This window comes from Pogoniulus pusillus, chromosome 1, assembly GCF_015220805.1.
Source record: "Pogoniulus pusillus isolate bPogPus1 chromosome 1, bPogPus1.pri, whole genome shotgun sequence".
Lineage (NCBI taxonomy): Eukaryota > Metazoa > Chordata > Aves > Piciformes > Lybiidae > Pogoniulus > Pogoniulus pusillus.
The window spans coordinates 521,848-630,548 of record NC_087264.1 but is presented as its reverse complement, the minus strand read 5'-3'; the positions used below and the strand labels follow the sequence as shown (position 1 = coordinate 630,548).

General features: G+C 55.1%; 1 protein-coding gene across 5 annotated transcripts; it reads left to right on the top strand.

The window, feature by feature from the left end:
* The first annotated feature begins 28,605 nt into the window (after nucleotides 1–28,605).
* On the top strand, nucleotides 28,606–108,336 carry FERMT2 (FERM domain containing kindlin 2). 5 transcript variants are annotated; one of them, XM_064143905.1, is made up of 16 exons: nucleotides 28,606–28,762; nucleotides 57,695–57,928; nucleotides 81,358–81,492; nucleotides 86,288–86,320; nucleotides 86,770–86,995; nucleotides 87,263–87,365; nucleotides 87,733–87,840; nucleotides 90,174–90,308; nucleotides 92,843–92,892; nucleotides 95,996–96,120; nucleotides 98,520–98,626; nucleotides 99,689–99,910; nucleotides 102,017–102,037; nucleotides 102,516–102,640; nucleotides 103,724–103,865; nucleotides 106,907–108,336. In XM_064143905.1, exons 1-16 carry the CDS (start codon nucleotides 28,606–28,608, stop codon nucleotides 107,078–107,080), a joined length of 2,097 nt encoding a protein of 698 aa, XP_063999975.1. In that variant the 3' UTR covers nucleotides 107,081–108,336. The 5 variants fall into 5 exon arrangements, with proteins under 5 accessions (XP_063999975.1, XP_064000231.1, XP_064000102.1 ...); XM_064144161.1 differs by lacking the exon at nucleotides 57,695–57,928; XM_064144032.1 differs by lacking the exon at nucleotides 86,288–86,320.
* The last annotated feature ends 365 nt before the right edge of the window (nucleotides 108,337–108,701 follow it).

Sequence of the window (108,701 nt, the reverse complement as noted above, 5' to 3'; positions counted from 1 at the left end):
TGCACTGTGTCACTGCCGTGTTCCCTCTTTGCACTGCTGGATCCAAACTCCATCCCAGCTCGAGTGCTGCAAACAGATGGGGCTGATTCCTGCCGTTCCTGTGGGCTCTGCAGACTCTGCTGGTGGCCAGAGCGTGGTTCAGCTTCATGGAATAGCTGCTCCCCCCTCAGCAGGACGTGCTGGTGCTTGCTGACTCCTCTCCATATAAGGGATGGGATCCTGCTGTTGTGTCCTTAAACCCTGGTGAATCAGGAGGAAGATAGAGCTGAGAAGTAAGTCACATTGCTGTGAAGGGCTAAGAAGGATCAGTGCCTGGCCATGGCTTTGCATTTCTCCTGAGTGAATGGACAGGTAGTCCTGTCCACATAGAGTAGTGTGTCCATTGTGGTGCCCCCAGGGTGAGAAGGACACTGAACTGCTGGAGTGGATTCAGAGGAGGCCGCAAAGATGATCAGAGGGGTGGAGCACTGCCCCTGTGGGGACAGGCCATGAGTGCTGGGGCTGTTCAGCCTGGAAAAGGGAAGGCTCTGGGGAGAGCTTAGAGTGGCCTTACAGCACCTGAAGGGAGCCTACAAGAAAGCTGGGGAGGGACTTTTTACAAGGGCTTGGAGTGATAAGAAGAAATGGATTGAAGCTTGAGAAGAGCAGAATTAGACTGGAGATCAGGAAGAAATTCCACATAGGGAGGGTAGTGGGCAACAGGTTGCCCAGGGAGGTTGTGGCTGCCCTCTCCCTGGAAGTGTTCAAGGTCAGGTTGGACAAGACCTTGAGCAGCCTGATCAGATGTTACTGCCCATGGCAGGGAGGCTTGGAACTGGATGGTTTTAAGGTCCCTTCCAACCCAAACCATTCTATGACTGTGGTCCTGTTCTGAGCCAGCAGTGTGCCCAGGTGGCCAAGAGAGCCAATGGCATCCTGGCCTGCATCAGGAACAGTGTGGCCAGCAGGACAAGGGAGGTTATTCTTCCCCTGTACTCAACACTGCTCAGGCCACACCTTGAGTGCTGTGTCCAGTTCTGGGCCCCTCAATTCAAGAGAGATGTTGAGGTGCTGGAACATGTCCAGAGAAGGGTGACAAAGCTGGTGAGGGGCCTGGAACACAAACTCTATGAGGAGAGGAGGGAGCTGGGGGTGTTTAGCCTGGAGAAGAGGAGGCTCAGGGGTGATCTTATTACTGTCTACAACTACCTGAAGGGGCATTGTAGCCAGGTGGGGGGTGGCCTCTTCTCCCAGGCAACCAGCAATAGAACAAGGGGACACAGCCTCAAGCTGTGCCAGAGGAGGTCTAGGCTGGATGTGAAGAAGAAGTTCTTCACAGAGAGAGTGATTGGCATTGGAATGGGCTGCCCAGGGAGGTGGTGGAGGCACCGTCCCTGGGGGTCTTCAAGAGAAGACTGCATGAGGCACTTAGTGCCATGGTCTGGTTGACTGGCTAGGGCTGGGTGCTAGGTTGGACTGGATGAGCTTGGAGCTCTCTTCCAACCTGGTTGATTCTATGATTCTATGATTCTATGATTTGTAGCCTCTTAGAGTATCTGCCTGTCCCCAGGCTCAATCACAACGATGAAGCATACCTCAGAACAACAAATGGAGACTTCCACAGTGTATGCAGAGATGCTAAGCATGCTGTGGGCAGGCTTGCACCTTTCTCATCCTCCAAAGAGGTCTCTTTGTCCTCCTGCAAGGACGAAACACCACTTGAAGTGAGCCCAGTGTGAGGAGAAGCTGTTGCCTGTTTCCCTCTGCAGCGTAACACAGATTCAAGTGGGGTCACCTCTCTGCAGGCTGCAGTGGAAATCCCACGCTCAGAAGTTTCTGGTGGGGTGGTTTGTGGCGTAGCATAGAGCTGGAGTGTCCTGGCTGCCTGCTTCCAACGTGTTTTCTTCTGCAGGAGTGCTGTTGGGCTCTGCAGGCTGTGCTGACTGGTGGTGTCCCTTGAGAAACCAAGATCAGGGGACGGCACCGCGCTGCCATCAGCCGTTGGTGCCAAGCTGTTAGCTGCAGCTCGGCCTTCGGAGCTTCCCCCAGATTCCATGCCCACAGGGTTGGGGTTTTTGATAGGAGGCCATTTTGGCAGATAATCAGCTTTAATTATGGCTGGGGGGTGTTTGCCTTTCTTTGCCCTCTCGGAATTCTGTCCCTTTCCTCCTAGTTATTCTGTCAGGGGCTTACTACAATCTCCCTTCCTTTCCTTATATCTCCTATGAGGACAGACTGAAGGAGTTGGGGCTGTTCAGTCTGGAGAGGAGAAGGCTCCTAGGTGACCTTCTTGTGGCCTTTCAGTATCCTAAGGGGGCCTATAAGAAAGCTGGGGAGGGACTCTTTAGGCTGTCAGGTAGTGATAGGACTGGGGGAAATGGAACCAAGCAGCACTACAGGCTGAGGCCAGAGTGACTGAGAGCAGCCAGGCAGAGAGGGAGCTGGGGGTGCTGGTTAATAGTAGCTGAATATGAGGCAGCAGTGCCCAGGTGGGCAGCAGAGCCAATGGCATCCTGGGCTGGCTCAGGAGCAGTGTGGGCAGCAGGACAAGGGAGGTTCTTCTGCCCACCCCTGTGCTCAGCACTGCTCAGGCCACCCCTTAAGTGCTGTGTCCAGTTCTGGGCTCCTGAATTGAAGAGAGATGTTGAGGTGCTGGAAGGTGTCCAGAGCAGGGCAGCAAGGCTGGGGAGGGGCCTGGAGCAGAGCCCTGTGAGGAGAGGCTGAGGGAGCTGGGGGTGTGCAGCCTGCAGCAGAGGAGGCTCAGGGCAGAGTTCATTGCTGTCTGCAGCTGCCTGCAGGGAGGCTGTAGCCAGGTGGGGTTGGGCTCTGCTGCCAGGCAAGCAGCAACAGAAGGAGGGGACACAGTCTCAGGCTGTGGCAGGGCAGGTCTAGGCTGGATGTTGGGAGGAAGTTGTTGGCAGAGAGAGTGATTGGCATTGGAATGGGCTGCCCATGGAGGTGGTGGAGTGGCCATGCATGGAGATGTTGAAGCCAAGCCTGGCTGGGGCACTTAGTGCCATGGTCTGGTTGCTTGGCCAGGGCTGGGTGCTAGGTTGGGCTGGATGAGCTTGGAGCTCCCTCCCAGCCTGCTTGCTTCTATGATTCAGACTGGATGTTAGGAAGAAGTTGTTCAGCATGAGAGTTGTGAGAGCCTGGAAGGGGTTGCCCAGGGAGATGTTGGAAGCCTCATCCCTGGAGGTGTTTGAGGCCAGGCTGGCTGAGGCTGTGTGCAGCCTGCTCTAGGGTAGGGTGTCCTTGGGCATGGCAGGGGGTTGGAACTGGCTGCTCCTTGTGGTCCCTTCCACCCCCGACTGATTCTATTATTCTGTATGTAAAGATGATCAAGAGACTGGAGGTGATCCAGAGGAGGGCCACAAACATGGTGCTGAGGGCTGGAACCCCTCTGCTTTGAGGACAGCAGGGCTGCCCAGCCTGGGGAAGAGCAGGCTTGAGAAGAGATCTTTTCCATGCTGATCAATAGCTAAAGAGTGAGGATGAAGCCTGACTCTTTCCAGTGGTCCTAGCAACAGGACAAGGGGCAAGAAGCACAAGGGGGAACCCAGCAGGTTTTCTGTGAAGGTGAGGAATGACTCCTTGGGGGTGAGGGTGCTGGAGCCCTGGAGCAGGCTGCCCAGAGAGATTGTGGAGCCTCATTCTCTGGAGAGATTCCAAAGCTACCTGGACACTGTGATCCTGGGCAAGCTGCTATGAGTGAGCCTGCTGTAGCAGGGATATTGGACTGGATGTTCTCCAGAGGGGCCCTCCTACCCCTACCACTCCACAATTCCCTGACATCTTGGCTATTCTTGTTGGCTTTAGGGTGTTTGCTGGATGTCCCTGGCCAAACCCAGGTGTAAACAGCATCAGCTAAGGAAGCTACACCAATTTCCTCCCCAGTTTGCAGATGGAGATGCTGAGGCTGGACACACAGTGGTGACTTCCAGCTACTGAGAGTGCAGCTCCCTGCTGGGGCTGGGATCACTCAGGATGGCTGCGGTGGGGGGGGATGTGTGGTGGAAAAAAGCTCCACAAGCCTTGTATACAGATGTGGGCAAAAATACCCCCAAGCTGCTTCCTTTATGAGGGAAAATCACACTGGGAGGCTGCAGAGAAAGCAGAGTTCAGTGCAGTGGTGAGCACTGGGCTCAGGTTTGCATTCACCAGGATAAGGTCTGAGTGACCAAGTTCATTATCTCCTTTCCTAATGAGCAGAACTTTTTTCTCTCTCTTCCACAGGTGTTGTGTTTATTGAGGCTTCTCTGTTACATGTGGTGCCTGAGCTCTTCTGAATCATTTGGGTTTCATTTCTGGTTTCATTTTTGTCCACTGGAGTTGAAGTTTGCTCCTTCTACAATGGCAGGCTGAGAGATGCTGGAGTCGTTCAGCCTGGAGGAGAGAAGGCTCCAAACTTCTGGTGGCCATTCGGCGCTTGAAGGAGGCTGGTAAGAAGGCTGGGGACAGGCTTCTGTGCAGGGCCTGTGATGACAGGACATGGGGTGGTGGCTTTGAACTGAGAAGTAGAGATTCAGACAAGACAGATGAAAACGCTGTTGATGCTGAGGGTGGTGAGACCTTGTCCCAGGTAGCCCAGAGAGGTGGCAGGTGGCCCATCCGTGGAACCATTCCGGGTCAGGTTGTCTGGAGCTCTGAGCAACCTACTCTAGTTGCAGGTGTACCTGCTGGCTGCAGAGGGGTTGGACTAAATGAGCTACAAAGGTTCCTTCCAACCCAAACCACTTGATGATGTCAAGGCCTGTGCATCCTTGAGACCTAAAGTGAAAGCTTCTAAACCCACTCGAAACACAAGAGACGTAATCGCCACTGTGGTCTGTGAGGATTTGCACCAGCAAAGCCCACCTGGATGCCTTTCAGGAAGGGTCTGCATGTTCTTGCCTCTCTTTTTTTAACTTGTTTGGGGTTCTTTGGTTTGTGTTGCCTTTGAGGAGTTTGGTTTAGTTGGTTTGGGGTTTTCTAATGTGTGTGTGTCTTCCTTCAGTCAGCTTAGCACTGGGACTGACTCAGCATCTTCTGGCACTGCCAGTGACCTGGAGTGTGCTAGTGAGCAGTGGCTCTGAGCTGGCCTCTCCCAAGACTGGTTCCTTGCTCTCTGGGTTTCTCCTGTATCCCTTGATGCAGGAGATGGACCTTGGTGGACCTTGAGGTTCTTTTGACCCACACTTTGCTGCAGATGTCACATTGTTTGTGGAGTGCCCCCTCAGCAGGTTTGCTGCCCACACCAAGCTGTGTGGTGCAGCAGCCAGGCTGGAGGGCAGGGATCCATCCAGAGGCACCTGCACAGGCTGCAGAGGTGGGCACAGGCCAAGCTCAGGAGGGTCAACAACACCAAGAGCAAGGTCCTGCAGCTGGTTGGAGGCAATGCCAAGCTCCACTCCAGGCTGGGCAGGGAGTGGCTGGAGAGCAGCCCTGAGCAGAGGGACTTGAGGGTGCTGCAGGAGGAGAAGCTCAGCAGGAGCCAGCAGTGTGCACTTGCAGCCCAGAAAGCCAAGCAGAGCCTGGGCTGCAGCAGCAGCAGTGTGGCCAGCAGGGCCAGGGAGGGGATTCTCCCCCTCTGCTCTGCTCTGCTGAGACCCCACCTGGAGTCCTGCATCCAGTTCTGGAGCCCCTGGGACAAGAGGGCTGTGGAGATGCTGGAGAGTGTCCAGAGCAGGGCCAGGAGGATGCTGAGAGGCTGCAGCAGCTCTGCTGTGAGCACAGCCTGAAAGAGTTGGGGCTGTGCAGGCTGAAGCAGAGGAGGCTCCCAGGTGACCTTCTTGTGGCCTTCCAGCATCTGAATGAAGTGGGCTCCAAAACAGCTGGGGAGGGACTTTTGAGGCTGTGAGGGAGTGGCAGGAGTGGGGGAAATGGAGCAAAGCTGGAGGTGAGGAGAGTGAGGCTGGAGGTGAGGAGGAAGTTCCTGAGCAGGAGAGTGGTGAGAGGCTGGAGGGGGTTGCCCAGGGAGGTGGTTGAGGCCCCATGGCTGGAGGTGTTTGAGGCCAGGCTGGCTGAGGCTGTGGGCAGCCTGCTCTAGGGTAGGGTGTCCCTGGGCATGGCAGGGGGGTTGGAACTGGCTGCTCCTTGTGGTCCCTTCCAACCCTGCCTGATTCTGTGACTCTGTGTGATTCTGTGATCTCTGCATGTCAGTGCCACAGCACTGTTGGCCTGATCTCCTCTCCAGTGACCCCAGAGCCCTGCACAGGAGGATGCCTGGCTGTTCATGCCTCCCTTCACCCTGGAGCTCCCTGCTCCCTGCTCCTTTTAGAAGGCAGAGTCCAGCATCAGCCTTTTCCCCAAACAATGCCCTGTCTGCCCAGCTGCTGTGGCAGCTGCCCCTGACTAGCAACCCTTGGCCAGTCTTTTCCCTTCAAGAGTCACTGAGTCCCCTTGCAAACAGGAGATGTCCCAGAAACAATCTCTTGCGGTTTTGAAGTCCTCATCGAGGGAGGGCTTCCACTGACAGTTCTGCAGACATCTGCCCCAGATTAACTTCACTCTTTGTTTCCCAAATACAACAACACTTCCTGCAGCTACTCTGCCCACTCCCTGGGGACTCATGGACGTGGGGCATGTGCAGACTTCTCCACAGACTCCAGCCCTGTCCAGACAGGCAAGTTCCAAGGACCCCAGGTCCACTTTGTTGTTCTTGCTGGTTTTATGGCTCTTTCAGTATCTCCTTGGGAGTCAGGATGTCATCTCAGACTGCTCACACACTCTGCACTTAATGGGTCTTTCCATTTCACCATGCCCCTTGATAGAAAAGACCCTTGGCCTCCAGTGTAAAACAGGGGTTTCACACCAGAAGAAAGGCATTGAGGTGCTGGAGCACATCCAGAGAAGGGCAGTGAGGCTGGTGAAGGATCTGGGGAGCAGGCAATGCGAGGAGCAGCTGCGGGAACTGGAGTGATCTAGCCTGGAGAACAGGAGGCTGAGGGGAGACCTCCTCACTCTCTACAACTGCCTGAAAGGAGGTTAGAGCCAGGGGGGTTTGGCCTCTCCTCCCTAGCAACAAGCAACAGAATAGAAGGCAGTGGTCTTAGGTTGGACATTAAAAGAAACTCCTTCACTGCAAAGGTTCTCAAACACTGGAACAGGCCCCCAGGGAGGTGGCTGAATCCCCATCCCCAGAGATGTTTAAAAGAGGCAGAGGTGTGGTGCTGAGGGGCATGGTTTAGCACCAGCCTTGGTGGAGTTAGAGAATGGTTGGACTCTGATCTTGAAGGTCTTTTGCAATCAAAATGATTCTATGATTGCACCAAAGCATCTCACCTAGCACCCAGCCCTGCCCAGTCAGCCAGACCATGGCACTAAGTGCCCCAGCCAGGTAGCTGCAGACAGCAATGAGCTCTGCCCTGAGCCTCCTCTGCTGCAGGCTGCACACCCCCAGCTCCCTCAGCCTCTCCTCACAGGGCTCTGCTCCAGGCCCCTCCCCAGCCTTGCTGCCCTGCTCTGGACACCTTCCAGCACCTCAACATCTCTCTTCAATTCAGGAGCCCAGAACTGGACACAGCACTTAAGGTGTGGCCTGAGCAGTGCTGAGCACAGGGGTGGGCAGAAGAACCTCCCTTGTCCTGCTGCCCACACTGCTCCTGAGCCAGCCCAGGATGCCACTGGACAATGTTTAGCCACAAAGAGCTCTGCCCCCCACAGACAAAAGCAGCCTTAGCCCCAGGGCAAGTCTGTGCTGCTTGCTGCGGTGGGGCAGAACTTTGCAGCTAGTCCCTGGCTCCCTTGGGGCAGTGTTGGAGCTGCTCAGCATCTTGATAGCTGTTCAGGAGCTTCCAGATCTTCCCAGGCTCTAGCAGGGTGCTGGGAAAGAGGCATCAGATCTCTGACCTGGTGCCAGTTCCTCTTGGCAGGGAGGTTTGCAGCGGTGCAGGCAGCATCTCTTGCAGCTGTGTAGAGGGCACCAGGGCAGTGGCACTTCTCACCACGGCCTGAGCCACTTAATGCCTTCTCCTGGGAAACTTGATGAGGGGCAAACTGCCTGTTCGGTCTGCAAATGCTCCTGTTCTGTTCTGAGAGCTTCCCAGAGTGGCTCATAGTTCAGGACTGGCCAGAGGCTTTGGCATTCAGAACCACCTGTGAGTATCCAACACTTAAGGGTAAAAGTAACTGCTGTACTGTCGACATGGCCAGGGCTGCTTCCAGGATGGAAACAAGAACAAACCTCTCAGTCTGGGGAGGAGAAGGCTCCCAGGTGACCTCAGTGTGGCCTTTCAGTATCTGAAGGGGACTACAAGGAAGATGGGGAGGGACTTTTTGGGCTGTCAGGCAGTGACAGGACAGGGGGGAATGGAACCAAGCTGGAAATGGGGAGATTCAGACTGGATGTTAGGGAGAAGTTGTTCAGCATGAGGGTGGTGAGAGCCTGGCAGGGGTTGCTCAGGGTGGAAGCCTCATCCCTGGAGGTGTTTAAGGCCAGGCTGGATGAGGCTGTGGACTAGTGTGAGGTGTCCCTGGGCATGGCAGGGGGGTGGAACTGGATGATCCCTGTGGTCCTTTCCATGACTGTCTGATTCTGTGGTTCTAACCTCTTCCAAAACAAACAGGCTGTGACACTTGAGGCTGCTGAGAACAGCCTGGAGAAGAGGAAGCTGCAGGAAAACCTTAGAGCAGTCCTCCAGTAGCTGAAGGGGGCCCACATGAAAGCTGGGGAGGGGCTTTCTAGAAGAGCTTGTAGTGATAGGATGAGAGGGAATGGATGGAAACTGGAGGGGGGGAGATTGAGGCTGCATGTTAGGGAGAAATCCTTCACAGTGAGGGTGGTGAGACACTGGCACAGGTTGCCCAGGGAGGTTGTGGCTGCTCCTTTCCTGGGGGTGTTCAAGGCCAGGTTGGATGAGGCATGAGGCCTGGGGCAGCCTGTTCTAGTGGAAGGTGTCCCTGCCCATGGCAGGGGGGGTTGGGACTGCATGATCTTGAAGGTCCCTTCCAACCCGAACCATTTTATGACTCTCTCCCAGCTGCTGTCTTGCAGGAGTGGGCTCCAGCAATGCCACCACTACATCTCATCAGTACTGCACTTTGTCTTACATCTCCTGGACTGTGAAGGCTCCTTCAGTCAATCTCTGTGGTTCCCAGAAGGATAAACAGCTTGGCTGAGGCTCTGGTGTCTGTGGCTGGGAGGGCTTGTACTGAAAGAGCAGCTGAATAGTTTGGAGAAGTCAAGGTTGAGAAAGGATCTTACACATGTAAACATCTACTGAATAACTCTCTGCAGGGAGGCTGTAGCCAGCTGGGGTTGGGCTCTGCTGCCAGGCAAGCAGCAACAGAAGAAGGGGACACAGCCTCAAGCTGTGCCAGGGCAGGTTCAGGCTGGATGTTAGGAGGAAGTTGTTGGCAGAGAGAGTGATTGGCATTGGAATGGGCTGCGTGGGGAGGGAGGTGGTGGAGTCTCTGTGCCTGGAGGTGTTGAAGCCAAGCCTGGCTGGGGCACTTAGTGCCATGGTCTGGTTGACTGGATAGGGCTGGGTGCTAGGCTGGTCTGGATGAGCCTGGAGGTCTCTCCCAGCCTGGTTGATTCTAGGAGCTGAGGGGTGGGTGTCCAGAAGATGGGGCCAGTCTGTTTTCAGTGGTGTGCTGTGATAGGACAAGGAGCAATGGATGCAAACTGGAACACAGGAAGTTTGACTTCAGCATGAGGAGAACTTCTTCCCTGTGAGTGTGCTGGAGCACTGGAACAAGCTGCTCAGAGAGGCTGTGGAGCCTCCTTGTCCGGAGACTTTCCAGCCTGTCTGGGTGAGTTCCTGTGTGACCTGCCCTAGGTGGATGTGTTTTGGCAGGGGTTGGACTTGGTGATGCGTGGAGGTCCCTTACCACCCCTGCCACTCTGTGATTCACTGGTTGTAGGAAGGTTCTGTTTCCCACCCCAGCATCGTGCTCTGTGGTGCCTCTCAGTGTGCTTCTGAGCGCCTCTGCTGCCAGGGGCTGCCCCTCGCACGCAGCTCAGTGCGGAGTGGCTTTGGGGCTCTGAATTTCTACCTAAGCCAAAGCATTAGGAACCAGCAGGGGGGAGGGAGGGAGCTGAGGCTGCTCCGTGGTGGTTGCAGAAAAGGGAAGAAGGTAGAGGTGTTCCTTCCAACGCTGCCTGCTCTGCTGCTATGAAAGAAGCCTTGGTGCTGGGGAGACCACATCTGCGCTCTGGCTGAGGGGGAAGGCAGGGGGGAAAGAAAGAGCAGGAGAAGCACTGATTCAATCAAGGCAGAGCTTGGCAGGCTTATGGAGCAGCCTGATGCTATCAGCCAGCACATGTGCAACACATGTTGTAGCTTGATGCTCCCTCCAGCAGATGTGGCTGCAAGGAGGATGGCAGCAAGCAGGGTGAGAGCTCTGAACATTAAAGTCTTTTGAAGGACAGAATCAGAGGCAGAATTAATCAGGTTGGGAAAGACCTCTGAGATCATCAAGTCCAACCTATCACCTGACCCTTCTCATTAACTCACCCCTGGCACTGAGTGCCACATTCAGCCCCCTCTTGAACACCTCCAGGGATGGAGACTCCACCACCTCCCCACGCAGCCCATTCCAATGCCAATCACTCTTGCAGTGATTATGGCCTTGCTCTGGCAGGGGGGTTGGACTCCATGATCTCTTTGGGTCCCTTCCAACCCCTGACATCCTGTGAGCCTGTGAACTTCCTCCTAACATCCAGCCTAGACCTGCCCTGCCACAGCTTGAGGCTGTGTCCCCTTCTTCTGTTGCTGCTTGCCTGGCAGCAGAGCCCAACCCCACCTGGCTACAGCCTCCCTTCAAGGAGCTGCAGACAGCAATGAGCTCTGCCCTGAGCCTCCTCTGCTGCAGGCTGCACACCCCCAGCTCCCTCAGCCTCTCCTCACAGGGCTGTGCTCCAGGCCCCTCCCCAGCCTTGCTGCCCTTCTCTCAACACCTTCCAGCACCTCCACATCTCTCTGTACTCGAAGGGCCCAGCAGAGGGAACTGGAGCTGTTTAGTCTTTAGGAGACTGAGGGGAGACTTCGTTGCCCACTGCAGCTGCCTCAGCTGAGACAGGAGCCAGGTGGGGTCGGTCTCCTTACAGGCAGCAAGTGCCAGGCAAGAGGAAACAGGCTCAGGTTGTGCCAGAGGGGTTCAGGTTCAATATTGGGAAGATGTTTCTCACAGAAGGGTTTCTCAGGCACTGGAACAGGCTGCCCTGGGAGGTGAATCACCATGCCCAGAGGGGTTTAAAAGCCCTGTGCATGTGGTGCTGAGGGACAGGGTTTAGCAGCAGTGGCTTAGCAGGAATGGTGGCATTCTGAGCTCTAGGTGGGCACTTGGACTTGCTGATCTCAAAGTGCTCTTCCAACATCAACACTGCTGTGATTCTCCTCCCATCAGGGCACAGTCCCATGCCTGACTTCAGCAGCCTCTTGCTCTTCAGGGTTGAGTGATCCTGCTCACCAAGAGAGTATCCCAGCTGAGGTACTGCTGCATACCTGAAGCATGACTGTCACCAGGCTTCTGCTGGTGCTGTCCCATGGCTCCAGTGACCATGCTCAGCCTGGGGACAGTCTTGCACAGCAGCCTCTGTCCCGCCTGCTTAGGTGGCACCTCCCAGAACTGGAGGAGCTGTGTGTCCAGGTGACATGCATGTGTGCCTCCAGGGAGCTGAGACTCCTTGCTGAGCTCGTCCCCCCTGTGGGGGTTTCCTGGTGCATGGTCTCCAGCCCATTTCCAGTGGGCAGCCTCTAAGGAGCAGCTGGGCTGCAGCTCCATGCTAGGGCCACAGGAGTCTTCACCTCCCTACCCAGAGCCACCTAACCTTGGCCACTGGTGGGTGACTCAAGTCAGGAGGGACCAGCGAGTCCTGCCTGGGCTCCTGGAGGCAGTAGCTTCCCCCCCACATCGCCAAGCTGCTTTCCAGGGCTTGTTCCACTTCCTCTGTGCTGACCACGCATTACAGCTCTGACATCTGCAACCACAGAGCCCTGGGGGGGTGCTGAGGAGGGGCTGCTTCAGGCCAGCGTCTCCCTGCGGTGGACCTTGATCCTGCAGCACCTGGGCAAGCACCAGCGCCTGGCAGACACCCGCAGAGCCTGTGGGTGCTGCTCTCCGCAGCGCATCCTGGCCTCTGATCCCAGCTGCCAGGCAGGGCCCTGGGCACTTTCCTTCTCTGCAGCAAATGCTTTGCCAGTTCCTGCTCCTGTTCCATAGCCGTGGTGGCATTCTTGGCCTCCTCAGCTTCGTGATTTGTGGTGAAATCTCCACAGTCTGCTGGAGGAAGAAGCTCTGGATGCAAGCTGGGTGAGCAGTGAGGTCCTCCAGGGTTTACTCTCCATCTGTGTGAGACCTGGGGCTGCTTAGTCTTGAGAAGAGAAGGCTGAGGGGGGTCTCAGTAGTGCCTGTACATGTCTGAGGGGTGGGTGGCAGGATGAAGGTGCCAGTCTGGCTTTGCTGGTGCCCAGTGACAGGACAAGAAACAAGAGGTATAGACTGGGACACAGGAGGTTCACCTCACCATGGGCACAAACTTCTTTACAGTCAGGGTCTTGGGGCCCTGGAGCAGGCTGTCCAGGGAGGTTGTGGAGTCTCACAGGATGTTAGGGACTGGAAGGGACCCAAGGAGATCATCCAGTCCAACCCCCCTGCCAGAGCAGACAATACTGTATGACACAGATCACAGAGAAGCACATGCAGACAGGCCTGGAAAGGCTCCAGAGAAGGAGACTCCACAACCTCTCTGGGCAGCCTGTGCCAGTGCTCTGGGACCCTTCCAGGAAAGAAGTTGCCCCTTGTGCTGAGCTGGAGCCTCCTGTGCTGCAGCTTACACCCATTGCTCCTTGTCCCATCCCAGGCAGCAGTGAGCAGAGCCTGTCCCCCCCTCCTGGCAGCCTTCAGATACTTACAGACATTGATTAAATCCCCTCTCAGTCTTCTCTTCTCCAGACTAAGCAGCCCCAGGGCCCTCAGCCTCTCCTCATCAGCCATGCCCTCCTGTCCCCTCATCCTCGTAGCCCTCTGCTGGACCCTCTCCAGCAGATCCCTGTCCCTCTGCAACTGAGGGGCCCAAAACTGAACACAGTATTCAGGATGAGGTCTCAGCAGGGCAGAGTAGAGGGGGAGGAGAACCTCCCTGGATCTGCTGGACACATTTCTCCTACTACAGCCTAGGATCCCATTGGCCTTCTTGGCCCCCAGGGCACATTGCTGTGCCATGGGGAACTGTTAGCCACCAGCACCCCCAGGGCCCTCTCTCCAGGGCTGCTCTCCAGCAGTCACCTCCCAGCCTGGCCTGCTGCAGTTTGTTATTGCTCCCCAGGTGCAGGACTCTGCACTTGTCCTTGTTGAGCCTTACCTGGTTCCTCTGTGCCCAGCTCTGCTGAGGGCTCTCTGGATGGCAGCACAGCCTGCAGCTGTCTCAGCCAAGCCTCCCAGCTTGGTGTCCTCCTCTGGAGACTTTCAGGACCCATCTGGACACGTTCCCCTGTGGCCTGCCTTAGGTGACCCTGCTTGGGCAGGGGTGTTGGACGAGGTCATAGAATCCTAGAATGCTTTAGGTTGGAAGGGACCTCAAAGGTCATTTTTGGAGGTCACTCCCAGTCCCTGACACTGGATGATTCAGTGTGAGCGTGGAGGAGTCACAGCCATCTGCAGAGTGCCCTTGCTTCTCCACACTGCTGGGGTCAAGTCAGAGCTTTTGAAAAGAAGCTAAAAGCTCCTGTAGAGATGTCCCCCTCCCTGAGCCACTCAGTCAGTGGGCCAGCTGAATCCATTCTTGCTGACTCTCCCCGAAGATGCCCCTCCTGGAGGAGACTTTTTTTCCCTTTGTATTTGGATGAAATGTAGAAGTTGAGTCATGAATTTTCTTCCTGGCTGGGCTGCTGCAGTGGGGAATGTTGTTCACAATGCTGGCTGCTGCCATCTGCTTTTTTCATCAAGTTAAAGGGTGCAACTTTCTTTCTGTTCCCCCTCCCCCTTCCACTGACTCACTCCTCAAGTATGTTTCTGGTTAGGAGTCTTGGGACCTCTTCCTGACATAAGGTTTTCTGGTCTGCAGTCGGCTCTGTGGCTGGCCTCTGAGCTCTGGAGCATCCCTCTTGGGAGGGGAGGGCTGTGTGTCCTGGAGAGCAGAGCTCTGCAGCAGCAAGATTCACACATTCACAGGATGGTTGGAAGGGAAATGCTCATCCAGTTCCAGCCCCTCCTGCTGTGGGCAGGGACACCTTACACTAGAGCAGGTTGCTCAAAGCCTCATCCTGGCTTTGAACACCTCCAGGAAAGGGACATCCACAGCCTCCCTGGGCAACCTCTGCCAGTGTCTCACCACCCTCACTCTGAGGAATTTATTCCTAATTTCCAGCCTAAATCTCCCTTTCTCCAGCTTCAATCCATTCCCTCTCGTCCTATCACTACAAGCTCTTGTGAAAATTCCCTCCCCAGCTTTCTTGTAGCCTCCTTCAGGCTGCTGTAAGGTCTCCCTGGAGCCTTCTCTTCTACAGGCTGAACAGCCCCAACTCTCAGCCTGTCTCCATAGGCGAGGTGTTCCAGCCCTCTGAGCATCTTCATGGCCTCCTCTGAACCCACTCCAGCAGTTCCATGTCCTTCTCATGCTGGGGCACCAGAACTAGACACAGTGCCCCAGCTGTGGTCTCACAAGAGCAGAGCAGGGGAGCAGAATCACCTCCCTCGCCCTGCTGGGCACACTTGTTTGGATGCAGCTCAGGACACAGTTGGCCTCCTGGGCTGCAAGTGGCCATTGCTGGCTCATGTTGAATTTGTCATCAGCTGATGCTTGACCTGCCTCCTTGCCAGCTAGAGAAGCTGAGATGCTGGAGTGAAGTGACTGGCCCAAAGCCAGAGTGCTTGAAAATGAGCCCATATCTTCCTTGCCTGAGCTGGGACGTGACCAGGTGGTGTGCCTTGCCCTGCTGGAAGTGTCACCCATGAGCTCTGGAGTAGCAATTCTGTACAGAACCAGCTCCTTCTATGTTTTAGTATCTTGCTCTGCCCTACTGGACAGTCCCCATTTGTGCAGTCTGGGATGCAGGAGAGCAGAAACACACCAGGCTTGGTGCTGCCCCTTCTAGGACTTTTCATCTCTTATGGCTTTGCCTGGGACATCCACTCCAGACTCACTCAGTGGCCTCCCCACTGTTACGATGCTACAGAGAAAGTTATTCCATCTGAGCTGTCCCTAGGTGCTTGGTGGACAGCAGGAGACATGTAAAGAGCCAGCACCATGAGCTGGCCCTGCAGGGTGGCCCTGCCTGATCCTGGCACTTCTCTCAGGGAAAACAAACTGGGAGTCACATCCTCCCTGCCCCTCCTCAGAGCCTGAAAGCTGCTCTTCCCAGTGCCATGAGCACAAGTTGTTTGGGTACAGGAGGTGCCAATCATGATGCCATGTGCCAAAGACACCTGAGATGCCAGCTGTGTTCCCAGGACTCACATCCTCATGAGACAGAGCCTGATCTGTTGGAGAGCAGCTCCCAGTTTTGCACTGGGGTAACCCTGCACACGCCAATCATCCGCATGGCCTCGGTACCATCTCCTCTCAGATCCAGGAGTGACTGCTGCAGAGTGCAGCATCAGCCTCTGCCAGCAGCCTGCTCAACTCTCCAAGAAGGCCAGCAGCATCCTGGCTTGCATCAGGAATGGTGTGGACCATAGCTCCAGGCATGTGATTGTCCCCTCTACTCCTGAGGCCACAGCTCCAATACTGGGTTAAGTTTTGGGCCACTCACTCCAAGAAGGACATTGAAGTGCTGGAGTGTGTCTAGAGAAGGGCAAGAAAACTGGTGAAGGGCTGAGGGGAGACCTCATCTGCCCCTGTAACTCCCTCAAATGAAGCTGCAGTGAGGTGGGGGGGGTCTGTTCTCACATGCACCAAGTGACTGGACAAGAGCAAATGGCCTCAAGTTGCACCAGGGAGGTTTAGGCTGGACACTGGGAAGGATTTCTTCCCAGTAATGGTTCTCAGGCATTGGAGCAGGCTGCCCAGGAAGGTGGATTCACCATCCTCAAGGTGTTTAAAAAAATGGACATGGTTTAGTGATTGTAACTTAGTGGTAGGGGTAGGGTTGTGAGCTCTTGGCAAGTGGTTGGATGTGATGATCTCAAAGGCCTCTCCCAACCTCCACAGTTCTCTGATCCTGTGATTCCTTGCTGCCTAATTTCCACATGAACTGATGCATGGAGGAATTTTATCTTCCTTTATTCCTTCCAGTGCTGCTATCACTGTTCCTTCCTGGCCTGGTGGTGTCATCATCTGATGTCATCACTCAGAAGACAGAGGAGAAGGCAGAGGTGTTTCTTTGCAAGGAACAACCCATTTTTGCTCAGCTGGCAGCATCTCCAGTGCCCAAAACACCCTGGGGACTTGGTGCTTGGGAAAAACTGTTCTGGCAGCAGAGTCTCCTGCAGAGCTCCCAAAGGAACCGTGGAGCCCAACAGCGTTACTTAACACCGGCCAAAATACAGACCTGGAGGTTTCAGGCTCAGTGTCAGCTGCAGTGGCTTCTCAGGACCTTAGTGAAAGGCCCTGGGGAGGAAAAGCACAGTGGACAGCCAAAAGAAGTCTCTCCTCTTTTCCAGCCACGTTTCCATGTCGTTGGGATAACAGATGAGGGCTGGGGAATGTCATTTGGCTGGCTCTGTGTCCCAGCATGCGGCCGAGAGATCTTCCTCTGTCACCTTCCTGCCCCGGAGAAGCCTCCAGAACTCCTCCTTCCCCATCTGCTGCTCACCAGTGTGGGGGACAGTCCTAGGTGCAGGGTGCCATGGCCTCTACGGATCTGGGATTTGGGCTGCCAGGTTGAGATGCAGCTGGTTCTTGGTGCAGAGAGCTTCGGGGAGCCCAGCAAGGTGCCAGATGCTCTCCTGTGCTCTCCACCAGTGAGGCAGCAGGTGAGGGCCGCACCTGTGCACGGTGACCCCCAGGGCTGTATGCCTGCCTGGTGTCCCCATTCATCGCCCAGAAGGTGGCACTAAACCTGCCTCCTGCTCCGGGAGGCTCTGGTGGTGCCCCCGTGCCCCAGCTGCAACCACAGACTAGAGGTGATGGCTTTAAACTAGCAGAGAGGAGACTGCAGCTAGATGCAAGGAAGACGTCTTTATGCTGAGGGCCAGGGACGTCCAGCGGCGCAGGACGTGTCCCACCCGTGGAAGCCTTCCAGGTCAGGGTGTCTGCGGCTGTGAGGGACCTGCTGTAGGTGCAGTGTCCCTGCTGACTGCAGGGGGTCGGACTGGGTGACTTTCAAAGGTCCCTTCCAGCCCACACCGCTCTAGGACTCCGTGATCTCTCTGCCCTGGAGACCTGCTCCCACTCCCCTGCCCCGGCACGTCCCGGCGGCTGCCGAGGCGCTCCGCAGCGCCTGCCTGGTGCTCTCCTCCCGGGCCGTTCCCAGGGCGCTGCCGCGGGGCTCGGCCTCTCCTCCCACCCTCGCTCGGCTGTGCGCAGCGGCGGCTGGCGGCGCACTCCTCCGCATCCTCACCTCCGGCTTGCAGTCTGAGGAGCTGCAGGGTATTTCCAACCCAACGTTGCCAGCAGGCGCTGGTACCCACCTCCAGCCGCCTCCTCCTGGGACACACATCCAGCTCCTGGAGCGCTGACAGCCGCCGTGGTTAAGCAGCTGCCGCGCACGCTCGGCTCCGCGCAGCCGCTCCTTTCCTGCATGCTTTGGTCTCTTCCTGCATGCTTTCGTCTCTTCTTTCCCAGGACCCAGCTGATTCCTGCAGCTTCTTGTCCTAGTGCCCGGCCTTGGCTGCTCTCTGTGCCTGCTGCACGGCAGCTGCAGCATCAGCCAGGCTGCAAAGCAGGTAACGCAACTGCGCCTTGGTGTCTCTGCTGCCCGGGGAGCGGCAGGTCCGAGATGGGACCAGCACTCCCCTAGTGCTGACCATGAGGGCCAAGATGCTCAGAGGGCTGCAGCAGCTCTGCTCTGAGCACAGGCTGAGAGAGTTGGGGCTGTGCAGCCTGCAGAAGAGAAGGCTTCCAGGAGACCTTGGAGTGGCCTTGCAGGATCTGAAAGGGCTACAGGAGAGCTGGGAAGGGACTATTGACAAGGCCTGGTAATGAGAGGAGGAGGAGGAATGGGTTAGAAGTGGCAGAGGGGAGGTAGAAACTGGATGTTAGGAAGAAGTTGTTTGCAGTGAGGGTGGTGAGACACTGGCACAGGTTGAGGGTGGTGAGACACTGGCACAGGTTGCCCAGGGAGGTTGTGGAGCACAGAAGCACCCAATGTGATCTTTGGAGGTGTTGAAGGTCAGGTTGGATCAGGCCTGTTCTAGTGGGAGGTGTCCCTGCCTATGGCAGGGGGTTGGAAGTGGCTGAGCTTTGAGCTCCCTTCCAGCCTAAAGCATTGTAAGATTCACACAGGGCACCCAGCATGATGGCTCCATGAGGACTGCCTGGCCCAGCACTCCCCTGAGGCACATGTGCCCTGGTGCCCTTGCCACGCTGGTGCCTTTGCTGAGGTCCCTGTTATCAGCTTTGGCAGAGCTCTGTCGTGTGTTCTGATAAATCCCTCCTTTGGAGCTTTTTGTTCTCCAGCAAAGGTGGCCAAACCCCAGCAGCTCTGTCCTCAGTGCCCTCCTCCTCCAGGCTTTGAAGCTTCCCACTGTAGAGCTGGATTTGGCAGGAGGGTGTGATGTACAGGACAGGTGATCTATGGGGCTGCTCTTCTACTTGTCTGGCCTTTGGGGCTCTGCAGCCTTGGGACACTCCTGGGTCCCTGTGCCATTGTGGGTTCCTCCAAATCCCTTGTTCCTAAGACTTTGGATGCTTCTGGGATTATACAATGGGAACAAAGTGGTGATGTTTCTGTGAGAGCAGCTCTGCTGGCCTCACACTGCTTCTTGCTGGGCTTGGGGGCAGCAGGCAGCTCCTCTCTTGGAGGATCCTTTCATCAGGCATTGGAACAAGCTGCCCAGGGAGGTGGTGGAGTCACCATCCCTGGAGGTGCTCAGGAAATGTGTGGACATGGCACTTGAGAACATGGCTTAGTGGCCATGGTGATCTTAGGCTGACAGTTGGACTTGATGATCTTAGAGGGCACAGACTCACAGAATTAAACAGGTTGGAAAAGAACTTCAATTTCCTGGAGTCCAACCTGTCACCTAACCCTTCTCATTAACTGACCCATGGCACTCAGTGCCCCAGCCAGCCCCCTCTTGAACACCTTCAGGGGTGGGGACTCCACCATCTCCCCGGGCAGCCCATTCCAGTGCCAATCACTCTTTCCATGAAGAATTTCTTCCTAACATCCAGCCCAGACCTGCCCTGGCACAGCTTGAGGCTGTGTCCCCTTCTTCTGTTGCTGCTTGCCTGGCAGCAGAGCCCAACCCCACCTGGCTACAGCCTCCCTGCAGGCAGCTGCAGACAGCAATGAGCTCTGCCCTGAGCCTCCTCTGCTGCAGGCTGCACACCCCCAGCTCCCTCAGCCTCTCCTCACAGGGCTCTGCTCCAGGCCCCTCCCCAGCCTTGCTGCCCTTCTCCAAACACCTTCCAGCACCTCCACATCTCTCTGGAATTGAGGAGCCCAGAACTGGACACAGCACTCAAGGTGTGGCCTGAGCAGTGCTGAGCACAGGGGCAGAAGAACCTCCCTTGTCCTGCTGGCCACACTGCTCCTGAGCCAGCCCAGGATGCCACTGGCTCTCTTGGCCACCTGGGCACACTGCTGCCTCCTCTTCAGTTGCCTGTCAACCAGTCCCCACAGGTCACTCTCTGCTTGGCTGCTCTCAGCCACTGGTCTTTTTCAACCAAAACAGTCCTCTGATGATTCTGAGTCTCAGGAGGTGTGAGGGTTTGGGGTAATGAGTATGCCCCAGCTGACCACTGGTGTCTGCTCTCCACCTCATGGGGTAGGGTTTGAGTCTCTCCATTCCACGCTCCAGGCTGCTGCTGTTGTAGTCATGGGAGATGAAGAATGAACCTACCTCAGAACATCTTTGAAAGGTTGCAGGGTGGGAATAGGATATCAGCACCTAGCAGGTCAGCATTGCATGAGCACCATCCTGGTGCCAGCCAGATGGGAGGCTGGAATTTCTGGGGTTTCCACAGTGGAAAAGTCATCCCAGTTCCTCCCCATCCTCATGTCCCTTGAGGACCTCTAAGCAGCCAGTCCCCAAGGCTGGACTTACTACTCCATTTCATAATCTGATGATGTTTGCAGCACCATGGGGTCAAACTGTTCCCTGAGCAACATTTGCAATAGTTGAAATTAAAACTGCTCCGGTGAAACCCCAGACCTGGCCAGAAGAGGGATCCAATCTTGCTGGGCTTTGTGTTTGACCCATATGTGTCTTGAGATGACTTTGACCCCACTCCAGAACACATCCATAGGGGTGGAAATGGTTAGGAATGGCTCAGGAATGCCCCACACCTCCACGGGCCTCAGACCCCCAGTGAAGTATGAGGAATGATCTTCACCTCACTGCTCCCTGCTCTGACAGAGGTTAAAGCCATGGGCTGGGAGCCAGTTTCTCCAGACCGTTGGGGAGGGGAGAGCTGGGGCTGGAGAGATAACAGGAAACATCAGTGCCAGGGCTCAGGGTGGGGAGTTGATGCTGTAGAACTTGGTGATGGCTGTGGGCCTGCTGCTTTGCAAACACACGAGAGTGCTGGGGGCAGCTTTCCTCCCTTCTTTCATGACCTGGATGGGTCTGCAGTGTGCTGGGTCCCAGCACAAGGTGCTTTCCCACAGCTCTGCTTCCTATCACGCCCCAAAGCAGCAGCTGGGAATAACTGCTGATGCCAGTTGTGGAATGTTTCTTTCTTTCCCCACAGCTTCCCAGTAAATGACTTCCAAACAGACACTTCCCACTATCTGGGTAGCTCTGCAGATGATGGTGGCAGAGCCATTAGCTGAATTGTTAGGATCTGGGTGTTCTCCTCCTTGCTGGCCAGCAGTGGATAAATGACACTGGGTGTTTCTTCTAGCGCCCCAGGCATGGTGATGGAGCTCTGCGTGACATGTGGCCCTTCTCTGAGCTCCAGCTCCACGGCAGAGTTTCAGCCTTCAGCCTGGACTTTGTGTTTGCAAAGGCAATGAATAGGAGGCCTCTGGAGGTGGAGAAGAGCCAGGATGAGAGTGGCAAAGGCTCAAAAACTCTGCTGGGCAACAGAAAGTGGTTTCCTGTGTTGTGTATTGCAGGAGAAAAGGCAGAGGGAGATATCTGAACCTCTGGGCTGGAGTTACCTCTGTTCTCTTGGGTAAGTGTAAATCAGTAGTGTAGTAAAGTACCTTCTGAAGTCTCAGCCAGACTGACCATGTTGCGGGATGCCCTCATAAAGACAGCGGTTTCCACCCTGGGTGTCTAGCAAAGCAGTCAGAGCAAGTGCTTGCTGACAGCACCGGTAAAGCGCCTGCAGCATCCACAGGAGGGCAGCCTCCCGGAGCCGGTGCCAGTGGCCACGGAAAGCTGCATTCGGGACAGGCTCTGCTGACAGCATTTGGAAGCCTTGGCAGTTGCTGGCTGGAGGCAATGGTTCAACATCCCTGGGGGCTGGTTGAGAGACTGATGGGGTCGGCAAAAGCCGAAAGAGACACATTCCTGCATCCTCATGCAGCATTTCTGCCTCATCCTGCACTAAAGCATGGGCAGTGCAGAGAACGGGGGTTGGCTGCGAGTCATGAGGCGACATCAAGAGTCCAAGCTGAGCATCAGGAGTGGTACCAAAACTGAGTCAGGCACAGACAATGCAGAGGAAGATCAGAGATGGGAGTGGGGTCCTGGGCACAGCTGTTGTGAGACACTCAGGCTCTGGGCAAGGAGCTGGAAGGATATTTTCAGCCCTGGGATGAATCAACGTTTGGTAAAGTCTATAGAATCATAGAATGGTTTGGGTTGAACGGGACCTGTAAAAGTCATCTAGTCCAGCCCCACTGTGGTCAGCAGGATCATCTTTAACTAGGTCATAGAATCAAGCAGGTTGGAAGAGAGCTCCAAGCTCATCCAGCCCAACCTAGCACCCAGCCCTGGCCAACCAACCAGACCATGGCACTAAGTGCCCCAGCCAGGCTTGGCTTCAACACCTCCTGCCATGGCCACTCCACCACCTCCCTGGGCAGCCCATTCCAATGCCAATCACTCTCTCTGCCAACAACTTCCTTCTAGACCTCCCCTGGCACAGCTTGAGGCTGTGTCCCCTTGTTCTATTGGTGGTTGCCTGACAGAAGAGCCCAACCCCACCTGGCTACAACCTCCCTTCAGGTAGTTGTAGACAGTTGTAGATCAGGTTGCTCAGAGCCTGAGTACCTGGGATTTATCCAATTTCTCCACCACATGGATTCAAGCCTTCTGCTAACACCTCCCTTTGGCTAAAACAGATGTCAAGGAAGTGCTGCAGGACCCTCCATCTCTTTTGGGGAGACACAGAGTTCAAGGACCCTTCTGGCTATGGGGACAGCTGGAGCATGATTTGAGATACGTCGTCTCCTTTCTGGGCCAAGGCAAGAGTCACTTGGTGGAGATTGCTCCTGGCAGCTGGAAGCATGCATAGAATCATAGAATGATAGAATCAACCAAGTTGGAAGAGACGTCCAAGATCATCCATTGTAAGGCAGAAGAAGGATGAAGGATAACTGATGGCACAGGGATTAATGCTAACAGGAAGCCAGTGCCTGACAGGCTCCAGGTCAGGAGAGCCAGAGGAGTTATTTGTTATGATGAGCTGACTGCGGAGGAAGAGGCTGAGACACAAACCTCTCAGCCTGAGGCTTCGAGTGCTTACCTGATCCCAGTTCCTGGAAAGCAGGTGAAGATGGGACAGAGCAGAGCCCTGCAGCAGGGTTTGGTCTGTGGCACAGGCCCAGCGAGCTTTGGTGCACAACAGCTGGTGTTAGGCACATGCATGATGGAAATGAGATGGGATTCTGTAGCTGTAGGGCAGCTTGGCTTGACTTAGCAAAGGAGGAGGTAGCTCTCAGGCAGGCTCCATCACTCTTATCTCACTGTAGCTATCTCTTGCAAGCTAGGATTTATTCTAGCTGCAGGGATGTATTTTGTAACCTTTGGGTATGAAGGACCTAGGTGGGTGGTTGTGAGAGTCGCAGATCTTGGTCCCTGGCTTCATCCCATGTGTCCTTAGCCATCAGAAGGAGAGATCTGGCCTCATACCTCTCCTAAGGTTAATGGCTCTTGGTTTTGGTAGCGATACCACAGAGTAGTAGGGATTGGGAAGGACCTCCAGAGCTCATGAATTCCAACCCCTCTGCCAAGGCAGCTTCACCCAGAGCAAGTCACACAGGAAGATGCCCAGGTGGGTTTTGACTGTATCTAGAGATGGAGATTCCACCACCTCTCTGGGCAATCCATCTTGGCATTAGCAATCCATGCCCAGAGCACCCAGAGGCATTTTCACAAGAGGTTGCTCAAACTTTGCTTGGAGTAACTAGGACAGATGCTCCATCCAAAAGATGTGGGGACTTGAGTCTACAGCCTACTGCCGGCCCTGGAGCCCTCTGAAGATATGCAGCACTTCCCTGTGTGTTCAACCCTGGGCTCCACTTACCCCTCCAGATCCCAATGCCTGCTGTCATCTCTGTTCTCCCCCACAGCTGGTGGGAAAACCCAAAGATCATAAAATCAGTCAGGGTTGGAAGGGACCACAAGGAGCAGCCAGTTCCAACCCCCTGCCATGGGCAGGGACACCCTACCCTAGAGCAGGCTGCACACAGCCTCAGCCAGCCTGGCCTCAAACACCTCCAGCCATGGGGCCTCAACCACCTCCCTGGGCAACCCAGTCCAGCCTCTCACCACTCTCCTGCTCAACAACTTCCTCCTCACCTCCAGTCTTAATCTCCCCACCTCCAGCTTTGCTCCATGCCCCCCAGTCCTGGCACTCCCTGTCAGCCTCAAAAGTCCCTCCCCAGCTTTTTTGTAGACCCCCTTAAGACACTGAAATGTCACAATAAAGTCACCTTGGATAGATACCAAACCAGCTATGAACCTGCCCAGAAAAGAGTACTGAGCTCCATTACAAACAGGCCCAAGGATGAGCCAAGCTCCTGGGATTCTTCTGACCTCATTCATCAGAAGCAAAGATTAGCTCCAGCTGAGATGAGCCTGGAGGGAAGGTGTGCATGAGCAAAGCAGCTGGAGTGCAGCTCTGGAGTTGCATGTCTTGAGCACATGTCTCACTGCTGGGCAGCATGGTGTGGAGGTGCTGGGCAGTCTGTACAAGGTCACGAGAAGAAAATAAAACCTGGCAGGACTAAACTCCTGCATCTCAGTTGCTTCTTCACGACCTCAGCCCCAAACATCATCCACCCTTTCATTATGAGGATGCTGAGCAACTCCGTGTGCAGCAGGTGACTGCACACTGCTACAGCCCCTACCTGACAGCTTCATAACTTGCACATATCTCAGGCCAAGCCATGCGGACATCTCCAGAATGACAAAACCAGGGAGAACAAATGTGGCCAGGAACAAACGAGGAAGCAGCCAGCACCTGGCCTTTGCCAGAAGCATGGCCTTCTTTCTGGCCACCTGTGAGGAGTGAACCTCAGCTACGTCCAAAAGATGCTTAAGGTGGAAGATGAATCACAGAACCACAGCAGCATGCAGGTGGCAAAGCCCCTCAGTATCCAACCTAGAGCCCTGCTCCACAAGATTCACCTTAAACCCCCTCCCTAAGCACCACAGCCAAACCTCCCTTAAACACAGCCAGGCTGGGTGACTCCAGCACCTCCCTGGGCAGCTCACTCCAGTCCCTGACCACTCTCACTGTGAAAAACTCTTTCCCAATGTCCAATCTAAACCTCCCCAGCCTCAGCTTGAGGCCATTCCCCCTTCTTCTGTCTCCAGTTACCTGTGAGCAGAACCCAGCAGCAGCCTCTCCACAATGTCCCTTCAGGTAGCTGTAGACAGCAATGAGCTCTGCCCTCAGCCTCCTCTTCCTCACACTAAAACCATCTCCAGCTCCCTCAGTTGCCCCTCATCAGATTTATTCTCCAGCCCCCTCCCCCCCCCCCCCCCCCCAGCTTCGTTGCCCTGCTCTGGACCCACCCCAGCACCTCCACAGCTCTCTTGTATTGCAATGCCCCAACCTGAACACAACACTCGAGCTGTGGCAGCCTCGGTTGAGAAGAGACACAAGGCTAAAGCTACGCAGGTGGCTCGAACCCCTCCGACTGCTGTGTGTGGATCTTCTCAGTGCTGGGCATCTTCTCAATGTTCATGGGGATCTTCTCAATGCTTACCAATATCTAAAGGGTGGGGGTCAAGAGGACGCAGCCAGACTCTTATCAGCGGTGCCCAGTGACAGGACAAGAGACAGTGAGAACAAACTGGAGTCCAGGAGGTTTCATCTGAGCATGAGAAGAAAATTCTCTGCAGTCAGGGTGCTGGAGCCCTGGAGCAGGCTGCCCAGAGAAGCTGTGGAATCTCCTTCTCTGGAGAGATTCCAAACCTTACTAGAGATGATCCTGAGCAACCTGCTGTGGGTAACCCTGCTTTAGCAGGGGATTTGAACTAGATGGTTTCCAGAGCTCCCTTCCAACCCCCCCCCCCCCCCCCAGCTGTCTGACTGCCTGATGCGATGCAGGAGCAGGCAGTAAGTGCTTTGTGCTAGCCTTTGGTCACTGCCCAAGTTTATTTCTAGTGATGCATTTATTCAAAGGGACCCAAGGAATGTTCCAAGTCCTTGGTCACTTAAGGCATGTCTGTGAAGATGTCAGAGAGAACTAAAGAGCTTGGAAACCCCGCATGAAGAGAAGTGGGACCAGGAGCGGTGGACTGTATGGGAGGACACGGGCAGGGGGGTGTTAGAGACACAGAAAGTGCTGGGGGGAGAGGGGGGAGCATTTGCATTTCTCCTTTTTTGGGTTTTCTTTTGAACTTCAGCCTTGTTAAGGAAGAAGCTGCAGCCGGGGAATATTGAGAGCAGAGGGAAGCAGAGGGGTGACAGGGGCCAAGCTGCTGGCCAGCAGCTCAGAGCACACTGCCCTCGACCATGCCAGAGCGCTTGAGGATAAGGAGCTTTTGTTTTTAGGGAGGTCTGGGGAAATCCTCAGCCTGTGTGCAGGGGAGACTGCTGGGCGCTGCTTTTGCTGCCCCAGTCACCTAGCCAGGGCACCCAAACGCACGGGGCAGATCCCCGTGGCCGGGCACCCTGAGGAGAGCCAGTCTGACCGGCTTGCCCAGAGCAGCCAGGCTGCACAGCCAGCTGGGTTCAAACACTGCCCCGAGAGCTTTAAAACCTGAAGAAAAAAAAAGTCACAAGCAAAAAAAACAAAAAACAAACCAAAAAAAAAAAAACCAACAAAAAAACCCACAAAACCCAAAAAACACCCTAAAAGAACCCAAATCAAATCAACCCCTGCCAGGGCAGGAGCTGCTCATCTTCGGCACGGATTTCCCAGAGATGCCCTTGGAGGGATTCTGTTAAAAAAGCATCCCAGTCCCCACGGAGCGGAGGCAGGTCTGGTAGGTATCATCCTTGTCCTGATGGAAGCAGACGTCCACTCCAACACCTTATTTGGCTATTGCTGCCTGTACAGAGCGAGGACTTCTTCCAAACAGTGGGAAGAACCCTGGGGATGTTTGGCTGCCTCTGACGTAAGAGCCTTGCTGGTGCATTTTTGACCTTGCTTTGCGCCTCGACCCGGCGCTGGAGATCGTGCTGCCCTCCTCTCCACACGCACACGGCTGAGGGAAGGCAGACGAGCCACAGGGACAGCAGTGGCCCAGGCTGGAGAGGGCAGAGAGGCTTTCCCGGACCTCGGGGGAAAAGCTCCACAGATGGCTTTAGGGGCAGAAGGAACCAGCAGGTTCTACCTCACGGCATGCAATCGGCCGCACTAAACAGCTGCTAGCTCTGGTGGAGCTGTGCTGGGTTGCATCAGCTGGGAACCTCATCCAGGGAGCCTCGGCGGAGAGTAACCCTTTCTTTTTATTGCCCTATTGTTCACCACGGGGACGACACTGAGATACCATCTGTGAAAGCTTTGCTGTCACATACCGGCCTCTCCCTTACACTTCAGCTTCCCAGTCTGGGGGGATGAAACAGGAGTCACACTGACAAAGGACCCAAGGAGGACTTGGTGGGGGAGGTCATCTGCTGCCCATCCTCCTGCTGTTGAGGGCAGTGCTACCCCGTTTCCCTGTGGCAGCATCAGCCACATTGGCCCAAATCCTGCTCTCTAGGGGTAACATTTGGGTTATGCTGCCCGGAGCACGCTTGGGAATGCTGTTGTTGATGCAAAGCGGAAAACCGAGGAACAGCCCTAAGTCAGTCCCTGCAGGAGTTTAGGACCGGGCTGGGTGAGGCTCTGAACAACCCTGCCTAATGAGCGCTGCCTCTGCCTATAGCAAGGGAGCTGCAGCTAGATGATCTTTAAGGGCCATGCCAGCGCAGGCCATTCTAGGATTCTCTAAGTGTCTCTGTTACAGCAGCACAGATGAAAAGGTGGTGGCAATTTACCATGCCCATTAAGAGATTCTTGTTGCCTCCATGACGGCAAAGCTCCATCGCAGCACAGGACGGACCATCCGGGCTGCCGGAGACCTCCCTGGGGCTGCCGGAGGGGGCATGGCTTTGTCAGGACACAGCTTCCCATGGGCCAGCCCGGTGCAGGACACTCCTGCCCAGCAGCGCCAACCACCGCGCCGGACCTGGCCACGCAGCCCCTTCCGTGCGAGGGCTTTCAGGAAGCCCAGCTGCCTTGCGGGATGTGTGTATCACTGGGTGGAGAGCTGCAGGAAGCAGAGAGGCTTGGGGGGCTCCATTGTTGTCGGTTTTCTCCATTTGTGCTGGTTCTGACTCTTCATTTAAAGCCAGTTCCCACCGCCCAGCTCCGCGGATGATGATACGGAGGGAGGGAAGCACCGCAGCGGCCAGGCTCGGTGCGGGCACAGCATGGGCCGCCGATGGCGACGCCAAGGTAAGGAGGCTTGCCGAAGAGGAAGGACTTTCCTCGTGAATGGAAGTTCTTACAGGGCCAGAGTCAAAAAACAGTCCTAAAGGCAGCAGAGAGGGTGCAAGGCTGCCACGGAAAGGTGCTCGGAGCACTCACGCGTGTTCGGGGAGCGAGTTCCCACCGGCCCTAGAGGCCGCTCCCCGGGACGGCTCCTGCGCTCCCCTCCCCGCGCAGCCCGGGACCCCGCTCCGCGCCGGGGCTGGCGACGGAGGCCTGCTTCCACCGGCTCCGTCCTGCCGAGCCGACCCCGGTCCAGCCAGGCCGAGCCCATCCCAATCCAGCCGAGGCTGAACAGGGCCGAGCTCCGCCAAGCCCCGGCGGGGCAGGCCGAACCCACCCGGGCCGCCCGCGGCGAGTCCCGGATGTTGGAGCAGCCCCCGCTCGCTCCGTCCTGCGCTTCCATAAAAGTCCAAGGGGCCCGGCGGCGCGGGGCGTGTTTGCCTTTAATTATTATCCCCCTCCTCCTCCTCCCTCTCTCCCTGCCTCTCCTCCTCCCCCTCCTCCCCTCTCCTCCCTCCTCTTTCCCCGCCCGCCCCTTCTCCTCCCGCGGCGGCCCCGCAGGCAGCGGCTGGGGGGCGGTGGGGCAAGCTCTGCACGGCCCCCCCCGATCCCGCCCCACCGCGCCCCCATCCCACACGCACACACTCCCCCTCATCCCCCGTGGCGCGGAGGCGGGCTGAGCCGTGCTGAACCGAGCCGAGCCGTGCCGTGCCGTGCCGGCGGTCGGGCGGTCGGTGAGGCGCGGCTGGCGGCGCAGGAGGCCGGGACCATGGCGCTGGACGGGATCCGCATGCCGGACGGCTGCTACGCCGATGGGACGTGGGAGCTGAGCGTCCATGTCACCGACCTGGGCCGCGACGTCACCCTGAGGGTCACCGGCGAGATTCACATCGGCGGCGTCATGCTGCGTCTAGTCGAGAAACTCGGTGAGTGCTGCACACCCGCTCCGGCGCTCCGCTGCCAGCTCGGCGCCCCTGCGCCAGCTCGGCGCCCTGTCCCACTGCTGTGTGCCACTAATTTGCCCCAGTACAGTGCTTAAGCACCCGGCGTCCTGCTCCAGTACTGTGCTTTAGCTCCCAGCACCTTGCCTCAGGACAATCCTTTAGCTCCCAGCACCCAGCATTCTGCCCCAGTACTGTGCTTTAGCACCCAGGACCCTGCTCCAGCACTGTGCTTTTGCTCCCAGTGCTGCACTTTGGCTCCCAGTACTGTGCTTCAGCACGCAGCATTTCGCCCCAGTATCCTGCCCCAGCACTGTGCTTGAGCACCCAGGACCCTGCCCCAGTATCCAGCATCCTGCTCCAGTATTGTGCTTTTGCTGCCAGTACTGTGCTTCAGCACCCAGCATTTTGCCCCAGCATCCTGCCGCAGCACTGTGCTTGAGCACCCAGCACCCTGCCTGTCCTAGCACGCCACCTGAGCACCCTGGCCACCTTAGGTAGGTGCCAGCACGCTGCATGGCCACCACCCTGCAGCCTAGCATCCTGCCCAGCAAGCGGTCCTGAGTGCCTCCTCTCCCCCATACAGCCTTCTGTGCCCCTCCCAGAAGCGCCCACTCTACCACCACCCACCATACTCCTTGTGCTGAGTTTCATCACTGCTTTGGGCCCAAACCAGCGGAACTTTTGCACGCCAAGCCTGGTTTGACTGTGGCAGGGCCTCAACCCCCGTCTGCCAGCTGCTTTGCACCCAGGATCTTGCACGGAGCTGGGAAACATCCCAATGTGCAGGCCGGGGTCAGGGATTTTTGTGGGTGCTCCCCAGTTTACTTACCAGTTTAGCTCTGCTGTTTTACCGGGCCATGTGCTGTTCGGGGTGAGGAGAGCGCCTTTGAGCGTTCTTGGTGAGGGCAGGGTGGTTAGCAGGGTGACACGGGTGAGGTGGGGGTGTGAGGCTGAGCCGGGGATGCCGTGGTGAGCACCTGGACAAAGAACCCGTTTGTCCCGGACCCGTGGGAACGCGCGGCCAGCAGCCATGGGGACGGCGTTGTGGCGGCGGAGCTCAGCTCGGGTGAGGACCTGCCGGCCGTGGGGGGCTCTGTCCCCCCAGACCTCCCTCTTGTCTTGTGCTGTTTTATCGGCTGCTTTGTGGTTCGGTACGGTCTCGGCTTGCGGCTGTAGCTGCCCCGACGAGATACGAACCGTGAGGTGCCCGCGGCCGTGGGAGCCGCCGAGAGCTGTCAGCCGTGCCCGCCGGAGCCGTGCCCGCCGGAGCCGTGCCCGCCGGAGCCGTGCCGCCGCTGCCCCGTGAGGCACGGGCTGCCCGCAGGTCCCAGGAGAGAGAGACCGGCGCAAACGTGCGCCCTCCGAGCGGAGGTGAACGCTCCCATCAGGGGAGCTTGTGCTGGAGGTCGCCTCGGACTCTTCCCCTCACTTCGGGCTTTATTTTGTTGTTGCTCTGATGCTGGAGCTGCAGAGAAGATTTGCTGAAATTGGGCAGGGGAAAAGCACCCCAGAAACAGCTTTCTAGAAACGGCGTGAACGCATCTCGCTGAGCAGGGCCGAGCCAGCGACGCTCCCCTTGGTTCGGAGCGGAGCTGCTCGCTGGGACGGACTCGTGCGTGCATGTGGACGGAGCCCGGCGAGGACCCGAATTAGCTCCTGACGTAATGCATCCCCCCCGAAATATGTTTGCCCGGATCCTCTCCGCTTGTTAAATTAGGGATTGTATTAGAGGGAAGGAATGCAGCAGCAGGGGGGAGCGGGAATGGTGCTCCCTACGGGGGCTCAGCACCACTGTCCCCCTCCCCGGGCCACTCCAGGCTCAAGGCTATCTCCAGCTGTTGCCTTCCCTTTCCCCTTGGCTCTTGTCACCGAGCCAAGCTATACGTATTGAGTTCCTTTTAATCTTGCTGCATGTCAGCTCCTCCAGCCCTCTCATTATTTTTATGGCTCCTCTTTGAGCTGCTGCCAGTTTATCAGGGACAGCTTTAGCAGAGCAGGGCGGGTGGGACGAGACTCGCTCCTCACCCTCGTGTGTCTTCTCAGTGTCCTCCTTCATCCGGCCTCCGACGCTGCTTCAGCTCCACTCGCATTAACGTTGCGGTTTTTCCACGTCTGAGCCCTTTTCCTTGCGTTTTTAACCGGTCCCTTCCCTTGTTCCTCTGTCCCTGCCAGTGTTCCCAGTGTCACTGCCCTGCTTTAGAAAGGCTGGCTGTCTTTCACAAAGCAGGGTCTTTCTTTTTGCTGTGCATTTGAAGGAAATGTCTTCAAATTACTTTCCTTGAAGCTCTGGGGTCCTTTATAGGCTGCCTGGGGCCCCTGTGGATCCCTTGGGCAGGGGGTTGCTAACTCCATCCTCTGGGATCAGTCTCTTGTAGACTGTGTGCTCTGGAGGGCAGGGCAAGTAGATTTTTGTGCCCTGCCCAGAGTTTTCACTGCAGTTCAGGGCATTGCTGTGAGTTTGCAGCTGACCATCCCCGTTCTGACTGTAACATGGGAGATGCTCTGGTTGAAGGCTCTGGGGAGACCTGGCAGTGGCTTTCCAGTACCTGAAAGCAGACCTACGAGAAAGCTAGGGAGAGACTTTAGCAAGGGCTTGTAGTGATAGGATGAGAGGGAAAGGCTTTGAGCTGGAAGAGGGTAGATGTAGACTGGGATGTTAGAAAGACATTTTTTTAGAGTGAAGGTGGTGAGACACTGGCACAGGTGGCCCAGGGAGGTTGTGGATGCCCCCACCGTGGGGGTGTTCAAGGTCAGGTTGGACAAGGCCTTGAGCGACTTGCCCTAGTGGGAGATATTCAGTGCAGGGGGGTGCCCCTGCCTGTGACAGGGCTTTGGAACTAAACAATCTTTAGGTCCCTTCCAACCCAAACCAGTCCCTGAATCTATGATGTTGGTAGAAGCTCTTCAGCCGTTTCTGAGTGGGAGGGGAAATGCCTTCTCTTCCCCCAGCAGCGAGGAGAGCCTGGAAAAGGAGAAAATCCACATTTACAGGAGTATTTTCTGATGTTTGTAGGAGAAAGTGATGGGAGTGACCAGCCTTTTGCCTCGGAGAAGGCCGGGGGTGCACAGGAGACACGTGCTGGGGTGCCGTGCTCTGAGCAGGGGCGCAGCAGAGCCTCCCCTCCCCACTTCCGAGGCTGCAGCTATCAGTGGATCCTGTTGGCTCGGTCTGTGCCTGCACGGAGCAGCTGCGGTCAGACTGCTTGGCAATAGGCAATTAAAATCTGTCACTGGTGCAGGCAGGGGTTGGAAAGAGCCCAAGCAGCAGAGGGGGATTCTGGTTACTCAAGTGAATTGCAGTGACCTGGCTGCTCCCCTGTTATTTATCACCCCTCTGGATTAAGCCACTTGGTTAATTGAGCTGTGCCGTGGGCTTGGCAGAGCCTTCTCTGAGGAATCAGCAGAGAACTGCTGAGGTGTTAGGAGCAGCAGTGTTTTGCTGGGGGCCCGAACTGGAAACTCCAGAGGTTTTTAGGAATTTTGCCACTATTGACTCACAAACAGAAAAAAAAACCCCAAACCCCAGGGCTTAAAAAACTCACTGGGAGCAGGGGAAGGAAGGAAGTGCACACAAGTTATTGTTGTTGTCAACTTCGGGCTGGTTTAAACACATGCAAGGAAAGAAACCCAACACGTGCTTGGGCGAGTGGTGTGGGATGGATGTGAGCTGCAGGACTGTGCTGGAGGGATGGCTGGGGGGGCAGTGGGGATGAACGGAGAGCTGACAGACCCGGAGGACTGGCTGAAGGCAGGTGACCTAAATGTGCACTGAGCAGATTCAGAAAGTCCCTGGAGAGAAGCTGTGTGATGGAGGTGTAGATTTCTCTCTAGGTTTCTTTTCCAGGCCCTGTATGGGTGGCAGCTGGCTCCAGCTGTGGGGGCTTGCTGGGAGCACTGGGGGAGGACTGAGCACCTTTAAGAGGTTTGTTTCTGAAGAAAATAGCTAAGTGAACAAACAAAAAAACTCCAAAGCCCCAACCACTCAGCTGGGCTTGGGATGAAGATAGTCCTCCTGGGCTGAAAGGTGTTAGCAATTGTCACCCTGCCGAGCTGGGGGGGTGACTCGAGGTGCTGCCCTGTGGCATGGTGGCGTCCCCATTTTATCAGCTGGGTTGGGCTGGGGATCAAAGCAAGGCCCCTGTCCTCGCCAGGGAGCAGCTGATAATGGCAGACAGTGATGACATCTTCTGAAGCCTTGGGGTTTCTTGTGAATCACATCTGTGATAAGAGTTTGGGCAGCTGGTTTAAACTCCATTGTTGGCAGCTCCTCCACTATCTCCTTCACCATCACTTGGGAGAAGGTGAGCACAGGGGTTGTCAGATGCAGCGTTTTGTTCTAGGTGAGGCAGCACATCAGGCTCTTCCTTTTGGCAGGCTTTTAGCCTGCAAATGTGCCTGGGGTGCACTGCTCAACGTCAGATGTGCTCTGCCCGTGTTATCTTGCCATTGACTTCAGCTCTACTCCTTGCAAGATTGATGGGATGTATTAGCGTTCTCCCTGTGAAGTCTTTTCCTTAATGGACCCCTTAAAGGGTTATGAATAAAACACCAAGAAAATGCAGCATCATTGATCTCCCCAGGCTTGTGTTTGAGCTTTTGCAGTGCTCATAAATGCCCTGAGCCCTCCAGAGACTTGCTGGGGAAATTCTTTGCCTCAAAACTGGAAAGAACTCTTTGAAACAGCTTCAGGCTATGCAAGGCAAATGCAGAGTCCTTGCCCCAGCCCAGTTCTGTTGCAGACACAAGGCAAGATGAGTCTGCAGTGCTGTCTTGCAGGTGACTTGATTCTTTGGACTTCTCCAAGGAGACTTGGTAGAGGCTCACTTGGTGGTCATGTGTGCTTTGCTGTTAGAGAAGTGGTTGAAGGCTAAAGAGACATAAAGGGAGGGCCTTGACCGTGGCCACACTTGCAAAAACCCTGGTCTGAGTCTCAGTGCTTGCTGCCTGCTTGGGGTGCTTCTCCGCCGTGTTGCTGGATGGCAGCTGAGTGTCTTCATTTGTAAGCTCTGCAGATACTCCCCTGGCCATCAGCTGTTAGTTGAGACCAGAAGGATGTTTCCCTTTAAAGTTAGTGCTTGCTCACTCCTCAGCGGTGCCTCTCAAGTGCGTGGTGTTCACAAGAGGACTCCGAGTGCCACGGAGTACGTCGGCAGGCTTGCAAGAGGCTGTTTGCGTCCCTCTGAGGCAGGGTGGTGAGGGCTTGCCTGAAATAACCTGATAAATGGTGGCAGTGTTTGCTGCTGAAGGCCGCTGCGGTTTGGGCAGGCAGGACTCTGATGCTCCACACTGACCCTGCTCCACATTTCCCCAGGAAACTTCATCCCAGGCTTCCAAACAACAGAATTTCCACGCCCAGTGGGAGGCGGGGTGGTGAGCGCAGACGCTAAGGGGGGGGGTCTGGCATGCTGTTGAGCACAGAAGTCCTGCTCTAGAAATTGGCAAGAGTTTGGGGCATTTTGAGGTGCAAGTGGTACCTCAGAGGCTGGTGGGTGTGCCCAGCAGAGATACTCCAGGTAGAGATGCTCCTGCTTCAGCATCATCTTCAAGGAGACCATTGAGGCTGCTTAATGCATCCTGTGTTTGAATACTGCCACTTGATGATGCCGTTGCTAGTGACCTGTGCTGAATCCTTGTCCCCTGAACAGCGTGGGTTTAACGGTATTTAAGTGAGAGGGCTGGGACAACCCAAGTCAGTCTGATTCTGTGATGTGGAAGTGCTTGTTAACACAGACACTCCCCAGCTGTGCACAGTGATCCACGTGGGGATGGCTCTTCATTTACACCCAGCCTTCAGCTCCAGGAAGCTTCCATGTAGGCCTACACCACATTACAGGATCGTGGCTCAAATAATGTCCCCTTTGTTAGCCTAAGTGGAATATTCAGCGGAACTGCCAATGACCAGAGGAATTTGGGGCGGGGGTAGGTGAAAGCTGTACAGAGGCAGCTCGGCTCCAAGCTGCAGCCACGGCAGTTAGTGCTCCTGCCCAGAGCAGAGATGGTTCTGGAAGAAAAACAGAACAATCAGACGATATATTTGTTTAATTTCGTGCTCAAGTCTTTCCCTGTGAGCCATCTGCTTCGGTTCAGAAGAGCCCAGCCGACGGCAGCGGTGGCAGTTGGAGGGGGAGGCGGTGGCGACAGCGCTCCCGCGAGTACCAGCGCCTGGGTTTGTTGTACCACAGACAGGAAATTGTTGGGTTTGCTGCTCCCACCCAGCCCAAATCAGTAGTTTCCTCTTCCAGCTCCTTCAGGTTTCGATTTGACGTAAGGCACCGGGGGGGTCCTGTGCTTGCCGTGCTTCTGTCACTCCGAAGGAGTTAAGCTGACAGAAATTGTCACATTCACACACTTCCCTTCTCCTCCTTTTCCCCCCCATTTCCCTTCTCCTCCTCTCCCTTTTCTCCTGTTCGCTTTTCCCACTTTCCCTTTCCCCCCTCTCCCTTTCTCCTCTCTCCCTTTTTCCCATTTCCCTTTCCCCCTTTCCCTTTCTCCCCTTTTCTTCCCTCTTTTCTTTGCTGTAGCCATCCTTCCCTTTTCCCCACTCTTCTCTTTTCCCCACTCTTCTCCATCAGGGCTTTCATTTAACCCAGGCACCTTCCTGAGTCTTTGTCAGCCATACAAAACCCCAGACAAATTGTGCTCAGAATAGCCTGGTGCTTCCCTGCAGAAGCCAAACGCCCCTGGGTATTCCTGGTCAGGGATCTCTGAGTCCTGTGCCGTTTTATGTGTGTTAGGGCTGTGTTCATGGCAGGCACCATCCTTCCCCACAGACTGGGATAAAATCGTGTCCCACCTCTCGTTTGCAGTTAGAAAAATGGCATTTAGTAGCTGCCCATCTGCGGCCTGATCCATGGGCAACATCTTGCAGCTGTGGGATGCCATAAAAACCTAAGCAGAAACCTGGATCTTCACCCTTGGTCTCTGATTATGGGGGGAGGGCAGGGAGGAGCTGTGGATGATTGCATGAAATTGTGGATGTGGGGAATGTTTGTCGAGTTGGGAAAGAGAAGAGGGAGTATTTGCACTGTGGACTTCAGATGTTTCAACATCACTGCTGACACCACTGCTGTGAGCCTCTATTTTGGGTGCTTAGGGGATTAGGGTGTTTTTTTGTTGTTTTTGGCCGTGGCTTTTCTTGCAGACGAGGGGGAAGAAGGAGATTTATAGTGCTCATGGCATGCCGATTTTAGCCCAGCATCCCACCCTGCATGTGCTTGGGGGAACAAAAATCTTGCAGTGCTAAAAACATCTTCAAGAAGATGCCTTTCTTCTTTCTTCTTCTGCAACCTGAATTAACCAATACCTTAGAAAAGGGCAGAGGAATGAAACAGCAAAGCTTCTCAGCTGGCATGGCTTAGTTCTGAGTGTTCTTGGTGAGTGTCAGTTCTCAGGTGTTGTAATGTGGAGAATCCCAGAGTTCTGCTGGATGGAGAAAGGAGGGAGCTGGGGTTGTTTAGCCTGGAGAAGAGGAGGCTCAGGGCAGAGCTCACTGCTGTCTGCAGCTACCTGAAGGGAGGCTGTAGCCAGGTGGGGTTGGGCTCTTCTGACAGGCCCCCAGCAACAGAATAAGGGGGGACACAGCCTGAAGCTGTGGCAGGGCAGGTCTAGGCTGGATGTTGTTAGGAAGTTGTTGTCAGAGAGAGTGATTGGCATTGGAATGGGCTGCCCAGGGAGGTGGTGGAGTGGCCGTGCCTGGAGGTGTTGAAGCCAAGCCTGGCTGGGGCACTTAGTGCCATGGTGTGGTTGCTTGGGCAGGGCTGGGTGCTAGGTTGGGCTGGCTGAGCTTGGAGCTCTCTTCCAACCTGGCAGATTCTATGATTCTATGATAAGGAGTTTGTGCAGAGTTGCAGATACTTCACTTCTGTGCCCAGCTTTGCTTTTTGCACGTTACTTTTGTTCTGGGGCTTCCACCCAGGTAGAAGTGCTGAGGCAGGGGAAGCAAAGTACCCATCCAAGCAGAGGAAAGGTTTTTCGGTGCTTTCGGTGCTGGTTTGCTTTTGGAGAGCTGTGCAACCCAGCTGTGCTCCCGCCCATCGCCCGGAGGGGCTGCCGCAGCTGCGGGTGCAGCGTGCCCTCGGTGGCCTTTCAGATAGGAGCCGCCGGAGTTGTGTGTGGCATGTCCTGCAGCCCAGGCGATTCCTGGAGACCTGCTTGTTGGTGAAACATGGCTCAAGTTGAAGCACAGGTTGAGAACGGAGGGTGGGGGTGGTTGGGATTTGGGCAAACAGGCACCAGCAGTTGCATAAACCTTCCCCTTTCTAATCTCAGCAGGGTTTTAGCTTGCAAAACAACCAGAGAGCAACCAGAAATTCATCTTGCCAGTTACTATGTTTTACGTTTCTCACCAGCTGATTATGCAGCTTTGTGAGGTTGTCGTTTCCTTCCCCCCCACGCTCCCCATCTCTGCAGGCAGATGTGCTTTTCCAAGAGTTAAATTGCTGGAACTCCAGGTGCAATTAGCAAGCCTGTGTTTTGTGAGATTGCCTGCAAAGAGCTACACTGCTGTCTTGCTCAGCTTCCCTTGCTTGCTGATAGTACACAGAGCTTTGCTTGACACAAAGTGCAGCTAAAGAGCTGTCTGCGGCAGAAATCGTCTTTGCCACCCCACATGTCCAGCCCTACGGCTTTAGTGCCTGAGCTTGGTTGTGTGGTAGGTGAGGTGGACCCAAGCTCAAGGGTGGAGGTCTTAAATCCCTTTAAAAGCATGTTGTGTACATTAGTGATCTTGGGTTAACTTCTTCACTGAAAGGGTAATCATGCTGGAAGAGGCTTCCCAGGGAGGTCACTGAATCATCATCCCTGGAAGGGATTAAAAGATGCTGAGATGCAGTGCTGAGGGATGTGGTTTAGCACCAGACTTGGCAGAGTTAGGTAATGATGGGGCTCAGTGATCTTAAAGGTCATTTCCAGTCAAAATGATTTTATGGTGCAAAAAATGATGACGTTTCATCCCCTTCCCAGGGCTGTGCAAAGGACCTGCAGCAGAAGTCAGCTTCACCCCAAATCTTGTTTTGCCCCAGCAACTCATCCTAAAATGTGTGCAAGGGAAGGGTGGTGGCACGTGAAGCACTTTTGCCTGCTGTCACTGCTGGGGAGGGATGAGGTTACTTTCCCTTATGCTCCGCATGGGAGCAAGCACTGTGAATGACACCTGCAAGGTTTGGTGTTCCTCTCTGTGAAGTAGTAACTTCAAACTAGAAAAAGACAGGTTTAGTTTAGGCATCAGGAGAAAATTCTTGAGTGTGAAGGTGGTGATGCATTTCAACAGGTTGCCCAGAGAAGTTGTGGGGCTTCAAGCCTGAAGGGTTCATAGCCAGGTTGAATGGGGCCTTGAGCAACCTGGTCTAGGCAGTGTCCCTGCCCATGGCAGCACGGGGTGGAACTAGGTGATCTTTAAGGTCCCTTCTGACCCAAACCATTCTGTAGTTCTGCTTTAGACCAGGATCCCATCTGGTCTGCTGGGGAGAGACCAACACTGGCTTACAGGTTTGCTGTGGGTTGAGGCTGCCTGAGGCATGATGGCAGTTGCTAGTCTTGCTTTTCACAGGGTCTAAGCTTTTGTCAGAGAATAACCATCATTAGGGCAAGCTCCAGGGCATTAATTATCTCTTCAGGGTTAAGCTTCAGATGAGAAGTTGGGAATTCAAGCTGCCCTGAGTCCTCTTTTGTAGGATCACTTCATAGAATCATTTAGCTTAGAAAAGACCTCCAGGATCATCTCATCCAACCATGGAATCATGCCTGCCGTAGGCATCATCTTGCCAGCATCCTCTGATGCTGTTATGGGATGTAATATCTTTTTGGCAGGGACTGGCTACTTTGTGCCTTCCACATTCATCCAGGATGAGTCAAAATTGATTGCACACTGCTGGCACTGGTCATGCTGGGGCACTTTTTGGTGAGGGAAGGGATGTGTGATACAGGGCTGGAGGGTGAGGGAACTGGGACTGGTAATTAAGGCAGTTGAGTGCTCCCTGGAGAAGACTTCTCCTTTCCTCTCCTTCCCTTTCCCTTTCCCTTTCCCTTTCCCTTTCCCTTTCCCTTTCCCTTTCCCTTTCCCTTTCCCTTTCCCTTTCCCTTTCCCTTTCCCTTTCCCTTTCCTTTCCGCTGTTGCAGAGCAGAGGTGGTCCCAGCTTTTAGATCCTGACATTTCAGCTGGGTTCAGCATCACTGGCAAGCTGCTCCCTGCCAATCTGCTCTCTTTGCTCAAGGGTTGGATATGGCTGTACTTGGAAGGTGACCAGCTTGAAGGAACCTAAAGACCTACTGCTGCAATAAATGCTGAGATATTAAATAGCATCTTTGGGTGGGTGAAAGGCTGGACATGAGCCAACACCCTGGGCTGATCCCCAGTGGTGTGGGCAGCAGGTGGAGGGAAGGGATTCTGTCCCTCTGCTCTGCTGAGAACCCACCTGCAGAGCTGGGGCCAGCTCTGGAGTCCTCAGCCAATGTTGGGGCAGCACCAGAGGAGGCAAGAGCTGAAACCCCTCTGCTGTAAGGCCAGGCTGAGAGAGTTGGAGTTGTTCAGCCTGGAGAAGAGAAGGCTCCAGTGAGACCTTCTGGTGGCCTCTCACTGCTGAAAGGGGCCAGTCAGAAAGCTGGGGACAGATTTTTGGGCAGGGCCTGTTGTGACATGACAAGGAGTGATGGAGGTTAAGATAAAAGAGGGAGGTTCAGACGGGAGAGAAAAGACATTTTGATGCTGAGGGTGGTGAAACTTTGCCCCAGGTTTCGTAGAGAGGTGGTAGCTGCCCCATCCCCAGAACCGGCTGAGGTCGTTTGGGGCTCTGAGCAACCGCCTCTAGTTGAAGTTCTCCTGCTGGCATTGATTCAGATGACCATTAAAGGTTCCTTCCAACCCAGACTATTCTATGATTCTGTGTAAAACAAAGGGGAGGAGGAATGTGCCGTCCTTTCTGAGGTTGAGTGACACCCATTCAGGGCAGAGATGCTTGGCTGGCACAAGATAAATCATCGCAGCCCGAGCCTGCTTCAGTAGCAGTAGGGCAAGTAGTAGATACTGCCATGGCATCTTAATGAATGAAATTTCCAAGTGCTAGCTGTGCAAACCTGTTGACACTGAAAAGCACTTCCTTCCCACAGTTTACTTTGGAAGAAAAAAAACCTTTCGGGCTTGTCAGCATTTGTTCTTCTCCCTGAAGTCTGCCTGGGGACCAGACTCTGTCAGAGATGCTCAGAGGCTCAATATCCCTTGGACTGAGCACAAAAAGCAGACATTCATAGTATGGTTGGGATTGGAAGGGACCTTAAAGATCAGACCTCCCCCACCATGGGCAAGGACACCTTCCACTGGATCAGGTAGCTCAAGGCCTCATCCAGCCTGGCCTTGAACACTTCCAGGGACATGACATCCACAGCTTCCCTGTGCCAGTGTCTCACCATCCACACTGGGAGGAATTTCAGCATTGTGTCCTCACGTACTCAGCATCCATCACAGGCTGGTTTTGCTTTCTGCTGCCCTTTATTCATGGCTCTGGGCATTGAGGTGCTGGAGCATGTCCAGAGAAGAACAATGAAGCTGGAGAAGGCTGTAGAGAACTTTGGGGAGTGGCTGAGGGAGCTGAGGTTGTTCAGCCTGGAGAAAAGAAGGCTGAGAGAAGCTTTCTTGCTCTCTACAACTCCCTGAAAGCCGATTGAGTCAGGTGGGGATTGGTCTCTCAAGTAACAAGTGATAGGACAAGAGGATATATCCTCAAGTTGCCCCAGGGGAGGTTTAGGTTGGGCATTAGGAGCAATTTCTTCCCTGAAAGGGTTGTCAAGGCCTGGCACAGGCTGTCCGGGGCAGTGGTGGAGTCCCCATCCCTGGGCGGGGATTTAAAAGCCTTGTAGGTGTGGTGTGGAGGGACATGGTTCAGTGGTGGACTTGGCAGTGCTGGGTTAGTGGTTGCACTTCATGATTTTAAATGCTTATTCCAACCCAAACAGTTCCAGAGTTGTCTGGTTTGATGTTTGGTTTTCAGCAGAGAGCAGGTCTGCTTTCAGATTGTTCTGTGCCACGCGACACTGAACGTGGGCAGGCTCAGCATGGCACCCGAGTGTGCTCAGTGGCCTCCACACACTGACTCTTTCTGTCCTCCTCCTCTTGCCCATTGCTCTTGAGAATAGCTCTCTGCCGCTCCACGGCGTGCTCTGACGCCAGCTTTGCACAGCAGTGAGCCTGGCATGTGCCCGGCGCTCAGCCATGCTCACAGGAGTCACAGTGCTGCATGAGAGGGACATCTCCTGCGCTCAGCCATGCTCACAGGAGTCACAGTGCTGCATGAGAGGGACATCTCCTGTGCTCAGCCATGCTCACAGGAGTCACAGTGCTGCATGAGAGGGACATCTCCTGCGCTCAGCCATGCTCACAGGAGTCACAGTGCTGCATGAGAGGGACATCTCCTGTGCTCAGCCATGCTCACAGGAGTCACAGTGCTGCATGAGAGGGACATCTCCTGTGCTCAGCCATGCTCACAGGAGTCACAGTGCTGCATGAGAGGGACATCTCCTGTGCTCAGCCATGCTCACAGGAGTCACAGTGCTGGACGAGAGGGACATCTCCTGTGCTCAGCCATGCTCACAGGAGTCACAGTGCTGCATGAGAGGGACATCTCCTGTGCTCAGCCATGCTCACAGGAGTCACAGTGCTGGACGAGAGGGACATCTCCTGCGCTCAGCCATGCTCACAGGAGTCACAGTGCTGGACGAGAGGGACATCTCCTGTGCTCAGCCATGCTCACAGGAGTCACAGTGCTGCATGAGAGGGACATCTCCTGTGCTCAGCCATGCTCACAGGAGTCACAGTGCTGGACGAGAGGGACATCTCCTGTGCTCAGCCATGCTCACAGGAGTCACAGTGCTGGACAAGAGGGACATCTCCTGTGCTCAGCCATGCTCACAGGAGTCACAGTGCTGGACAAGAGGGACATCTCCTGTGCTCAGCCATGCTCACAGGAGTCACAGTGCTGCATGAGAGGGACATCTCCTGTGCTCAGCCATGCTCACAGGAGTCACAGTGCTGCATGAGAGGGACATCTCCTGCGCTCAGCCATGCTCACAGGAGTCACAGTGCTGCATGAGAGGGACATCTCCTGTGCTCAGCCATGCTCACAGGAGTCACAGTGCTGCATGAGAGGGACATCTCCTGCGCTCAGCCATGCTCACAGGAGTCACAGTGCTGCATGAGAGGGACATCTCCTGCGCTCAGCCATGCTCACAGGAGTCACAGTGCTGGGAACAAGGCTGCTTTTGTCTGAAGCTTTTAGGCCTTTTCTAATGAGCCAAAAGTATTTCTCATGCAAGAAGCGCTCTGAGGTTTATATTCCAGCACGTCACAGACTCACAGAATTACACTGATTGGAAAAGACCTTCAAGATCGTCGAGTCCAACCTAACCCTTCTCATTAACTAAGTGCCTCATGCAGCCTCCTCTTAAACACCTCCACCACCTCCCTGGGCAGCCATTCCAATGCCAATCACTCTTTCCATGAAGAATTTCTTCCTAACATCCAGCCTAGGCCTCCCCTGGCACAACTTGAGACTGTGTCCTCTTTCTCTGTCACTGGGTGCCTGGCAGCAGAGCCCAACCCCACCTGGCTACAGCCTCCCTGCAGGCAGCTGCAGACAGCAATGAGCTCTGCCCTGAGCCTCCTCTGCTGCAGGCTGCACGCCCCCAGCTCCCTCAGCCTCTCCTCACAGGGCTCTGCTCCAGACCCTCCCCAGCCTTGCTGCCCTTCTCTGGACACCTTCCAGCACCTCCACATCTCTCTGCAGTGGAGGAGCCCAGAACTGGACACAGCACTCCAGGAGTGGCCTGAGCAGTGCTGAGTACACTCCATTCTGAACACCTCTGTATGTGTAGATGCTCTCCTGAAGACAAAGTTGTATAAAGTCACAGACTCACAGAATTTCTTAGATTGGAAAAGACCTTCAAGATCACCAAGTCAAATCACTAGTTTCACAGTGACAACTTCTTGACTAAACCAAGTGCCTCAGCACAACATCTGAGCACTATGAATCCACATTTCTGGGCAACCTCTTCCAGAGTCCCAACATCCTTCTACTGAGCAGCTTCTTCCTAAGATCCAGACTAAACCTACTCTCCCTCAGCTTAAAACCATTCCCCTTAGTCCCTTTCCAGCTTTCCTGCAGATGCCCCTCAGGTATTGGAAAGCTGCTTTAAGGTCTCCCTGGACTCTTCTCTCCAGGCTGAACAACCCCAGCACTCTCAGGCTATCCCCTTAGCAGAAGTGCTGCAGCCCTTGGATCATATGGGGCATAGAGAGAGTGATTGGCATTGGAATGGGCTGCCCAGGGAGGTGGTGGAGTCTCTGTGGCTGGAGGTGTTGAAGCCAAGCCTGGCTGGGGCACTTAGTGCCATGGTCTGGTTGGTTGGCCAGGGCTGGGTGCTAGGTTGGGCTGGGTGAGCTTGGAGCTCTCTTCCAAACTGTTGAGTCTATGATTCTATGTGGTGAAAAGCTCCTGTTCAATCTCCTGACTACCAAGAGCAGCAGACTGTGGTGGCTACAGCTTCGTTTCAGCACTCTGATAAGAACTTCACAGGATATTCATCTCTGGGTTTCAAAGTGTTCAATTTTCAAGTGTCATGACCAAGAGGCTGGGAGGATTCTTGTTCCATTTTAAACTTTGCTCTGTGATTAAATCCCCATTGAAGGGGTGGAGAGGATTCTGCTCCAGTGCATCACCCACCCCAAAAGAGCTCAAATCCACAGTGAAAAAGAGACTCTGCCCAAGACAGCGACTGTGTCACCCAGCAAAACACCCCAGCACTCGTTGTGCTGAAGATGAATGAAAGCAACTCACTTTCTGCTGACTTTTTCCCCCCGTAATTACCCTGGAAGGACTGGTTTTGGCGTGTTTAAAGGAATCTGGGTTTCAAGAGGTCAGTGTGAGGAGGCTGTGTTCCATCCCTTCCCATAGGGAGCAATGTGGCCAGCTTCTATGGCTGTACATGTGTGTCTGCATGGACACACCCATGACTTATAAATACATCAGCACGCAGCCATGGCTGTGCTTATGTGCTTCCAGTGGAAAGGGAGGAAGAGATTTGAGTGTAGGAAATACCTTAACAGCACAGGATTGTTTGGGTTGGGAAGGACCTCAGAGGTCATTGAGTCCAGCCTTTGGACCATGGCCATTAAATGGAAATAGGTTAAAAAGTACTATAAACATAACAGTAAAAGTGGATCAATGTAAGTATATCAAAATAGCATAAATTAGCAACCTGCAGGGAGGCTGTGGCCAGGAGGGGTTGGGCTCTTCTCCCAGGCAACCACCAACAGAACAAGGGGACACAGTCTCAAGTTGTGCTGGGGCAAGTATAGGCTGGATGTTAGGAGGAAGTTCTTCACAGAGAGAGTGATTGGCATTGGAATGGGCTGCCCAGGGAGGTGGTGGAGGCACCGTCCCAGGGGGTGTCCAAGAAAATCCTGGCTGAGGCACTTGGTGCCGTGGTCTGGTTGATTGGACAGGGCTGGGGGCTAGGTTGGACTGGCTGAGCTTGGAGGTCTCTTCCAACCTGGCTGATTCTATGAGTCTGTGATTCTACCAAAACGTACATTTGTGTATTACCCTTTTTTTACATCTGTCTTAGCATTTTTTGCCATATTTTCAACTGCAGCAATGTTAGCCCAAAAAGTCTGGATCAGCTCCTTGCTGGTGGTGTAGTGTCATGGAATCACAGGATAATAGAGACTGGAAGGGACCTTGGGAGATAGAGTCCAACACAGGAGTGCTTCCAGACAGGTTTTGAGCCACTCCAGAGATGGTGACTCCACTACCTCTCATAGAATCAACCAAGTTGGAAGAGACCTCCATGCTCATCCAGTCCAACCTAGCACCCAGCCCTAGCCAAGGTGTTGAAGCCAAGCCTATCTGGGGCACTCAGTGCCATGGTCTGGTTGATTGGCCAGGGCTGGGTGCTAGGTTGGGCTGGATGAGCTTGGAGGTCTCTTCCAACCTGCTTGATTCTATGATTCTATGATTCTGTGGTGCTGAGGGGTGTGGATTAATGGTGGTCTTGGCAGTGCTGGGTTAACAGTTGGACTGGGTGACCTTAAGGGTCTCTTCCAACCCAAACAGCTCCACGCTCTCCGGCTGGCGTTCCCGGTGCTGTAGAGGCAAGCCTCCTCTCTCCTTACAGCCTGCCTGATGGCCTGTGGAGGAGGAAGGCCTTGGAAAACACGAGGCTGCCATGTGCACTACCTTTGGGTGCCTGGGGTTGGTTTTTCCCTCTTTTTGACTTGTAGTACTAAATGTCTCTCCTTTTCAGGCAGTTACATGCTTCTGGCTTGCTTTCCAGGCATGATGGCCATGTGATGCATCCCAAGGGAGCTGGAGGGTGAAGGGAAGGGTGCAGCCCTTCCCAGCAAGCCTGCTCCAGGACACACAAGGCACTCCCCACCTATTTATTTATGTATTGCTGGAGGTCTCTTTTCCTGTGAAGGAGTATTTCTTCCCCAGAAGGGTGTGTAACCAGCCAACACCCAGCCTTGGAGAGCCCATGGCCACTCCTCTGGCCTTGCAATTGCAGGATTAATGCTTTATGGGCAAGTATTTGAGCTTAAAGGTTCTTTATTCTAGGCTGAGGGAGCTGGCGGTGTGCAGCCTGCAGCAGAGGAGGCTCAGGGCAGAGCTCATTGCTGCCTGCAGCTGCCTGCAGGGAGGCTGTAGCCAGGTGGGGTTGGGCTCTGCTGCCGGGCAAGCAGCAACAGAAGAAGGGGACAGAGGCTCAAGCTGTGCCAGGGCAGGTCTAGGCTGGATGTTGTTAGGAAGTTGTTGTCAGAGAGAGTGATTGGCATTGGAATGGGCTGCCCAGGGAGGTGGTGGAGTGGCCGTGGCTGGAGGTGTTGAAGCCAAGCCTGGCTGGGGCACTTAGTGCCATGGTCTGGTTGGTTGGCCAGGGCTGGGTGCTAGGTTGGGCTGGGTGAGCTTGGAGGACTCTCCCAACCTGGTAGGTTCCATGATTCTGTGAGTCTCTCAGCCACCTCTCAGGCTTTCAGGCATGGAGTCCACAGCAGTGCTTTTGTCAGTAAAATGTTCACTGTATTTTAATTACTAAAAATCAGTGCAACCCTCTGACTTCTGTCCTCATAAAAAACATTGAACAGTTCATAGAATCATAGAATGGCTTGGGTTGGAAGGCACCTTAAAGGTCATCCAGTTCCAACCTCCCCACCATGGGCAGGGACACCTTTCTCTAGACCAGATTGCTCAGGACCTCATCCAGCCTGGCCTTGAGCAGCTGCAGGGAAGGGGCATGCTCAGCCTCCCTGGGCAGCCTGTGCCAGTGTCTCATCACCCTCACTCTGAAGAATTTCTTCCCTATTCTCCAGTCTAATTCTGCCCTTCTCAAGCTTCAGTCCATTTCTTCTTGTCCTATCACTGCAAGCCCTTGTGAAAAGTCCCTCCCCAGCTTTCCTGTAGGCCCCTTTCAGGCACCAGAAGGTTGCTATAAGATGTCCCTGGAGCCTTCTGCAGACTGAACACCCCCAACTCTCACAGCCTGCCCCCATGGCAGAAGTGATTCACCTCTCTGATCATCTTTGTGACCTCCTCTGGACGCACTCCAGCAGTTCTGTGTCAGTGTTCATGCTGGAGGCACCAGACCTGGATGCAGTACTGCAGCTGTGGTCTCACAAGAGCAGAGCAGGGGAGCAGAATCACCTCCCTCACCCTGCTGGGCACACTTGTTTGGATGCAGCCCAGGACACAGTTGGCCTCCTGGGCTGGAAGTGACCATTGCTGGCTCATGTTGAATTTCTCATCAGCTGACACCCCCAAGTCCTTCTTGAGTCTGCTGTCAGGCCATCCCTTGCCCAGCCTGAATGTGTGCTTGGGCTTGTGTGCTTTCACAGGATCCCAGGCACACAGGTGTCAGGGGTTGGAAAGGACCCAAAGGGATCATCCAGCCCAACAATCCTACCAGAGCAGGAACATCCAATCCAGCTCAGGGCACACAGGAACACATCCAGACAGGCCTGGAAAGGCTCCACAGAAGGAGACTCCACAGCCTCTCTGGGCAGCCTGTGCCAGGGCACTGGGACCCTCACAGGAAAGAAATTCCCCTTGTGCTGAGCTGGAACCTCCTGTGCTGCAGCCTCCATCCATTGCTGCTTGTCCTGCCCCAGGGAGCAGTGAGCAGAGCCTGTCCCCCCCTCCTGACCTCCAGCCCTCAGATACTTATAGACATTGATTCAATCCCCTCTCAGTCTTCTCTTCTCCAGACTCTCGTAGCCCCAGGTCCCTCAGCCTCTCCTCACCAGGCAGTGCTGCAGTCCCCTCGTCATCCTCAGAGCTCTCCCTTGGGCCCTCTCCAGCAGGTCCCTGTCCCTCTTAAACAGGGGAGCCCCAAACTGAAGGCAGCACTCAAGATGAGGTCTCAGCAGGGCAGAGTAGAGGGGGAGGAGAACCTCCCTGGATCTGCTGGACGCACTCTTCCTAATGCCCTCCAAGATCCCTTTGGTCCTCTTGAACAGCAGGGCACATTGCTGTGCCTTGGATGTTCTCCCCCAGCACTGCCAGGTGCCTCTCCAGGGGCCACCTGCACCAAGCTCCTTGCAGAGCTGGGAAGTTGACTGCTTTGGGTGTTGGTTTGTCTCTTTCAGGGTAGGTTAAGAATTGTTTGTACTTGGCAAGAGGAGATGTTTGGCTGGTGAAGTTTTAGCCCTCACATCTTACCTCCTATGTACACAATGTTTGTGTGTGTGTACAAACAGCTGTGTATGTATGGCCCAGAGATGAGTGTGAGTTGCACAGATGCACTCACGCTGTGTGTCTGTGTTGTAGGTGTGTGTATGGCCTGAGTGTGTGTACTTATGCTCCGTGTGTGTATGTAGCTGCATTTGTCTGCAGAACAGAAACATACTAACCTCAGCGAGATCAGCAAGGGCAGGTGCAGAGTGCTGCAGTGGGGTGGAGCAGCCCCCTGCCCGTGCAGCCTAGGCATCATCCTGCTGGAAGGCAGCTCCATGCAGAAGGACCTTGGAGTCCTCGTGGGCAGGAAGCCGTCCATGGACAGCAATGTGCCCTTGTGGCACAGAGGGCAAAGAGTATCCTTGGATACATCAAGAAAATGCCCAACAGGTCTAGGGAGGTTCTCCTCCCCCTCCGCTCTTCCTGGTTAGACCACCCCTGGAATTGTGTGTCCAGTTTTGGGCTCCCCAGTTCAAGAGAGACAGGGATCTGCTGGAGAGAGTCCAGTGGGGAGCTACAAGGGTGATTGAGGGACTTGGACATCTCTCCTGAGAAGAAAGGCTGTCTGGAGAGGACAAGGCTGAGAGGGGATCTTACTTTTGTCTGTAAATGCCTGAGGGGTTAGTGTCAAGGACTTCTTAGGCTGTGAGGGAGTGCCAGGCCTGGGGGGAATGGAGCAAAGCTGGAGGAGGGGAGAGTGAGGCTGGAGGTGAGGAGGAAGTTGTTGAGCAGGAGAGTGGTGAGAGGCTGGCAGGGGTTGCCCAGGGAGGTGGTTGAGCCCCATGGCTGGAGGTGTTTGAGGCCAGGCTGGCTGAGGCTGTGTGCAGCCTGCTCTAGGGTAGGGTGTCCCTGGGCATGGCAGGGGGCTTGGAACTGTCTGCTCCTTGTGGTCCCTTCCAACCCTGCCTGATTCTGTGATTCTAAGGTGAAGGTGCCAGCCTTTGCTGGTGCCCAGTGACAAGGTAAAGAGCAGCAGGTATGAACTGAAACACAGAAGTTCCACCTCAGCAGGAGGAGACACTTCTTTACAGTGAGAGTGCTGGAGCCCTGGAGCAGGCTGCCCAGAAGGGCTGTGCAGTCTCCTGCTCTGGAGACTGTCAGAACCCATCTGGCCATGCTCCTGTGTGGCCTGCCTCAGGTGATCCTGCTTTGGCTTGATGGTTGGACTAGATGATCTCGGGGGGTCCCTTCCAGCCCCCATCATGCTGGTGTAGTGGGGCAGTAGGTTCACTGATAGGTCTGTGTCTGTATGGCGTAGTTTGAGGTGATGTGTGTCATGGAATAGCCTTTTGCTGCCTCCATTCCCCAGGCGTGGCTAGACCAGAGCAGGAAGGATCGTGGTGAGAGGCACTCCTGGGGCACTCAGCACTGCAGAAGAGCCAGGACCAGGCTGTTAATTCTGTTTCTATGGATAAACAACCAGTGGGATGGATGAGCTTTGGTCCTGCCGTGCTGTGTGCCGGAGGAGGATGATCCATCCGGATTGCTCCCTTGGGAGGGCTGGAGACTCGAATCTGTTGCTCTAAAAGCCATCACTTACAATTAAGAAATGAACTGAAGCCTCTGCTTTGGCTGTATCTGCTGCCCTTCCTGTGCTGAAGAGCATCACAGGCAAACCAGCTTCAGCTGCTAGTTCTTGTCTCCCCTGGTCAGACAGAGATCCATGATGCAAACCAGGCAGGCTTGCAGAAGGGCCCTACCTGCTCGAGCTTATACAGGATCTGTTTAGTAGTTGCCCTCTGAGGCTGAGGTGATGGAGGCTTTCACAGGCTTTTTGCTGTCCTATGAGTTTAATCACAGCCTGCTGGGGTTGGGGAGAGAGCTCTGGAGTTCATCTAGTCCAACGCCCTTGCTAAAGCAGGCTCACCCACAGCAGGATGCCCAGACCCTGGTATCACAGAATGAACCAGGTTGGAAAAGACCTCTGAGATCATCCAGGTGGAGCTGGAATCTCTCCAGAGAAGGAGGCTCCACAACCTCTCTGGGCAGCTTGTTTCAGGGCTCTGGCACCCACACAGCAAAGAAGTTTCTCTTCCTGTTCAGATGAAACCTGCTGGGTTCCAGTTTGTGCCCATTGCCCCTTGTCCTGGCACTGGGCACCACTGAAAGAATCTGGCCCCGTCCTCTCTCCTCCTATCCCTTAGCTTTTGATCAGCATTGATCAGGTCAGGGATGTGTGTGTGGAAGGGGATGTGGTGCTACCCCATGGGATCTTCTTCCCAGAGGCCACTGCTGCAGTCCCCTGCCCTCCAAAGAGCAATGCAGTGGGATTTAATCAGGGGCTGAGGTGAGGGTGAGAAATAAGAGATCTGCTTGGTCATATCAGTGCTGCATTGTCCTGAGCAGCCCACAGAAGGAGAGCCCATCTGCACCGGGGGATATCCCAAAATAACAAGGCAAGTAGTGTTTATGTAATGCTGGAGGCTTGTATACTACTGCTAGTAAGTCATAAGCTTGTGCAGGGAGCCTGCCAAGTGCCTGTAATGCTTCTGGAGAAAGGAGGTTCAAGAGCTGCTGCGGGACCAAGCAGAGAGGGATCAGCAGAGGGGAAGCATTTGGAGCAGCAGCCCCTGGGGAGAAGGGGTCAGAGGGGGCTCTGCCTGACACACCATCAGTGGGGAGCCTGAGGCTGCCCTGCAGTGGAATTTAAGTGGTCACCTTGCCAGTGTCTGTCTGTGCAGTACAGCGAGCCTGGCATTCAGGTGCACTTCCCATGCATCTCGGTTAAGACTGAGGTGCTGCTGCTGGGATTCTGGGCGTGGTTCAGTGCTCGCTGTGGGAGTGGAATCCTGCCACTGTAGCAGATGCTGGAGGAGCTGCTGCGATGGATGGGGCTGCGGCGCGGCACCGGCAGCGCTCCAGCTTTTGGGCGCTGTGCTGAGCTGCCCTCCTCTGCCCGCAGCGCCCTGCCCGCCCCGCCCGGAGCTCCGCCTGGCCCACCCGAGGGGCGCTTGGCTCTCCGCGCAGGAGGACCTCCTGTCCTCGTGGAGTCCGACCTCGAGGGTTGTGTGCAGTTGTGGGCACCTCATTACAAGAGGGATGTGGAGGTGCTGGAGCCAGTGCAGAGGAGGGTGGGGAAGGGCCTGGAGAGTAAATCTGGTGAGGAGCAACTGAGGGAGCTGGGGATGGGTAGTGTGAGGAAGAGGAGGCTGAGGGCAGACCTCACTGCTGTCTATGGCTACCTGAAGGGACACTGTGGAGAGGCTGCTGCTGGGCTCTGCTCACAGGTGATGGAAGAAGAGGGAATGGCCTCAAGCTGCAACTGATTAGGTCTAGACTGGACATGAGGAAATACTTTTTCCCAGCAAGAGTGGTCAGGGACTGGAATGAGCTGCCCAGGGAGGTGATGGAGTCACCCACCCCAGATGTGTTCAGCAGTTGTTTGAATGTGGAGCTTGGCAGTATGGTTTAGGGTGCACCTTGTAGAGTAGGGATATTGGTTGGGCTTGGTGATGCTGAGGGCCTTTTCCAACCAGGATGTTCTGTGATTCTGTGATAGTGACTTCTCCGTGGGGCAGCAATGTGCCCCTGTGGCCAAGAGGGCCAATGGCATCCTGGGATGCATCAAGAAAAGTGTGTCCAGCAGGTCTAGGGAGGTTCTTCTCCCCCTCTACTCTGTCCTAGTGAGACCATCCCTGCAATACAGTGTCCAGGTTTGGGGTCCCCCATTCAAAAGAGACAGGGGCCTGCTGGAGAGAGTCCAGTGGAGTCTCTGGAGGATGATTGAACATATCTCCTGTGAAGAAAGACTGACAGACCGGGGGCTTATTGAGGAGAGGTGGCTGGCAGTACCTGAGGGGTGACTGTCAAGGTGAAGGTGCTGATCTCTTTTTGATGGTGCCCAGTGATGGGACAAGGAACAACAGGTCTAAACTGGGACACAGGACGTTCCACTTCAACATGAAGAGAAACTTCTTTATTGTGAGGATTACTGAGTCCTGGAGCAGGCTGCCCAGAGAGTCTCCTTCTCTGGAGACTTTCAGAGCCCATCTGAATGCATCCCCCTGTGGCTTACCCTGAGTTGATGCTGCTTTGGCAGAGGTTGGACTCAATGGTCTCTACGGGTCCCTTCCATCCCCTGGCATTCTGTGATTCTCTGATTTGCAGGACTGCCTGGGCAGCTTTGCAGGGTGAGCAGCAGGCTTGCTACTCACCAGCTCTCCCCCTTGCTACTCACCAGCTCTCCCCCTTGCTACTCACCAGCTCTCCCCCTTGCTACTCACCAGCTCTCCTCAGCGTCGCTCCCCTGCCGCCGGTCTGCCTCTTGGCACTGTCACGGGGGAAAATGCTAGACCGGGTTCTTCCTCAGAAAAGATACCTCAAGCCTCTTGGGCTGCCAGCAGCCAAGGCTGTGGTTGAGGCTGTGCAGGGAGGTGGAGGAAGCAGGGAGTGGGGCTTATTTTTGATGCTGGGAAGGAAATGCTGTGCTTCCCTTTCCCGCAGCTGCTGTGACTGGGGCTGGGCTCCCGGAGCTACTCGTCCCCAGCCATGCTCCAGCTGATGCTGATGGCTCCAGCATCCACAACTCTGCAGCCTTCTCTTGGCAGGTTCTTTGCCTGAAAGGGGAGCATTGCTGGGCGTGGTTTGCTGAGACCCTAGCACATGTGTGCAGCTCATTTCATAGAGTCACAGAATGGTTTAGGTTGGAAAGGAGCTCAAGACTCATCCAGTTCCAACCCCTTGCCATAGGCAGGAACACCTCCCACTAGAACAGGTCACTCAAGGCCCTGTCCAGCTTGGCCTTGAACACCTCCCTGGGCAACCTGTGCCAGTGTCTTGCCACCCTCACAGCAGAGAACTCCTTCCTGATATCCACATAGTCATGAACACTTACTGGCCCTGATCACTTCTGCTGTGCATGGCAGGACTGCTCTAAGGCAGTTCGGAGCTGGAAATGGCAACTCAAGGGTGTGTGAGGAGCTTTTAACATCCAGAGGAGCTTCTGGATATATAAACTCTGCCAAAATTTGACATGTGGTTTTGGCCCATTCAGCTTTGAGGTTTGGGCTCTCTAAAATGAGTTTGCAGCGTTCAGAGACTGATCCAGGCTCCGATGGTATGAAATGGCCTCTCCTACAAGTGATAGCAGTCAGTGGGCAAAGGCTGAGCTGAGCTGAGCCTCGCCACAAAGCTGCAACCCCCCACGAATCAGTAACTCATCAACTGGCACCCTGGTGGAGGTCTGTAAACCTTCGGTCAGGTGGAGCCAAGCAGTCAGCGTTCCCTGGGCACCAGGGACTGCTCCAAGCCCGGGGTCACACCAGCTGCCTTGCTGAGCTCCGAGGTTCCTTGTCAACCTGTTAGTGTTAAACTCCAGCCCACAGGTCAGCTGCTAAACATTTGCCAGGCTCTTCTATCTGTAACTGCCCAGTGGGGCAGCCCCAAGCCTTCACCCTTCTGGCCCTGGTCAGCATCTCCCTGTTAACTGAAGGCGCCGGTGGCACTCAGGCTGTGAGCTGGTGCAGTGTGACCCCAAGTGCCTTCTCCTGCTGACTCACAATGCCTTTGGTGTGGTGTCCCCTTGCCCCTTCCCCCGCAGCTCCAGGCTCTCAGTCCCAGTTTCCCCAGCTTTCAGAAGGGCACAAGTTGGACTCCATTCCCAAAGCCTCCCGTGATGGCTGCCCAGCTGCTGTGTGCCACTGTGCCTGCTTGGCTGGGGCTGGGGCTGGCAGTGGCAGCCAGCAAAGCTGCTCAGAGCTCCAGCCGAGCGCCGCTGCTTCTGGCTCTGTGGTTATGCTGCTGGGCCAGGGCTTCAGAGGAAGAGGAGACAAAAAGTGCTTCTGCTGGCTTCTCCCAGTGACACCGAGATCAAGATCCCATTCTCAGATAGGGACAGGGGAAGAAGTCTGTTAGTCACAGTGCTCTCATCTTGATTAAGTTCAGACATGGCTCCTATGGGTAATCTTTGTGATGTCTGTCCTGGAGTGGGTTCCTTGGCACCTCCAGCCTGTTTGGTGGCATTTCTGCTGAGGCTTCACCCCTGGGCTGGGTTGGGTTTGTTACCTAGCTCGCCTCCTGGTGCCCTGCCATGCACAAGCACTGCTGCTGAAGGGCAGAGGAAGGAGCTGTTGCAATAAGCATCAGGTTTGATTTGAGTTAAAGTCATATTTCCTGTTGGGAATCATAGAATGGCCTAGGTTGAGGAGGTACAGGCTGGATGTTAGAGGAAGGTGTTGGCAGAGAGAGTGATTGACACTGGAAAGGGCTGCCCAGGGAGGTGGTGGAGTCTCTGTGCCTGGAGGTGTTGAAGCCAAGCCTGGGTGGGGCACTTAGTGCCATGGTCTGGTTGGCTTGGGCAGGGCTGGGTGCTAGGTTGGCCTGGATGAGCCTGGAGGTCTCTTCCAGCCTGGTTAATTCTATGATTCTATGTTGTCCTTATGATGGGGGACACCAGAACTGGGTGCAGTACAGAAGGTGGAGTCTTGAATCCGAGCTCAGAGGAGAGGCTGGAGCTGAGAACTGAAGGATGTTATCACCTCCAGTTCCTCCACCTGGAAAGCCTTCAAGCTTCTCTTTTTTCATTGTGAAAATTAGAGCATTCCTCATACAAAGCCAGAGACTCACAGCAGCACGCAGGTGGCAAAGGCCCTCAGCATCACCGAGTCCAGCCTAGAGCCCTGCTCTGCAGGCTTCACCTTGCACCGTTTCCCTAAGCACCACATCCAAACCACCCTTAAACACAGCCAGGCTGGGTGACTCCAGCACCTCCCTGGGCAGCTCATTCCAGTCCCTGACCACTCTCTCTGTGAAAAACTTTCTCCTAATGTCCAATCTAAACCTCCCCAGCCTCAGCTTGAGGCCATGCCCCCTGTTCTGTCTCCAGTTACCTGTGAGCAGAGCCCAGCAGCAGCCTCTCCACAATGTCCCTTCAGGTAGCTGTAGACAGCAGTGAGGTTTGCCCTCAGCCTCCTCTTCCTCACACTACCCATCCCCAGCTCCTTCAGTCTCTCCTTATCAGATTTATTCTCCACCCCCCCCGCAGCGTTTTTGCCTTCCTCTGGAGCTGCTCCAGCACCTCCAGTCTCTCTTGTATCGCAGTGCCCAGAGCTGAGCACAAGTCTGTAAGCTCGGCACTGGTGACTCAGCAGTGGTCAGTACAGAGAGCAGAAGTGCCTCTGTGCCTGCTCCTGCGGCCCCCTGAGGTTCTGGTGGCCTTGCCCAGGGGACATCCTGCCAAAGCATTTGGGTTTTCTTCTGAAGTGAGAGGCTTGGCTGCCGCTGCCAGTGCTGGCACACAGCCTGCCCAGAGCCTCTGCAGATGAAGGCTTCGGGCTGGGCAGAGCTTTGCAACAGGCAGCTGCACTACCTGGGTCATTCCCTCCCCTCCCCTTTCTCCTCTGTTGCGGGGGACATGGTACCGTTAGTGCTGGGTGGAGGATGTGGCACTGGGAGATGCTCTGCAGGAATTGGGCTGTGGGGAGTGCAGGGAAAAATATCCCAGGTGTTAGGGGGAGTATTTTGGAGTAGTGTCCAGGGGAAATGCTGCAGAGTGGCTCTTTTGTGGAGTCATCTCCATGCTTTAGTTCTCCAAATGCTTTCTGACTCTGAAATGACCTCATGGTCATGTCCCTGCTGGAAGCAATCACAGAACCATAGAATGCTTTAGGCTGGAAGGGAGCTCAAAGCTCAGCCAGTTCTAGCCCCCTGCCATAGGCAGGGACACCTCCAACTAGAGCAGGTTGCTCAAGGTCTCGTCCAGCCTGGCCTTGAACGCCTCCAGGGAGGTTGTTGAGTACAGAAGCTCCCAATGTGATCTTTGATCTTTGATCACATTTGGTGTTTCTGTGCTCCACAACCTCCCTGGGCAACCTGTGCCAGTGTCTCACCACCCTCACTGCAAACAACTTCCTAACATCCACTTTCGACTGCCCCTCTGCCACTTCAAACCCATTCCTCCTCCTCCTGGCATTACCAGACCTTGTCAGTAGTCCCTCCCCAGCCCTCCTGTAGCCCCCTTCAGATCCTAGAAGGCCACTTGAAGGTCTCCTGGAAGCCTTCTCTTCTGCAGGCTGCAGAGCCCCAACACTCTCAGCCTGTGCTCAGAGCAGAGCTGCTGCAGCCCTCTCAGCATCTTGGTGGCCTCCTCTGCACTGGCTCCAACACTTCCATGTGCTGCTTGTGCTGGGGGCTGCAGCACTGCCCCCAGGACTGCAGGTGGGGTGTGAGGAGAGCAGAGCCAAGGGGCAGAATCCCCTCCCTTGCCCTGTGCCCACACTGCTCTGGCTGCAGCCCAGCACAGGCTTGTGTCTGGGCTGCACTCACACTGCAGGCTCTTCTTGAGCTTTGCATCACCCCAGACCCCCAGGTCCTGTTCCTCAGGGCTGCTCTCAGCCACTCCCCACCCAGCCTGGAGTTGTGCTTGGGATTGCACCCACCCAGGTGCAGGACCTTACACTTGGCCTTGTTTGATGTCCTGAGGTTGGCCTGGGCACAGCTCTGCAGCCTGCCCAGGTCCCTCTGGATGAATCCCTGCTCTCTAGCAAGTCGTCTGTGCCACACAGCTTGATGCCTTCTGCAGACCTGCTGAGGCTGCACTGATTCCTCTGCCCATGTCACTGACAAAGATGTTAAACAGCACTGACCCCTGAGGGAGCCACTTGGCACTGCTCTGCAGGTGGACAGTATGCCCTTGCTCACCACTCTCTGTGTGGGACCAGAGCTGTGGCTGTTGGGGTTTGCACTGTTGTTCCTTTGGGAGCTGTCTTCTAGTTTTGGTTCCTAGTTGTGTTTGGAAGGCAGGAGAGTCACAGAATGGAGGTGTTGGAAGGGGTGGCTGGAGCTCAGTGAGTCCAAAGCCCTTGCTGGAGCAGCATCACCTAGGGCAGGCCACACAAGACCACAATGTGCAGGTGGATTTTGAAGGTCTCCAGGCAAGGAGACTCCACAGGCTCCTTGGGCAGCCTGCTCCAGGTCTCCAGCACCTTTTTCAATAAAGAAGCTTTTCCTCATGTCGAGGTGGAGCCTCCTGTGTTCCCCTCTGTATCTCTTGCTCCTGGTCCAGTCACAGGACACCATTGAAGAGAGACTTCCCTTTTTTTTCTTGGCAGCCACCCTCCAGGTTTCTGTGAGCATGGAAGCCACAGCACTGCTATTTACTTCTTCAGGAAACCTCTCTCCAGTGCTGCTGTTTGTGTGTGCTGAGGGGGCTGTGCTCACCCTCGGGCAGTGCAGATGTCCTGCGTGGTAGGGATGGGAAAACCCAGCAACTGGTACTTGGTGAGAAGGGCATTGAGCTGCTGGAGCAGGGCAAGAAGGCAGGCTGAGCAAGCTGGGGCTCTTCAGGCTGGGAAAGAGAGGGCTCCAGGGAGACCTTGGAGCAGCCTTCCAGTATCATAGAATCATAGAACCAGTCAGGGTTGGAAGGGACCACAAGGAGCAGCCAGTTCCAACCCCCTGCCATGCCCAGGGACACCCTACCCTAGAGCAGGCTGCACACAGCCTCAGCCAGCCTGGCCTCAAACACCTCCAGCCATGGGGCCTCAACCACCTCCCTGGGCAGCCCAGTCCAGCCTCTCACCACTCTCCTGCTCAACAACTTCCTTCTCACCTCCAGCCTGACTCTCCCCACCTCCAGCTTTGCTCCAGTACCTTAAGGGTGCTACAAGAAAGCTGGGGGGGGATTTTTACAAAGACAGTGATAGGAAGAGAGGGACTGGATTGAAGCTTCACGAGGGGAGCTTCGTACTGGGTGTTAGGAAGAAACTCTTTAGAGTGAGGGTGGTGAGACACTGGAACAGGTTGTCTGAGGAGCTTGTGGAAGTGTTCAGATCCCTGGAAGTGTTCAAGGCCAGGTTGTATGTGGCCTTGTGCAAGCTGGTCTAGTGGAAGGTGTCTCTGCCCATGGTGGGGGCTTGGAACTAGCCTATCTTTAAGGTCCCTTACATCCCAAACCATTCTATGCATCTGTGACTCTAAAAAGCAGTGTACAGTCCTTCCCAGTGACGGTATCAGGTGGTCCATGACCCACTTGTCTTCTTGTTTGGCATTGCTTCTGGGCTTGGGTACCTGATCCTTAAGCCTCTTGAGCTCTCCCCTGCTGTGGTCTCTGAGCTGGCTTCCAGACGCTCTGGAGCGCCTCTGCAAGGGGCTGTGCGTGGGTTTGGACCCGTGGGTCTCGGTGGGGCGCGTGGCAGCGTTGCCTTCCGTCTGGGGGGGGCTCCTCCTGTCCCTGGCTCTAAGCTGCGACGGTTCTGTGCCGCAGATGTCAAGAAGGACTGGTCGGACCACGCGCTGTGGTGGGAGAAGAAGAAGACCTGGCTGCTGAAGACGCACTGGACCTTGGACAAGTACGGCATCCAGGCGGACGCCAAGCTCCAGTTCACGCCCCAGCACAAGCTGCTGCGCCTGCAGCTGCCCAACATGAAGTATGTCAAGGTGAAGGTCAACTTCTCAGACAGGGTCTTCAAGGCTGTTTCTGACATCTGCAAGACGTTCAGTAAGTAGTGCATGCCGCGGGCGCGGGGGGGCTGTGGTCAGTGCTGGCTGCTGCCCCTGCTGTGTTGCAGCAGGCCCTGGGCACCAAGCAGCCTGCACGTCTGTGCTGGCTCTTGCCAGCCTGACAGCTCCAGTGCCAGTGCTTGGGAGCTGGCACTGTTCTGGAGGCGTTGGGAGGAAAGGCACTGTCTGGGCTCAGTTCGGCTGCTGCTCTCAGCTTGGTCTGAGGAGAGGTGGTGGCAGCCCTGCTTTGTGTTGAAGCTGCTGCTCCTGGGTCGTCGTTGTGGGCTTTTTCCCTGCAGATGAATGTGCTGGATGAAAAGCAGCCCCTGCAGTAGGAGACCTGCCAGCTCTGGGGGTTCTCCTCCAGAGGAAAATCCTATCAGAGATTAAGCAATGTTGCTTCACTGGTGAGCTGCCTGCTGGAGGGAAAGAACCAGGCTCCCTCCTCCCCAGCTCCTCACACTCCTTTCCCTTCTTGAGAGGAAGCCCTGGAGGAAAAGATGAATCCTTTCCTACCTGGCACACAGGGCTTGTCCTAGGCTGCTGCTTTTCTTCTGCCCCTCTACTCTGCTCTTGTGAGAGCCCATGTGGAGTTCTGTGTCCAGCTCTGGAGCCCCCCAAGAGGCTCCAGGGGCAGGGAGGGGCACAAAGGTGATCAGCTGGCTGGAGCATCTCTCCTATGAAGACAGACTGAGTTTGGTCTGTTCAGGCTGGAGAAGAGAAAGCTCCAGGGAGGCCTTAGAGCAGCCTTCCAGTACCTGAAGGGGGCTGCAAGAAAGCTGAGGAGGGACTTTTCACAAGGACTTGTAGGGATAGAATGGAGAGCAGTGGTTTGAAACTAGAGCAGGGTGGGTTTAGGTTGGACATTAGGAAGAAGTTCTTTCCCATGAGGCTGGTGAGTGATTGGAATGGATCACTTAGAATTTGTGGATGCCTCATCCCTAGAAGTGTTTAAGACCAAGCTGGATGCCTCAACCACCTCCCTGGGCAACCCAGTCCAGCCTCTCATCACTCTCATGCTCAGGAACTTCCTCCTCACCTCCAGCCTCAGTCTCCTCACCTCCAGCTTTACTCCATTCCTCCCAGTCCTGGCACTCCCTGACAGCCTCAAAAGTCCCTCCCCAGCTTTTTTGTAGCCCCCTGCAGATCCTGGAAGGCCACAAGAAGGTCACCTGGGAGCCTCCTCTGCTCCAGCCTGCACAGCCCCAACTCTTTCAGTCTGTGCTCACAGCAGAGCTGCTCAAGGACTTCAGACTAGCTCTCAGCATGGACTCTCTACTGATGTCCTGCCCAAAGGACCCTGCAGCCTGACTTCAGCCACAGTGAATCTTTCTGCTCTCCAGGAGCAGTGACCCAGTTGTGTTTCAGGAGGCAGGCAGAGCTCAGGCACAGGGGCACTGTTAGTGTCTCCAGCTCAGCCTGTGGCCAGCTGGGTGTGTGCTGTTGGTTATCAATCTTTGCCCTTTCCTTCCTGGTTTCCTTTTTTAAGATGCATTGGCAGTATCTCCTCAAAATAGAAAGTGCTTAGCCAGCACTATTTCCCAGTCGATTCTGCTTCCCCTCCTGTCTGCCATCACCATCTTTAATGTCATGCTAGACAGTGAGGTCACAGCTTCCCGCTTGGGTTGCTGATGAATCTTTCTAGCAGTGAGTCACACCAGGAAATGGTGATAGAGTTAATCACCTAAGGAGAGATATTCCAGTGACTCACCAGGCAGCCAGAGCCTTACATGGGCCTGGGACAGCTCTTTGCTCAGCACCAGGGCTCGCTCTGTATTTATGAGCAGAGCAGCAGAATACTCAGAGATGTGGCAAGGGAAGGAGAAGCCTCTCAGATAGCTTCAGCCCAGCTGCAGTGGGAGCTCTCTGCAGCAGGCAGGAACACATCTGTTGAGCATTTTCTGACTGCCCTCCCAAGGCATCTGATGTGCTGGAGCACATCTTCCTGATCTGGGGGAAAGCAGGATTTTTGCTGGGAGCTTCACACTCTTCCTAGTGACTCTTGCCAGCGAGGTGTATTTGAAGAGTGGTGAAAGCTGTGGGAGACTACAGTGATTAAATCTGGTTTAGACCTGGGGTGTCTTTGTTGGGAGCCAGATGCTCAGCAGAGCTATGGAGAAGATTGCTACATGGGCTCAGCGGCAGAGGGGATTGTGATGCAGGGAGGAGGCAGTGCTGCTGCTGGAGGAGCTGGGAAGCTCTTCCCTGGACCACAGAGGAACACACAACTACTTGTGTAACATCATGGCTAATAACTACCACGTGCTGAAGGTTCTAGAGCACAAATCCTGTGAGAAGCAGCTGAGGGAACTGGAGTTGTTCCCTCTGGAGAAAAAGAGGCTGAAGGGAGACCTTCTTGCCCAAATAGCAAGAGAAAGGACAAGAGCAAATGGCCTCAGGTTACATCAGGAGAGGTTTAAGTTGGACAAGAGGAACAGTTTTTTCCCCCAAAAGGGTTGTCAAGCCTTGGAATAGGCTACCCAGGGCAGTGGTGGAGTCCCCATCCCTGCAGAGCTGCCAAAGCCATCTAGATGTGGTGCTGAGGGCCGTGGTTTAGTGGTAACCTGGTGGTGCTGGGTTAATGATCAATGACCTTGAAGGATTTCCAACCTAAGTTATTCTGTGATGCTCTACTTTAACATGGATTTCTGATACTGACATGGGTATGACATATGTTGTGTGTATATATAGAGAGAGTATTTGAGTGCTGTGTCCAGTTCTGGGCTCCTCAGTTCCAGAGAGATGTTGAGGTGCTGGAAGGTGTCCAGAGAAGGGCAGCAAGGCTGGGGAGGGGCCTGGAGCACAGCCCTGTGAGGAGAGGCTGAGGGAGCTGGGGGTGTGCAGCCTGCAGCAGAGGAGGCTCAGGGCAGAGCTCATTGCTGTCTGCAGCTGCCTGCAGGGAGGCTGTAGCCAGGTGGGGTTGGGCTCTGCTGCCAGGCAAGCAGCAAGAGAAGAAGGGGACAGAGTCTGAAGCTGTGCCAGGGCAGGTCTGGGCTGGATGTTAGGAGGAAGCTGCTGGCAGAGAGAGTGATTGGCATTGGAATGGGCTGCCCAGGGAGGTGGCGGATTTGCTGTGCCTGGAGGTGTTGAAGCCAAGCCTGACTGGGGCACTTAGTGCCATGGTCTGGTTGATTGGCCAGGGCTGGGTGCTAGGTTGGGCTGGCTGAGCTTGGAGCTCTCTCCCCCTGCTTGGTTCTCTGATTCTCTGATCCTGTGATCTATATTTATATATGATGTCTCCAAATACTGTTTCCTGGTTTGGTGTTTCATTTATTTATGTACCTGTGCACAAAGACAAATCAAACAGAGATGTCACAGTATCACACAATATCACAGTATCACCAGGGTTGGAAGAGACCTCACAGATCATCAAGTCCAACCCTTTACCACAGAGCTCAAGGCCAGACCATGGCACCAAGTGCCACGTCCAATCCTGCCTTGAACAGCTCCAGGGATGGCGACTCCACCACCTCCCCGGGCAGCCCATTCCAGTGCCCAATGACTCTCTCAGGGAAGAACTTTCTCCTCACCTCCAGCCTAAATCTCCCCTGGCGCAGCCTGAGGCTGTGTCCTCTCGTTCTGGTGCTGGCCACCTGAGAGAAGAGAGCAACCTCCTCCTGGCCACAACCTCCCCTCAGGTAGCTGTAGACAACAATAAGGTCACCCCTGAGCCTCCTCTTCTCCAGGCTAACCAATCCCAGCTCCCTCAGCCTCTCCTCGTAGGGCTGTGCTCAAGGCCTCTCCCCAGCCTCGTCGCCCTTCTCTGGACACGCTCAAGCATCTCAGTGTCCCTCCTAAACTGGGGGGCCCAGAACTGAACACAGCACTCAAGGTATGGTCTAACCAGTGCAGAGTACAGGGGCAGAATGACCTCCCTGCTCCTGCTGACTACACCATTCCTGATGCAGGCCAGGATGCCACTGGCTCTCTTGGCCACCTGGGCACACTGCTGGCTCATGTTCAGGCAGGTATCAATCAGCACCCCCAGATCCCTCTCTGTCTGGCTGCTCTCCAGCCACTCTGACCCCAGCCTGTATCTCTGCATGGGGTTGCTGTGGCCAAAGTGCAGCACCCTGCACTTGGAGCTATTGAACGCCATCCCCTTGGACTCTGCCCATCTGTCCAGGCGGTCAAGGTCCCACAGCCTCTGTGGTGGATGGAAGAACTTCCCAGTGGGAGGACCCTCAGAGAGGGTTTGGTGTTTGCCCCGAGGGTGTCGGACTCATAGAGATGATGCAGTTCTTTGGGCAGACCCCAGACTGCTCCCCGCACACCCCAGTCGCCCTCTGTCCTCTGGTGCTGTGCATCTGGCGGTGGCACCGCACCATGGCAGGCTGAGGCCGTGCAGCACAGGGTGCCGCAGCGCAGGGTGCTACAGCGCAGGGTGCCAGAGCGCAGGATGCCAGAGCGCAGGATGCCAGAGCGCAGGGTGCCAGAGTGCAGGGTGCTGCAGCGCAGGGTGCTGCGGCGCAGGGTGCTGCAGCGCAGGGTGCCGTGGCGCAGGGTGCCAGAGCGCAGGGTGCCACGGCGCAGGGTGCCGCGGCGCACGGTGCCAGCACGCAGGGTGCCAGAGTGCAGGGTGCCAGAGCGCAGGGTGCCAGCACGCAGGGTGCCAGCACGCAGGGTGCCGCGGCGCAGGGTGCCAGAGCGCAGGGTGCCAGAGAGCAGGGTGCCAGAGCGCAGGGTGCCGCGGCGCAGGGTGCCAGAGCGCAGGGTGCCGCGACGCAGGGTGCCAGAGAGCAGGGTGCCGCAGCGCAGGGTGCCAGAGCACAGGGTGCCGCGGCGCAGGGTGCCAGAGCGCAGGGTGCCGCGACGCAGGGTGCCAGAGCACAGGGTCCCGAGGCGCAGGGTGCCAGCACGCAGGGTGCCGTGGCGCAGGGTGCCAGAGCGCAGGGTGCCAGCAAGCAGGGTGCCAGCAAGCAGGGTGCCGCGACGCAGGGTGCCAGAGCGCAGGGTGCCGCAGCGCAGGGTGCCAGAGCGCAGGGTGCCGCGGTGCAGGGTGCCACGGCGCAGGGTGCCAGCACGCAGGGTGCCAGAGTGCAGGGTGCCGCGGCGCAGGGTACCAGCATGCAGGGTGCCAGAGCACAGGGTGCCGCGGCGCAGGGTGCCAGAGCGCAGGGTGCCGCGACGCAGGGTGCCAGAGTGCAGGGTGCCGAGGCGCAGGGTGCCAGCACGCAGGGTGCCAGCACGCAGGGTGCCGCGGCGCAGGGTGCCAGAGCGCAGGGTGCCGCGACGCAGAGTGCCAGAGCGCAGGGTGCCGCGGCGCAGGGTGCCAGAGAGCAGGGTGCCGCAGCGCAGGGTGCCAGAGCACAGGGTGCCGCGGCGCAGGGTGCCAGAGCGCAGGGTGCCGCGACGCAGGGTGCCAGAGCGCAGAGTGCCGCAGCACAGGGTGCCAGAGCGCAGGGTGCCAGCACGCAGGGTGCCGCGGCGCAGGGTGCCGCAGCGCAGGGTGCCGCAGCGCAGGGTGCCGCGGCGCAGGGTGCCGCGGCGCAGGGTGCCAGAGCACAGGGTGCCGCGGCGCAGGGTGCCAGAGCGCAGGGTGCCGCGACGCAGGGTGCCAGAGCACAGGGTCCCGAGGCGCAGGGTGCCAGCACGCAGGGTGCCGCGGCGCAGGGTGCCAGAGCGCAGGGTGCCGCGGCGCAGGGTGCCAGCAAGCAGGGTGCCGCGACGCAGGGTGCCAGAGCGCAGGGTGCCGCAGCGCAGGGTGCCAGAGCGCAGGGTGCCGCGGTGCAGGGTGCCAGAGAGCAGGGTGCTGCAGCGCAGGGTGCCAGAGCACAGGGTGCCGCGGTGCAGGGTGCCAGGGCGCAGGGTGCCACGGCGCAGGGTGCCAGCACGCAGGGTGCCGCGGCGCAGGGTGCCGCAGCGCAGGGTGCCGCAGTGCAGGGTGCCGCGGCACAAGGTGCCACGGCGCAGGGTGCTGCGGCGCAGGGTGCCAGAGCGCAGGGTGCCGCGGCGCAGGGTGCCAGACCGCAGGGTGCCGCGACGCAGGGTGCCAGAGCACAGGGTCCCGAGGCGCAGGGTGCCAGCACGCAGGGTGCCGCGGCGCAGGGTGCCAGAGCGCAGGGTGCCGCGACGCAGGGTGCCAGAGCGCAGGGTGCCGCGGTGCAGGGTGCCAGAGCGCAGGGTGCCGCAGCGCAGGGTGCCAAAGCGCAGGGTGCTGCGACGCAGGGTGCCAGAGCACAGGGTGCCGCAGCACAGGGTGCCAGAGTGCAGGGTGCCACAGCGCAGGGTGCCAGAGCGCAGGGTGCCGTGGTGCAGGGTGCCAGGGCGCAGGGTGCCACGGCGCAGGGTGCCAGCACGCAGGGTGCCAGAGTGCAGGGTGCCGCGGCGCAGGGTGCCAGCACGCAGGGTGCCAGAGCGCAGGGTGCCGCGGCGCAGGGTGCCAGCACGCAGGGTGCCGCGATGCAGGGTGCCGCAGCACAGGGTGCTGCAGCACAGGGTGCCAGAGCGCAGGGTGCTGCGATGCAGGGTGCCAGAGCGCAGGGTGCCAGCACGCAGGGTGCCAGAGCGCAGGGTGCTGTGATGCAGGGTGCCAGAGCACAGGGTGCTGCAGCACAGGGTGCCAGAGCGCAGGGTGCCGCAGCGCAGGGTGCCAGAGCGCAGGGTGCCGCGGTGCAGGGTGCCAGCACGCAGGGTGCCAGAGTGCAGGGTGCCGCGGCGCAGGGTGCCAGCACGCAGGGTGCCGCGATGCAGGGTGCCGCAGCGCAGGGTGCCACGGCGAGGCTCAACTCCTCGCTGTTGGGATGCCAGGTGCCTGCCGGACCCAGGAGCCTGCTGCTCGCTGCTGTCTGAAAGCCTCCTGGAGCTGTCATCTGCATTGCACAGGGGGCCTGGTTCCTGAAGGCATGGGGGCTGTCTGCTCACACCTCAGTGCCTGCTGCAGCCTGCCAAAGCACGGAGGGACTGGAGGGCGCTGAGGTTGCCCCAGCCTCGGGCAGCTTGCGTTTTCCTTTTGGTTCAGCAAAGGCCTCTGCCAGCACCAGAGCATCTCAGCCTGGTAGGACTTGGGAGGGACTCCTGGAGGTCACTCCAGGCCCTTGTGAAATGTCCCTGCCCAGCTTTCTTGTAGTCCCCCTTCAGATACTGGAAGGCTGCTCTGAGGTCTCCTTGAAGCCTTCTCCAGACTGAGCAGCCCCAACTGGCACAGCCTTTCCCCACAGGGGTCTGCCGTCTTTGCCCTTGGAGCATTCCATTGCACACTGCAGTGACTCTAACATGTGGCATGATTAATGAGTAATTTAAGTGATTCCTCCTGTTGCTGGGCCTTTGAAACTCCTCTGTACTCCAGCAGGAGCAGACTGGAGGGGTTATGGGCCTGCAGGAAAGCTGGGCAGGGACTTTTTCCAAGGGCTTGTAGTGATAGTCCTCAAGAGAGATGTGGAGGTGCTGGAAGGTGTCCAGAGCAGGGCAGCAAGGCTGGGGAGGGGCCTGGAGCAGAGCCCTGTGAGGAGAGGCTGAGGGAGCTGGGGGTGTGCAGCCTGCAGCAGAGGAGGCTCAGGGCAGAGCTCATTGCTGTCTGCAGCTGCCTGCAGGGAGGCTGTAGCCAGGTGGGGTTGGGCTCTGCTGCCAGGCAAGCAGCAAGAGAAGAAGGGGACAGAGTCTGAAGCTGTGCCAGGGCAGGTCTAGGCTGGATGTTGTTAGGAAGTTGTTGTCACAGAGAGTGATTGGCATTGGAATGGGCTGCCCAGGGAGGTGGTGGAGGCACCGTCCCTGGAGGTGTTCAAGAGAAGCCTGGCTGGGGCACTTAGTGCCATGGTCTGGTTGCTTGGCCAGGGCTGGGTGCTAGGTTGGGCTGGCTGAGCTTGGAGCTCTCTTCCAACCTGGTTGATTGTATGATTGTATGATTCTATGAGGGACAGAGTTTAGTGGAGCTCTTCACAGTGGCTGGACTTGTTGATGTTAGAAGTCTTTTCCAGCCTGTGTGATTCTGCATTGCCCTGCTGTGTTCCCTGTGTGCTGCACACCGCGAGCAGAAGCGCCTTTCCCTCCACAGTGGTTATGCTGCAGGGCTCATGCTAAGCCAGCATCCAAGGAGTGCAAAAACCCTCCTCCTCCACAGCAGCTTCATCCCATTCTGCGGCAGCAGATGCCTTGCATCTCCTCACGCCCTTAAGCTGCTTCTTTGCAGCATCCCTTTTCTCCTGCTGCTGCCTCTGAGTTTTTCCTACGTGTCCTGGGAGCAGCGAAGGACTCCGAGCAGGATCTGCTGCTGCTGTGTGGGCACGTGGGAGAGGAAAAGCAAACAGTGAGATGCAAGCCTGGAGGGTTTTTCCCATGCCTCAGCGTTTCCTGCCCTGGAGATGCTGCTTCTCCTGGGGAAACAGCCTGTGCTGCAGGGTAAAAGCTTCCCTCCTTCTCTTCTTCTGGGAGCTGCGCTGTCCTCCAGCCTGAACACTGCAGCAGGCATCATTCCAGTTCACGTCGGTGGGAGGAGGCCATGGTGGCAGAGCTGGGAGAGGGAAAATAGTGCTGGAGCTGGGAGGAGGCAGCTCTGGGAGGAAGCACTCCGAAATTCATGACTACTCCCTCCCTTCCCCGCCCTGAGGCTGTGCGAGATGAAGAAATTGCCTTCAAGTCCTGTTTTCTCCAGCTCCCAGGGGGCTGGCAGGGCATCGCCTCCAGCCCTTGCCTCATCGGCCCCAAAGAGCTCTGTGTGAATCCATCGCCTCGTTTGGGAGCGTCCTGTGCTGAGCAGCTGCACCTTCCATGCCCAATCCTATCTCCCTCTGATCCTCAGCTCCCCAGGGATGGGAGACACCAGGAAAATGGGACCCTCTTGCACAGTTTGTCCCATGCTGGTGAGCTCGTGGGGGGCCAAGGTAGGAAGGAAGGGACGCAGAAGGTCTGGTGAGGGCGATAGGTTGCTCCCCATTGCTCTCCTGCTCAGACTCCTGAGATGCCCAGGGCTGTGGGCCTGATGGGGTGGCAGCAGTCAGCTTTCCTTGCTGCAGCCTCCAGCCACTAAATGCAAACTGAGACAAGGAGATGGTGGCATTTGGGCACGGCATGATGCAAGCCCAGCTCCAGCAAGGCAACGCCATCATCCAGTCTCGACACTGAATGTGACCTTACCTTTCCTCCCTCCCCTGCCTTTGTAAATGGTCCCCACTCCGGTACAGAATGTCCTCTGACTTCTGAGGTATTTGTAATATTTCCACACCCTCCCCTGCCAAAAAACCTTCTATAAAAAGCTGCTGTGTTGTGTTTTGTTTGGGTTTTTTCCCTTGCAAAACTGAAGCTTTTTGGTGCTGTGAGATGTGCAGTGTTCCCAGGGCTCTCTTAGCACACAGAGTGGCAGCCCCAGCGTGGGGGCAAAGCTGTCTGCAGTTGTTCATCGCCACAGAGAGCCTCTTCAAACCATTTGGTTTGTGCTTCCTGCACACCCTGCTGACAGATGAAGTAACACTTTCCTTATAATTGTTGTCATCATCATCAAATGGTTTGGGTTTGGAGAGACCTTAAAGATCAGCTGGTTCCAACCCCCCTGCCATCAGCAGGGACAGACACCTCATCCACCCTGGCCTTGAACAGCTCCAGGGAGGGAGCAGCCACAGGCAGCCTGTGCCAGTGTCTCACCACTCTCACTCTGAAGAATTTCTTCTTAATCTAAGTCTAATTCTGCCCTTCTCAAGCTTCAGTCTATTTCTTCTTGTCCTATCACAACAAGCCCTTGTAAAAAGTCCCTCCTGAGCTTCCTTTCAGGCACTGCAAGGCTCCAACTCTCAGCCTGTCTCCATAGTGGAGATGCTCCAGCTCTCTGATCATCCTTATAGCCTCCTCTGGATCTGCTCCAGCAGTTCTGTGTCCTTCACATGTTGGAGGCACCAGACCTGGATGCAGTACTGCAGCTGTGGTCTCACAAGAGCAGAGCAGGGGAGCAGAATCACCTCCCTCGCCCTGCTGGGCACACTTGTTTGGATGCAGCTCAGGACACAGTTGGCCTCCTGGGCTGCAAGTGGCCATTGCTGGCTCATGTTGAATTTGTCATCAGCTGACACCTGCTTGAGACTGTGGAGCTGAAATGCAATCCTTGTGGAGAGATGTGAGCACCAGAGGGGTACTTAGGGGTCAGCAGCAGCATCTCACGATAGTGTCCGGGCGATCAGTAGCGCTGACGTCCTGGCACAGAGACAGCACGGGTGGAACGCCAAGGAGGGGCTTGCTGCTGGGAGCAGAGGGGTTTGGCAGCAGCACAGCTACTTCTAAATATGTCCAGGGGATGGGTGTGGAAGGAAATCTGACCATTTAGAGCAGCGCCAAGTTGCAGTGTGCTCAGCTTTTTGAACGGTGAGGCCCAAGCATGCCGCTGCCAACTTCTGCGTTTCGCTCTCCTGCTCCGTGCCTGTGCTGGGCTGCAGCTCTCGAGCAGGGTCCAGACCAGCACCAGACACTGGCAACAGGAAATAAGGAGGTTTAGCTGCACAGTGACCGAAAGGGAAGAAAATCTCCTCCTTTCTTTCCTTCCTCCCCGTCCCTGTTCTGCCTGTCACTTGACATCAGGTTCTGTGTCACAGTGTGAGTCAGTGAATTCTTTCATCCTTACTCTGCTGTTGACAGAGACCCTTTAAATAGACTTCTGTCATGAGGATGTTGGGAGATGCTGGCAAAGCTGTTGCTGCCTTCCTTAAGCTTATTCTGGTTGCTCTTTATGGTCCGAGGCCCAGGGTGTGAGTGACTACAGACCTGTCAGCCTGACCTCAGTGCCAGGGAAACTGATGGAGCAGGTTATCTTGGGGGTGATAAGAGTGCACCTGAGGGATGGCAAAGAGCTCAGGTCCAGCCAGCATGGGTTTAGGAAGGGCAGATCCTGCCTCTCTAACCCGATCTCCTTCTATGATCAGGTGACCCGCTTGGTGGATGTGGGGAGGCCTGTGGATGTGCTCTATCTGGACTTCAGCAAGGCCTTTGACACTGTCCCCCACAGCAAACTGCTGGCTAAGCTGTCAGCCCATGGCTTGGATGGCAACACTCTGTGCTGGGTTAGGAACTGGCTGGAGGGATGAGCCCAGAGAGTGGTGGTGAATGGTGCCACATCCAGCTGGCAGCTGTCACTAGTGGTGTCCCTCAGGGATCTGTGCTGGGCCCCATCCTCTTTAACATCTTCATAGATGATCTGGATGAGGGCATGGAGTCAGTCATCAGCAAGTGTGCAGATGACACCAAGCTGGGGGCAGATGTGGCTGGGTTGGAGGGCAGAAGGGCTCTGCAGCAGGACCTTGGCCGCCTGGACAGATGGGCAGAGTCCAATGGGATGGCTTCAATAGCTCCAAGTGCAGGGGACCTCAAGCTGTGCCAGGGGAAATTTAGGCTCGAGGTGAGGAGAAAGTTCTTCACTGAGAGAGTCATTGGACACTGGAATGGGCTGCCCGGGGAGGTGGTGGAGTCTCCATCCCTGGGGCAGTTCAAGGCAAGGTTGGACGTGGCACTTGGTGCCATGGTCTAGCCTTGGGCTCTGTGGTAAAGGGTTGGACTTGATGATCTGTGAGGTCTCTTCCAACCTTGGTGATACTGTGATACTGTGAGTTCTTGTTCTTCTGGTGGTGGTGCTTTGAGTTTTATTTGACTTTAGAACCACAGAATCAGTCAGGGTTGGAAGGGACCACAAGGATCAGCCACTTCCAACCCCCCTGCCATGCCCAGGGACACCCTACCCTAGAGCAGGCTGCACACAGCCTCAGCCAGCCTGGCCTCAAACACCTCCAGCCATGGGGCCTCAACCACCTCCCTGGGCAACCCAGTCCAGCCTCTCACCACTCTCATGCTCAGCAACTTCCTCCTCACCTCCAGCCTGACTTTGGCTGCAGTTCAGACACTTTAGGGGCAAGACTCAAAAGTGCTGCTGTGCTCTGAGAGGGAGCTGAATAGTTGGGATGTGGAGGTTCATCCTGCTTGCAGAAGGCAGCCAAGCCCTGAGCATTTGTTAGGTCCAGCTCCTGTCTGCCTCCTCCTCACGCTGGGTCTTTCCCAGGTGGGGGTGGTTTTGTCTCTGGGCAGCACTCACACAGGCAGCGTTTGCAAGCTGCAAGCAGCAAATGCTAGAATTGTCTCAGGTGGACCAGAGTCCAGCCGTGGGCCTCGGGCAGCTGTGGCCGTGTGACAGCGAGGACACCGCATCTGACCCACTGGAGCGTCTGACACGTGCTGAAGGAGACAGAGCACAGGTCTCCTGGGGAGCAGCTGAGGGGAATGGGCTGCTTAGCCTGCAGTGAAAGAGTCTGAGGGCAGGTCTGCTTTCTGCAGCATCCCCGGAAGCAAGGGGCAGCCAGCTGGGGTCAGTCTCTTTTCCCAGGGTACAAGTAATGGGATGAGAGGAAATGGCCTCGGGTTAGACAGGGCAGGTTCAGGTTGGACTCAAGGAACATCGAGCCCAACCATCAACCTAAGACCACTGTGTCCCAGAGTGTAAGGAGCACAGGCTTCCTGAACACCTCCAGGGGTGGTGACTCCTCCACCTCCCTGGGCAGCCTGTGCCAGTGCCTGACCACCACATCAGAAAAGAAGTGTTTGCTAATGCCCATCCTAAACCTCCCCTGGCACAACTGCAGGCCATTTCCTCCTGCTCTGTCACTTGATAATAGGGAGAAGAATTTGTGTCACTGCAAGCTCCACTGCCCTCAGCTTCCAGGTGGTTTTGGAGGTTGCTCCTGTGGTGGCAAATCAATAAGTCACTCTGATTTTCCATCCTGAATTTCATACAGTCTGAGAATGATTTTGGTTGGAAGGGACCTTAAAGATCACCTAGTTACATTCCCCCTGCCCTGGGCAGAGACACCTGCCACTAGACCAGACTGCTCAAGGTAGTCTAGGGAGGGGCATCCACAGCCTTCCTGAGCAACCTGTTCCAGTGTCTGCCCAGCCTCAAGGGCAAGGATTGCTTTCTAAGCAAGCTGGATCACAGGAGGTTCCAGGTGAACATTCCACACTGTGAGCATGAGGGAGCCCTGCAACAGCTGCCCAGAGAGGCTCTGCAGTCTGCTCACAGCCCACCTGGATGCCTTTCTCTGTGACCCACTCTGGGTGACCTTGCTCTGGCAGGGAGGTTGGACTAGACCATCTCTTGATGTCCCTTCCACCCCCTAATATTCCATGGTCCTGTGATTCCCAGTCTAAATCTACTCTTTTTGGTCGAACCTTTGCCACAGTCAGCCCTTTGGTCTGCTCCTGTGACACTCTAGCAGCTTAAGAGGCCAGAGGAGGGCAAGGAGGCTGGGGGAGAGCCTGGAGAATAAATCTGACGAGGGGCAACTGAGGGAGCTGGGAATGGTTTTAGTGTGAGGAAGAGGAGGCTGAGGGCAGACCTCATTGCTGTCTACAGCTACCTGAAGAGACATTGTGGAGAGGCTGCTGCTGGGCTCTGCTCACAGGTAGTTGGAGACAGACCAAGGGGGAATGGCCTCAAGCTGAGGCTGGAGAGGTTTGGATTGGACATTAGAATCATAGAATCAGTCAGGGTTGGAAGGGACCACAGGGATCATCTAGTTCCAGCCCCCTAGGTAAGAGTTTGCCATGGAGAGAGTAGTCAGGGACTGGAGTGAGCTGCCCAGGGAGGTGCTGGGGTCACCCAGCCTGGCTGTGTTTAAGGGAGGTTTGGCTGTGGTGCTTAGGGAGGTGCTGCAAGGTGACTCTTGTGGAGCAGGGCTCTAGGTTGGATGCTGAGGGGCTTTGCCACCTGCGTGCTGCTGTGGTTCTGAGGCCTTTGTGGGATATCCTGACATAGCTGCATGGCCTGAGGCAGCAAGTGGAGAACTTGGCTTGTGCCCAAATAACTATTTAAACACTCAGGCAGCTGAAGAACATCTAATAAAATGTTCTGAATGTATGAAGCTGGCAGCCTCGGGGGGGTGAGCTGCTGCACCGCCAGCCCAGCCTCCGACACAACCATGCTCTTATCTCTGGGCACTTGGAAAGTTACATAATCCTTGATGGCTTGGTTGGGTTTGTGATGTTTGGGTTTTTTTCCCCTCTGGTCTGTTTTGCAGAACTTTATCTGGAGTGAATTTGTGTTGAAGATAAGTTGGATGCTTCATTCTGTAAACTCAGGAGCCCTGTAAATTCAGGAGCCACGATCCACCGGATTGGCTCCTTCTGAAGAAGAGAGCCTACTGTTGTGTTCATAGAGTCATACAGCCATAGGATCACCCAGGTTGGCAGAGAGCTCCAAGCTCATCCATGCCAACCTAGCACCCAGACCTATCTACTCAACCAGACCATGGCACCAAGTGCCTCATCCAGTCTTTTCTTGAAGACCTCCAGGCACAGCCACTCCACCACCTCCCTGGGCAGCCCATTCCAATGCCAATCACTCTCTCTGCCAACACCTTCCTCCTAACATCCAGCCTAGACCTGCCCTGGCACAGCTTGAGTCTATGTCCTCTCCTTCTGTTGCTGCTTGCCTGAAAGAAGAGCCCAACCCCACCTGGCTACAGCCTCCCTGCAGGTAGCTGCAGACAGCAATGAGCTCTGCCCTGAGCCTCCTCTGCTGCAGGCTGCACACCCCCAGCTCCCTCAGCCTCTGCTCATAGGGCTGTGCTCCAGGCCCCTCCCCAGCCTTGCTGCCCTGCTCTCAACACCTTTCAGCACCTCCACATCTCTCTGCAATGGAGGAGCCAGCACTCCAGAGGTGTCCTGAGCAGTGCTGAGCACAGGGGCAGAAGAACTTCCCTGGCCACACTGCTCCTGAGCCAGCCCAGGCTGCCACTGTCTCTGCTGCCCACCTGGGCACACTGCTGCCTCATCTTCAGCCAGCAGAGTTCTGAAGTCTGGAATGGGAGAGACGCAGGTTTGAGTCTCCTTTTCCTACGAGGCCCCCAGCCATGCTCCGGGGCTGTGGCTGCTCAGAAGCAGCTGTGACCCAGCGCACGGAGAGCCACTGTGGAGCACAGGTCCTGGTGGAGTGTGACTGGAGCAGCTCTAGGGAGAGGATTTCCACTAAGTTTTGTCTGTGCTAGAGGGCAAATGATGGAGTTTTTATGCTTCCAGAGCTAGCCTAAGCCAAACAGCCTCTGGGGAACTAAAACAGAGGTCCTGAGGGGAATTTCTTCATCTAACCCAGACAGAAATCAGGTGGGAAGATGGATGCTGGGAGAAGTTCTTTGGAACATTACTATTGCTTGTGTAACTAAGTTGGACATTAGAACTACTGTGACTGCCCTAATTTTTACCTTGAGGGAAGCAGGTCCCTACCCAGCCCTTCCAGTCGCTGCTGCTGTGTTCTGTCTGTTAACAGATACCCTAAGGGTGGTGTCAAGAACATGGGACCAGACTTCTCAGTGGTGCCCGGTGACAGGACAAGGAGAAATGGGGCACAAACTGGAGCCCAGGAGGTTGCATCTGAACAGCAAGGAAAACTTCTTTGCTGTGCGAGTGCTGGAGTCCTGGGGCAGGCTGCCCAGAGAGGCTCAGGAGTCTCCTGCTCTGGAGAGATTCCGGAGCACCTGGATGTGTTCCTGTGTAGCCTGCCCTAGGTGATCCTGCTCTAGCAGGAGGGTTGCACTTGCTGAGCTCCAGAGGTCCCTTCCATCCCCTGACATCCTGGGATCCTGTGGGATCCTGTGAAGGCACATTCTGTGATTCTGTGCTGCAAGAACACCACTAATGTTTCCTCACAGACCGAGTGCCTGTCCCTCGGAGCACTGAAACCACCACTGTGTGTCCCTGCTTGGCAGAGTCTAGGGAGCCTGCATTTTGGAGGAGGACAAAGCAGCACAATCACCTCCTCTTCCACATCTGGACAGCTGTGTCCATTTCTGGGCTCTCCAGTCCAAGGAACTACTAGAGAAAGGCCAAAAGGATCTACAGAGCTGCTGAGGGGCCTGGAGCATCTCTGTGAGGAGCAAAGGCTGAGAGCCCTGGGGCTACTGAGCCTGAAGAAAGCAGCCTAAGAGGGCATCTGATCAATGCTCAGCAAGAGCTAAAGGGCAGGGGTCACGAAAATGAGGCCAGACGCTTTTCAGTGGTGCCCAGTGCCAGGACAAGGGCCAACTGGCACAAACTGGAACCCAGGAGGTTCCATCTGAAGATAAGAAGAGTCTTTGCTGTGAGGGTGCTGAAGCCCTGCAGCAGGCTGCCCAGAAAGGTTGTGGAGTCTCTTTGTGGAGGAATTCCAAACCCAGCTGGACACTGTGATCCTGGGCAAGATGCTGTGGGTGCCTCTGCTTTAGCAGGGAGTTGGACTGGATGAGCTCCAGAGGTCTCTTCCAACCACACCACTCTTGACTCTCTGTTTCCATGCTGAGATGTGGGTTTTGGTCCCATCTCTGACCACAACTGCTCTCCTATAACAACACACCTTGGTGGTTAAAGTGGCAGCAGCTGCATGATTTACTTGGTGGATTTAGTGCAAAGGAGCTTAAACTGTGGATTTTATGCCCTGCAAAGCAGACATTTTTCTTTAAAGCCACTCAAGATGTGCAAAAGGAGGAGTTCATCTCAGCTCTAGTTTCTGTCTCTGGGAGACAAATGGGCACAGCTGAGCTGAGTGAGCCGTGTAGGGACTGGACCAGAAATGAGAGATTGCATGGGAGAAAAAAAAAGGCCATGGATTTGTCTTCAGACAGAGACAACACAGACACAAGCAGGCTCTTGCAGGCAGCTGGAAAAGATTGTGTAGGGAGTAAAATAGCTCCATGCAACAGCTGGAAAAATTCCTCTTGGAGGTCAACAGCCGCCTTCCTGGTCGCGTTTCTGAAATGCCTCCCATCGAATCCTCATGTCTGCTCCGCTTGCCAAAGGGCATTTCCCTCGCTTGATAAAGCCATGGAATACTTTGGGTTGGAAAGGATGTCTAAAGGTCATCTAATCCAACCCCCCTGCAGGCAGCAGGGACATCTCCAACTAGATCAGGTTGCTCAGAGCCCTGTCCAACCTGACCTGGAGCAGTTCCAGGGATGAGGCTTCTCTGAGCGGCAAATCTCTTAGCTCTGACGGAGCCCTTCTGCTTGGACATGCACATGGAAGCTGCAGCAGTGTTAGAGCTCAGCTGTAGCTGGTCCAGCGTGGGCTGGAGGAGATGCCAAAGGGTTCCTGCTCTAGTCCAGCTGAAAACTGGGTTTGGAGCAGCTTTCATGCAGCACTCCAGCCTCTGTATGGAGCATGCTGCCTGTCGTGGCAGCTGGCTGCTGCCTGCGGCTGCCAGCAGCAATGCAGGGCCGCCAAGTACGAGGCTGGGTAGCTGGGCTCTCATGCACCCACGCAACACAGGGAAGCAAAATGCTTAAGGGACCATTTACAGCAGTTTCTGGTGGATGCTGCCAGTGCCATCTGTCTCATGTGTACAGACAAGAAGTCCGCTCCAAAGCAAACACAGCCCTCACCAGTGCATCAATTGCAGAGTCAACACATTAGCCTTGTTCAGGTCACTGCTCCTGGGCTACCCACATTTCAGTGACACTTTTTCCTTCAGAGTGACCTTTAGCAGGAGCAGCTTCACAGAATCACAGTGTAGCTCTGGTTGAAAGACACCTTCAAGGAGGTAGTGGAGGCACTGTCCCTGGAGGTATTCAAGAAAAGCCTGGATGAGGCACCTAGTGCCATGGTCTGGTTGATTGGCCAGGGCTGGGTGCTAGGTTGGACTGGATGACCTTCGAGTTATCTTCCAACCTGGTTGATTCTGTGATTCTGTGATCCAGTCCAACCTTCAACCCAGCACTGCAAGGTCAACACCAAACCATGTCCCTAAGCGCCAGGTCCACATGGCGTTGAAACGCCTCCAGGGATGGTGACTCCTGCACTGCCCTGGGCAGACCACTCCAGTGTTTGGTAGCCCTTTCAGTGAAGAAAAGCCCTTTCAGCTGGAAAATGTGGATGAAATAGCTAATGGAGAGTTTGTAATGAGAGTCACACAATCATGGAACAGTTTGGGTTGGAAGGGGCCTGGAGAGGTCATCTGGTTCCAATTTCCCTGCCATAGGCAGGGACACTTCTCACTAGAACAGGTCGCTCAAGGCCTCATCCAGCCTGGTCTGGAACACCTCCAGGGAGGGAGCAGCCACAGCCTCCCTGGGCAGCCTGTGCCAGTGTCTCACCACCCTCACTCTGCAGAGTTTCTTCCTAATACCCAGTCTAAATCTGCCCTTCTCAAGCTTCAATCCATTCCCTCTCATTCTATCACAACAAGCCCCCGGCTGAAGTCACCCCCTGAGCAGATGTTTTACCTCCAGATGAAGAGCTCCCTCCAGCCACTGGATCCCTCCAGGTCCAGTAGGACTTAGTAAAAATGCCAAGCCTAGATAAAGGACTTGAATTTTTCTACACCACTTGGATACTTGAAGGATCTTCTGCTTGCTCTTACAGCCAGAAAACAGGAACTGGGTTTCTGGAGCAATTTCTTGTCCCAGCTTCCAATTAGCTGCAGTGCTACCATCTGTAAGTCCTTACAGCCTGGGCCAGGCTCTGCTTTGGCTACAGGGACTAAATACCACATTTGCCAAGCTTGTCTCCTTTCACAACGCACTTTAAGACCCTTTGTACACTTCCTAAGCACCAGCAGCAGCAAACATCTTTTTCATCAGCAATTCACTGGCAGGGTGAAGGGTGAAACGTTGCTTCTTTCCTTTGAATTCTGGGATGGGAGATGAAACCACTGTTGCTCCCCCGATGCTTTCCTGCTCCCTCCTTATTTTAGCATGGTGGCCTTCACTTTTAGTTTCCTCTGCAGCCCTCCCTGGGTTGGCAAAGGCTTGGTGATGATGGCACATCCAGCAGAAGAAATGTGGGGCTTAACAGCGGGACACAGGCATGGCTGCAGGACAGCAGTGATGTTCCAGCATCACAGGGATGCCACTGCCTCTGCCCTGCCCCACGACCAAACTCTGTTTGGGAGCAGCTGCCCAAGACTTGCCTGTTCCCTCTGTAATCCGATGACAGCATCACACACAACTGAGGGGCTATAAAAAGTGGCTTTGAAATCAGATGGTCAAGTGTTGGGCTGTCTCCAAAAGATTGCTTGCAGGAGCTGAGCTTGGCCCAGAGCCCTTCTCTTGGCCTCTCTGAATGGTTTCAGCTGAGAGGTTGTATCAGTTGCTAATGCACCATAAATAAACAGCAGAGTATGAACCTCCCCAGCGAAATACCAGGGGAACTCCTCATTTTAGGCTGTGCTGCTTGTGGTCCCTTCTGCGTGACCCTGGTTGTCCCAGCAGATTTTTGTGTCATGAGGTAAGCTGGCTGTGATAAATGGGAGCATGAGGAGCTCTCTGGACTCATATGGGAGGTATTTATTGCTAGAAATGGTCAAAAAGCTGGATGGTGAAACTGACTGTTGGTTGGTGGGTGCAGGAGTGGAGGTTAGCAGGATAATCACAGAGTGGAAGGAGTGGGAAGGGACCTCTGAAGATGGTGGAGTCCAACTGCTCTGCCAGAGCAGGGTCTCTAAAGCAGATCACATAGGAACACGTGCAGGGCGGGGCTGAAAGTCTCCAGGGATGCAGACTCCACCACCAGTCTGGGCAGGCTGTGTCAGTTCTCTGCCTCCCTCAAAGCAGAGAACTTCCTTCTCATGTTTGGGTGGAACTGCCTATTTTCAGGTTTCTTCCCCTTGCTTTTGTCCTGTCACTGGGACCTGCTGTGTATGTGGTGAGCAGAAGGCAGTGTTACATTAAAGCTTATAAATGCAAAGAAACAAAATGCACATAGAGCTCGAGAGAGAGCTGGCCCAGGTGGTGGTGTGGGATGGGAGACCTGTGGTGTGAGAGGGCACACACGGGTGGGGCTGGAAGTGACCAACCCCTTTGCTAAGGCAGGGTCAGCCCACAGCAGCTTCCACAGGATCACAATGTCCAGGCAGGTTTGGAATCCCTCCAGAGGAAGACTCCACAACTTCTCTGGGCAGCCTGCTCCAGGGCTCCAGCACCCTCACAGCAAAGAAGCTTTTCCCCTTGGGTTCTAGTTTGTGCCCATTGCCTCTGGTCTTGTCACTGGGCACCACTGAAAAGGGTCTGGCCCTGTCTTCTTGCCCCCCATCCTGTAGCTGTTCGTCAGCATTGATCAGATCCCCTCTCAGGCTGCTCTTCTCCAGGCTGAACAGCCCCAGGGCTCTCAGCCTTTCCTCCTCGCAGAGATGCTCTGATCCTTTCATCATCCTTGTAGCCTCCACTGGACTCTCTCCAGTACTTCCACATCTTTCTGGGTAAATGGTTAAATTCAGAGCTGTCTAGCCTCTCCATTTGGCAATTCCAAGGCTGGCACAGTCTGTGGAGGTCACTTAACATGTGACAGGCGCAGTGGGACTGGTGGTAGTGCAGAGGCTGTTACTGACAATCATAGAACCATAGAATGGTTCAGGCTGAAAGGCAGCTCAAAGCTCAACCCTGCCATAGGCAGGGACTCCTCCCACTAGAACAGATCACTCAAGGCCTCATCCAGCCTGGACTTGAACACCTCCAGGGAGGTTGTGGAGCACAGAATGTGAGCGAAGACCTTTGATCACATTGGCTGCTTCTGTGCTCCACAACCTCCCTGGGCAACCTGTGCCAGTCTCTCACCACCCTCACTGCAAACAACTTCTTCCTAACATCCACTTTCAATCTCCCCTCTGCCACTTCAAACCCATTCCTCCTCCTCCTGGCATTACCAGACCTTGTCAATAGTCCCTCCCCAGCCCTTCTGTAGCCCCCTTCAGATCCTGGAAGGCCACTCCAAGGTCTCCTGGAAGCCTTCTCTTCTGCAGGCTGCAGAGCACCAGCTCTTGTAGCCTGTCCTCAGAGCAGAGCTGCTGCAGCCCTCTCAGCATCTTCATGGCCTCCTCTGAACTCGCAGAACAAATCAGAGAAAAAAGGGACAAGCACAGGGTCCTTGGAACAGGATGTAGAAGGTTGTCACCATCTCCTCTCCCAGGAGGGGCAGCTCATGTGCTGACCCCAGGATGCTCACTGTGTCTGCAAGCAGGGGATCAAAGCCCAGGGATGTGACCTGCCAAGTGAGCCAGGCTTTAGTAAATGAAAACCCAGAAGTTCTGCTGTGGGGATGTGTCCTGCTTGGGCCACATGCTGGGGACCAGATTCCAGGTGTAATTACAATTCCACACCTGGGAGTGTACAGCAGACTGCTGCTGCTGCTGCCAGTGTGGTGGTGAGGTACAGAGCCTGCAGCCTCTCCTCGTTAGAACAGTGCTATCCAATCATTAAATGTGTCTTGTTTAAGTGGGAAAATAGCAGTCTGGCTTCAGTGCTTCCACCTCCTGTCCTCTTCTTTCCTGGCTGCCCTTGGCAGCTATAGCTTTAGGCTTCAGTGAGGACACAACCAGGGACTGCTTCCCTTAGGGCATCCCAAAACCAGAGCTTTGCACAGCTCAGTGCTGCTGAGCAGTTTCCTAGAATCATAGAATCAAGCAGGTTGGAAGAGAGCTCCAAGCTCATCCATGCCAACCTAGCACCCAGCCCTGGCCAACCAACCAGACCATGGCACTAAGTGCCCCAGGCTTGGCTTCAACACCTCCAGGCACAGCCACTCCACCACCTCCCTGGGCAGCCCATTCCGATGGCAAAGTGTGGGGTGATACATGGGGAAAAGAGAGGAGTGGTAGGAGACACAGAGAGGTTTGCACATGGACAGCCAGCTGCAGAGCAGAGCTTCAGATTTCTTCCTTCCAGGCTCAAGCATGACCTCTAATCTGCCTTTCTCCAAGCCAAGTGGCATTTTGGAGCTCTGCAATCTGTTTTGCAGCCCTTCATCATTGCAGTGGGATGGCTTTGTGCCCAGCTAAGTGCTTTTCCAGGTCTGTTCCCACGTATCAGCTGAGGACAGGAAAAGGAAAAGCTTCTTTCCTGTGAGGATGCTGCAGCCCTGCACCAGGCTGCCTGGGGAGGCTGTGAATTCTCCTTCTCTGGAGAGAAGAGCAGACTGAGAAGGGATTTTCTTAGTATGCTCAGCAAGAGCTGACTGGGAGGCCAGAGGATGAGGCCAGACTCTTTTCAGTGGTGCTCAGTGGTAGGTAGGACAGGGGACAGTGGGCACAGACTGGAACCCAGGAGATTCCAGCTGAACTGGAGGAAAAAGTTCTTTGCTGTGAGAGGTGCTAGAGCCCTGGAGCCCAGAGAGGTTGTGGAGTCTCCTCTGGACGGCATGGTCCCCTCCAGTCCCTACCAGCCTGTGATTCGGTGACATAAGTGGAAGAGTTTTTTTCTGCCCTCTTGTTTGTTACAGAGCTGATGAGGGACTCCTGCCTGCCCTCTGGTCCTTCGCTGGTTTCCCAGACAGCTGCATCCCACTTGGAAAGCGTTGCAGCAGGCATGACCTTTGTGGGAAGCTGCCCTTAACAATCTCCTTTATCAGCCCTCCCCCCAGCCTTGTAGTGCCACGGTTTAAAATACAAACATGCTGGGATACTCTCCACATGAAGGAACACAGCTCTAAAATCAGTCAGGATGGTTCTGGTCAGGGAAATGGGAGAGGTTTGCTGCAAAAAGGAAGCAAGTTGAGGAAGATCTCTTTTAAAAGTGAGAGGCTTAAATGCAGGCTCTAAAGTTCCCAGTGCAGTATGCAAGAAATGACTCCCTTCTGGGGTTGCTGCCCTGGAAGTGACAACAGCTGGGCTCTTGCTTAGGTGCCTAAACTGGGGGTTACCTGCTGATTAAGATAGCTCTTGTCTATTTATTTATATATATATATGTGTGTATAGATGGGTGGGAATGTTTCTGGGCTCCATCACAGGGTCTGGCAGTGCCTGGATTTGCATTTGAATGGCTGTGCCTGGGAAGTTCTCCATTTCACCCACATTCTGCAGCCAAGGACCGTGTTGTTTCCAGCAGGCTGGCAAGGAAAATGTTCTCAGCTTCATTTTTAAGCATTGCAAAGAAGGAGATTCAGCCAGAGGAGATAATGCATCTTGCTGGATGTTGTTTGCACCTTGAATACTGAGTTCAGTTTTGGGCCTTTCACTCCAGGGTGGACATTGAGGTGCTGGGGTGGGTCCAGAGAAGGTCGACACAGCTGCTGAAGGGTGTGGAGAACAGGTCTTGGGAGGAGCAGCTGAGGGAACTCAGGTTGTTTAACCTGGAGAAAAGGAGGCTGAGGGGAAACCTTCTCATTCTCCACAGCTCCCTGAAAGGAGGTTGGAGCCGGGTGAGGATCAATCTCTTGTCCCAAACGCAGGTGATAGGGCAAAAGGAAGCAACCTCAAGTTGCCCCAGGGAAGGCTTAGGTTGGATACCGAGAAACATTTCTTCCCTGAGAGGCTGTCAATGCCTGGAACAGGCTGCCCAGGGAGGTGGTGGAGCCACCATCCCTGGGGGGATTTTAAAGCCATGTAGATGTGGTGCTGAGGGATGTGGTTTAGTGGTGGACTTGGCAGTGCAAAGTTGATGGTTGGGCTTGATGAGCTGCAAAGTTCTTTTCCAGCCTGAACAGTTCTCTGGTTCTAAAGGAAGAATATTCTCTTTTCTCCTCTCTTTTCCTTTCTGCCTTTCTAAAAGTGACCTGTTTTCTCCCCAGACATCAGGCATCCAGAGGAGCTTTCCCTTTTGAGGAAACCCAGGGACCCATCAAAGAAAAAAAAGAAGAAGTTGGATGACCAGTGTGAGGATGATGCCTTCGAGCTGGAGGGTCCACTGATCACGCCGGGGTCTGGTGAGCTGGGGCTTGCTTTGTGAGGATGAGCTTGCAGGGGACAAGCAGGTAATGAAACGGGGGTGGAGGCGGGGGGGAGACGACACAGCCGCATCGCTCTGGCCGAGTTCATTGGGGTCTGTGCCCGAAGCACCCCCACAGAGCCTCCAGGGCTGCAGCATTGGTCACGGCCGCACAGATGCATGCCTGAAGCTGTCACGCGTACAGGGGAGCAGAGCAGCGCTGTCAAAGAAGCCAGAAGCCAGGTGTGAGCACTCAGCACTCTGACTGTGCTACTGAGAGCTTTTCTTGCCCTGTTAAGAGAGGAGTTAAATGGAAAACTGTTCCCAATGTCACATTCCAGTGTGTTTTAGGCAGCACCACTCTTCCACTCCTCATTTATAGCCCCATTTTATTGGCTGCATTAATGTTCCCTTATGTTATGGGTGTAGCTATAGACTGTAAGACTAAAAATACCCTTTTTATTCGATGGGGGTGGGGGGTGAGTTTGCCAGCTCAGCTTAAAGAGCCAGAGCAGTGTTGGTAAGAGAGCTGCTGCTGGAGTAACCTCTTTGGTGGGGGAATGTCACTGGTGAGCATCGTGTCTCTCAATGCAGGCAGCAGATGTGATGAAGAGAGGTGTCTGAAGATGGAGGGAGGTTTAGGCTCTGTTCTTCAGCCTCTGGAGGCCTGGGGTTTGAAGGCAAATGGCAGGAGTTTAAACCATGAGGTCGGTCAGGTGGGAGCAGCGCTTCAGCCCAAACGGGCTCGAGGAGAGAGCCGCAGCAACATGCGCTGCTGGGTGGGTGAGACAAGTGTGGCTGCCAGAGGTCTGGTTGTAGCTACAGCAATGAGGGCAGCAGAGCAGCTTTCGTTAAAGAGAGTATCCTGGAATTCAGAGAGCTCATACCAGCTCAATTGACTGAAGCCCAAGTGAAGGCCAATGTGGTTAATGCCACTGGGGGCTCTGGGCGCGAGCGAGGATGGCGATGGTCTGGAGCTGCTGTGCCAAAGCGACGTGCACCACATTGTCCACAGCAAAGCATCAGCACAGAGGACATGATCTTCCTTTGGCTCTGCTCTCTTTCTCTCCTCAGTTAGGTAAAACTCAGGCTAGTCCTCTGCCAGCCTGGCTCAGGCAGTTTTCCCTGCATTGGGCAGGGCTCCAAGCAATCCTCATTTCATTTGGCATTTCCACCTCAGAAGCCCATAATTAGCCCTTCCCAAAGTCGGTGCTTGTGGGGGGCATCGTGAGATGAGCAGGAAGCACTTGGCCTGCTTTGGGGTAACACAGACAAAAGCATGGGGGTATTTTAATTACTTACTGGTCTTCCAGCAAGCCCCTTTGAACTCTCTTGCTGATTTTACTTTCCTTGTGAATTAATTTACTTCTGCTGCAGGTTTAATTACTGCAGCTGCCTGCCACATTTAGGTGCCAGTAGTTAAAGGCCCTGGTTTTTAATCTGGACAGAGTGTTTGTAGCATTGTTCCAATGTCAGTTTGTGCGCTGAGTGCTTCTGTAAAATGAGCTAATGCTTTGGGACCTGCTGATTTCAGTGCCTGTAGGTGTGAGGGGTGTGTTTGGTCACTGAGCAGCCTGTACCCAACAATGGAAACCACTCAGATCTCTGCAGGCAGAGCTCTCAATACACCCACAGCAAACGTTGCCCAACACTTTCCATCAGAAGACCTGTATTCACTTGTTTACCAGTTAGCCAACCTCACAGCTAGCTCAGCTGGAACTTTCCATGGCACTGCCTGCCTCAGGCAGATTTTTTTTAAGAGAAGCTTCTTCTGAGATGTTTCAGGTGTTTGGAGAGGGTGACGAGGAGAACAACTGAGGGCAAGCTTTGCTCCTCCAGAGCATGCACTCCAGTGGAGGAACACCTGTTCAGTTTGGAGCAAGGAGAGGGGATTTCCGTCGCTGGCACAGTTAGTGCTCAGCCCTGTCTGTCTGAGCCACATGAAGGCTGAGGTTGGCATGCTGAGAAGATGATGGGGAGGAGGCAAGAGCATCTTGTTTATGGGCAGCAATGGTGTCTTATAGCCAGCTCCTGGTGGCCTGCTCTGTTCAGCATTACAGCTGGAGATTACACAGGGGTTGGGCAAGACGACCTCTGAGGGCCCTTTCCAGCCTGCTGCATTCTGTGATTGTGTGAATCATCCTTGCAGAGAGCACATCTCTGCTGCTTTTATAATCACAGAGTATCTCGAGTTGGAAGGGACCATAAGGACCATTGAGTCCAGCTCCCATAGAGAGCTACATGGTCTGAGTACCTGGCAGGTCACCTCCAGTCTTGGCCAGTGTGAAGCTCGAAGGTGCATATCTGCAGCCCTTGAGCAGCCGTGCCTGGTTTGCTGGCCCTGCCTTATGGCAGGTGCTCAGGGTTCTTACTGCCCCCCAGGTCATTAATCCCACCTGGGATGCCAGCAGATCCAGTGAGAGAGTGGAAAGCATCCTGCTGGTGTTCTCATTTGCCTCTGCAGGAGGCAGTTTTCACTTGTATTTTCCATCTTGGTTTGTATGATTTGAAGTTTCCAAACCAAGATGTTGCTGTCACTGGTTTGATGCTGCTGAGTCAAACCATTCCTGCTGCTCCTTCAGATAAAGATTAGAGTTTGGAAAGGTTTTCCTGTTGTTTTGGTCTTAGACTTTTCCAGAGGTGTAGCTCAGCTCTCTGTCATTTCCTGGGCATTCAGAGAGCAGGAATCGTTTAGAGTGGGGAACTAGAGGGCAGCCCAGGGAGGTGGTTCAGGGCAGCAGGAGGAGATGGCACAGAAGACTTTGTTTGGGGCATCTCAACCCTGCCATGTGTCGCTTTCAACTCTTAATAATGTTCTTTTACTGATGAACTCACCACTGGTGAGGTCACACCTTGAGTACTGGGCTCAGTTTTGGGCCCTGCACTCCAAGAAGGACATGAGCTGTTGGAGTGGGTCCAGTGAAGTGCAACAAAGCTGCTGAAGGCTCTGAAGAGAAGGTCTGGTGAGGAGAAGCTAAGGGAACTCAGGTTCTTTAATGCGAAGAAAGGGAGGCTGAGGGGAAACTTTGTCATGCTCTGCAGCTCCCTGGAAAGAGGTGAGAGCCAGGTTAAGAGTTGGTCTCTTCTCCCAGGTAACTAGGGCAAGGAGAAAAGGAAGCAGAATCAAGCTTCACCAGGGAAAGTTTAAGTTGGACATTGAGAATAATTTCTTCCCAGAAAGATAGTCAGGGCCTGGAGCAGGCTGCCCAGGGAAATGATGGAGTCACCATCCCTGGAAGGAATTAAAAGCCATGTAGATGTGGTGCTGATACACATGGTTTAGTGGTGGACTTGACAGTGCTGGGTTAGTGGTTGGACTTGGTGGTCTTAAAGGTCTTTTTCAACCAAAACATTCCTGTGATTCTGTGGAGGTAGAGTTTGGCTGCTTGGACTTGCAGTGTGAAGAGAATCATGATTTAGAAAGGACAGAAGTGGTTCCCCAGAAGCCAGGCATTGTTCTTTCACTGGTGCACAGGTGATGAGCCCCTTGTTGGATGGTCAGGACGTTACCATGCAGCCATCAAACCTGCCTTACTTTAGCTTTCCCTGTGTTAGCTCTCAGCTGGGGCGGGTGAGACACCAGGCTGGGGCCACTTTCTCCTCTTCGTAGAATCATGGCATCGTTTCAGTTGGAAGCCACCTCCAAGATCTGGATGGGTTCCTGTGTGGGCTCCCTAAGTAATCCTGCTCTGGCAGTGGGGTTGGACTAGAGGATCTCTAGAGATCACTTCCAGCCCCTAACATTCTCTGAGTCTATCAAGTCCAACCAAAGGCCACCACGGCCACCTCTCTTACAGGGAGAGCCCGAGGGAGCTGGGGCTCTTTGGCTTGGAGAAGAGGAGATACTGGTGGTGAGACACTGGCACAGGTTGCCCAGGGAGACTGTGGATGCCTGGTGCTGCCTGGAGGTGTTCAGTGCCAGATTGGATGAGGTCTTGAGCAACCTGGTCTAGTGAAGGTGTCTCTTCCCATGGCAGGGGGATTGGACCTAGGTGATCTTTAAGGTCCCTTCCAACCCAAACCATTCTGTGAATCTATGAGACTGAGAGGATGACCTCAGCAGTGGTTATCACTGTGTGCAGGGTGAGAGCTAGGAGGCTGGAGCCAGGCTCTGCTAGGTGGTGCCCAGGGACAGCACAAGGGGCACTGGGTGGGAGCTGAGGCAGAGGAAGTTTCATGTAAGCATGAGGAGGAATTTTTCCCCTGTGAGGGTGACAGAGCCTGGCACAGGCTGCCCAGGGGGGCTGTGGAGTCTCCCTCTCTGGAGACACTCCAAACCCTCCTGTGTGTGTTCCTGTGTGATCTGGTACAGGAGATGCTGCTCTGGCAGGGGGGTTGGACTGGATGAGCTTTGGAGGTCCCTGCCAGCCCCTGACCTGCTGTGATTTTGCCATGTCCTGAGGAGCCATGCCCACACAGCTCTTGAAACTTGTCACTTGAAAAGGGGCTTTGTTTCGTGTGCTTTGAGTGTCCGGCTGCCGAGCTGCAGGAGCCTGGAGCACGCTGTGCCCTGGGGCTCCCACCACGGGCTCAGCACCCTGGCTCCAGCGCCCTTTGGCTTTCAGCCAGCTGCTCCAGCCTGCGCCGGATCACCGTGGAGTCACTTGAGTTGCTTTGCCTGCGAGAGTCCACCAGCACTGCTGCAGCCAACACTGTGTGTGGGTGCTTCAGACCTCACCTCTGCTTTTCTGCCCTTTTCCTGCAGATGTCCACTTCCAGCTTCTCGCCTTTCCTACCCTGCCGGTGACTTTCTTTCTCCTTCTCACTTCCCTCCTTTCTTTCCCTCTCCATAGGCACCGATATTCTTTACATCGGCCCCGTCAAAGGTGAGCTCCACCTCAGTGGGACTTTGTGCTCTGCCTCTGGCCCCTTTGGCTGCGCCCTTAGTTTATTTTCCTGCTCCTCTAAAACTTTTGACTTCCAAAACTCTTTAAGCGACAGGTAACGCTGGTAAGTTGGGGGCTGCTCGTGTCCCAGGTGCTGCTGACGTGCAGCAGGCAGGAGTTCCCTGGCGTGGGGGCCCTGCCCCTTTTCCCATGGATTTGGGCTGGAATGAGTTTTCCACCAGTTTGGCTCTTGGAGGAGAGCTGAGAGGGACAGCTTTCCATGGGAAAACAAGCAGTGCAGTGTGTTCCATCCTGGAAAATCCAGAGTGGTTAAAGCCTACCAGCAAAGAGAAGGTTTTTCATCTGCTGGCTTCAGTTCGTGCCTGAGCCGGCATGGGGCAGGGCTTGGCTTGGAGCTAACTCTCAGCTCTTGCTCCTCTCGCCGGTAGGAAACATCTACTCCAGCCCTGGACTGTACAGCAAAACCATGACCCCGACCTACGACGCGCATGACGGCAGCCCCCTGTCACCCACCTCGGCCTGGTTTGGGGACAGCGCCCTGTCGGAGGGGAACCCAGGCATCCTGGCTGTCAGCCAGCCTGTCACCTCCCCGGAGTCCCTAGCCAGAATGTACAAGCCACAGGCGCTGCTCGATAAAGCCAAAACCAACCAAGGGTGAGTTACGGATGTGCTTTGCTGTTCTTCTCCTGCCTTTTAATCGATACCTGCCTTAAGACTGCAGCTGGGAGGCATCCCCACGGCTTCCCCACAGCGTTTGCAGTGAGACACTGCAGCGGGCTGCCCACGGATGCCCTCTCCCTGGAGGTGTTCAAGGCCAGGTTGGATGAGGCCTGTAGAAAGCATCCCTGCCCATGGCAGGGGTTGGAACTAAATGACGTGGAAGGTCCCTTCCAGTGCAGACCGTTCCGTGGCACTTTGCAGGTGGCTGGATTCGTCCCGGTCCCTGATGGAGCAAGAGGTGAAAGAGAACGAGGCTCTGCTGCTCCGGTTCAAGTACTACAGCTTCTTCGACCTGAACCCCAAGGTACAGGGCTCTCGGTTCACTTGTGCCACGCAGGCGGAGGCTGGGAGCGGAGGATGCCTGTGTCAGTAGCCTGATTTGTGGAGCCTGCCGGCGCTGGGCCCAGGTTCCTGTGCTCCCACAAACTGCGCCGCTCGCTCGAGGCGCTCTAGGGGTTGCGTGGAGCCGCTTGGCTCCGGGCTGAGGCTTCTCAGCCTGCAGTGGAGTTGTGGCCCTGGCGCTCTTAGTTAGACGGTCAGGCTGGGTGGCCTGGGGGGCCTTTTCCAACCAGAACAGTTGTGTGCCTCGCTGGCACCGAAGCGCAGGCAGAAACGTGTGGCGCTGGGCTCAGCCCTCCTGCCTCAGCGCGTCTCTCTGCTCCGCTCGGCAGTACGACGCCATCCGCATCAACCAGCTGTACGAGCAGTCCAAGTGGGCCATCCTGCTGGAGGAGATCGAGTGCACGGAGGAGGAGATGATGATGTTTGCCGCGCTTCAGGTAGGAGCCAGCCCGAGGCCTTCATGGTTTTGGTGGGCCTGACTTTGCAGCTTTGCATGCCCCTGCCCGTGAGCGCTGGTGCACAGTCAGCCTAGCCAGACTCCACGGGGCAAAGCAGAACCCCACTGCGCTGCAGAGCTGCTTTTTACACCATCCACAGGCAGAGCATTCACATAACACAAATGATGCAAACCTTGGCTTTCTAACAGACTCTTCCTCTCCTGTTTTCCCGAGCCACCTGGCCCATTATCTCTTCCTCTGCTTCTCTCCCCGGGGGAGGCATCCAGTAACCCCTGGGGGCCAAGGCTGCTCATTCCTGCTCTTCCTTACATCTCTCCTTGCGTTCCCACCTAAGTGACCTCTGTTCTGACTGGTGTTCTGAGCCTCGCCTTGTCTGTGCCGAGTGCTTAGGCTTCTCCTGCAGGTTGTTTCCCATCTCCTAATCCTCACCTCAGCCTCTTAGGTGCTTTCAGTATTTTCTGCTGGTTAATTGTCATGACGAGGAGCTTGGCCTCCTCCTGCCAAACATGTTGGTCTCTCTTAACTTTCAGGTTTGCCCTTCTTAAAAGCCCCAGTAAGTGCAGTAGGCTTCTGGCAGGCTGCCCCCACACAGCTGCTGATAGTCTGTGGGTTTCCCAGAACTGTTTACTTATCTGTTTTATGGAACACTTGGCCTGGTTTGGCAGAAATACCACAGCTGCTCTTGACTTCTGTAAGCTGGGTGGCAGGGCCCTGGCTGGGTGCAGCCTGGCACACCTTGTCGCTGTAGGATGCGGAAATCTCCTCGTCAGGAGCGGGGCTGCCTGTTCCTGCTGCCCCTCCTGGGGAAAGAGGAAGAGTGAAAACAGATGTATGTAGACTCAGTTTACCCCTGGGCAGTCCTGGGTGGCTTCGACAGGGACCCTCCTGTGAGATTTTATGGACGTTTTGGTTTCCTGGGATGAAAACCAATTCAATCCTTCCAGACTAGGAGGAGTTCTTATGCTTGCACAGAACTGAGGGCGTCTTCCTTTTGGGCCTCAGGTTGCACTTTGGGAGGTTTAGGTTGGATATTAGAAGAAACTTCATCACTGAAAAGCTTCTCAAACACTGGGACAGGCTCCCTATGGTGGTGGTTGAGTCCTCATCCGTGCTGATGTAGTTCTAAGGGAGATGGTTTGGCACCAGACACGACAGAGCTAGGTAACAGTTGGGCTCAATGATCTTAGAATCTCTTTTCCAACCTTTCTTGTACCAGAAGGACGAGGAGGAATGGATTGAAGCTTGAGGAGAGGAGATGTAGGCTGGAGATTGGGAAGGAATTCCTTCACAGTGAAGGTGGTTTTAACAACTCCATGTGCCAAGTTCTGCACTTTGGCCACAACAACCCCAAGCAGCACTACAGGCCAGGGACAGAGTGGCTGAGAGCAGCCAGGCAGAGAGGGAGCTGGGGGTGCTGGTTAATAGTAGCTGAAGCTGAGGCAGCAGTGCCCAGGTGGGCAGCAGAGCCAATGGCATCCTGGGCTGGCTCAGGAGCAGTGTGGGCAGCAGGACAAGGGAGGTTCCTGTGCCCCTGTGCTGAGCACTGCTCAGGCCACCCCTGGAGTGCTGTGTCCAGCTCTGGGCTCCTCCATTGCAGAGAGATGTTGAGGTGCTGGAAGGTGTCCAGAGCAGGGCAGCAAGGCTGGGGAGGGGCCTGGAGCACAGCCCTGTGAGAAGAGGTTGAAGGAGCTGTGGGTGTGCAGCCTGCAGCAGAGGAGGCTCAGGGCAGAGCTCATTGCTGTCTGCAGCTACCTGCAGGGAGGCTGTAGCCAGGTGGGGTTGGGCTCTGCTGCCAGGCAAGCAGCAACAGAAGGAGAGGACATAGACTCAAGCTGTGCCAGGGCAGGTCTAGGCTGGATGTTAGGAGGAAGGTGTTGTCAGAGAGAGTGATTGGCATTGGAATGGGCTGCCCAGGGAGGTGGTGGAGTCCCCAGCCCTGGAGGTGTTTAAAAGAGAGTTGCATGAGGCACTTAGTGCCATGGGTTAGTTAGTTAGAAGGGTTAGGTGATAGGCTGGACTTGATGATCTTAGAGGTCTTTTCCAACCTGGGTGATTCTGTGACTCTGTTTCTTTGGCGAGACACTGGCACAGATTGCCCAGGGAGGTTGTGGATTTCTCCTCCCTGGAGGAGAGGCCTGGCATTCAAGGGCAGCTTGGATGAGGCCTTGAGCAAGCTGGTCTGGTGGGAGGTGTCCCTGTCCATAGCAGGAAGGTTTGGAGCAAGATGATCTTTAAGGTCCCTTCTAACCCAAACTGTTCTATGAACCAAAAGGCCTCTCTGGTTGTATGAACTGCTGTGCCTTGCCTTCCAGTACCACATCAATAAGCTGTCCATCATGTCCTCGGAAAACCACCTGAACAACAGTGACAAGGAGGTGGACGAGGTGGATGCTGCACTCTCAGATCTGGAGATCACCCTGGAGGGTGGCAAAACATCGACGGTGCTGGTAAGGGCTGTGGGCAGGCGGGGCAGGCTGGCTGCGTGTGCCCCTCGCCTCACACGGGGCAGGAACAGCCTCCCTGGCCTGGCAGTTCTTTTTCACACCTCCAGCTGCTTTTGTAATTCCTTCCTCTCTTTTTTCCTACTTCTCCTCTTACAGCACGAAGAAGTTGCCCACAGCCCAGTAAAACCATACCAAAAATAGACCCAAAAAATATCTGGTTAAAAATGGTAGGGTTTTAAATACCAAGGAGTAGTTCTGGTGAGAGGGGACCCTGGGTAGTGTCAGACATGGTGCCAGCACTGTGCCGGAGCCCAGACTGGCATTAAAACTCATTTGAGCATGTGCATGTTTTGAACCCAAGGCTTTGTTGTAGCTGTAAGACCCATTTTTGGGGTGTTGTAAGTTAATTGAGCAGGAAGAGCTCAGCCTGTCCACGCTCTCAGCTCAGAATTGCTGCAGGAGTCAAGTGCAGTGTTGCTTTTGTGCTGATGGCACCACAGGCTAAATGCTACTGGAGGAATCCCCAGTACAAGAAGAATATGGATCTGTTAGAAGAGGTCTAGAGAAAGGCTTTGGAGATGATGACTGAAGTAGAGCACCTCTCCTATGAAGACAGGCTGAGAGAGTTGGGGTTGTTCAGCCTGGAGAAGAGAAGGCTCCAGGGAGACCTTAGAGCAGCATTCTAGTATCTGAAGGAGAGGGGGCTCCAGGAGAGCTGGAGAGGGACTTTCTACATAGATAGATAGTGACAAGATGAGGAGCAGTGGCTTCAAACTTGGGGAAGTTCAATTTGAATGAGGCACTAGGAAGAAATTCTTCCCCACAAGTGTGGTGAGGCACTGGAACAGGTTGCCCAGGGAAGCCTGGAAGTGTTCAGTGCCAGGTTGGATGGAGCCTTGAGCAACCTGGTCTGTAGGAGGTGTCCCTGCCCATAGCAGGGGGTTGGAACTGGATGATCTTGAAGGTCCCTTCCAACCCAAACCATTCTATGATTCTAAGTGGTAGAGGATCTGGAATGTTACTGAACCCCTGCCCTGGGTCAACTCAATGAAAATGAACTTGGTTTCTTTTCTCACTACCAGCTTGCCAAAGCTCCAGACTCTTCCTGCTGAGGTTTCTCTTCCACCATTTCTAGCGCACAGCAGAACTCGACAGCGCAAGAGCTGCTGTGCTCTTCAGAAGCAGCTCTCACTAGGCTGCTCTGTGGGCCTGAAGTGGGCTGTGACTCTTCTCTGAGTTTTTGGGGTCTTTTAACTTTTTTCCCTGATTTGCTGTTTTAACTCTGGTTTTCCACCTTTAGAAATGTAGGACCCAAAAACTAAACCGCAGGAAGAGGACTGAGTCTGGTACAACTTTTCCAGGCACTTTGCCCCTTTTATACCATCTCTGAGTTGTGTTTTTAAGTTCTCTCAACCCTTAAAATCCCTGAAAGTTTCCAGCCTTACACTTCATAGGATGTTTTCAAGTGTGTAAGGAGGACCGTTTTAAGGCTGATGTCCAGGCTGCTGCTTCAGTAGCATCAGTAACAGTGATCCAGGACGTCGAGTGATTACTGCAGGGAGCCACATCGCCAGAAAGAACAAGGAGCTCTTACCACCCACTTTGCTCTTTCCCTTCCAAACCCAGATTTGAAGCCCAAGTCCTGAGGACCAGACCCTGCCAGATAGGAGGGAGAGCAGTTCACCAGAGCCCCTCCGTCCCTTCCTGCAGGCAGCAGCCATTTCCAGATGCAGTGACTGGCTGGGGCCACTGGGCAGTTGCTGCGTTGTTTGTTTAGATTCTGCATTCTTGTCCCCTGTGCTGTCTGTAAACAACGCTGCTCACTGCGGTGGAAAGTAAACTCTCTTGCTGCTGGGAGCTGCTGGAGCAGCCTTTGCCTTCTTTTCCTTCCCCTTTTGGCCTGCAGTCCCAGCTGCTGGAGTCACAAGTGCCACACTCTATGTTCTGCTCATGGGAAACCTGAAGATAAACTCACTATTTAAAAAAAAGGGGTGGAGGGGAATCTCTTCTAGGCAACCTGAAAGCCCTTCCCCAGTCCTCTGTGGAGGTGCAGGGTTTTCCTTTCTCCTTGGAGCATGAGGAAATAACCAAGGGAGGAGAAAAATCCTTCTGTGAACACGAGCTGCTGTGACCGCTGGTGACCTGGCGGCTGGGAATTGGCTCCAGCAGCAGCAGGAATTCCTCAAAGGAAAATAAAACCTGGTCCTCTGGCTTTCCAAACAGCACTTCTGTGAGGTAGATTCTTATCCTCTTGTTTCTCCCATACAGCACATGGGGCTTCCTCAGGAGCCTGCTGCATGAGGCATTTACTGCCATGGGTTAATTAGAAGGGTTAGTCGACAGGTTGGACTCGACCATCTCAGAGGTCTTTTCCAATCTGCTTGACTCTGTGATTCATGAACCCCTGAGCCACAGTGCTGGCTGGTGAAGCTGCCACCAGCTTCCTGCCCTGTGCAGCCTCCCTTTGGTCCCTTCCCAGCCTCACCACCCTAGCTCTGCTCGGCACCTAGGTGAACGGCTTTGTCTTTTCTTTCCAGGGTGACATCACTTCCATCCCAGAGCTGGCTGACTACATTAAAGTCTTCAAGTAAGTGCTGATGGGAAGAGGTGCTTGTGAAACTGGTGATGCCTCTGAGTAACTAATGGCCCTGCCACCTCATATCCCTTTGGTTTTATCTGCTGGCCTTAAGGGCTGGCTGTTACCCTCATGTCAAAAGCCACCCAGCAATCGATGTGTAACACCACAGCTCAGCAGCTGGGCTTTGTTAAAGCATTCTACTGCTTTGTTCTGCAGCTCAGTTACTGAGTAATGCACACTGCTCACAGTGCTCCATGCAGACAGTGATTAGCTCTTGGATATTAAGAGAAGGCTCCAAGGAGACCTTCTTCACAGCAAGAGTGATTGGCACTGGAATGGGCTGCCCGGAGTGGTGGTGCAGTCCCCATCCCTGGAGGTGTTTAAGAAGAGGCTGGATGAGGCACTTAGTGCCATGGGTTAGTTAATTAGAAGGGTTAGGTCATAGGTTGGACTTGATGATTTCTGAGGTCTGTTCCAACCTGGTTAGTTCTGTGAGTCTATGATTCAGTATGTAAAAGGGACAAATGGAAAGCTGGGGACAGACTTTTTAGCAGGGCCTGTTGTGACAGGACAAGGGGTGACAGTTTGAACTAAAACACAGGAGATTTAGACTAGGTAGGAGATAAAAAGACTTGATACTGAGGGCAGTGAAAGACTGGCCAAGGTTTCCCAGAGGGCTGATAGATGCCCCATGCCTGGAACCATTGCAGGTCAGGTCCTCTGGGGCTCTGAACAACCTGCTCTGCTTGCAGGTGTCCCTGCGACCGCAGGAGAGTTGGAGTAGATGACACTTAGGGTCCCTTCTGACGCAAACCATTCTGTAGTTGTAGGATTCTGTAAGATCAGGCTTCCCACTGCCACCAGCCCAGCAGGTGCAGATCCCTCTGAGAGAGCTTGCTGCCTCCCACAGCCAGCAGAGTGCTGGGCTGTTTCTCTGAGACAGTTAATGCCCTGGAGAGAACCAAACCAGCCTGAAATGAGGAGCCAAAGCCAGAAACCTTGCCTGAATACTTCTGGTTTACGAGCGTCTGGATGAATTGCAAACAGCCTAATCCCCTTCTCTCGGGCCTCTCCTTGCCAAAAGGAGCAGGTTAAGCTGACTCTGCTCCTCTTGCAGCTCACTCAGGCCTTAGGAGTTGCTTTAATTTTGCTTTGACTTGGAGGGTGTTAGGTGGAAACCAGGAGGAGCACTTTGGCAGCCGCCGTCGTCTTCTGCGATTTACTGCCTGCTGCGGCCAGGCTTAGGGTGAAAGTTCTGGAAACTGGAAATAATGATGAGATTTTACAGCCTGCCTGGAAGAGATAGAGAATAAAAGCTGTAGGCAGCAAAACAGGCTCAGGGACAAGCCTCTGTTTTAGTAATTGTTTGGTTCTGGAGCCAGAACCTCTCTCTCGTGCTCTGAAAACCCTTTCTCGCTCTCCACAGGCAAATCAGTGAGGTCTCCCTGTCCACCTGGGCTTGTGCTCTGTCCTCGCTGGGCCAGAGCTTCAGGGCTGCAGCCTGTGCCCTGCTGCTGAGTGGGCATTTTATCTTCTCCCCTTCAACAAACACACACACGTTTGCTCTTTCCTTTGGTCTGTTATTTGCCAGTTAAATTAGACACAATTGGGGGAGCTAATTGCTCACAAATTGGCTGTGTCAGTTGGTGGAGGAGGAGCTGCAGATGCTGGGTTCCTCGCTCAGTGCAAGCCCCAGATCCTGGGGTTGGGATTTTCGTCTGTCCTGCCCTGGGAGGGAAGCACAGAATTCCTGTTTGCTCCTGAAAATGAGGGTCAGGTTGTGTTTTAGTGCCAGAAACACACCATGAAAGCTGTGTTAGGAGCTAGCCTGGCCTTGGGTGTGCCTTTTGCCACACATCAGTTGAGGAGCTGCACCATACATCCTTAAGTACACCCTAGAGGTATATATATGTCCCTATACGCGCCTGGCGTTGCTGCAGAGACTTCTGATGTGCCTCTCTCCCCTGTCAGCTGGGATACTGGCCATGCCAGCTAGAGTGCCTTGCCTGCAACTTAAAGGAGCCCCAAAAATCCCACCAAGACAGTATGAAAACATCTTTAGAGAAGGATGCGAGGCAAAGGATGGGAAACCCTGCACGTGTAGGATGGCTGGGCTGGAAGTTGGTGACCTCCTCTGGAGGGGAAGCTGCTTTGAAAGGAAATTTGGGTTGTAAGGTTTGCACAGAGGGCAAGACTGTGTGTGCCAGGGCTTTAGGAGGAGGAAAACTAGCAGGGGCAGGAGAAGGCAGCAGGTGCCCCAAGCTCAGATGTCCATCAGCGGTGTGGGAACAGCAGGGGCCAGGCAGGTGCCAGGTTTCTCACCCATCTCCCTAGCTCCTCTGAGCAGGCCCAGCATGTTCTTACTGGAAAATGCAAGTGCAGAGCCTCAAGGACAAGCAGTTGTGGCCATCACGTGTTTGATCCTTCCAGGCAAGGCTTCAGCAGCTGTTGCTGGGATGGCGATAGCAGGAATGCCTTGCAGTGAGAAACTGCAGCTACAGCCCTTGGGCAAGGTTTCCAAATGAAGAGGGTTAAGAAAAATCACCTCTGTGAAGATTCAGGGGTGGTGATGGGATGAGCAGGGCTCAGGTTACCACCATGCCAGCTTGTTGCAGGCTAACAGGGCCATCCTGCTTCCCTAGGTACAGCTGTCCATAGGAAGGAACTGAACCTCTTCTGGTGGGGCATACTTGAAAGGAAAACAGCAAGTGTGCTCACACAGGAGCTTGGGGGAGAAGGCTTTTGCAGGTGCCACTTGCTTTCAGAGCTTGAGCAGAGAGGTTGCAGGTGAATATGGCAGGCAAGGAGCCTGTGTTGCAGTGGGTCTCAGGCATGTCTGTTTTTGTGACAGTTCTTCAGCTCCCCCCAAATCGGTGGCACCTCCATGGGACCAAAGAGTCCAAACCTGCAATTATGGTTTGGTTTCTTGAGCCAACATTGTAGGGAAGGGTTGGTGAGTGGTGGCTGAGCTCTCACCAGCCCTGGATCATCCTGATGATGGGCACACCTTGGGCTTCTGACACCAGGTTTAAAGGGTGAAAGGAGTTTCCTGGTACAGCAGCTTGGTTTGAGAGCTTCAGCCAATTCTAATGTCCCTCAACCTGTCCAGCAGGCCCAAGAAGCTGACGTTGAAAGGCTACAAGCCATACTGGTGCACCTTCAAAGATACCTCCATCTCCTGCTATAAGAGCAAAGAGGAATCCAATGGGACTCCTGCACACCAGATGAACCTGAGAGGTAAGAGAAACCTGAGTGCCTCTGCATTTACAGGAGATCTGCAGGTGGCACCAAACTGAGTGGTGCAGTTTGCACATCTGAGGGGCAGGATCTGTCCAGGTGCACTTGGACAAGCTCCAGAGTGGGTGCGTGTGAACTTCATGTGGTCCAACAAGGCCAAGTGTGAGGACCTGCACCTGGGCTGTGGCAGTATCCTCTGTCACTACAGGCTGGGGATGAAGGGCTGGAGGAGCCCTTGGGGGTGCTGGTGGATGAGAAGCTGGTCATCAGCCAGCACTGTGTACTCCCAGCTCAGATCCAGCTGTGGCCTAGGCTGATCCCCATCAGCATGGGCAGCAGGTGCAGGGAGGGGATTCTGCCTCTCTGCTCTGCTCTGCTGAGATCTCACCTGCAGTGCTGGGGCTAGCTCTGGAGTCAGCACAGGAGAAACAAGGACCTGTTGGAATGGGGCCAGAGGAGGCCACAGCAATGATGGGAGGACTGGGAGCCCTCTGCTGTGAGGCCAGGCTGAGAGAGTTGGGGTTGTTCAGCCTGGAGGAGACTCCAGGGATACCTTCTAGTGGCCTTTCAGTGCTTAAAAGAGGCTGATCAGAAAGCTGGGGACAGACTTTTGGGCGGGTCCTGCTGTGACAGGACAGCACATGATGGGTTTGAACTAAAAGTGAGAGATCAGGATTGGGAAGAAGAAACATTAGATGCTGAGGGTGGTGATACCCTGTCCCAGGTTGCCCAGAGAGATGGCAGCTGCTCCATCCCTGGAGCCATTCCAAGTTAGGTCGTTTGGGGCTCTGAGCAACCTGCTCAGCAGATGTCCCTGCTGACAGCAGGGGGGAGTTGGACCCTTGAAAGGTCCCTTCCAACCCAAACCCCCCCATAACTCTGTGGGTTTTATTCCAGTAACTGGTTGCTCCCTGTTGCAGCTTGTTCTCCCACTGCTTGACCTTGGTGTGCCACTCAGGGTTGGGTGGCTGTTTGGAGGCGTGAGGGCGGTGGGGGTTGACAGCAAGGCAGACGCCGCTAGACACGAGTGCTCTCCAGCGAGCTCTGCTAACTCTCGCAGCAGAGGATGAGTTTGAGCAGAGGAGAGCAGCACATTGTCTTCCCTTTGCTGCTTCCCATTTTGTTCCCTCCTGCCCCTGGCTCCCAGCAGCCTCGCTCAAGCTCCCCCTGCACACGAGCTCTCCAGTTCCTTGGGCTGATGGATGTTCTTATGTCAAGTTCAACATTCCTGCTCCAGCAGCCACCCAACAGCAGAGAGCTCATTTTCCTCCCCCCAGAGCAGGAGCAGATGTGATGCCAAGTGAGCTGAAGCTGCAGCCAGGGTGAAGCCCAGCTCACAAGACCTTTTTTGGGAGCTTTGGACTCTTTATTTGCTGTGCTGGCACCTTGGCAATGTCCTGGGGGCAGTGCTGAAGCGGTGCCCAGGCTAACGGGGCTGGTTAAGTTCACCACACCTTGGTGTTCATACAACCACTTGTGGTTCTCCCCATCCACCAACAGCAGGGTGGGCACAGTAATGTAGAGGGGTTCCAGGGTGAGAGTCAGCACCCATCCAGCCACTTCTTCCTGCCCTTTCATGGAACTCCAGCATTTGCCAGCCTCCCAGTGAGGCCTCAGCCTCAAGTGCTGTGTTCAGTTTTGGGGCCCTCAGCACAAGAAAGACATTGAGGTCCAAAGAGGAGCAAGAAAACTGGTAAAGAGTCTGGAGAACATCTCTTCTGAGGAGCACCTGAAGGAACTGGGGTTGTGTAGCCTGAAGGACAGAAGGCTCAGAGGAAGGCCTGAGTCTGACTCTGTACAACTACCTGAAAGAAGGCTGAAGCAAAGCTGGGCGGGGGAGGAGTCTTTGTTCCAATGTCTGAGAACCCTTTCAGTGAAGAAGTTTCTTCTAATACCCAACCTGAACCTCATCTGGTGCCACTTGAGGCCACTTGTCCTGTCACTAGTTACGTGGGAGAAGGCAGACTTCTCAGGAGGGTGGTTGAATCCCATCCCTGGAAGTGTTTGAGGTGCAGATATGTGGTGCTGAGGGACGTGGTTTAGCCCCAGACCAAATCATGGTTTGACTCTCTTCCAACCCAAATGATTCTGTGCTTCTGTGAGACAAACCCTGCAGGCATGCATGAGCTTCGAAATCTTTCTGTAACCTTCCAGCTCAGGTCCTACCTTTCCTGTTTTTCCCTGTCACTTGGAATGGAGACCTCTGATTGTCTGTGACCCCCTCCTGCAGAGCGTCCGTCCCATCAGATGTGATGTGAGCCTTCGCAGTACCGAGGTGCTCTTGGCCACCTTTTGAGTGGCAGAGCTTTGCTTTTGCTGTCTGATTGCTGGGGCTGTTCCCCCCTTTTCAACGCAGAGCTCTTTGCCCCCCTGGTGAACAGCTGACTGCTTCGTTGCAGGGTGTGAAGTTACCCCTGATGTGAACATCTCTGGGCAGAAGTTCAACATCAAGCTTCTGATCCCGGTGGCAGAGGGGATGAACGAAATCTGGCTCCGCTGTGACAACGTGAGTGTATGGCCTGCCCCAGGCAGCCCCCCCCCCGCCCACCAGCAGCCTGGTGGAGCCCCATCCCTGGAGGAACTCCAAAGCTGTGAGATGTGGTGCTGCAGGGCATGGTTTAGTGGTGGACTTGGCCATGCTGGGTTTGTGGTTGGGTTCAATGTCCCTAAAGTTCTTTTCCAGCCTAAGTGATTCTGTGCTTCTATGATTTACTGTGCCCCATCCCACTGTGCTAAGTAATGCAGTCTCTCCTCCCTCCTCTTCCACCCTCTTTGGAGATCTAAAGGTTTCTTCCAAGCAAAATGATTCAGTGCAGCTGGGGTCAATGCAGAAAAACAAATCACAGCCCCACGTGCCTGATCCCCACATCCAGAGTACATGTCTGAGTCTGGAGGAGAAAATCAGCCCCTGCCCTGCCTTGGCCTTGGCCTTTGGCTGTAGTCTACATGTGACTGAGTTTCTGCCTGCCTTTTTGCACCTTTGGTGGTGAGTGGTGCCACGTCCAGTTGGCAGCTGTCATTGGTGGTGTGCCCCAAGGATCAGTGCTGGGCCCAGTCCTGTTCAATATCTTTATTCATGACCTGGACTGGGGGATTGAGTCCAGTATCAGTAAATTTGCAGATGACACCAAGCTAGGAGTCTACCTGGAGGGAGGCTGTAGCAGGTGGAGTTGGTCTCTTCTGCCAGGCAACCAGCAACAGAAGGAGGGGACACAGTCTCAAGCTGTGCCAGGGCAGGTCTAGGCTGGATGTTGGGAGGAAGTTGTTGGCAGAGAGAGTGATTGGCATTGGAATGGGCTGCCCAGGGAGGTGGTGGAGTTGCCGTCCTTGGAGGTGTTGAAGCCAAGCCTGGCTGGGGCACTTAGTGCCATGGTCTGGTTGCTTGGGCAGGGCTGGGTGCTAGGTTGGGCTGGATGAGCTTGGAGGTCTCTTCCAACCTGGTTCGTTCTATGGTCCTTGATTCTCCTTGGGCCACAGTGGAAGCAAAGGCTCTCTGGAGGTGTTTCCAGGGGAGGCAGGTGGCATCTCCACCATTCTGATGAGCGTGGGTCTCTGTTTGGGGCTGCAGGAGACGCAGTACGCCAGCTGGATGGCCGCCTGCCGCCTGGCCTCCAAGGGCAAGACGATGGCCGACAGCTCCTATGGCATGGAGGTGCAGAACATCCTCTCCTTCCTAAAAATGCAGCATTTGAACCCAGACCCCCAGCTGATCCCAGAGCAGATCAACACTGACGTTAACCCCGAGTGCCTGGTGTCTCCACGCTACCTGAAGAAGTACAAGAACAAGCAGGTAGGTGCCGTGGCGGCGGCGCTGGTGGCGTGGGCTAGGCTCACCGGGCACCTGTTTTGGCAGTACCCTGGGGTTTAACACAGTGTGTTTTGGATGCTGTCACTTGCAACTGGATGCACGTGGTTACTAAACTGAGAACTGAAATGAGTGGTTTCCATCCAGCACCTGGGGATGGCACCCAGCACCTTCACCGTTGCTGTGCCGCCGCAGGCGCACAGCCTCGGCAGCGGGGAGGAGTGCGCTGTAGATGGGCTGTGGCCCTACCTCGGGGTGGTTGAGGCCAGGTCGGATGGAGCCTCGAGCAATCTGGTCTAGTGGAAGGTGTCTCTGCCCAGGGCAGAGGGCTTGGGACTAGATGATCTTTGAAGGTCCTTTCCAACCCAAACCGTTCTATGAATCCATGAAGCCAGTCCCTGGTGCTGAGATTAAAACCCCTTCCCTTGCACAGAGCTCATGCAGAAACCCCTAGGACCAGCAGTGGAGTTGCAGTTGCTTGCAGTGCTCGATGCAGACTTGGCTCTTGTGCAGTTTATTTCTCTCTTTTGCTTTCCCACTGCCTCCAAATGCCAGCCCTTGAAAGGTTGCTTCGTTCTGAGTTGCTGTGACTTGTGCTTGAACTCCACGCCGCACTCGACCCGTGCATGACAGGGCTGGCACTGCCCCAGGCTGGGCATGCATGCATGGCTCTCTGAAAGGACAGCAGCAAAGATCAGGAGGGCTTTGCTCCGGGGCCTCGTGGTGACTTCAGCGTTCAGCCTGGCTGCTTCAGGCTGCCTATGGCTAGATAGGGTTTCTCCCAGGCCAGAAGAAGGCTGCGAGTCAGAGGGGCAGGGAAGGCAGAAGGTTTGATTGGCACAGCGCAGCGATTTCCTGGCACTGAAGCTGCAGCTTCTGTAGCCCTTGTTCTCCTGAATAAGCCTTTGTGCGCTTGGGTGGAGGCAGGGCTGCATCGGGGCACCCTTTTACATGCAGAGTACCTCCCGGGCTTCAGCCCAGTGCAGTGGAGGCACCTGGAAAAATCTTAGCTCTCCAGAGGTGCTTACCACACAGGCTGTCCTCCAGGTACAGACAGCCCCTGGGGAACCACGGGGACAGGCAGGAGCCCTCACCCTGCTCCGAGACAAGCTGGTGGCCACCGTGCAGACGCCGGGGCCCTTGCAGACACCACCTACGCAGCAGATTGAGGCCGTTCCTTTACGGCCAGCAGCAGAGCTTGCAGCAGAGGATGTTTGCCAGCTGCACAAGTGACTGGAGGGATGGAGGCTGAGGGAATGCAAGGAATTCAGCCACAAGGATCTCTCTGCGACCCAAGGTGGGGGAAGGAGGAGGAGGAGGTGGTGGAGGAGGTCACACAGCCCACAGACGGTGCTGAAATGGGAACTGGCAGAGTTCCTTGGCAGAGGATTTATGGATGTGCTTGATCCCACACCAGCCCCAGAGCTGCTCTGCTGGTGGGTGTCTCCATGTGCCCCTGCAGCAGAGGGTTGGCAGGTCATGTTTGAGGAGCACCAAATCCTAAGCACAAAGGGAAACAACCACCCAAAATAAGCATATTCACAGCTCTCGGGTGCCTTGCTGGGGCACAGTGTGGGAGCAGCACCCGACTGGGCACATCCCCAGGAAGCCTGGCCGGTGTTATCCTCCAGCCATTCACTACCCCAGGCAGCAGCCCCACCGTTTCTCCCATATCTCACATCAAAGGAGCTGCTGAGCTTCCTCTGCAGTAAGGGAGCCTGAGTCTGTGCAGGGACAGGGGGAGGAGCGTGGGGACGCGAATTCCTCCCTGACATGGCAGCTTCACCCTCCTCTTCACCAGCAGGGCCAAAACCATCTCGGGACCTAAACCTCGATGCCTGCAGCACGGCAGCGCCCAGGCAGGGCCAGCATGAGGGGCGGATCTCTGTGCTCATGTTCCCTTTGGCTGCTTTTCCACCTGAGCGGTTGTGCATGTGGTTTGTTTGTTGGTTTCTTTTTTGGCTTGAACTTTGGTTTGCAGTTAATTTGCACTTTTTCCCTTTGCTTTGTTGCCATATTTCTGATTTGCTTTTTTTTCTTTCTGCTTCCTTTTCCTGGTTGTTGTTTTTTTTCTCGCCTTGCCATCTACAGCCAGGCTATGTAAGAGACTTGGTAAGTGACAGCAGCAATGAAATTAAGCTACGTTTCAGCTAAAACCTGAAATCGTTTAGAATCTGTTTGGCTTAGAGAGTGAAAAACCAAACCACACTAACAAAGCCCAACCCTTCCCCCTCCCCTCTGGTGAAATTTGGGCCCTCCTTGGTTTTGGTGCTGATCCCCAGTGATGTCTGCTGCAAAACCAGAAACCCTACACCAGAAATCTGCTCACGTCCTGCGTCTCCACCGGCGGAGCCCAAGCGGCTCTTTGCCTCCAGACAGCACAGATCTATAGTTGCTTTTCTGTGTCTGGAGGTGGGATGCAGAAGCAGCTCCTGGTGCATCAGCCCCGGCTGCAGGCTCTGAGCAGATTGCACTGTTTGCAGCCATGCTGGCTCCCAGAGGGCTCCCCCGTCACTGCCCCTTCCTGTGACAGCTCGAGGTGCCCCTGCGAGCGCCCTGCCCTAAAGCTGCTGTGTCTCGCCACCCTCAGATCACGGCACGCATCCTGGAGGCTCACCAGAACGTCGCTCAGATGAGTCTGATCGAGGCCAAGATGAGGTTCATCCAAGCCTGGCAGTCGCTGCCGGAGTTCGGCATCACGCATTTCATCGCCAGGTGGGTGGGTCAGGACAGGGGGAGTTCCCTGGCTAAATGTGCTCCATGCACAAAGTGCAGGGCACTGGGAAAGAGGCTGGGAAGCTGCCTGGCAGGAAAGGACCTGGGGGTGCCATTTGAGGGCTGGCTGAAGATGAGCCAGTGTGTGTGCCTAGGTGGCCATGAAGGCCAGCAGCGTCCTGGCCTGCATCAGCAACAGTGTGACCAGCATGGATCGGGAAGGGATTGTCCTCCTGTACTGAGCACTGTCAAGACCACATCTCAAAACAGTGGGGTCAGTTTTGGGCCTCTCACCCCGAGAAGGACGTTGTAGTACTGGAGCATGTCCACAGAAGGGCAACCAGGCTGGTAAAGAGTGTGGAGAACAGGCTTGGTGAAGAGCAGCTGAGGGAACTGGGGGTGTTCAGTCTGGAGTACAGGAGGCGGAGGAGAGCCCTCATTGCTCTCTACAGCTGCCTGAGGTGAGGTTGGAGGTAGATGGGGGTTGGTCTGCCTAGCATCAAGTGATAGAAATGGCTTCACATTGCCCAGGGGAGGTTCAGATTGGACATTAGTTAAAATGTGGCCAAGCATTGGGGCAGGCTGCCCAGGGAGGTGGTGGAGTCACTGCCCCTGAAGTTGTTCACAAAGTGTGTGGGTGTGGCACTGTGGTTTAATGGCCACGGTGGGGGTGGCGGTTTGATGGTTGGGCTTGAAGATCGTAGAGGTCTTTTCCAGCCAAAACCATTCTGTGGTGCTCTAAAGGCACAGCTGTGGCCTTGTGCTGGGGCTGCAGTGAAAAGCTCCAACCCAAGCCCATTGGACTGGGTTCCCTGGTGCCGCTGACCTCCAGGCGGGCAGCCCTGGTGCCGCTGACCTCCAGGCGGGCAGCCCTGGTGCCGCTGACCTCCAGGTGGGCAGCCCTGGTGCCGTGGGGTGAATTGGGAAGAGTGTGACCAGCAGGCCAGGGGAGGTTCTCCTGCCCAGCCCCTCTGCGCTGAGAAGGCCACAGCCGGAACGCTGTGTCCGGTTCTGGGCTCCCCAGCCGAAGAGGCAGGGCGGCGGGGGGAGCGCAGCAGCTCGGTCACCCCTCGTGTGCCGCAGGTTCCAGGGCGGCAAGAAGGAGGAGCTGATCGGCATCGCCTACAACCGGCTGATCCGCATGGACGCCAGCACGGGCGACGCCGTCAAAACCTGGAGGTTCAGCAACATGAAGCAGTGGAATGTCAACTGGGAGATCAAAATGGTGAGCTGCTGCTTCCCAGCCTGCTAGCCCCAGGCACAGGCTGCTCTCGGCTTGCACTGAGGCCATGGCTTGCCTAAGCTGCCTTTTGAAAAGTCAGGCTTTGCCTGGGCCGTTACCTGGGGCCGTGGTGAGGTTCAGCCAGGCCAAGTGCTGGGCCCTGCACTAGCATCACAACCCAGGAATGCAGGGCAGAGCGCTGGAAACTGCCCAGTGGAAAAGCACCTTGAGGGTGTTGGTTGGCAGCCAGCTGAAGATGAGCCAGTCTGTGCCCACTGAAGGCCAACAGTGTCCTGGCCTGAGCAGCAGCAGTGGGGTCTGCGGGAGTTAGGGATGTGATTGACCTCTGCTCAGCACTGGTGAGACCTCCTCTCCAATAGTGGGGTCGGTACTGGGTCCCTACTGCAGGAAAGACATTGAGGTGCTGGAGTATGCCCAAAGAAGGGCAAGGCAAAGCTGGTGGAAGGTCTAGAGAGCAGGGCTGGAGAGGAGCAGCCGAGGGAACTGGGGTCATTCACCTGCAGAAAAGGAGGCTGAGAGGAGACCTTCTGGCCCTCCACAGCTCCCTGAAAGGAGGCTGGAGGGAGATGGGGTTGGCCTCTTCTCCCTAGGAACAAGTGACAGAATGAGGGGAAACAGCCAAGCTGTGCCAGGGAAGGCTTTAGATTGGGCATGAGGAGCAGTTTCCTCCCCAGAAGGGCTGCCAAGCTCTGGAACAGGCTGCCCAAGGGCAGTGGTGCAGTGCCCGTCCCTGGAAGGCTTTAGAAGCCTTGCAGCTGTGATGCTGAGAGCCATGGTTCAGTGGTGACCTCTGTGGGCTCTAGGTCTTTTCCAGCCTGCACAGCTCTGTGGCTCTGTGACTCCAGAGCAGGTCTCATCCCACTCTGCTTACAGAATGCAATTTCTCCTCCCTCCTCTTCCACCCTCCTTGGAGATCTAAAGGCTTCTTCCAACCACAATGGTTCTGTGCAGCTGGGGTTATGAACAAATGACACTCTAGCAGAGCTGATGCTAACTGTTGGTGGAGTGGAGCTAGACCCTGAGAGAGCAAGAAAAGCCCTGAACGTTCCTGTTTGGCCCTCTCTGAACACCCACTCACAGCAGTGACATAAACCCAAACAGCAGACCTGGTGCCCAGGCTGGACCCTAGCCAGGAGCATCAATGCACTGGGCTCCAGCCACATCAAAATTCCTCTCCATTGCTCAGAACACTGAAGTAAGGAACAAAAAAGGAGCAGCAGACCTTTTGCTAGGCTCCAAGAGGGCTTCCACCCAACCAGTTTGTTTGGCTGCACAACCCTTTTGTGCTCCTGGTTGGCTGAACACCACATTAGCAATGCTGGGGCTCCATGGGCAACGTTCTCCTGTGCTTTGTGGCCCCAGAAGTGTTGCTAGTGAAATTATTCAGCCTCCTCTCTGCCTCAGAGGCTTTGTTCTTACCCACTTGCAAGCCCCAGTATCACAATTAGCTTGGATAGTCTTCTAGGAATCCCCTTCCCTCCTGCAGAGCTGTCAGTGACGAGGGGACAATAAAAATGAGGGGCAGCAATAAATGGAGGCTGTCTGCAGTCACTCCAGAATGAGCTCCCCACCCCCACAAAGCAGAGCTGTGGCCAAACCTTTACCTTACAAAACCAGCGTCAGCTCCAGGTGATAGATGGAAAGAAATCCCAGGTCTCTGCCTGCTTTCTGTTGCTCCTGGAGCAACGGAGCTGTCCCACCACATGCTCAGCTCTGAGTGACTTGGAAGTAAAAGGTGCAGTAACCATTTAAATAAATAAATAACACTCGAAATTGACTGCTAACCCAAAGGTTTGCCTGTGCCCACCCACTTGCACCACAGTCATCCTCACAGAGCCACCACGTGTCGTATTCTGGTCAGCCTGGAGTAGAGCAGGCACAGAGGCAACGTCTCCGTGCTCATTGATAACTAAAGAGTAAGGATCAAGAGGATGTGGCCAGGCTCTTTTCAGGTGTGCCCAGTGCCAGACAAAGGGGCAATGGCCACAAGCTGGAACCCAGGATGTTCTGTCCAAACAGGAGGAGAGAATTCTGTGCTGTGAGGGTGCTGGAGCCCTGGAGCAGGCTGCCCAGAGAGGTTGTAGAATCTCCTTCTCTGAAGAAATTCCAAACCCAGTGGAACATTGTGATCCTGGACAGCCTACCCTGGGTGCCCCTGATATAGCAGGGAGTTGGACTGGATGATCTCCAGAGGTCCCTTCTAACCCCTCTGCCTTATTTAGGAAAGGGGAAAAAAAAAACCTCTGGGTTAACAGAAAAGAAAAAGGAAGCAGCACTACAAGCTGGGACAGAGTGACTGAGAGCAGCCAGGCAGAGAAGGACCTGTGGGTGCTGGTAGAGAGTAGCTGAAGCTGAGGCAGCAGTGCCCAGGTGGGCAGCAGAGCCAATGGCATCCTGGGCTGGCTCAGGAGCAGTGTGGGCAGCAGGACAAGGGAGGTTCTTGTGCCCCTGTGCTCAGCACTGCTCAGGCCACACCTTGAGTGCTGTGTCCAGTTCTGGGCTCCTGAATTGAAGAGAGATGTTGAGGTGCTGGAAGGTGTTGAGAGAAGGGCAGCAAGGCTGGGGAGGGGCCTGGAGCACAGCCCTGTGAGGAGAGGCTGAGGGAGCTGGGGGTGTGCAGCCTGCAGCAGAGGAGGCTCAGGGCAGAGCTCATTGCTGTCTGCAGCTCCCTGCAGGGAGGCTGTAGCCAGGTGGGGTTGGGCTCTGCTGCCAGGCACCCAGCAACAGAAGAAGGGGACACAGCCTCAAGCTGTGCCAGGGCAGGTCTAGGCTGGATGTTAGGAGGAAGTTGTTGTCAGAGAGTGATTGGCATTGGAATGGGCTGCCCAGGGAGGTGGTGGAGTTGCTGTGCCTGGAGGTGTTGCAGCCAAGCCTGGCTGGGGCACTTAGTGCCATGGTCTGGTTGACTGGGCAGGGCTGGGTGCTAGGTTGGGCTGGATGAGCTTGGAGGTCTCTCCCAGCCTGGGTGATTCTGTGACAGGAAGCAGGCTGAGCCTCCCCTGCCCCGTGCTGTGTCCCTGCAGGTGACAGTGGAGTTCGCAGACGACGTCCGCGTGTCCTTCATCTGCACCGAGGTGGACTGCAAAGTGGTCCACGAGTTCATCGGGGGCTACATCTTCCTGTCAACGCGAGCCAAAGACCAGAACGAGAGCCTGGACGAGGAGATGTTCTACAAACTGACCAGCGGGTGGGTGTGAGCCCCAGGCACTGTACCCCGAGAGGAGACCCCACAGCCATAGTGATATTTAACGTTCAACAGCTGCTCCTTGAGCTGTGCTGCTTAATAAAGTAAGCTTGAAAGTGTATCTTTTTTTGTTTCCCTCTAATCAGGAAAGTTGGGGTTGTTTTCTTTTGCAGTACCTGCCCAGTTAACCAGTGTGCACTAACGAGCACTTCTCTTAACCTTGCTATAACCAAGAGAGCCGTGTCTGGGCCGGGTGTGCCACGCCAGCGCCCTTCAGCTGCTGCCGCAGCAGGCAGAGCAGGCTGAGCTGCGCCTGGCACAGCAGCCTCTTCCTAAGAGAACTCTAAGCCATCTTCTAAAGCCAGCCAGGGCTTGACCTATATGAAGTCTTTCTCCTCTTGTAACACAGGAGTGTTCCTTCTTGCCTTTTGGTTCCTTGGGTTTAGTCTGTCCCTGTGACCCGTTCGGAAGCCATCCCCACCTGTAAGCAGAGCTTCTGCCTCTCTGCTTCCACCCTGCACACCCAGGACCACGCTTAGCGAGGCGCTGGGGATGCAGCTGTGAGGGCAAGTCGAGTGCGGCCTCGAAATGCTGCCCCTTCTGTTAAGTCTGTTCCAGCTTGGGGTTTGTGTCTTTAAACGTGCCTTTTGATATCCTCTGCTCTGGTCCTGTCTTGTCCGCGGGCTCTACCTTGTGTTTTAGTTGGACACCGCTGTTGTATTATTGGCACCTGCAGTATTTGTCACCAGCATAGCCACTGCCTCTGCCCCACCATATGCAAAACTTCTGCCGTGACAAGATGAAGTCAAAAGGTCTATGAAGTGTAACGGGGGTTTGGGGTGGGGTTTTCTGTGTGTGTAACTAATGTAAAAACAACCAAACCAACCCCAAACCCCACAGGTTTTATAAAGTTGTACAGTTTTTTAACTACTCTCGCAAGCCAGCTTGGAGTTGTCAGCATAGAGCAGCAGTAACTGTAGGATGCCTGGCGGGAGCATGGGGAGTCACCCAAGTACCCCCTCCAAACACCTCAATTTCAACCCAGGAAATCTGTCTCTTAAAGAGGAGTTCAGAGCTGTGCACACGACCCTTCCCAAGGGCCAGGCTCTCCCTCTTCGGTTAGCCAGCACCGCCTCAAGGCTAGTGAGGAGGGCAGCTCCTGCCCGCCCGATGCTGGGGCACACCCAGCGCTGGCTCCCTGCAGTCTGTGGTTACAAGACTATGTACAAATGCATTTTATTTTAAATAAAAGGCAAATCTTTTATTTAATCCTCAGCTGCTTGCTCCTGCTTTGTTCTGGGTGTGACTGCTGCGTGCCCCGTGGCAGCCCAGCTCTGCCGCTCTGACACCAGCGCTCCCTGCGCCTGCCGCTGCCTCGGACCGAGCTTCCAAAATGAAATCCCTTAGGGCCTTAAACATCCTCTGCTTCCAGCCCCCTTGCACTCAGCACCTCCCTCTAGACCAGGGTGCTCAGGGCATCCACAGCCTCCCTGCATAGCCTGTTCCAGGATCATAGAACCATAGAATGGTTTAGGCTAGAAGGGAGCTCAAAGCTCAGCTAGTCCCAACCCCTGCCATGGGCAGGGACACCTCCCACTAGAACAGGTCACTCAAGGCCTCATCCAGCCTGGCCT

Bases quoted from the DNA above. Each gene is read 5' to 3' on its own strand.
- FERMT2 (XM_064143905.1), top strand. From the start codon at position 28,606: ATGGCGCTGGACGGGATCCGCATGCCGGACGGCTGCTACGCCGATGGG. The intron at 81,493-86,287 runs GTGAGCTGGGGC...CCCTCTCCATAG, and splicing joins ACTGATCACGCCGGGGTCTG to GCACCGATATTCTTTACATC. The intron at 102,038-102,515 runs GTAAGTGACAGC...CGCCACCCTCAG, and splicing joins CAGGCTATGTAAGAGACTTG to ATCACGGCACGCATCCTGGA.